This window comes from Panthera uncia (genome assembly GCF_023721935.1).
Source record: "Panthera uncia isolate 11264 chromosome C1 unlocalized genomic scaffold, Puncia_PCG_1.0 HiC_scaffold_3, whole genome shotgun sequence".
NCBI classification, from domain to species: domain Eukaryota; kingdom Metazoa; phylum Chordata; class Mammalia; order Carnivora; family Felidae; genus Panthera; species Panthera uncia.
Genome location: NW_026057584.1, coordinates 78,293,060 through 78,420,574, shown reverse-complemented (window position 1 = coordinate 78,420,574; position 127,515 = coordinate 78,293,060). Strand labels below are relative to the sequence as shown.

Here is a 127,515-nt window from a genome sequence, read left to right as displayed (position 1 = left end):
TCTCTCTGTCCCAAAAAATAAAAATAAAAAACGTTGAAAAAAAAATTAAAAAAAAAAAAAAGAACTTTAAAAAAAAGAACTGAAGTTACAGTGCACAAGTGGAAGTCTTCATCTTCTTATGAAGGCTCCCACATCACATAAAATTTATATTAAATACATTTCTGTGCTTTTCTCCTGTTAATCTGGCTTTGTCAGTTTAATTTCCAGATCCAGCCAAGGACTCTAGGAGGGTTGTTTCCTCCCCTAAAGTGCCAAACAATCCTTGAGGAAGCCTGACTCCAAATGTGGCCAAAATAATTCTAGCAGCTTATTACTGAAACTGCATCCAAAAAAATATTTTAATCCTTTACAGCCCCAGTTATGGGGCCTCCCGTCTCCTGTACTTTTCTCTGAATCATAGCTTAAGTAAAATCAAATTAGTTGACACTCTCCTGGATATTTTTGTGATACCAAAAAACAAAAACAAAACCCATTATCGATAGTTCACTTCTATCTTGTTAATTATCTAATTTCAAAAGATGTAGCATACATTGTGAAGATTTCTAAAAATAGCATAAAAAGAAAGCCACTTTTAAAGGAGTAGTACTCTGGGGCGCCTGGGTGGCTCAGTCGGTTAAGCGGCCGACTTCGGCTCAGGTCATGATCTCGCGGTCTGTGAGTTCAAGCCCCGCGTGGGGCTCTGTGCTGACAGCTCAGAGCCTGGAGCCTGTTTCGGATTCTGTGTCTCCCTCTCTCTGACCCTCCCCTGTTCATGCTCTGTCTCTCTCTGTCTCAAAAATAAATAAACGTTAAAAAAAATTTTTTTTAAATAAAATAAAATAAAGGAGTAGTACTCAATGCTGAAAGGGGAGCAACAAAATAGTCCTTATTACATTTTTAATAAAATATAGACCAATGCCTGCCTTTTTTGAAAGGCAGTGTGATTGTATGTGATTGTATCCATACACATCATGATCCTTAAAAGAATTTGTATCCTTCACCCTATGAACCTAGTAATTATCACCTTGAAATAGGATCAGAACTGCAGAAAAAGATTTATATTAAAAGATATAAAAGGATGTATACACATCATAGCAATCTTAATTAGATTGTAAACTAGAAGCAATCTTAATATCCTACAATAGGGAAATAGTAACCCTAGAAATAGGGTATCTTCACAAAATAAAATGTGATATATGGTTGGGAAAAAAAATTGGAAAGGAGGACATAAAAATGTTACCATTATGTGGGTGTGAATTTTTGACAATTTTTATTATTTTCATTATACTTTGTGTATCTTTCAAGTATGAGCATCTTTTTTTTTTCAATACCAACCAGATATCATTAATGCCATTTTTGGCTTTCTGCCTTCCAAGCATATGATAGGATTGTACATCCAAGCTCCTTTACGGTTGGGTGGGGCCATATACCTAGTTCTGGTTGAGAATGAAAGGGTCATTCTGGACCAAGAATTTAATTACCACTTCAAGACCCTTCACAGCTCTTTTCCTCTGGCATGATATTCATCAATAAAGATGGTGGCTGCCATTAGCTTGGGTCCCTGAGTGTTTACGATGAGCATTCTTTTTGTTGACCCATCATGGACATGTAGCATAAGCAAGGAGTAAAATTTTGTGTTTTGGTCTCTGAAATTTAGAGATAACTTAGCACATGAGTATCATGTAATCTATCCTTATTGATACAGAATTGGTATTCTGAAGTGGAGTATTGCTTTAGCCAAAAGCGGGAGGGGGGGTGGGGGTGGGGGGACACAATCCACAACACAATCTAAAATACATGGCTTTGGTTTAGGGACAATTGGCAAGTAATTAGAAAATAATTATCAGAGATTAGAAGGATGGCGATCCATATTATGTAGTGGAAAACATTTGGTAAAACTGTCACATGTGATAGCTTGGAAGGCAGATATGTACCTAATTAGCTTGTTTTTTTTGAAACAGGGTGTGAAAAACAAAATTAGTAGCATATGTCTGTTACTACTGAGTGCATTTGACAAAGGAATATAAAAAAGAAATGAGCTTAGAAAAGAATCAGCCAGTTTGAATGCCAGAATGAAAGTAAATAGAGAAAGTCCAGAAATATGGGAACTTGTAGGATTGGAAGGAAAAATACTGCTCATTTCCAAATGATAACACCTTTGAGTAACAAAGACTGATTATAACTCTGCTTTATTGGGAGGCTCAAATCAATGATCAAATCAAGCTTTGGAACTCTGAACAGATTAAGGTCCCTCAGAACAACAACAACAACAGCAACAAGAAACAATTAATGTTCTGAATTCAATAACCCTTTCAACTAGACAAACTAGCTAAGGGAAAAGAAACTAAAAGTGGCCTGATACCTACAATTAAGTAAAGATAGGGAGAGAAAAGAACAGGGAAGAAAGTGGAGAATTACAGCAACTGTAAGAAGTCTAGAAAAAGCTGCCAGTGTGGCTGTTAGCACAGGTAAGCTCACCCAAAAAGTAGATAAGAAGCCTACCAAGTTTTTGAACTGTACCAGCCAACTAGCCACCAGCCAGAGTAAAGAGACTATAATGGTTCAAAACTTTAAAAACGTTGGTCCCAAACATTGATCACATTGATCACAGTGTAAACAGTAAGCAAGCTTTTCAGCTTCCAAGAAGGATATATTCTATATATGGTAAAGGAGAATAATGGAAAAAGAAGAATGTCCAGCAACTATGAGGACAATGAGCAAGAGAAGAATTTCCAGAGTGGAATCATGGCCTAATCAAAATTCCACACCCAGGGTGTATGGAGTATATATCTACTCAGGGAGATGGCAGAATGGCTTTGGCCTAGAGGCCACTATATGTCTCCTATTGATCTCTTTCTCCAAATGAGAGAGTTTTTTGCAATTATCTTGTTCCAGTTCCACTACTGAATACTGGGGGGGGGGGGGGGGGGGGGGGGGGGGAGAGGGGGGGGGCGCCTCTGGATAAAGAGGAGTAACATTCAGACTTGTTATAAAAACTACCACACACCGCCTAGAGTTCATGACTTTTGAGTTTGATCCTATGACTTAGGGCAACTTTTTGGTGTGAGTGCATTTTGTGTATGAAGAAGAGTGATCTAAATATTGATGATCAGGGGCGCCTGAGTGGCTCAGTTGGTTGGGCATCCTACTTCAGCTCGGGTCATGATCGTGCAGTTCGCAAGTTCGAGACCCGTGTTGGGCTCTGTGCTGACCGCTCAGAGCCTGAAGCCTACTTCGGATTCTGTGTCTCCCTATCTCTCAGCCCCTCCCCTGTTCATGCAATGTCTCTGTCTCTGTCTGTCTGTCTGTCTCTCTCGAAATAAACATTGAAAAAACTATAAGCAAACAAACAAAACAACAAATATTGATGATCACTAGGACAGGAAAAACTATATTCATTGATATTTTGGCTCAACTATATCTGGTTCTCCTCATTTTTACAAGATATAATTTTCTAGTTCTATTCTGTTTCAGTGAGGTCGTATGACTATTTCTGGCCAATGAGATGTGAGACAAAATGACATCAGCACTTCTAAATTACCGCATTTAATTGCCGGTGCAAGACTCTGCAGACTTCATTTTTCTCCACCTCCATGATTTGGGAAGCGTGTCTTGAGATGGGGCCTTAAGTGATTAGGACAAAAAGACTCCCCCTACCAACCTCTGTTGAACTTTCAACATGAATGAGAATTAAACTTTTGTTTCATTAGGCCTCAGAGATTTGGGAGGTTGTTAATACAACATAACCTAAGCTATCCTGACTGATAAATCTACAAAGGGCAAGAAGGATTCATGATTTCACATAATTATCTTTCCTGACTTATATGCTGACAGTGTCTTTTCATACATTAAGTAGAGCTGTCTCTTCCTAGACAATCTAAGGCTTCCTAACTTAATACACAAGAGTCGATATCTTTTGGCAAATTCTCAAAGGAAACTTTCTTCCTGTAAAATCTCTAAAACTCTAAAAATAGACAGGAGAGCCAATGGTTGATTTTTGAGATCTGGGCAGATTACACAAGGGTGGAACTGGTGAAAGGAGCCCAAGTCTGATTTTCTATGGTAAGTAACATTTATCAAAAACATTTATCAAAAAATTGTGAATATTTAGAATTGAATGAAATTATCTATTTTGCTGCTGAAAAAATGCTCCCAAAAGAAACAAAAGTGACTATTCCAAACCTTGCCTTAAATATTAGGAAAACATTCTTTCTGATCGTCTGTCTGCGACAGGCTAAAAATCATACCTTTTGTGCCAATCAAAATTAAATAAGGTTCTTCAAATTTTTCTCAATATTTTGAGCTTGAAATAAGCTTACTATTCCCAAAGAACAACTGATATATGAGACATTTTCCCCTAAAACAGTGAATATGAAGATTTATTATAAATTTCCAGTTTTTAGGCACCATCTCTCATTCTAAAGAGAAATGTGAAAGCAATGAGATCTTCTTTTAAGTCCATTTACTTTGAGAGAGAAGGAGAGAGAGTGCAACCAGAGGAGGGGCAGAAAGAGAGAGACAGCATCCCAAGCAGGCTCCACACTGTCAGCACGGAGCCCGATTCAGGGCTCAAACTCACAAACCATGAGATGATGACCTGAGCTGAAATCAGGAGTCAGATGCTTAACTGGCTCAGCCACCCAGGTGCCCCTTTCCTTTATTTTAGATGGCAGGCAGCATGAGTTAAGTTTAGGCATAGAATCTTTTTCTAAAGCTTTTTATTTCTGCCAACATTTTAATATAAACTTACTTCTGCCATTGGCTCCTTATGAAACATACCATATTAGGATAAAAGCTGTTCACACGTTCTTTACCAAAAAGAATTTTACCTTCTCTGAATAGAAACCTTGCATTTTACTGTTTAGTTTCTACAACTTAAAAACAATGGGATGCTAAGGAACTGGGTCTCTCTCAAACTCAAAGGCATGTGCTTTCATCTTCAGGCACTCCCCTGCATCCAGCATGATAAGTGAGGAGTCCCTAGCTTTGCATTTACCTCTCCCTTTATTCTAGGGATGTCATTCCCTTAAGCTTATTCTTCCCCTTACAAGTGTAAAGGAAAGACAATTATGGCCTTTACAAGTTCTATTTGACGAAGGTGTCTTGGAAAGAATCAGGGGACCCTTGACACTCTGGGAGAAGAAAATGTTAAATAAAAAGACCACACTCAGCTCTGAAAAATATCTTTGGGGCTCTGGAGTAAAATGCTATACAATGGGAAAGAGGGAAATGATCACCCTTGAAGTTCCTTGAAATTCAAAGTCTACAGAAATCACAAACAGCTGAATATAACAGTTCTTTGGGAAATGTTGAATGAAGTCTGCATGTTGGTGGACCTGGGGCCAAAAGAGAATTGGCCCACATGCCCACGACAGAATGAGCCTACATAGCAGGGGGACAACTGCATCACTTATGATTGATTTCAATGGACATGGCACCTGTCCACATCATTTATGAACAAACAAAACTTTTTAATACAGTACATTTACTGCACTTGTAAGCATGCAGCAGAGTTTGAAACAAGAATTCAAAAACATGGAAATATATTTTTGTATCTAAGAATAAATGGACACTTAAGAATTCAAGTTTTCATTTTTTAAAGGAAAGGGATATTCATTTTTGTCACACATGGACAGTGTTTTGGGCTCAGAAGCTCTAATATTCATCTAATTCCATGCCTCTATTCTTCAAAGTATGCTATGCAAGCCTGACCTAGAGAACATTTGACCACTTCTACTTCTCCACCTCCATTCGTCTCCCGTTGAAAGTAAATGTTAACTAAATCCTCTAAGATTTCTTCATCCATCATCTGAAGATCTTCCATTCCAGTGAGAAGCACTGTCCTCCTAGATATTCCTGAAAATGCCTAAAAGGAAAATACAAAAGATAAATAGAAACTTTTCTAAGACATTTGAATTGCAAAACTTTATAAGCTCTGCTTAATACTTCAGACCTTATCTTAGAAGAGACAAGGAGCCTCAGAACGACTTTTCAAGCAACAGAATATCTAAGTCGGATCTGAGTTTCAGAAAGATAACTCAGGCAGCATTATGACAAATGGAGGAAAGAAGGGCATCCCTATGGACAGAAGGACCATAGTGACAGAAGTAGTCAGAGGTGGAAGTAACAAGACTGAATGACCAAATGAATGTTGGAGGTGAAGCAAAATGAGGAATTAAGCATGAGCTGTAGCTTTCAGGTTGGTGGACTATGTAAGACTGTGGTGCCATTTAGTACCTAAGTAGGAACAGAAAAAAAGAGGTCGGGGTACAGATAATGAGTTCAGAGAAAATGAGCAGGAAGAATCATTTTTAATGCCCAATGACAGTAGACACATGAAAGATATGTAGCTATGTCTCCATATACAAAAATATTATGTCATTACCTGAGTACTTTCAGTTTTTAAAAAGAGTGTAATAAATTAAATAAGGTATAATTTCACACTAAAATATTTTTTAAAAAAGACACACTTATTTTGCACCAAGCAGATCTGAAGAAACTATTTTGATATTGCTCACTAATAAGTCTCAAACAGTAACAGACACAACTTCTTTATTTCTTGTGAGGTGGGGTTAAGCAATAAGTTCTCAAAATGAAGGAAAGAGATGACTTTACCTGAAAATTTTTCAAGTCTGTTTCTATGTATGGAGAAACAATAACTCTATAGTAGTTTTGATTTATACAAAGCGGATATTCTTTCTTTTTCAAAATCTTGTCAGCAACTAGAAGTAAATTTAAAAAAAATTATTTTCTTTTTAATATCATAAACATTTTTAACCAAAGTTAAAACTTTCTTCAAATGCAACATCACAGTAAATAGTGAATTTAGTGATTACATTTTTAAAAATTCTACAAAAAATTCAACAGTCCACTTTAAAGACTTGGCGGTACATAATTTTGGAAAATATAAGACCAAACAATAATGGGGTTTAAATAGATCTTCTGTCTTCAACTATCCACTGCAATCAGTCAATGCAGAAGTTTGTGATGTCCTCAGACAGATCTACTTTGAGCTCCATAAAATGCAATAACCATATGCAAAAAGTAGCCCACCCATCCTAACAAGACTGTGAGTTTCCCAGTTTCTCAAGAAGTATAATTGAAAACTATGATTACTGTATATAGGGGCGCCTAGGTGGCTCCCCTAGATTAAGCATCCAACACTTGATTTAGGCTCAGATCATGATCTCACAGTTCATGAGTTTGAGCCCTGTGGGGGATTTTCTCTCTTTCCCTCTCTGTCCCTCACCTGCTTGTACACACTCACTCTCTCTCTCTCAAAATAGAAGAAACTTAAAAAAAAAAAGAATACTGTATATATACATTTTATAATATACATGTATACACACATATATAATTACTATATTACTACAATACATAAAATTTTATATAAAATTACTTAGTTGTCCTATAACTAATACATGATATTTTTCAGTAAGCTGATATAATGATGTTAACCAAGGGAGGGGAGGGATTTGATCGTTATCTAGAAACTGAAGGCAAATAACAAAAATTCATCAGTTTTCTCCAGCACAAAGAATAATCAGATTTATTTTGAGCAGCATTTTTCTCCTGGAGGGGAAAAAAATAATGTTTCAGATTGCATCAAGTTTAACAGAAACAGTACTTAAGAATATCGTATCACTATGTATGCTTTTTCGCCTCTCACCAGTCCATGTTGGATGGGCAATATGGTGCAGTGGTTAAGAGGGCAGGCCCCTGCTGGCAAGGATGTGGAGAAATTGAAACCCTGGTACAGTGCTGGTAAGAATATAAAACGGTAGAGCCACTGTGCAAAATAGTATGTCATCTCAAAACATTAAACATAGAATCACCATATGATCCAGGATTTCCAGAAAGATCTAGAAAGCCACTCAAGTAACCATAACTAAATAGTAGGAGAAAGGCAAGTTTAAGGAAATGTCTCCAGTTTTACTAAGTTAATGCTCTTCTTTTTTTTTTTAATTTTATTTTTTTAAGTAAATCTCTACACTCAACAGGGGGCTCGATCCCACAACCCCAAGATCAAGAGTTGCACATTCCACCAACTGAGCGAGACAGGAGCCCCTGCTCTTTATTATCAAGTTTCTTTAAAAAGCATGTATTACTTTGTTATGAAATAAACAATCAATCAATGTTTTTTTTAAATTGTATACCTGGCTTTCTTTTACATATGCCAACCCAGGAGAAACCCTAAGAACTGGATTAACTAGAGCAAGATATTTTTACATTGATAATCAGTTGAACATATTAACAAAAGCAGCTGCTGTAGAATTGTGTATTTTTTTTTAATGTTTAGTTTTTGAGAGGGAGAGACCGCGTGCATGAGAGAGGGGCAGAGAGAGAGGGAGACACAGAATCTGAAGCAGGTTCCAGGCTCCATGGCGTCAGCCCAGAGCCACATGCAGAGCTCGAACCCACGAACTGTGAGATCATGACATGAGCCGAAGTCGGATGCTTAACCAACTGAGCCGCCCAGGCATCCCAAATTGTATATTTTTAATCATAAGAATGTAAAGCCCCCTCAGATGATTTGGTAAAAACTCCATTTCTACCTAAAAAGGGAACAGATGTCTCACTGTTCTTTCCATTCATGCCTTGCCTTCCCTGGAATCTACTCCCTCCAACTAAGAGACCGTTGTCCATCTTAATAGGTGGGATAGGAAGTGATAGTTTACACATGTGTTTCTAAATTTCTCTGCCACATACTCACTATAATTTGGGGTTCATTATTTACCCTCCCTAGGACTCAGTTTCCACATCAATAAAATGGGTACGACACCTGTCTCCAGAATTGTGCTATGGATAAGAGGAGACACATGTATAGAACACCTGGCTCTTTGCCTGGCATGTGCTGAGAATGCACAAAGTTGATGTGCTTGAAATATTATTCTCAGTAGCATTCACAGAAATCATTCTCAGGACTCCACCATTTTAAAAGGTTTTTTAAAAATCTATTATAATTCTACTTAATAAATTCCAAATAGAAGAAGTAACAAAGGAATACTTTCAGAAATGGCAGAACATAAAGGCGCCTGGGTGGCTCAGTCGGTTAAGTGTCCAACTTGGGTTCAGGTCATGATCTCGCGGTCCGTGGGACTGAGCCCCACATCGGGCTCTGTGCTGACAGCTCAGAGCCTGGAGCCTGCCTCAGATTCTGTGTCTTCATCCCTCTCTCTACCCCTCCCCCACTCATGCTCTCTCTCCATCTCTCAAAAAATGAATAAACGTTTAAAAACATTTTTTTAAAGAAATGGCAAACATAAATATAAATGGTAGAGTATTTTTTAACTTCCTACATGTGTGAATACCTCCAGTTTCCAAAAATGTAATCACAGCACTCCGGGACTGCTTATCATACTGCACGCATAGCACTTCTCCACCTCCGTTTCGGGACTTAGAAAAGCTCAGTTCTAGCTTGTCTCTCATCTGATCTTCAGGCAATTCATCAGGAATTTCAGTAACATTGATCTTCACCTTAGACACTTCTACATGAACCTGGGAAATCGTTTCATATTCAGAAATATGGATGAGAAAAGTGCTCACATCTAACAGAATTCCAAAAAGCTTTAATCAACATGTTACCTGGAATCTGACTCCCGAATTTAATGGAACTGGCTTGGCCATAACCTCCACATCTACATCCTCTATCTGCACATGATGTTTCCCCATTCTGATGACATTTTGGGCAACTGAAAAATAATTTGGGAGTATTAATTTCCAATATTTCAATAAATTTTTTCACTTCTGGTTAAGAACAAATTATCCTAAATATTTAAAATTTTCTTGAATTCTAAAGGATCTAGGGGCGACTGGGTGGCTCAGTCAGTTGAATGTTCGACTTTGGCTCAGGTCATGATCTTGCAGTTCACGAGTTTGAGCCCAGCATCAGGCTCAGTGCTGACAGCTCGGAGCCTGGAGCCGGTTTCAGATTCTGTGTCTCCCTCTCTCTTTGCCCCTCCCCCGCTCATGCTCTGTCTCTCTCTCGACAATAAATAAGACATTTTTTAAAAATTAAAATAAAATAAAATAAAATAAAGGATTTAATTTTTTTTAATTTTCTTAGGGCTTCTAAGTGATAATGGTCTTGCCACCAAAGCGACAAATAAATATATTAACGTCAAAATATCAAAATACATCAGCAAAAATTACAAAACTTCCAGTTATAAGATGAGGGAGTACCAGGGATGCCATGTACAACATGGTGACTACAGTGAACACTGCTGTGCAGTATACAGGAAAGGGGTTAAGAGAGTAGAGCCTAAGTGTTCTCATGACAAGCAAAAAAAAATCCTTTTTCCTTTTTTTTTTTTTTTTGTTGTAGCTATAGGAATTCTTTTCATTGCACATAAATGAGAAGATGGATGTTGGCTGCACCTACTGTGGTCATCATTTCACAATACATGTAGATCAATGCATCATGCTGTACACCTTAAACTTACATAGTGATATGTATCAATTATTTCTCAGTAAAACTGGAAACAAGTGATAGTGTAGAAATTCTCATTGGGGCGCCTGGGTGGCTCGGTCGGTTGGGCTTCCGACTTCGGCTCAGGTCACGATCTTACAGTCCGTGAGTTCGAGCCCCGCATCAGGCTCTGTGCTGACAGCTCGGAGCCTGGAGCCTGTTTCAGATTCTGTGTCTCCCTCTCTCTCTGCCCCTCCCCTGCTCATGCTCTGTCTCTCTCTGTCTCAAAAATAAATAAAAACATTAAAATAAATAAATAAAAATTAAAAAAAAAAAAGAAATTCTCATCAAGTTCTAGATTCAGCTCTTAAGAGATAAGCCTGGTGATTCTTTAGAAATTCATATATTATTTCAGCACAGCCACACACCCTTCCTCTCCAAGGTTCACAGAATGACCAGAGAATTTCCTTAGTGCATTAAGGCACAGCCAGAAACTTCTTCCACGTTAAGTAAGCTGGAAAAACTTTTGTGTCAGTGTCATTCTGACAATCTTATTTATCATTTGTCACTTCTCTTTAATATGTCAAAAACCAAAGAAATAAATTCTCATTTTTGTCTTTCTTAAGGTTTACATATTAAAGACCACACGGCTTGAATATCAAAGTGCAAATCTTTTTTTTTTTTTTTTGCCATATTTAATGAGGAATTTTACTTTTGCTAAAATGCCCTGGAGATCATTCATTAAAAAGATGATAGCTTATACCAATCACAAAACTATCAAATCTAATTTATTTGTGCAAATGGGAGAGGCTCAGTAATATAATTATGCCAAAAATTAAAACTCCAGACAGCAACTATAGTTCAGTTTAAAATGCATGTGGGTGTGTATTTATTTTTAATTATGTGATATGAGAGTTTGTAACACCTCAACTGTTAACACAGAGCTGCTTAACCTAATTTGTCACAAAGATAAGAGATGCCCACTCCCAGTCCTATAAATCTCACATGTGTTTATGACAACCGAACAGCATACGCACCACAGATGAAGGAAGAGAGAAACAGGCTAAAAGGCAGGGCGTTGTCTTGTGGGAATTCACACTCATTGTACTGAGATATGACTGGATAACTTGAATTACAACTTACGTTCTTGTTAGTGGCAACAGGCAACAATAACAGAAAATGTCAATGAAGTAACAGTTAGATGATGTTCTTTCCTTTCCACACCCCCCCCCCCCACCCAAACTCCAACATCTGGTGATCTGACGCAGCTGAAAGGGACCACTTGCATTTCAGCTTTTGTGACTCTGACTATCAAAAGCCAACTTCTGTTTAATTGTGTATGAGCCCAAAGTTGTCCCAGGGGAGCAAGACCTCAGAGCTGGGCCAAGAGTGGAAACAGCGATGCAGCTGTTTCTGAAGAGAACCCTATTCCCAGCATTCCCAGGTAATTCCTGCACAGAATCCCTGCCTCCCAAATCCTCGCTTTTGATTATATCCCCATCACCATTGCCGACTGCCAACACAGGGCTCTTGGCATCCTCATCTGTAGAAGCAGACCCAGGGTGGACCCATGGTGAACGAACAGTATGTGCCTATGCTAACCTGCTAGAATGTCTTTCCTTTTAACATTTATTTGCAGACTATGGTGATGGACCATGTGTACGGAGACACAAGTTATAACCATAGATTCTCAGAACCCGAGCACCGGAAGGGCTTAAGACCATCTGGCCCCACCCCCATAATGTGACAAATACAAGAACGAAGGCCCAGCATAGTGGCCTGCTCCGAGGACTGCTGGTCTAGGAGAAAGGACATGGGTCCTCAGGGTTTGGCTCTCAGCTTTGCAATTTTTAACTGTATGAACCTTGAGCGAGTTCTTTATCTTTCCTTATCTGGAAAATTCCCTACAAGTAGCAATAATGACAGCTAAGATTTATGAAGTGTTTATTATGTGTCAGATACCATGCGAAGTATTTTACCAACATTTCTCATTTAATACTCAACGCAAATCCCATGAGATAGGTACTACCACTGCCATAAAAATCTGAGATTTAGGAAGAACCCAACTAAAATCACACTTCTAGAAATGGGAAAATCTGGCATACAAAGCCAGATTCTCCTCACTAAGGAGAATAGAGTCCTACACCATGGCAGACTTAGCAAACATCAGGTCCCATTCCTAAACCTCAGACTCTTGCACTCTTTCCATTCACCAGTCATGTGCCCTTAGGTAAGTCACTTAAACACCTGAGAATCTGTTTTCTTGGTTATAAGATGCAAAGAGTAATTCTCCTATCATATTGCTTTCACAGAGTCAAGTAAGTATAAAATGAGATGTCTTTAAGAACTTTGAGAACCATGTAGAGCTCTACTACCTTAAAATATTATTACTAGTTAAAAGTGGGGGGAGCTTCTGGGGGTTTAGTTGGATGGGTGTCCTACCCTTGATTTCAGCCCCTACCCTGAGTCAGGTCATAATCCCAGGGTCGTGGGATCGAGCCCTGCATCAGGCTCCTCACTGAGCATAGAGCCTACTTGGAATTCTCTCTCCCTCTGCCCCCCCCCCTCTATCTCTCTCTCTCTCTCAAAAAAAAAAAAGTATTACTAGTAGTATTTGGAGGTAGCAGATGGGAGTAAAAACACTAGTGTTGGACATCACAACACCTTGAGTCCCAGAGTCATGTTCTGAACAAATGATCATACTCAACGCTCTTTTTTTAAATTTTTTTTAACATTTATTTATTTATTTTTGAGAGACAGAGAGAGACAGAGCACAAGCGGGGGATGGGCAGAGAGAGAAGGAGACACAGAATCCGAAGCAGGCTCCAGGCTCTGAGCTGTCAGCACAGAGCCTGACATGGGGCTCGAACTCACAAACCGCGACATCATGACCTGAGCTGAAGTCGAACGCCCAACCGACTGAGCCACCCAGGCGCCCCACTCAACACTCTTAATGTCTGAGTTTTCTCATCAAAAAATGGGGACAATCCTACCTGCCCCAAGGTGTTACTATGAGATGAGGTGAAATGACAAATATTAAAATTATAAAGCAATAGCCAAATATCTATGAAAGCTCTTTGAAAGTGCCTGTGCTTTCCAAAAGTAACATGATCGAATTTTTGAACATTACTCATACCTTCTTCTTTTTCAAAGGTGATAAGGGCTTGTCCTTTCTGTAGCTCATAAAGAACTTGCGAGCTCACTTGAAATGAACAGGAGACATTTAAAAACTGGCTGTCATTCTCAGGATTCTCTAAAGATGTGAATTTCATCTCTGTTTCAGGAATATCCTCTTTAATCTAATTTAAACAGAAATGTTTGATTAAAATGAAGACAAGAAATAACTTAAGCCCTTCTTGTGATAATGTGATTTGATCATCCAATAATTCATTCTCCACTGATTTCAGAACCCCACAGAATGCTAAGTGTGGTCTTAGTGAATATCTTTAGTAATTACTTCTTCCCAGATGCTGATCCTTTAATATTATTTCCCAGATGAAATTATAAGTATATAATCTCTCATTTTATCTAATCAATGTTTAAACTAGCCAATATTGGATGGTGTTCGATTCTAAAGTCTATATCATTCCTGTAGATAAGTACCTTTTAAACAACTATACCAATAATAGGGTATCCTACAAGGGAATCATAAGACAGTATGTTTATTCTCATTGCAAAGTGTTATAAATTAGAGTTGCATATATACTAAGTTTATTTTAATAGCAAACCCAGATAATTTCATCCAAAAAGAAAGCCTCCCAAATTATATGATTTAATAATTGTCAAATTTAAATTCCCCCTTCCCCAACACCTGCCCATCAACTTTTAAAAAAAAAATTTTTTTAACGTTTATTTATTTTTGAGAGAGACAGAGCTTGAGTAGGGGAGGGGCAGAGAGAGAGGGAGACACAGAATCCGAAGCAGGCTCCAGACTCTGAGCTGTCAGCACAGAGCCCGACGCGGGGATTGAACTCACGGACCGTGAGATCATGACCTGAGCTGAAGTCGGACTGTGCCCATCAACTTTTTAACCATTACCAAACTTAGATTTATAAAAATGTGAAGGGACACTATCAACAAGATTCATAATCTGAAGGATAAAGTTAAGTGGTTATACTTATCTGTTTAAAATCATTGGGATTAACAGACATATACAACTATACATAAATGCACGAATGAATCTGTTGTTTGCATTTCTATTTCCCATGATTATTTTACATGCTGAAAGAAAATTTGTGTGTTATTGCAAAGGGGTTAGAAATATTCAATGAGGGGCGCCTGGGTGGCTTGGTCGGTTAAGCGTCCGACTTCGGCTCAGGTCATGATCTCGCGGCCGTGAGTTCGAGCCCCGCGTCGGGCTCTGTGCTGACAGCTCAGAGCCTGGAGCCTGTTTCAGATTCTGTGTCTCCCTCTCTCTCTGCCCCTCCCCTGTTCATGCTCTGTCTCTCTCTGTCTCAAAAATAAATAAACGTTAAAAAAAAAAAAATTTTTTTAAGAAATATTCAATGAGTTATTTGACCTAATTTCACATTTGTTCTATATCTTCACATGTAACTTCAGTAGAATCTCTGATTTCCATAAGTCCAGTTTCAAAACAATTGGCAGTGTCTGAGAATAGGCGGAGTGTTTCCCAATAATGTGGAAATACCCAATATACCTTGAAAAGTCGAGAGCTTTCTGGAATGAAAGTGCCTGATTCTGGTCTTGGGCACACTTGGCCAGGAGCAATGCATGTATGCTCTCTGGACCATAGTTTCAGTCCTCTGTAAACTGTATCAGCTGAGCTGGCTGGGTTCCCAAGATCCTTTGAGTGACAGGACTGGCTGATTTCATCTCCAGTCTGAGAAGTAACTACAATTGTAACAGTGTCCCGTAAGTCCCATAAACATGGGGAACTCCACTTCCTGATATTCAATATCCTATCCCCCATTTCAGAAACAAAATATGACAATGCTTTATGCATTTTAACTGTTTAAAGGAACAGTATGAGTTGTCATGGAGAAAAAGGAGTGAAAGTTATGTCTAATTCAAATACAGGAAAATTTAGGAGAGGATTTAAATGGTGAAGATATATGTCCAATTTTTTTAAACTGTGAAATCCATTTAAGTTACTTGCATGAAGAGAACAATAAAGGCACTTAGTGAGAAGATGAAGAATTTGATCCCAAAGTGATTGATAATAACCGTTTTGTTTTGTTTTGCATTACCATATACATAAATAAAAATTTAAAAACATACACATAAATATAAAAAAATGTATTATCAGAAACGTACAGTCAGATGAAATTTTACAAAACGATCACACACATGTGACCAGCACCCAGATCAATAAACAGAACATGACCAACACCCAGAAACCCTCTTGGGTTCTCTTCCAGTTCCTACCTGCCTCCAAGGGCAACCAGGATGCTAACTTTTAACATCCTGCTGTTATGCGTTATTTAAATGGAAGCATATGGGGGCACCTGAGTGGCTTAGTGGGTTAAGCACCTGACTTCAGCTAAGGTCATGATCTCGCAGTTCATGCGTTTGAGCCCCACGTCAGGCTCTGTGCTGACAGCTCCGAGTCTGGAGCCTGCTTTGGATTCTGTGTCTCCCTCTCTCTCTGCCCCTCCCCCACTTGTGCTCTGTCTCTTTTCTCTCACAAATGAATAAACGTTAAAAAAATGTTTTAATTAATAAAAATAAAAATAAATGGAAGCACTTGGTATACCCTCTTTTACGTTTTTTGGCTCAACATTGTGTTTATGAAATCATGAAATCCATCCATGTGGCTGCATATAGCTGTGATCTGTTCATTCTCATTGCTGTATGGTATTCCATTGTGTGAATACACCCCAAATTAATAATTCAGTCTAGTGGGGAGGGACAGTTGAGTTGTTGTCAGTTTGGGGCTATTACAAACAATGGTGCCATCAATGTTTACAGTGTTTTAAAAGTGAATTCTGTGTAACTAAATTGTTTTTTCGGAAAAATGGTGTCCGTTAAGAATGTGATATACAAAATAAAGAGGTACCTGGGAGTTTATGGTGGACTCTTGTAACTCGGCCTCAAGCCTTTGGATCTCCTCCTTTAACTGAGTATTCTCCTTTGCAATTTTATCAATTAATCTCTAAAAAATATCAAACAGCACCAAAAAATTAAACAGCTCCTGACTTCATTTTTCTAAACAAATTAAAGAAGCTAAATTTCTATCATCTTGATAAAGGCAAAGAAAGACATCATCATTATCACCTAATAATTCTCCTACCACTGACAAGTAGTATTATCTCCATCATGCAAACAAGGAAACTACCTTTCACACTAGACCAAGGTCACAGACATTTTTATAGTGGGGCAAGGATTGAGACCCAGACCTGAATCTCATTTCAGTGTAACTCCTTGCCTGGCTATTTGTGACAACAATATGACTTTTAAATTGCACTATAATTGTGGACATATGTTACTCAAAGGCAATTTAAAAAATTTTTGCTATGATTCCCACAGTACAGCTGCCTTGACATGCCACACATATGGCCCTGGGTAAGTGGCTTAAGCTACCTGAACCCCCATCCCCTCATGGGTCTCATCAGATAATTGCTAAGAAAGCTCTTAACTTCTGGGTGCAAATCAAAAAAAGGAGGAAGGGAGTGAAAGAAAACAGCTAATGTTGTAAGCCTTGTAAGAGAAAGAACAGAAATAGGATTCTTTTTGTAAGGTTTGAATAATGGAAATAAAATTTTTGAAAAAAATTCAAAGTAATGTTGGACAAAAACATACAAAACATGCCTCACTGCAAAACTAATAGATATAAATTAATTTTTAATAGTACCCAGTAATTTTTACCTCTCTTTGTTCATCTTTCATAAATTCTTCCTCTAACCAAAGCTCCTCGTGAACTTGGCTTTTGTTATTTCCACTGTCTGCCATGATTCCTAATTATTACAAAAAAGTAAATATTTTAAAAATCATACATATACACAAATTCAAGAAGAAATAACTTTTATCCTTTTACAGAAGAAGAAATGTATTTTTGTTATATTTTTTCCCTATCATCAAAGTTTTTATTATCATGTGGCTTATATTTGAACAATGCCTATATTTCAAATAACTTTCATACCTATACAGACATAAAAGGGGTCTAGAAATCCTTTGCTTTTCAACACAATGATAGAAAATAACAGGGGTGCCTGGGTGGCTCAGTCAGTTAAGCATCTGAATCTTGATTTTTGGCTCAGGTCATGATTTCATGGTAGTAGGCCGAGCTCTGCATCAGGCTCTATGCTCACAGCTCTCTCTCCCTCTCTCTCTGCTCCTCCCCTGCTCATGTGTGTGCTCAATCTCTCTCTCTCTCTTTAAAAAACAAATAAATAAATTTAAAAGAAAAAAACACAAGTCTAAAATTTTCTGAAAAAGGAAAGAAAATAACAGGTATTAATATTCCTTTGAGGTTCACATCTTAATCATAACATGGTGCCCCATATTAAAAGATTACTATTTTGGTCTTTTCAAAGATTTTGATTTATCTAATTCTTCCTATTGTACTCCCCAAATGTAAATGGAGTAGAAAGGCCCCAAACACCCTTCCTCTGCATGTACGGAAATTCTTATCAGAATTTTCACAAATCCTCCCCTGTCCAGACACCTGAATAGGAAAAAAATTACATCTTTACTTCTTTTTTTTTTCCTTAACATTTATTTATTTTTTGAGAGACAGAGAGAGACAGAGCACGAACAGGGGAGGGGCAGAGACAGAGGGAGACACAGAATCTGAAGCAGACTCCAGACTCTGAGCTGTCAGCACAGAGCCCAATGCGGGACTCAAACTCACGAACCGTGAGATCATGACCTGAGCTAAAGTTGGTCACTTAACTGACTTAGCCACCCAGGTGCCCCAAAAATTACAACTTTACTTCTAACAACCTCTCACTGAAACATCTCTCTTCAGATATGAACATAAGGCAACAAGCCACACAGTATTTGCAGCACCTGGACAAAAGTCACCAAGAGGACACAAATATTTTCATAAAATATTGTAACTGTTGCAGAAGTCCTGAAATATGTTTGTGTTTAACCTTGTTTCAAAATGATGGCAGCTACTAAACTCATTACTAGGTATTGTGATATGCTGTAATATATTGATGTATATTACTATATCAAAAATTTGCTTTTTTGGGGCGCCTGGGTGGCGCAGTCGGTTAAGCGTCCGACTTCAGCCAGGTCACGATCACGCGGTCCGTGAGTTCGAGCCCCGCGTCGGGCTCTGGGCTGATGGCTCGGAGCCTGGAGCCTGTTTCCGATTCTGTGTCTCCCTCTCTCTCTGCCCCTCCCCCGTTCATGCTCTGTCTCTCTCTGTCCCAAAAATAAAATAAAAAAAAAAAAAGTTAAAAAAAAAAAATTTAAAAAAAAAAATTTGCTTTTTTAAATATTTTGATAATCATATTTCAATATAATTGGTTTCCTTTGTAATTGTCTATATATTATTTTATACATTAAAAAAAAATTTAAAGGCCTATAGGCTTTATCAGACTGGCAAGGAATCCATGGCACAAAAAAAGTAAACATTTGCCTGCATATGAATTTACCAGATGTAAGTCCCAGATGAAAATTGAGACAAGGAATAATATAACAACTATTTTTATTGCTTTAAAAACATATTAAAAACCAGTTTGTGATATAATATAATCCTCTAAAATTTCAAGAGCTAAATTCTCACTACTCCTGTAGAAGAAACAGGAAAAATATTTATCCCTCCTTAAAAATAAAACAGAAGATTGGGGGGCCTAGGTGGCCCAGTCAGTTGGCCATCTAACTCTTGGTATCAGCTCAAATCATAATCTCATGGTTCGTGAGTTTGAGCCTCACATCGGGCTCTGCCCTAACAGGGAGCCTGCCACAGATTCTCTTTCCCTCTCTCTTTGCCCCTCCCCTGCTCCTGCTCCCTCCCTCTCAAAATAAATAAAAAAACATTTTAAAATTAATTAATTAGGGGCACCTGGGTGGATCAGTCGGTTAAGCTTCCGACTTTGGTTCAGGTCATGATCTTGCGGTTTGTGAGTTCGAGCCCACATCAGGCTCTGTGCTGACAGCTCAGAGCCTGGATCCTGCTTCAGATTCTGTGTCTCCCTCTCTCTCTGTCCCTCCCCTGCTCATGCTCTGTCTCTCTCTGTCTCTCAATAATAAATAAATGTTAAAATTTTTTTTAAAAATTAAAATTAATTAATTAAATATAATAGAAGACTGGCAAAAAAAAAATAGTGTGAACACTAGCAGTTTCCAAAAACAGAGGGAATCACGTAGCACCTGGATCTTGGTTTCTAATCTATTCTCCAATAAACAGAACCAGGGCTCCTTGGAACAATGGCTGATTCTACCTATGGGACAAGAAATATACAAGATAAGCCTGGAGCTTCCAATGGTCAAACATACATAAAGGGGGTTTTTCAAGTAAGTAAATATACAAAAGATAAAAGGAGCCAGATTTTTCATTGCCAGGGAAGGTAATTATAAATATAGAAAGAAAACTAGAATGAATGCTATGGATTAGAAATGGAGATATCAGTGTAATCTCATGATATCCATAGGCAGAATGACAGAAAGATACATACATGCTGTACATATCTATCTGTATATATATACCTAGCTCTGTCTGCTGAGAGGGCCTGGAAGAAAAGACAATAGCAATGAGTACACCTAGCCCCCAGAATTTGGTTTCTGATACCATCCTCCACTACAAGGAACCAAGGATTTTCAGAGAAATGGTTGATACCAGGACTGGGACAGGAAAAATACAAAATAAGCACCTAATGTTGCCAGAAAGCAAGGAAGTGCTCAAAGAATGATGAGGGCATGTCGAAAAGACATGAAACCCAGCTTGAGGAGGTTCTCACTGGCCAAATCTGGGACTAAATAAAGCATAAAAATAAATAATGACACTGAATATCATTATGAATTAAGCATAAAAAAAGTCCACTGAGTAAATTAAAAATCTATGAGTCCATACCAACATACATACATACATAAATTGAAATTTTGGTAAGAAAAAGACCATCCAGTTAGTTTCAAAATACTTCCACACAACTGGGGCACCTGGGTGTCTCAGTCGGTTAAGTGTCCGACTTCAGCTCATGATCTCACGGTTTGTGAGTTCAGGCCCCGCGTCAGGCTCTGTGCTGACAGCTCAGAGCCTGGAGCCTGCTTAAGATTCTGTCTCCCTCTCTCTCTGCCTCTCTCTCTCTCTCTCTCTCTCTCTGTCAATAATAAATAAAGGTTAAAAAAATTAAAAAAATACTTCCATACAACATATTAATTTCAAAGGGTAAAAAGTAGCTTTACATTGAAGAAGCCGGGCAGATGCCACCATAATAAAATAAACAAAGTAAATAATGAAATAAGCCAAAATCATCTGCCATCTGATAGGGTGCACTTAGAACACAGCATGACTTCTATGATATTCCTGCCAAAGATACATAATCTGAATCTCAGTATGAGGAAACATTAGATAAACTGGCCTGTTCTCTTCAAAAGTGTTAAGCTCATGAAAGCCAGTGAAAGGCTGAGAAACTCTTCCAGACAGAAGGAGACTAAAGGGACATCACAACTAAATGCAGTACATGACTCTGAATTGGGCCTTTTTGCTACACAGGATATTATTAGTACAACTGTCAAAATGTGAATGGGATCCAAGGATTTGATGGCAGTAATGTATCAATATTAATTTGATTTTGATGACTGAATTTTAGTTATGTAGAGAATATGTTTTGTGTAGGAAATATATATTCAAGAATTCCAGAGCAACGGGTCTTGAAGTTAAAATCTTATTCTCAAATAATTCAGGAAAAAGGAAAGTTGTTTGTATTGTACTTGCAACTTTTCTGTAAGTATGAGATGGTTTCAAAATATATTAGTAGCTCCCTATTGCACCAACTACAGAACCCTTTTAATGAGACTCAACAGTCATCTGAGGTCTTACACAATCTAACCAAAACTTACTTTCTAGTCTTATTCAGACAACTTCTACACTAAGCACCCTAACCATACTGAACACTTGAAGGTCCCTCTTTTCCCTCCTGTCCCTCAATATGTCATACACTTCCTCTCCTCTCAACCTTAATGAAATTCTACTGTTCTTCAAGGTCCATCCCAAATTTCCCCCAAGTTTTTAAAGCCTTTTCTGCTTCCCCTAAAGGACATTACTTCTCCCTCTTTTATCTCTTTTGGAGAGCTTTAATTATTTGTGTGCCTGTGTCATTTTCCATGACTAGATGGTTATGACCTTGAGGCCAAGGACCATGTCCACTCCTCCTTGCATCCACTCAGAGCACAATATAAGAATACACACTGACAACTGTGGTATCTTAACTAGTATTTGTTCTGCTCAGGACATTCCATACATGTGAAGTTCTCTTATTACATTTCCGGAAAGCAGAAATGGCAACATTATTTGTCTGATTGCTTTTTTTTAAATCAATATTTTTAAGAGTTTGTAATAAAGACTCTCAACATATTTAACTCATATAAATGGTCTACTACATAATATTCCCAGAACTTTTTTTGGTATATTTAGTGTCTGGATACTTCCCCTTTTTGCTTAGTGGGATGTACAGTAATAGGCTTCCTTTTATACCATCAAATAGTAGGCAAAATAATGACCCTCTCAAAGTTGCCCATGCCTAATCCCCAGAATCTATGAATATGTCAGATTACAATTAAGGTTGTAGATTGAATCAAGGTCACTAATCAGACGACTTTAAAATATGAAAATCATTCTGGATTATCCATGGGGCCAATATAATCATGAGGGCCCTTAAAAGTAAAGAGGAAAGCCAAAGAGCAGAGTCAGAGTGAGATGTGACAACAGAATAATGTTCAGAGAGATGCAGTGATGCTGCCTTTAAAGATGGAGAAAGAACATCACTAAGCCAAGGAAGGAGGGCAGCATACAGAAACTGGGGGAAAAAAAAAGAAAATAGGTTCACCCCAGAAGCCTCCAGAAAGAAAAGCAACTCTGCAGACACTTGATTTTAGCCCACTGGGATCCAGGTTGGCCTTTTAACCTACAGACTTTTTTTAAAAAAATATATATGAAATTTATTGTCAAATTGGTTTCCATACAACACCCAGTGCTCATACCAACAGGTGCCCTCTTCAATGCCCATCACCCACTTTCCCCGCCCCCCCACCCCCCATCAACCCTCAGTTTATTCTCAGTTTTTAAGAGTTTCTTATGGTTTGGCTCCCTCCCTCCCTCTTTTTTTTCCCCTCCCCCATGGTCTTCTGTTAAGTTTCTCAGGATCCACATAAGAGTGAAAACATATGGTATCTGTCTTTCTCCGTATGACTTATTTCACTTAGCACAATAACCTATAGACTTTCAAGATAATAAATTTGCGATTTTTAAGCCACTAAGTCTATGGTAATTCTTGTGACAGCGAATGAAAAATCCAATGCAAATCATCACCACTCACCTACCACCTATTTTCCTAACATACTCATATCACTTTGTGCCAGGCCTGATAGAATGGAATCCTTCCATACGCCTGCCCCGCAGCAAATGACAGGAAATGAGGGGAAGGAAGAAAGGAAGTGGTTTTTAATACAATGGCGGTACACATATATAGTTTAAAAAAACAAAACAAAACAAAACAAAACTCATGCATGTTCTAGAGACAGAAAAACTGCATGTTCTCCTTTGGATCTCTTTCAAGAAAATCCTTGCATATTCCAAAAAGTGAGGCACAACTGCCAAACCCTGCACCTGACAAGGAGAGTAAATCTTAAGGAATCAAGTTCCCCTAAGAACTACATCGAGACACTCTCACAGGAACACTGAGGAAACACCAACCATTTTAAGTTTCAATTTCCCAAATTAAGCAAACCAAGAGGACGGGGTCAGAGGCCAGAGCGGGGGAGGGGATGGTGGTGAGACAGACGCGGCCCGCTTCACCCCCGCCCTGCACGCACCCTGGCGGCTGTGTCACCGTAGCGACCCCTCGGCTCACTGCCGGCCGCCGCCCCCTTTGCCGCCCCGGGACCCGCGGAACCCGTCTCCCTCCCCACCCAGGGCCTCTCTAGGAGCAGGGATTGGGGGGGGGGGGGGGGCAGGGCGCCACTCACCCGCCTCTCCGGTGGGACGCGGCTCCCAGCGAGGGCGCCCTTCCGGAAACTTCACCCGGCTGAGCGCGGAAGGAGCGTCGCCAGAAGTCCCGGGGTCGCACGCAAGGGCTGCCTTATCCCCAAATGCTCGTAGTTCGTAGTTTGGAGCAACAGCTTGGTTGCTAAAACCAAAAACAATTGCACCCCCCTCCCGCCGCCCCCCCCCCCCCCAAAAAAAAAAAAAAAAAAAAAGGAAAAGACGTTAAAAGGGAAAGGGAGGGAAGAAGGAAAAGACACACACGAAATTGTTGCTCATATGGAGATTTTCTTTAAAAGTAACCACTGTTCCCACAGCTCTTTCTGCCCCTGGGTCCTGTCCCCCGAGACTTAATAAAATCACCTTTTTTTCACCCGAAGAAAAACAAAAACAAAAAGAAACCAAAAAAACCTAACCACTGTTGGAATACCAAATGTGGTGTCTCCAATGATGAATTACTCACGAGTTGTAAGTATTTTCAGTTTCGATTTTTAAGACGTGGTTCTTTTGATACAGAAAATAAACTGTCAGGTACCAAAGCACAGAGGGGTTGGGCGAAGTAGGTCAAGGGGATTAACATGTGCAAACTGCCAATTATAAAATAAATAAGTCACAGGGATATAACGTACAGCACAAGAAATATAGTAAATAATATCGTTAATAACTTTGTATGGTGACAGGTGGTAACTAGGCTTATCACGGGGATCATTTCCTGGTAATGTATACAATTATCAAATCACTGTCATGTACACCTGAACCAAATAGGATATAGTAAGTCAACTATACTTCAATTTTTAAAAAAAGTGGCTGTTTTGTTTTTGTTTGAAAGGAGTCTGTCTGCAAAGTGTTCCTGAAGTTTGCATAAGCACTAATTTCAGGATGTATTTTTTAAAATAACCCTTTTTATGTGTATATTCCTGGACATGTTGTTGGAAAAGTAGATAGAAACCAAATAAGGTCAAAGTGGAAGTCTCTCTTCAAGGTAGTAACTCTCATGATAAGTCATTGGTCATTATAATCTCAATCTATAAATATTTACAGCCAGCACAAGGTCAATTTTTGTGTGTCTTTTGCAATGTCCTCTAGGCTATGAAGTTGGGAAAAAGCTGTGGTGTTCGCTTGGTTTCTGTGACCCATGTCCCTTGAAAGCTTTCTTACAATCTTTTGTTTTGTTGTGAAACTTGTAAATAAATGCTTCACTAAGTGTGATCTTTTCCTTTGAAAATAAAAACATCTGGCTTATTTCAAGAACTGCCGTATTTCTTAATCCTACACAAAGAACCACCCCACAGCTGCACTTGCTCATAAATAGAGGTCAAGGAGGAGATGTATCAAAATGATTTCCAGGCATACATTCTAGGTTATATAGCACTATACAGTCATATATAACAATCGACACAGTGGTCGAATATAACAGATGTACAAAAATCAAATTCATTTATGTCAAGAATACAATGGGAATAAAGTTGCTTTAGTGCATGACAAGGACTTTTGTGCTCATCAGCCCAGCTAGAAAGTACAAAAACTCCATCTGTTGCAGCTTGAGAATTATTTCTGTTCCACCTTAGAATTTTAGAGAGCGTGAACTCTAGAGGTTATTGAGTTCAACCATTTCTTCTTTGATCTTATTTTAGTTTTTCATAAGATGATAAGCAGAGTAAGACTGATCTAATATTGACTCACCCTGCTAAAGGGCAAAGGATACAGGTAGTAGGGGAGCCTTTGGGCCACCTGCATACTAAAGCTGAGTCATGTGTAACAGTCTTCAGATCCAGTCCCCTGCAGAGTGATGGGACTTCGAACGATGAACATAGTCAGCTCGTGGACATATTATTATTAACAATCATAACTGCTAACATCTACAGAGAACTCCTGGACATTTTATAACCCTTTTTATTTTGCCAATAATATGAGATACGGGTATTATCCGCATGTGCAGATGAGGGCACTAAGGCTTAAAGAGGTGATGAAAATCAAGCAACTAATATGTGATGACATCGATATCATATTTTACTCTCAGCCATGAAATCAAGTGTCTCCACACTGTGTTCTATGGTGCCTGGAGAAGAAAGAATTCTGTGGCCAAATATGACTGAAAAATGTTGCATACTGGATTCACTTCTGGAGATTCACAATGCACATCAGCACATTAAGAGTTTTAAGAAGTATTGGGGCACCTGGGTGGCTCAGTCGGTTAAGTGTCCGACTTCAGCTCAGGTCATGATCTCGCGGTCAGTGAGTTCGAGCCCCGTGTCTGGCTCTGTGCAGCCAGGAGCCTGCTATAGATTCTGTGTCTCCCTCTCTCTCTGCCCCTCCTCCACTCACACTCTGTCTCTCAAAAATGAGTAAATGTTAAAAAAAAAAAAATTAAGAGTTTTAAGTATTGCAGGAAGAAATTAAACTACAAATTAAAAAGTTTAACTTTATTCAACCTTGAATTTATCAAACTTATTTGACCACTAAATCCTTTTTTTTTTTTTCATGAAGCAGCTATTAAAATCTCAAAGAGTTTCTAATGGTACAATTTGAGTGATGCTTTGCTAATGATGGGGTTCAGGACATGCTACCTCAAAATATGACACTGAGTATTTTAAACTGAAGGAGTTTGAAAAATGAGTAGAAGCAAGAAGGTCATTGTGACCTTTTCCCCTATACCGCTCTTCTCCTCTGAAACAGGTCATGAACCCTCCTGTGTGAGGTGCCTTCCCAATACCTGAAGGAAAGGAGAATTCTTATCGCTGAAGACAAAGGGACACAGAGAAGAATCTTAACAAGCAGGACTTGCTAAGTTTCCCCCAGTTCATGATTGCCTCATACTCTCTCATCTGACATATTTCTACATGACTGTCCAGTGTTCATTAAACCTAGCATAAAAATACCCAGGCCTGTTTCCTTGGGTCTTCACTTCCTTATGAAGTCTCCCATGTCGCATAAAACTTGTATTAAATACATTTGTAGGCTTTTCTCCTGTTAATCTGTCAATTTAATTTTCAGACCCAGTTAGGGACCCTAAGGACACACAAGAAAACTTTTTCCTTCCCTACACTAAATTATACCATCTCCTAATATAATAATTATTGCGTGTCTATAACACATTTGATGAATATTGTGTCATACATGAGATGTCTTGGACATCTTAGGTAAACCTGTACTGCCATGATATGAGATGTACTTTGTGTTACATATCTATCTCCCCCATCAGATAGCAAGGAACTCCTCTAGACTTTCGTGTAAATTCACACAAACACACACACCAGTGTTACCTACAATATAATGTGTGCTATGAAGAGGTGAGGGACAGGGAAGGAGCAAAATACAAAGGAGGGAGTAGTCCCCTCTATCTTAGGAGATAAGTTTTCTCTACAGAAGAGCTGGAGATAAAGTTGACACCTAAAGTTACAGGAGGTAGGCTGAAACCAAGGGTCAGGTGAAAACTTCCAGGGGCATAAAACAACTAGAGAGGCACCAAGAATTTTCTGGGTATGCAAATGAGGAAACTATCTGAAATCCATTATACATTATACTCTTCCTTTTAGAAAAGGCCATGTACCTCAAGCTTATGCTGCTATTGCCAAGATTTTGGTGACCTGGTTTTCAGATCCCCCCTGGGGAAATTGGAACACTTATAATGATGCCAGTATTGTGCAAGATCCTGGGGGATACAAAGGAATTATGTAACATCATTCTAGTTTTCAAGAGGTTTGCAATTGGAATATATAAAAGTAAAGGAATGTTGTTAAGGAAGTGGATCTTAAATGTTCTCACCACCAAAAAGAAATGGTCATTATGTGATGTGATGAAGGTGTTGACTAAAACACTGTGGCAGTAATCATTTTGCAATATATAAGTGTATCAAATCAATAAGTTGTACACCTAAAACTTACACAATGTTATATGTCAATTATATCTCAATAAAGCTGGAAAAAATAGCAGGTGGCAGATTTTTTTTTTTAAATAAAGCAAAATAAGTACCCCACCCCTTATTCTCTACCAAGCAAGCAATACTACACAGCTAAGAGCACAATTTGGTATCAGATGGAGGCTTAAGTACCCATTTGAAGTTACTGAAGTATCCCACCCTTGGTTTCCTCATCTGTAAAATGGAGCTGTTGTGAATGAGATACATGCTACATGTTAAGGGTTCAGCACAGTGTCCGTCCCACCAGGGCTAAGCTCAATACACGGTAGCTGTCCCTATTTTAAACATTGCTGAGATTTTTGTTTCCATTTTTTTCTTACACATTTCTTCTGCTTTGTCTTCCTACCTAGAGAAGTAGTTTTAAGACAAAGATCATTTTTAAATTTCTTTTGTCTCACCTAGGGTTACTAATCCGATAACAATACCTAGTATACCCTATACAACTACTTATTTCTTTTATTTATTTATTCGCTTATTTTTTAAAGTTTCTTAATGTTTACTTATTTTGAGAGAGAGATAGAATGTGAGTTGGGGAGGGGTAGACAGAGAGGGAGACACAGAATCCAAAGCAGGCTCCAGGCTCTGAGTTGTCAGCACAGAGCCAGAAGCGGGGCTCAAACTCAGGAGCTGAGAGATCACAACCTGAGCTGAAGTCAGATGCTTAACTGACTGAGCCACCCAGGCGCCCCATACAACTACTGATTTCTAACGGGTGGTTAGATGCAAGAGTAGGAGTCAAATGCTCTAGACCCAATGTTATAACCCCTTTGTATGGGCTTTTGTATTAATGTGTATGAACAAGTTTGTACATGTGAATAAAATATTGTGAGATAGATCAAACATTTAAAATAAAAGTTAATCCAAGGAAAATAATAATAATAATAATAATAAAAGAATAAAGGATGTTGTCTTCTTGAATCTTCCTTGGGCCACTCATTTATCATGTAAATGTAACTGATCAGTCAGAAAATTCTGTTTTGTTAAAGTATTCAGAAAATGAAGCATTGTCTTTGACAGTGCTGTTAAAGGGAACAATTGAGTGTTTTGCTCATGAACTAGAGGCTCAAAAATAAACGTCAATCCTTAATATCCAAGCCTGGAAGATAGCAAGCAGTAAACCTCAAGAGTATATTAAGGAAATTATTTTAAGGAAATCTGGGAATGTTACTAATGTTTTCTTGCTTTGCTTGTCATTACAAACTAAATACTGCTTCTGACAGAATGCTCTTAGGCTGAACTGATGGAAGGATAAACCAAACTGTTAGGCTTGAACTTAAAAAAAAAAAAATCACAGGAGAGAAAAAAATAAAAAAGATCTTGAGGGGCACCTGGGTGGCTCCATCAGTTAAGCATCTGACTCTTGGTTTGGGCTCAGGTCATGATCTGGTGGTTTTGTGAGTTCGAGCCCCACATTGCGCTCTGTGCTGATAGTGCAGAGCCTGCTTGGGATTCTCTGTCTCCCTCTCTCTCTCTGCCCCTCCCCACACTGTCTCTATCTCTCTCAAGGTAAATAAATGAACTTTAAAAAAAATCTTGAGATTCTCAGGGTGTTTAAAATGAACAAAGGGGTGCCTGGGTGGCTCAGTCGGTTAAGAATCCAACTCTTGGTTTCGGCTCAGGTCATGATCTCACGGTGTGTGAGTTCGAGCCCTGCGTCAGGCTCCGTGCTGACAGCACAGAGCCTGCGTGGGATTCTCTCTCTCTCCCTCTCTCTGCCCCTCCCCCACTCACTCTCTCTGTCTCTCTCTCAAAAATAAATAAATAAAACTTAAAAAAAATTTTTTTAAATAAAATGAAATGAACATAGCCTTAGAATGTTGGGAAAATTGAAATGTTAAATTCTGATTGTGTTATCACAAAATCCCCCAATAAGAAACAATCAGGCAAAACATCCAAATGGATCTATGCAGCCTCTCAGGGAGGTCAGCTGTTAAGAGAATATGTTTAAACATAATGAAAACAGCTTAAAAAAATGTTAGAAGAAATTTGTTTTTCTTACTATCTTTGTTTTCTGATTTGGGGATTTCTAGTTTGTTTTTGCCTGAAGGGCTGTATGAGGAGTTCTAGAAATCACCAAAAAGCAAAATTTGGGTTGTTGCTTGAATAAGTTGTTTCTGATTATTTCCTCGGTTTAAACAGTAATCCACAAAAGGTGGCAAATCATTGCAACAAGGAAGTTCACTGATCCATTTGGTGTACTAAAAACATATCAGGCAAAAGAGCTCAACTTCTTATTCTAAGTTAAGTTTGTTTGGTTTTTTTTGGTATTAGTGAACCTAGTTATATGTAAGAATATAATTTCCACTAAGATATCTCTCAGTATAGTGTATGATTTTTGCTTATTTTCCTTGCAGCATGTGCCAAAGTTATAAGAAAGAGAAATCAAGTTTGTGGGCAAAAGGACGTCCTGTAGACCAGTATTTCTCAAACTTTAATGTCCATTTGGATTTGGGGATCTTGATAACCATGCAGATCCTAATTCCACAGGTTTGGGGTAGAGGTTCTGTATTTCAAGACATTGCTAGGTGACACTGATGATGCTGGTTCTTGAACTATACTTTGAGTGGTGAGCCTGTAGACTAACCAGTTCGCTAAAAGAGCAGTGACCATAAAGTGTCATTCCAGTGTAAGGATACCGTGTGGCTCTCCTTGTCCTGGCTTAGTCAGTGAGCATAGGACCCTCTTCCTGTTTGTCATCCTGGTGGGTGGGTCCATGGATGGAAGGCAAGGCATTTCCAGGCGACTGTGGTAGAAAGGGCAACAGCTATTCCTGTCTTCCATGCCACCTCCTTCAGAGAACAATGGCTCCTTATCTGCAGCTAATAAGCCATCACAGCTATTCTAAAATGGAAAGGAAGGAATAAACCATGAGGGTGAACAGGTCAAGATGGTGCAAAAAAATGGAAAGAGGAAGTAAGAGAAGCCAGGAAAAAAAAGAAAGAAAGAAAGAAAGAAAGAAAGAACAAGACTAGTGTATCTGGGAAATTTGAAAGAAACATTCTTTCCCCTTCATCAATTATTCATTTCAATTTATTCTAAGTAGTCTTCTCTAATATACAATGTAACAAGATACAATGCTCTCACACACACCATTCATTTTAATAATATAATATCTACTGGGGCATTCTGGTGATGTTGGTTGGATACATAAAACCAAAGGTAAATTCATCCCTTCAGCACTTACACTCCTCCAGAGAAATTATAATATAAAAACAGGTTTCATCCCCAATCAAAATAAAACAAAAAAAGTGTCCTCCGGATCTTATTGCTTGGTGACTTTATGAATTGGAATGGAAACATTACTGCCTTTTGGGAGGTTGACCTCAGCTGTTCTTCAACTATTTGAAGAATAAAAACTCTAGCTTTGATGCCAATACTCAAAACAAAGTTTTCTCAGGTGGATGAATAATGACTGGTAGATTGGCTTGTCACCACCTTAAAATCACCAAGAGAACCAGGCTGAATCTGCGCTGACCCTTACTAGCTCTGCAAACTCGGGCATATGTAATGGGTCTGGCCTGTAATAGTTGCTCAGAAAATGTGAGCTCTGATTGTGTTCCCCTTTAACTCTCCGGGACTCTGTTTCTCAGTTTCTTCAAATGCGAAACGAAGACAATAATGTTTACCTAATAATTATAGGGTGTTTTGTGAGGATTAAATGAACTAACATAGATAAAAATATTTTTAAACAGTAAATGCAAAGTAAAATAATATTATTAATATTGCCTTCTGGTCTTAAGCTCCAATTTGAAGAGCTAATTTTCAGGGGTGATTGTGGGATAGGAGAAAATAACTAGATAATTTAAATAAAATGTGAGATCTCATGGTATCACCAAGGTAATTGCATATAACCATACTGGAGGTTCACTGTACAATGTCTCCCAGTGTTTCCTAGGATTGTGCAATGTGTGCTAGAGAGGGATTCTGGGCAGTCAGGACTTGATTCATTGCTGGCCTAGAATTGGACGGAATAAGTAAGACCAAGTCAATCAAATAAGAAGTCTAAGATCCATTCATTCTCTCTGTGTCTCAACTATGTTTGTCTTATCATTTTATGAATGTTACATAAGAAAGACAGGTAATTGTTGAGCGGCATTTTTGTGATGTAGCCTCTATCTTTCTCCCCTGAAGATACCCCACGCAACAATGCATTTTTCCCTGCTCTTCCCTTCGGTGGTCACTAACCTCATTGCCCTCCACCAAGGGACAATGTGACGAGATGGCCCAGGTTTCTTAAAACTCCTTTTCAAATATTCTTTATTGGTGTGCCACAGCCAGTGCCTCTTTTCCTTCATACATTCTTGCATTAAAATTCACAGTTGATTGTCTCATTTCCACAAGACTTTTGAAGATGGATAATTTACAACTGCAATTTACCCAGCTAATGATTCCTTTGGTCCTTTCGTCCTGCACACCCTTGGCATGTTATTTTTCTAAATGTGTTACTTTCATCATGTCATTCCACACCTTAAAGCACTTGCAAGTGACATCAAATATATACAGCCAAGCTTCAGAGCACAAGACTTACCCTCTTTTCCATGCTCCCCACCCCAAACTGTTTGCACAACAAGCTGGCTGCAGCTTGTCTTTTTAACTTTTGTATTCACTACTCCCCTTCTCTGTGTCCAACTGATTACTCAGCTATCCAACTCCAGAATGTTCTTATCAGCAAACTGAGTTTCTTCTCCCTCTCATTATTTCCCCTTTATGAGATGTTTTCCCTCTCCTTCCTATTATTTCAGTCACACAGTTGTGCAAGTGAACTTCCAACAAACACATATTGCAATTTAAATGCAGTGGTGATATTCAAAATTTTAACAACTGATCAGTATGGACATTGAACCATGAGAAAGGTTCTAGGCAATGTACTGGAGCAGCATCTTAGAGGATTCTTTCTCAGCCAGGCATTAATCCTACAGTTATTGAATCCTAGGAAGGTGGGGGGTAGAGGCAAAGTGTTGGGAATTCCTGATGGAGGGAATGATATGGCCAGGGCACTGGAGGCACTGAGGTGGGCATGGAGAAGACTGAAATCAACTGGCATTAAAATATTTCATTATTTAGCATCTGAACACCCAGATCATACTGGCTGAATGCCAGTGTCGAGCTTTGCTCATTCATCTCCAGGATCAACTTAAGCTCCTGTCCAACAAACCAAGGGACAGTCATCCCTTTCCCCCCACCCCCATAAATTATTTTAGCATATTTTTCCCATTCCAATTACTAGGCACATTTATAGTTTTGCATTGTTAATTATCTTTCAAGGACTACTGTGCACTTCATCCCAAGAAGTTGGAAATCAAGAGTTGTACTATATCTTTGTCTCTTCCTTAATGTCAAATACAGTTAGACCATCACTTATCCTATATTTATTAATGAAAACTGGCTGACTGAATAATTGAGAACTACATGCATCATAACGCAGTCATTTCAAACCACTTAGCGAGTGAGAGAATGACAGACATCTTCAAGACTCTGATAAGAGCTAGAGTCTCTCTTCCCAGAAACATACATAGCCACACAAAATTGTGCATTCAGTTTCAGATATCTGATGTATCCCCCAAGTCCATCATAGATTCCTGGGAGTCTATGGAACATGGTTTAAGGACTGTGTTTTAAATGAAATTTTAGGGGTGCCTGGGTGGCTCAGTCCATTGAGCATCCAACTTTGGCTCAGGTCATGATCTTACAGTCTGTGAGTTCGAGTCCCTCATCGGGCTCTGTGCTGACAGTTCGGAGCCTGGAGCCTGCTTCAGATTCTGTGTCTCCCTCTCTCTCTGCCCCTCCCCTCCTCATGCTCTGTCTCTCTGTGTCTCAAAAATAAATAAAAACATTAAGAAAAAAATTTTTCAATGAAATTTTAAATGAAACTGGAACACTAACCTAAAGATTTAACTGTGTGGGGGGCGCCTGGGCAGCTCAGCTGGTTAAGCACCTGACTTTGGCTCAAGTCATGATTTCACCGTTCATGAGGTCGAGCCCTGCATTGGGCTCTGTGCTGACAGCTCAGAGCCTGGAGCCTGCTTTGGATTCTGTGTCTCCCTCTCTCTTTGCCCTTCCCCTCCTCGCACTCTGTCTCTCTCTCTCAAAAATAAAATAAAACATTTTTTTAAAAATTAAAAAAAGAATTTTTTTGCATCTGACAGTTTACACTTAATCATAAAGGAAACAGCACTTGTACATACAAGTGTACAGCAATGTTCCATGTTCCTATCTGACAGCACTTGCCTAAATTTATAGCCAGACTGACATTTCATCTGATCTGCACTCCAAGTAAAGCTGTTCATGATGACCAGGAGCAAGACCAGGACTCAAAGTTTTCAAAGCTTTACTTCGTTTATCAGTATTCTCCACTTTGTAAACTATGAAGACCATCAGTGCCATTCCTAGACAAATCTCCAGGTAAACTTGAGTATAGTAGGGCTTCATTAAGGATCCAAACCTTTTTAATAAGCATCCTGGCACAGGAAAAATGGCTTAGGCCACACCAATATCCCCCAGCCAACTACTAAGACTTAACTTTGATGTTATGTTGGTATTCCAGTTAAGGGAGAGACTTGAGGGGAGCGCCTCCTTTTCCAACGCTTGTGCCATAGTATCTAAGTGCTTATCTCCTTCCCTCTCTCTGGGAGGCAGAAGAGCAGCAGAACCCACACAGTTGGCAGTTGTGGTCTAGTGTCCTCCACAAGTGTTCTACTGCCAACTGAGGGCTTCAGCGAACGTGCACTTATTACCAGTTATACTCGTAGATGTCAAACAACAAGTTGCAGTAACAATCTAAAGTGAGAGCATCTTTGGTTGAACTAATTAACAAGTACCACATGCCAAATTATGAAGAGTGTGATTCATGTCTAACTGGAGGGGAAAAGGGACACACGAAAATGCAAGAGCAACTTCGTCTTAGACAGGACTTTGTTCATCAGGGAAAGCAACTGTGGTACATAAATTAAAGTGTAGACATGAGGCATAAAATAGTGAGGTCATCATCACTGAAACCCTGTGTGGAATTGACTCCCACTGAGTTACGCACCATGACTCAAAGAGATGGGACTTCCATCAATTCCCTAAGGTAGTTAACTAGCTTCTTTGTAATAAAATTCTCTCTGGAAGAAAGAAGAGAACTTATTTACAAGGGAAGTTCCCTGCTATGGTAGACACATGAAAGTCTAGAAAAAGTACACTTCCTCATATCTCATGCTGAATTCCTTCACTTCTTGGGAAAAAGTATAAAATCTTCTACATACTACTAAACTTTGGATTGGTTTCTATTGTCTGTAACTTCTTGGAGCACACTACTACTACAAAGACGTTAGACATGGATAGCGACAAGAACCCAAGAAGAAACTAATAAGGAAAAACTAGTTCCATAAATGCTGATTAAAATTAAACCCAACCTATGCTTTTATGGCCATAAACCAAAGTAATATTACTGGGAAACACCAAAAAGTCACTGTTTTCCAAAAAGTCTTTGGAGAAATTACATCAGTTTTCTGGACTCATGTAGGAGAGAGGGTGTGCGACTGAGGAGGCTGTGACTCAGCAGCAGCCCTATTTTTCATCTGCTTTGACAACTGTGATAACATGTGAAAGTGTCTGAAAGGACAAAATTAAATCTTGATACATCATTCTGTATAGTGCTGTGCCTGCCCAACATATGGATAGATCCTTACCGAAAATACCATGATGGTAATGCAAGATTCAAGGGAATTCACAGAGCACTAGGAAAGAGCATTAGAAGAAGCAATCACCCTGGTCCTCCTCTGCAGCTAATTTACAGTATGCTCTCGGAACCAGGCTATCCGAAGTGGGGTTTGGGGAAAGCAACAAGTTACTTGACCATCTTCTGTTGGTTCTTGATTTATGGCAACACCTGTGTGCAAGTGAAATGCACAGCTTCTCTCCAATATCTATCTTGGCTATGCCGTGCAGAACTTAAGAGTATTAAGCCTACTGTTTTAACACTTATGTCCACTCTCTCCACCAAACAGGCATCTGGCCACTGTGGGAAGAGTGATTGCCAGAGTGACTAAGGCAGTACCTTCTACAGAGGAGTGACCTGAGAATATTTGTGGAATAAGGTAATATGAACCAACTTATGGCCCTGACCACACTGTTTTCCTATTTACACCACAGCCCTGGCCCTAACATGCCTTACTTCCTGGGAGAACAGCAATTATGTCTGAGTTAAAAAACATCCCAAAGAATTTTAGGCTGTCAAGTAAAATCTAGAAATGTTGGGAAACTTTCTTTTTGTTTTTTTTTAAGTTTATTTATTTATTTTGGGGGGCAGGGGTGGGAGCCTGAGATGCAGCAGAGAGAGGGGGAGAATCCCAAGCAAGCTCCATGCTGTCAGCACAGAACCTGATACAGGGCTCGATCCCATAAACCTCGAGATTGTGACCTGAGCCGAAATCAAGACTCAGATGCTTAACTGACTGAGCCATTCAGGTGCCCCTGGAAATGTTAGGAAACTTTCAAGTGGGGTGATGGTAACTCTTCCAGTTCCCGAAAGCAGGATGATGTGATCCTATGGATTATAGGATTATCATTCAAAAATTTCTAGTGAGATGAATGAATAAACAAAATGCAGTATAAATACACACACACACACACACACACACACACGCATGCACAGACACTGGAATATTATTTAACTCTAAAAAGGAAGTAAATTCTGGCATAGGCTATAACACGAATAAACCTTGAAGACATTATGGCAAGTGAAATAAACTGATGAAAAACAAACAAATACTGTATGATTCCACTTTTGTGAGGTACCTAGAGTAGCCAAATTCTTAGAGACAGAAAGTAAAACCATGTTTGCCAGGGGTTGGGAGTTGGGGAGAATGAAGACTTATTGTTTGATGGATACAGAGTTTCAGCTTGGGAAGATGAAATGGTTTCTCAGGACGGATGGTGGTGATGGTTGCACAAGAATGAGAACGTACTTAACACCACTAAGCTGTACACTTAAAAATGGTTAATGGTAAATTCTACTTATGAGTATTTTACCACAGTTAAAAATAAAAGTAAAAATTTTACTCAGTCTGATTTGCACATGAGAATGAAGTAGGTAAAATCAGTCATTGTTTTTTTGAAGATTTAGTGTTTTCAGATTGACGGGCAAAGAGAAAACAGATTTATCTCACATGGAACTTCCCCTCATTATTTGGGAAGTGAGCTCCAGTCATTTCAGATGGGAATTCAAGAAAGAGGAGACTCAGAAAGTTGAGAGAACTTGATCATTCTGTATAAAAGTGAAGAAAAGAGGAAGAGGAAAGAGACAAGAGGAAGGAGGAAAGACAAGAGGAAGAGAAAATTCTTGACCTTGGCACTCTTCTTTTATGCAGATCTGTTCCCACAAGTTTCCTCCAATGCACACTTACACACCCAGCCTTGGATCCAAGACACAAATGCAACTGGGTTGAGTCTGAATTTCCAATCTAACTTCCCACAATTCCTTCAGTCCCTTCAGTTTACAAATTCCTGTCTCCTGCCCTCAGTCACAGACTCTCAGAGCTGGGGAATTCAGAGGACATCTAGTCCAACTGCTGGTCAGATGCTTGAGTCCTCTCTACAGGATTGTTCCATACGTTGGACTGACATCTTACTTAGCTGATTTTTCACTCATTTTTTCCAGGTGGGCCCATAGAATAATTAAAAAAAAAAAAACAAAAAAAAAACAAAAAAACAAAAAAACAAGCTATTCTCAAGGAAAAGAGAAAAAGGGAAGTAAACATATTCTAATTTAAAATAAAAGTTAGGGGGACACCTGGGTGGCTTAGTCAGTTAAGCATCTGACTCTTGGTTTCCTCTCAGGTTATGATCTCACAGTTCGTGGGTTCCAGCCCCTTGGTGGACTCTGTGCTGACAGTGCAGAGCCTGCCTGAGATTCCTTCTCTCTTTCTCTCTCTAAAAATAAATAAATAAACTTAAAAGAAAAGATTAGTTTAAAAAATAAAAGTTAGGGGCTCCTAGGTGGCTCAGTTTATTAAGCATCCAACTCTTGATTTTGGCTTAGGTCATGATCTCAGTGTTGTGGGATGTGGCCCCATCTCAGGCTCTGGCTGACTGTGAAACCTGCTTAGGATTCTCTTTCTCCTTCTGCCCCTCTCCTCTGCTTACACTCTCTCAATCTCTCTAAAATAAAAAAATAAATTCTTAAAAAAAAAAAAAGCTAAAGTTATTCTCAATATTTGATTATATTTTAAAATAGTATTTAAATCTAATTCAGAATAGTAAGTCTGCAGGGATCCCATTTTGGTCCCCTCCCAAATGTGTATGGGTGAGTTTGTGTGTGTGTGTGTGTGTGTGTGTGTGTGTACAGGAGAAAAGTCTCTACAAAAATATAAAATTCCTTTGCAAGTAAAGTCATCTCTTTATTTTCTACCTTTGTTTATTTGTATTTTCTAATTTTTGTTCAATTAAGGGCTATGATTTCTTCAATAAATGAAGAAAATATTTATAAAGTATGTTTATTTACATATGTGAACAGAATTGAGGAGGTGGAGACTGTCATCAGATACAAAACTTGCAACAGAACAAAAAACACGAATATTGAAATTAATTTGGGGAATTGAGTTTCATCAAGCAAATGGAGTGAAGAAATTGATACTGATCTCATGTTTCCAAGGAAAGAGAGATTATCATTAATAGGATAAAAGCCAAACCTTAATACACAAACTTGAAGTTGAAAATACAGAGCACAAAGGGCTCGCTACAGTCCAAGACCATTGTCATTTTCTCTCTGCTTGAGCTATTCATTCAACACATGTTGAACCCTAGGGTTTATTGTATGTTGAGTGTAGTGCTAAACCTGAAGTAGGAATTCAAAGATGACAAAGACATGACTCTTGCCCTTAAGGCACTCATGCTTTTCCTATTTGGCTAAAAAAGTAATCTGGTAGATAACTTGATGCTTCTCTTAAAAGGTACTTTCAAAAATACTTCAATGGAGTGCCTAGGTGACTCAATCAATTAAGTGTCCAGCTCTTGATTTTGACTCAGGTCATGATCTCTCAGTTGTGAGATTGAACCCCACATTGGGCTCCATGCTGAGTGTGGAGCCTGCTTGAGATCCTCTCTCTCTCTCCCTCTGCCCCTCTCCTCAGTTCATGCTCTTTCTCTCAAATTAAAAAAAAAAAATCATTAATTATCCATGTCCCTTTGTCTGTCATGTTGGCATCTTCAACTTCTGATATTGCTGGCACGTGTAGATTCTATGCATCTTCTTCTAGTCTGTATTAGTATCTTCCCTGGGCATATTAAGTACTGGTAGACAGGGCACTCCCTTCATCAAGGGAATACTCAGTGTTTCCACGGACAACTTCCATCCAAGGACATACTCTTCTCCACCTTCGCATTCTACTCAATAGCTACAAACAAGATCTTTGAATCTTCTTCTACACCATTTTCTTTGTCAAGAGTTCTTGACAAACTCTTACTCAGCTGGTAACAAAGGTGAATAAAGGACTTAGACTCATTCAATTATCCTTGAAAGCTCATATCTCTTAATTCTGCTTATCAAATTCAAGAGGAAACCTTCAAAATATTCCCCAAATCAATACACTGCTTCCCCTTCTCCATTTTTACCACCACTGTCCATGCCCCATCCCATCTCCTCTTCCTGGACAACTGTATCAGCCTCCTTACATGACTCCCTGCTTTCTCTCTTAACCCACCATAAGTTATTCTCTGAATAAACTTCAAAGGGATCTTTTAAAAACATAAATTAAATCGATATTATGATTTAATATCTCCTGCCTAAAAACCAATAGCTTCTGGGGCACCTGGGTGGCTCAGTCAGTTAAGCATCTGATTCTTGATCTCTCAGCTCAGGTCTTGATCTCAGTGTCATGGGTTCAAGCCATCAGTGGACTCTGTACTGGGTGTGAAGCCTACTTAAAAAAATTAAAAAATAAAATAAAAAAGAAGAAAGAAAAGAAAAACCAATAGCTTCTGACCACAGGTAGATTAAACTCCATACTCCTCAAATGCCTTACAGAACCACACAGTACTGGCCATGGCCTGCTTTTCCTTCTCATTAGCTCCATCTTCTTAGTCTGTTTCTGTTACTGAAAACAGACCAACTTCATTCTTGCCCTGTAAATTTTATTCCAGTCTTCTCATTTGTCTGGTAAGCTTGGCCACTGATCTTTGCAAGGCTGTCTCCTTCACATGATTTTGATCCAAGCTTAAAGATTGCCTTGTCAGAGAGATCTTTCCTGATCTTCTTTTCTAGTAGCTCCCCGGTCTTTCCCTAACATAACTTTTCCTCATAACAGTGAGGCTCTGAAACGCATTTATCATTATCTGATAATATGTATTTGTTGCTTTATTATCTGTCACTGCCACTAGAATGTAAACCCCATGAAATCATGGACTTTTTATGTCCTATTCAGGCCATGTTGGGAATAGGCATGAAGCAAATAACTGATGAAGAAATTTGCTATATGTGCAAAAGAGGATGGTTGTCATTCCAGAATTGGTGAACTTAATCTTGTGTCCATGACACAGGCTCACTTATACAATCACTTACTCAAAATTTCTTATTGAATTTCTATTATATACCAGGTGATATTTTGGAAACAAACACTAATATAACTAAACCCTTACCCTCCTGATACTTAGGTTTCCTCTGCTCCAGAGTGGGGAATACAGTCAAGAAAAGATTTATGATATGATGCACTGAGTGTTACATTAGAGATGTGCAGGTGATGTCCCAACAACATATAGGCATTGAATCCCCATAAGGAAGGGAGAGAAAGAATAAGACAGAAGAGGTATGTGAGGAATTAGTGGTCAAGAATTTTCAAAGAAGCTTCCAAGTTGAACACTTGGAGGTGCAGGGAGAGTGCTTCACCTGAGGAGGGCTCCATGCATCTTCCCACATATTTGCCCCGTGCATCTCTTCCAGCTGGCTATTCCTGAGTTATAGCCCTCTATAATAAACCAGTAAACTAATTACTCTGACAATGATTGGCTGTGGAGACAAAACTCTAACTTGGTTGGAAAGATTGTTTTCTGCAGGCTTTCCACTCCTTGGCATTTCTTTCTTTGCATTCTTGGCTCAGATTTTGCATTAAAGGACAAGAAAAGCACCTCCAGAAACCCTGGAGAAAAGCTGTCAGCTTCATTCAGAGCTCTGTTTTCCAACCTGTAAGTGCAAAAGTTATTCCATGTATTTCTTGTATCCATTTAGGCACCAAGTCCTATCTACATGTGGAACCAATAATACATCTTAGACATATCTAGACTACTTGCTCTCAGGAGACTGGAGATACTCTTGTCATGAATAAAGCTCAAGTTTATTTAAAATCCTTTTAAAAACGTTTTCTAATATTAATTAAAAAAAAACAGATCCAAGAAGGTCAATAAAACTTAACAGTATAAACACAAAGAAAACACACCTAAGAACATTTACAGTCCAACTGCTGAAAACTAAAAATAGGAAAATCTTAAAAACAAACTAAAAAAGACATACACACAGGGAAATAAAAATGTGAATTATGAATGATTTCTTATCAAAAACAATAAAGGGCAGAAGACAAACGGATAACATCTTTAAAATGCTAGGAGAAAGAAGCCCTTCAACCCAGAATTCAAAATATACAAAAAACAATTTTCAAAAATGAAGTCAAAATGAAGACATTTTCAGGCAAAGACTAAGAGAATTTCTTTGCAACAGATCTGCACTACAAGAAATGCTAAGAGAAATTTTCCAAGCTAAAAGCTGAGGAAAATGTTATCAGATGAAATACTGGATCTCCAGGATAGAATATAGAGGACCAGAAACAGTAAATATTTAGATAAATATGAGATATCATTTTAAATTAAATATATTGCTATCATGCTTGCTATAAATCATATCTATAACCCATCATACATTACTATTCTTTTTCCTTTAAATATACTTTAGGGGCGCCTGGGTGGCTCAGTCGGTTAAGTGTCCGACTTCGGCTCAGGTCATGATCTCGCGGTCCGTGAGTTCGAGCCCCGCGTCGGGCTCTCGGTTGATGGCTCAGAGCCTGGAGCCTGCTTCCGATTCTGTGTCTCCCTCTCTCTCTGCCCCTCCCCCATTCATGCTCTGTCTCTCTCTGTCTCAAAAATAAATAAACGTTTAAAAAAAATTTTTAAATAAATATACTTTATGGGTATTTAAATATATTTATAACAAAATGTATAGCAGCATATTGTAGAAGTAACATGACAAGAGCACAAAATTCAGGGGGAGTAAATAGAAGTACACAGTGGCAGAGTCTTACATTGTTAAATAGGATAATATTATTTGAAGTTAGTGATAAAGATGGATATTGTAATCACTAGAGCAACTGCTAAAAAATAACACTAAAGAGATGTAGCTAAAAATGTTAATAGATGGAATAGAATGAAATTTTAACATATTTTCTTTAATCTATTTACTTTGAAAGAGAGTGTGCACATGCACATGAGTAGGGGAGGGGCAGAGGGAGAAAAGAGAGAGAATCCCAAGCAGTCTCCACACTGTCATCACAGATCCCAACGCAGGGCTTGAACTCACAAACCCCAAGATCGTGACCTGAGCTGAAATCAAGAGTCAGATGTTTAACTGACTGAGCCACCCAGGAGCCCTAGAATACGATTTTAAATAGTGGTTGATCTTGCCCAAAAAAATTTCAAGAAAAAAAAAACATGAAAGAACAAGTGGAACAAATAAAAAAAAACAAAACATGATGAAATGATAGAGTTAAATCCAACCAACGCAATAATTATATTAAGTTCAAATGGACTGAACATTCCAGTTAAAAGGTAAAGATTGTCAGACTGGGCATGGACATGCTATTTTCAGGAAACATATTTTAAGTAAAACAAGTTGCAAAAAAAGACCACAAGAATGTTCATAGAAGTCTTATTTTTGTAATAGTCAAGAAATTGGAAGCAATCCAAATGTCTATTTCAATAGTTATCTGCTGCTGCATTAAAAAAAGAAATACCCAAAACCTTAATGGACTAAAACAACATTCATTATCTCATAGTTTCTGTGAGTCAGGAATCTCAGCAAAAAGAAGAAGTCTCTTCTCTCACAAGACTTCAGTGAAGCTGTTGATTGGGGTTGCAGTCATCTCAAGGCTCACCTTGGGGAAGATTCTATTTCTAAGCTTACTCCCATGGTTGTTTGCAAGATTCAGTTCCTCACAGGATGCTGGAATGATGGCTTGAGTTCCTCACTGGCTATTGGTTGGAGGTCTCCCTCAGTTCCTTGCCATGTGGACCTCTCCATAGGGTAGCTCACAACATGGCAGCTTGCCTCATCAGAACAAGCAAACAAGAACCAGAGAGAGAGAGAGATAGAGAGAGAGAGAGAGAACAAGAGAGAAGGAGATGGAAGTCAAGTCTTCTATATCCAAACCTTGGAATCAACATTCCATCATATTTGCCACATTTTATTCATTAAAAGAAAGTCATGAGGTCCAACTCATGCTCAAAGGGAGGGGATTCCTCAAGGGTATGAATAGCAAGATGTGGTGAGGATCACTGGGAAGCATGACAGAAGCTGCCTACCATAATTATCCACTGGAAAAATAGATTTAAAAACTAGTATTTTCATACAATGGAATACTACTCAGTAATTCTTTAAAAAAAGGGTAAACCATGAATACACATAGAAACAAAGATGAATCTCAGGTAGTTTTACTGAATTATAACGAGCTAAGGAAAGGAATACAATACCAACATTCTGAACTCTTAGCCAATGTTAAATACAACATACTAGTCTAACATCATCTTCTTCCACCCCAAGAACCTAGACATCCTAAAGCAATAAATGAGAAAGATGTTGAATCACCAGAGAAAAGCTGTATTTTAAAATGCAATCAATCTGCATGATATCATGTCTGACTAAAATGTAATGTAAGAAATCATTCCATTTTTCACTAGTAACAAAAAATAAACCTAAGATCAGTCAACTACCAAGTGGCGCATAATGTTATTTTTCTCCAACATTTTCATATTTAAAAAAATGAAAGTTATATGATATATAGAAGATCTTTTTTGAAAGGGTTCCAAAAGCAGAATAAAAAATTTTCCACTCTAAATCTTAAATAAAGGGTGTTTTGTTTTTATGAAATATAAAATTTCTCAGGGAACCTGGCTGGCTCAGTTGATAGAGCATGACTCTTGATATCAGGGTTGTGAGTTCAAGCCCCACGTTAGGTGTAGAGATTGCTTAAAAAAAAATCTTGGGGTACCTGGGTAGCTCAGTTGGTTAAGTGTTTGAACTGGCTAAGTGTTTGACTCTTGATATCAGCTCAGATCATGATCCCAGGGTCATGAGATGGAACCCCACATCAGGCTCCATGCTGGGTGTAGATGCTGCTTAAGATCTCTCTCTCTCCCTCTGCCCCTCTCCCCTGTTGGTGCTCTCGCTCACCCTTTCAAAAATTAAAATTAAAATTAAAATTAAAAATTTAATTTAATTTAAAAATCTTAAAAAAAAGAAATATAAAGTGACTCAAAGGAAAAGGTTATTCTTCATAAATTCTCTTTCCTTTTTTTCCTTTCTTTTTCACCCTTCCTCTTTATGACTATTCTCATGTCCTTGACTTCCTTAACAAAATACTGTTGTTGGGGCACCTGGGTGGTTCAGTTGGTTAAGCATCTGACTTTGGCTCAGGTCATAATCTCACGTCTATGAGTTCGAGTCTGTTTCAGATTCTGTGTCTCCCTCTTTCCCTGCCCCTCCCCTGCTCACTCCCTATCTCTCTCTGTCTCCCAAAAATAAAAATTTTTTAAATTTTAAAAAATAATTAAAAAACAGAATATTGTTGTTTATTATGTAAGATACTTGGTTTAGTGGCACTAAACCAAACATACAAAAAGCAGTATGAGAAATTTTCACAAAATAGACATTAAAGTTAATTTCTCTCCAACATCACTTTCCAAGCATAAGGATGTGACAGCACCACAGTGTCAAAGATTCGGATTTTCTATCTTGTTGCTCTGCCATCTCTAGAGTGCATCCTTCACCCACGTTGTCCATGGCTGTGGTCCAGGTAGCAGCATTAGCATTAATCAATTCTTTATGTTCTATTGGCCAGGAATTAGAGGAGAACAATTAGCAGACTGTGCCACAGATGTCTTCCGACGTCCTCAGAATATAGGTGCTTGACCATTTGGAAGCAGTCGTCATTTATATTTACTAAATTAGAATACAAAAATACAAATATGAAAAAGTAAAACACCTGTTTATAACCGTCATTACTCAAATCTTCACTGAAATGACAGTAAAAAAAAATTTTTTTTTTCAAGAAAACCTAAAAAAACCAACAAGCAAACAGAGAGTCGATCATAGCAGGCAAGGGATGTCACCACAACAGACAGGACAACTGACTTAGCAGACCAGAGAAAAGTGAAATGAAATTTCTGCAGTAGGGGTGAGGGCGGAGGATACCAAGAAGCAAGCTGATTGTTGCCAAACCCTGCAAAACCCAGAAATTAGAGTCATAAGCTGTCTCAGAATGCAGGAAGCAGATGAGACTGAAAACAAAAGGACTGGTTGATGGCTGGCTTAGAGGCAGTTCAAGCACCAGATCTCACCGCCCCGCCCATACACAGCCAGGTAACTAACTGTCCCTCCTCTGCAGAGGGCTTGGGGAGCGATGTCTCCAAGCAACTTTGGATAGTTTAGTTAATATGCTTACCTATAGTGAAAGCATTTTAGAATTTTGTGGGAAGTTTAGAGCTGAAATAGCAAGAAATAGAGAAAACTAAGCAAATTTTTTAAAAGGCAACTATTATCTTCAGAGAAAAACAAAGACTTTACAAGAATGGATACTGGGGCATCTGGGTGGCTCAGTCAGTTAACTGTCTAACTCTTGATTTCGGCTCAGGTCATGATCTCACAGTCATGGGATCGAGCCCCAAGTCAGGCCCTGTCCTGAGCATGCAGCCTGCTTAAGATTCTCTCTCCCTCGGGGCGCCTGAGTGGCTCAGTCAGTTAAGCATCTGACTCTTGATTTCTGCTCAGGTCATGACTTCATGGTTTGTGAGTTTGAGCTCACATTGGGCTCTGTGCTGACAGTGTGGAACCTGCTTGGGATTCTCTCTCTCCTCTCTCTTCCCCTCCCCTGCTCGCTCTCTCTCTCTCTCTTAAAATAAATTAACTAAAATAAAAAATTTTAATTAAAAAAAAAAGATTCTCTCTCCCTCTCTCTGCCCCTCTCCCCTGCTCATGTGTGCTCTCTCTTTCTTCTCTCTCAAAATGAATAAATAAACATTTAAAAAAAGAAGAATGGATATTTAACCATAGCAAATTACCTGGTTCAGCAAATAAGAGTATTTACATAGTCATAAGAAAATAAGAACTCAAATATTTGTCTCCATTTCTGATATTACTATATTGGGAGGATGGATTTAGGGAAGTGTGAAGGGGTAGGAAGGAAATAGCAGAGCTAAATCCTTACCCTTTTTGGTAGAAAGCCAACCCATAATAACTGAACGTGGACAACCTAAGAAATAGCAGTATAAGCCTATTCTAATAGAAATACAGAGTTAATACCTAAAGAAATTACTGAAGGAATCTAAAATCTTGACTCGGGAAATAGGAATTAGAGACGGGGATAGAGTATGTTTAAGAGAGGTCAGACAAGAAGCCTCTATATTTTAAGTCTTATACAACTGTCTGATTTTTTAACTCTGATAAATATTTAAAATTAAATTTAAAAAAATAATGTTGGGGCGCCTGGGTGGCTCAGTCGGTTAAGCGGCCAACTTCGGCTCAGGTCATGATCTCACGGTCCGTGAGTTCGAGCCCTGCGTCAGGCTCTGTGCTGACAGCTCAGAGCCCGGAGCCTGTTTCAGATTCTGTGTTTCCCTCTCTCTCTGACCCTCCCCCGTTCATGCTCTGTCTCTCTCTGTCTCAAAAATAAATAAACGTTAAAAAAAAAAACTTTAATAAAAATAATAATAATAATAATAATAATAATAATGTTGACATGAGTGTTTCCTTTCCAAGAAGGAACTTTTCTGAATATGAAGCTGACTTGAAGATACATACATTAATTTTTCATTAATTGACATTTCTGCTAAAAATTGAACAGCATTTCCCTCAATGTGCCTAGTGGTTTTTTTCCTTTAATTAAACTTTTAATTTTGATAAAATTATAGATTCATATGCAAATTGTAAGAAATAATACAGGAAGATTGGATGTGTCCTATACCCAGTTTCCCTCAGTGGTAACATCTTACAAAACTATAACATAACAGTGATACAGTCCTAACAGTGATACAGTCAAGACATTGGTACAGTCAAGACACAGACCATTCCTTCACGAGAAAGATTTCCAGCCCTTGGACAGCCATACCTACCTCCCTCTGCTTCCCCCCACTCCATCCCTGACCTCTGGCAATCACTAATCTGTTCTCCATTTCTATAATTGTTTCATTATAGACTACATTATAAATGAATCGCTTCTCGGCCTTTTGGCTAGGATCTTTTGGCTAGGATCAAGGGTAGAATACTTTATAAATGAAATCACGTAGTATGTGAATTTAGGGGATTAGCTTTATTCACTCAGTGTAATCCCCTGGAGATTCATCCAAGTTGTCGTGCGTATCAATAATACACTCTTTTTTATTCCTGAGTAGTACGCTAAGGTATGGATGAATCACAGTTTGTTTAACCATTCACACATCGAAGGACTTAGGGTTGATTTTTTGTTTTTGGCTGTTAAAAATAGAACTTTTATGAACATTTGTGTACAGGTTTTTAAGTGACATACATCTTCCATTTTTCTAAGATGAATGCCCGAGAGTACAATTTTTGAGTTATAGAGTAGTTGCATGTTTAGGTATTTTTTTGTGACAGTTTTATCCAAATATAATTAACCTATTTAAATTCAATGGTTTTTAATATATTCACAGACTTGGGTAACCATTACTACAATTAATTTTAAAACATTTTCGTCACCTCAAAAAGATACCCAAAACCCTTGAGCTATCACTCCCCATTCTCCCAACACTCCAATCCTAAACAAACAACCAGTAACATAATTTGTCTTTATACATTTGCCTTTTCTGGACATTTCATATAAATTTAATCATATAATATGTGGTTTCTATGCCTGGCTTCTTTCACTGAGCATGATGTTCTCAAGGTTCATCATGTTCTAACATATATCATTACTTTGTTTCTTCTTATGGCTGAAAAGTATTCCATTATATTGGTATATCACATTCATCAGTTGGTAGACATTTGGGTTGCTTCCACCTTTTGCTTTTTGAATAACGCTGCTATGAATATTCATATCCAAGTTTTGTGTGGGCATCTTAGGAATATATGACAGTAGAACTGCTGGATCATATGGTAACTCCATGTTTAAATTTTTGAGAAATTTCCAGACTGTTTTCCAAATGGCTGTACCATTTGACATTCCTACCAGCAATGTATGGAGGTTTTGATTTCTCCACATCCTTATCAATATGTGTTATTACCTGTTTTTTTGTTTCTAGCCATTCTGGTGGATATGAAGCGGTATCTCATTGTAGTTTGGGTTTGTATTTCCCTGTTCACTAAGGATATTGAGCATCTTTCCACGTGTTTATTGGCCATTTGTATATTTTCTTTGGAAAAATGCCTATTCACATCTTTTTCTCAGTTTTTAAACTGGGTTGTCTTTTTATTGATGACTTATAGGAATTCTGTATATTTTTTGAATATTAGACCCTTAACAAATACATGATTTGCAAATATTTTCTCCTATTGAGGATTGTCTCTTGCATGTTTAGTTTTATAAGAAACTACCATTCTGTGTATCATTTTATATGCCTGCTAGTAATGTATAAGTGTTCCAGTTTATCCGCATTCTCATCAGCATCTGGTGTTGTCATTATTTTTAATTTTAGCCATTCTGATAGTTGTACAGTGATTGTATGGTTTTAATTTTGCATTCTCTAATGGCTAAGGATGCTGAGCATCTTGTTGATGTGCTTATTTGCCAACTGTGTACTTTATTCAGTGAATTATACATTCTGTTTATGTATTTACCCCCATGTTCTAGCTGGAATATTTGGTTTTTTACTGTTGAGTTTTGAGAGTTCTTTATATATTCTAGATATTAGTCCTTTGTCAGATCTATGGGTTTCAAGTTTTCTCCCAGTTTTTCATCCTACAAACAGAATCTTTTTTTTTTTTCTTTTTTTAGAGAGAGAGAGTACACACGAGCAAGTGAGAGGGGTTGGGCAGGGAGAGAAAGAGAGAGAGAGAGAGAGAGAGAGAGAGAGAATCCCAAGCAGGTTCCATGTTCATCATGGAGCCTGACTTAGGGCCTGATCCCATGACCCTGGGATCATGACCTGAGCTGAAATAAAGAGTCAGATGCCCAACTGACTGAGCTCCTCAGGTGCCCCAAAACAGAATTTTTCACAGAGCAAAGTGGGTTTTTTTTTCATTTTGGTGATGTCCAATTTATTAATTTTTCCTTTTATGAATAGTGTTTTGGGGTCCTAGTCTAAGACCCAGTCTTTCATTCCTGAAGTCTTTGCCTAGTCCTAGATTTTAAGGATTTTCTCTTTTATTTCTTTCTAAAAGTTTTAGTGTTACATTGCACCTTGAGTACATGACCCATTTTCAGTTATTTTTAAATTGGATATGAGGTTTAAACCTTGGTTCAGATTTTAGCCTATGGATGTCAAATTTCTCCAGCACCACTTGTTGAAAGTCTATTCCCATTTTTCCTTCCTTAATTGAATTACTGTTTCATGTTTGTCAAAAATTAGTTGGATTTGTGTGGGTCTATTTTTGGCATCTTTATCTGTTCTATCGATCTCTGTGTCTATCCCTCTAGCAGGGCCATGTTGTCTTAATCAGTATAGCTCTCCAGTGGGCCTTCATATCAGGTAGGGTTATTCCTCCTAGTTTATTCATCTTTTTCGAAACCATTTTAGCTACTCTAGGACCTGTGCCTTTCCATATAAATTTTAACATAAATTTTTCTATGCCTACAAATATGCTTCTTTTTTTTTTTTTTAATTTTTTTTTCTACATTTTTTATTTATTTTTGGGACAGAGAGAGACAGAGCATGAATGGGGGAGGGGCAGAGAGAGAGGGAGACACAGAATCGGAAACAGGCTCCAGGCTCCGAGCTATCAGCCCAGAGCCTGATGCGGGGCTCGAACTCACGGACCGCGAGATCGTGACCTGGCTGAAGTCGGACGCTCAACCGACTGCGCCACCCAGGCGCCCCAAATATGCTTCTTTTAAATTAATTCAATGCATATAATTTAACAGAGCTATCTAGAGAATGTTAAATTAGTTCAGTAATTTATTTGTCTTTTTAAATTATTTTGAGATATATAGTATAAATTAGATTGATGGATATGGCTGGCATTGTTGACTCCTTGGCACTGTAATTTTAAAAGCTGAGTAAGCCATTAGGCTTTTATATTGTTTCAATTAAAGAAAATGGGGGTAAAGAGGTGAGATTCCCATTTGTTTATAGACTTCTACTGCATAGCATGAAAATAGTTTACTATGAACATGCTATTCAAGCAAATCAATAAAAAAGAGTTAACCAACCCAACAGAAAAGTGGACAGATAGGATAAACAGGCAATTTCACAACAAAGACATGAGGAAAGATGCTCAAATGGTCTAGTAAGCTTAGAAATACAAATTAAAGTCATAGGAAACTTTTTGTGGTGCAGGATCATTCATGTTAAACATGCACAGTCATTAACCAACAATTCTACTTCTGGGAATAATTTATCATACATTTATCATGCATTATATAAATGCATATAGAAATATATAACCCAGGACGTCCACATTAGCATTGTTTAAAATAGAGAAAAATCCAAACAACCTATGTTCATAAATGTGGGACACACCAAGTTAATTGTGTTTAACACCATATTATATAATACCATGTAGTCTCTAAAAAGGATGAAGGAGATCTATATGTGTCAACATGAAAAGATCTCTAATATTGGACAAATGAAAAAAGCATGTCACAGAGAAAAACGTATAAGGCTACAAATACATAGAAATGCAAATCTATAAATGTGTGTAAAGATATGTAGGAACAAAAAGTCATTGCTAGGTTGGGAAGAACACAGACATCTGTTAACAGAGGTTATATATGGGGAAGGAATGGCATTGGGGATAGATTGGGGAGGGTCCATTAAGCATTGGGGATAGATTGGGGAGGGTAAAGTTTAGCGAAGAAGCCTTATAGGTTTCACTTTATATTTCTTTTCTTTTTTTTTTTTTTTACTTATTTACTTTTTTTTTTTTATTTTAGAGAGACCTCAAGTGGGGAAGAGGGATAAAGGGAGAAAGAAAGAGAGACAGAGAGAGAGGGAGAGGGAAAGGGAGAGGGAGAGGGAGAGGGAGAGGGAGAGGGAGAGGGAGAGGGAGAGGGAGAGAGAATCTTAAGCAGGCTCTGCGCAGCGCAGAGCTCAATGTGGCACTTGATCCCACGACCCTGGGAGATCATGACCTGAGCCAAAACCAAGAGTTCGACACTCAACCCACTGAGCCACCCAGGTGCCCTTCACTTCATATTTCTGTATTATTTGCAATTATTTTACAATAAGTATGTTTCAGACATCTTCTGTAGTACTTATGATATTTTAAGATATGTTTTGTGTGTGTGTTAGATCGCTAAAAACATCATATAACTCCTGCCATAAGTGAAATCAAATCTATAGATTTATCTGATTATATAGAAATGATATAATATTGACAGCCTGAAAATCAATTTAATTTCCCACCTAATTTATTAGTCTCTTTTATATTTGTGCTGTTTTTTTCAGGGATTGCTCCCAAATATTACTAAGCAACTCCCTTAGCATTTTAGACAAAGGCAAATCTGGTGCTCATTAGTGAGTCATTCCCTTTGGCTCTGATTAAACAAACATGGGATTTCAGAGGCACAGAAGTAAGCATTGACCTACTCATAGACTATAAGCAGCAGAGATTCTAAAAAGTCCACCATTGTTTTCACTGAGAGAGGATACTGGTAATCCATTCCTAATGGGTCAATCATTTTAAATTTATTTTCTGAAGACTTGTTGCATTTGTATCTATACATTCTAGCTGCCCAGCCTCCTGTGGCACTTGCAAATTGCCTTCCTATGTTTGCTGTGTTTATCAGTCAGAGCTCTTGTTTGCAAGCAACTGAAACATCACTGGCTATCTTAAGGAAAAGACCAGTTTATTAGAAGGTCATCAGGGCTGACTGAATTGATGAGAGGCCAGATGGCCAGGCTTGAGAAATGGGAATAATCTCAGGGAGGACTGTATAACCAGGTTGAGCAACAGAAACCCAGCAACAGTCACCCCACAAGACAACAAGGTCTCTGCCTCTATGATAAATCTGGCCTACATCTGTTTCTACAACCTTGCATGACAAAGTACAGGACAGAGTGTCCAATAGGAGAGTCCAAAGTCATATGTCTTCTGAATCTGTCAAGGTCAAGGTGGCTACCTCCTCCCACTGGAAATACATGCATTAAAAAATTAATCAATGGGTAAATGAGAATGCTAAAACAAAATGCCAGTTCACTTGGTGGCCATGACCAAGGGCAAAATTATCTAGCCCAACTATGGACTCGTTATTAACTTGTTAATATGGTGCTTTAATAGCAGTATTATAGCACAGTTTTCGTGTTACCTCTGATTTTTCACAAGAAAAATTTTTCACAAGAAAAATGTCCCTCGAAGAATAATATATCTTAGCGATCTCAACAATTATAAAGTGGTCTTGTTTCATTAGCAATCAATAAGAAGCCAAATGTTAGAGAAGGGAGTGCTTCAGTGTATAGAGAAGTGCATAACAAATGAACAAACAAACAAAAACAAAAACAGCTCATAACTACAAAGAACAAGGTGGTGGTTGCTGTGAGGAGGGGAGGGTGTTGGCAAAATAGATGAAGGGGATTAAGAGATACAAATTACCAGTTTTAAAATAAGGCAGTTAGGAGCGCCTGGGTGGCTCAATCCATTAAGCGTCTGACCTCGGCTGAGATCATGATCTCAAGTTCACGAGTTCGAGCCCTGTGTTGGGCTCTGTGCTGACAGCTCGGAGCCTGGAGTCTGCTTTGGATTCTGTGTCTCCCTCTCTCTTTGCCCCTCCCCCACTCATGCTCTGTCTCTGTCTCTCTCTCTCTCTCTCTTTCTCTCTGTCTGTCTCTCTCCCAAAAATAAATAAAAATACTGAAAGATAGAAAGAAAGAAAGAAAGAAAGAAAGAAAGAAAGCTAAATCCTATCCTAGTAGTGAGGGAATCTGAGAAGTAATAATTACATTGTAGAGAAAAAAGAAAAAAACTCAGGAATTGATAGTACCATATACTTGTAAATGTGGGAAGAATGTGAGGATTGATTGAAAGTATGTTGAGGAATCATCATAACTCCCAGATCAACTCCCTAATCCTGATCAATTTGGACACTGCTCTTTCCCTCCCCCTACAGAAGACTGGAATGTGTTTTTGTTGTTTGTTTGTTTGTTTGTTTTCTTTGAAGAGGGCAGAACAGAGGATCTCTGGACAGGACAAAATCAGTTATAATGGAGAGTGGAAGCAATGTACTAAAGACAGGGGATTAAGTGGATACTTCCATAATTAATGATGAGGCCCTGGCTTTCTCTCCCCATACAGCCCCCAGATATGGCAGCCAGGCTATACCTCCCAGACAAGTCATCGGAAGATCCTTATCTGAAAAACAGGACCAATCTAAGAGCACAGGCCTAAAGACACTGACCTTGATGGATTTCCCAATAATACACCTCAGCCAGATCATGACCTACAAGACTCACACATGCACTCAGGGCTTCCATTCATGTTTTTACTTCCAGTGTTTAAATAGGGCAAACGTTCAAGGGTTGCCAGAAATTGAGGAGATAATTGATATTAAAAACAATGATGAAAACCAATAACAAAAGGAACTTGGAAGAAACAGACACCAAGCAGGGAAAAGAAAACTTCAAAATCCAACATAACCAATATCCTCATACAGTTTAAAGGAGTTATTACATCCATGAAATATAAATACTTAGTTTTAAAATGGTTTATTCCAGGGGAAAAAAAATGACCTTGGAAATTAAAAAAAAAAAAATGATGGTAGAAATGGAAAAAATCAGTAGAAGTGCTGAAAGATAAAGGGAGGTAAATTGTTCAGAAAGTAAATAAAAAAGACAAAAAAATGAAAAAGACAAAAGATCAGGAAAACGATAAGGTAAAACAAGGAGTTCCAACATCTAATCCACAGTAATATGAATGCTAGAAAGAGAGAACTTGGGAAACACAGAGGAGAAAATCAGCAACAAAGTAATCAAAAAAAATTCCCAAGGGCACCTGGGTGGCTCAGTCGGTTGAGCATCTGACTCTTGGTTTCAGCTCAAGTCATGATCTCACAGCCCCACACTGGCTTTGCACTGATGGTGGCATGGAGCCTGCTTGGGATTCTCTCTCTCTCCCTCTCTCTCTGCTCCTCCCTCACTCAGCACCCTCCTTCAAAATGAAAAAACTTACAAAAAAAAAAGAAAAAGAAAAAGAAAAATTCCCAATACACAAGACCATAAACTTCCATATTCTTAGAACACATTGTCCAACACCATAGTGAAAAAAGTTTCTCATGAAAAACACATAGGTGCCTGGCTGGTTCAGTTGGTAAAGTGTGCAATTCTTGATATTAGGATCATGAGTTCAAGCCCCACATTGGGTGTGGAGCTTACTTAAAAAAATAAATAAAATAGGGGCGCCTGGGTGGCTCAGTCAGTTAAGCCTCTGACTTTGGCTCAAGTCATGATCTCGCGGTTCATGAGTCTCAGCCCTGCATCCGGCTCTGTGCTAACAGCAGTCTGGAGCCTGCTTCAGATTCTGTGTCTCCTTCTCTCTCTGCCCCTCCCATGCTCATGCTCTGTCTCTCTCTGTCTCAAAAATAAATAAACATTAAAAAAAATTTTTTTAATAAGTAAAATAAATAAAATAAAAAAAATATTTAATAAATAATTTTTTTAATGTTTTTCAGAGAGAGAGAGAGAGAGAGAGAGAGAGAGTGAGCACACGCCTGCTTGCATGAGTTGGGGAGGGGCAGAGAGAGAGGGAGACAGAGGATTCAAACAAGCTCCATGCTGTTAATGCAGAGCCTGATGTGGGGCTCAAACTTGAGAACTGTGAGATCATGACCTGAGCCTAAGTTGGAGCTTAACTAACTGAGCCACCCAGGTGATCCAACAAAAATATTTTCTAAAATAAAAAGAAAGACAACTTTGTGTAATTTCTCAATACCAGGGACAAAGAGAAGATTTAATAAGATTCTGGGGTTGGAAAGATAGAAATTCAGGAATCAAAATATTGTCAGAGTTTTCAATAACACTAGAAGCTTGAAGCAATGAAGAGATGTCATTAAGATTCTGAGGAGGATTATTTATAACTAAGAATTCCATAAATTATCAATCAAATGTATCAACCAGGATCCTGGCAGGGAAGAGATGGTGAACCCCAGGAGGATAATGGTGGAGGTTTAATAAAGGGACTGGCTGTAAAGGTTTGGCGAGAGCACCGTTATCACAAAAGGCACAAAGGGAGGAACAAGTTACCAACATCCAGAGCGTAGCTGCGTGCAGAGAGTCACACAACAAGGGTGCATCCTCTAGTAGAGGATGCCAAAAACTGCCTCAAACTGGCAGGAAGGAAGCCAGGAAATATATACCCCAACTTCTCTCCTCCTGACTCCCTCCAATCTCCTTCCTCATTCTTCCCACCTGCCAGACACCCTGAAAGCCAGATGGCAAGAGACTGCAATAATATTGTCTGTAAACCTCAGCCTCCCAGGAAACTGAGTAGGGTGGAGATGGGTAGGGTAAGTAGTAAAGAATAAATCTGTTAAAATGTGTAAAACCTGTAGAATAATGCTCATCACCTTTTAAACATTCAATACGTCTTAGCTATACTAAGTTGTTAGTTTCATCATCACTATTGTCATTAATAGGGAACTATTAAAATTCACATGAAATCAAACATTGAAAAACTCCCTAACCATTTTCTAAATCCCTTTCCTCTTTCCCTGATAAGATTCTTCAACACAAAGATACAAAATGTATTATAAAATTTTACTAGCATAAAAAGGTAATTTTCCACTGACTCCCAGGGACTTTTCAAATTTTCTCCAGATTTATTAGTGATAGGTCATCTGGAATAAATTTTTATTGGACTTACTGGTAGTGATGTGTAATTCAGAAGTAGTGTAACTGGGCAGAGATAACTATGAAGAACTGATTCAGCGCTACCATTTTCCAGGAAAATGTTATGGCATTAATAGTATCTTCCCATGAGGTAATTTAATCAGAATACCATAGTGCAATGTTTTGCGAAATAAGCATCATAATCCCCAGAAGTGCTGAATAGCACGGGGTAGGAGGTTGGGGTGGGTGGGGCACATCATAATAAAATAACAAAATTGGATCAACCTCAAAATAGGATTAGTTCAAAACACAAATAGCCATTACTATATAAAACATATGGTTCAATGTTTCATCTCAAAAGTAATCAATGTGATGTAAATTTAAATAATAAGGAGATGCCAATTCTGCTCTACTCAGTTAGCAAAGATTTTAAAAATTATGCTATCCAGTGTTTGTTGGAATAGAGGTAAAATGAAACTCATACTGAAGATAGTGTATACATTAGCGCAAACCTTTCTAGAGGACAAGCTGGTATTACGTATTAAAAGTTCTTAAAACATTCATACCCATCACAGTCTACATGGAGGAGACAGATAAGTAAGTATAAGAATATCATACTGTGTATAGTACAAATGTGTCATCCCATGTGCTATTGCAACACAGAGGCAGAAATGACTCAAGTGATTAATTGTTCAGGAGAAGCCAAAATCCCATCATAAAAGAGACACTACCTAGACACAATTTTGTAGTAATAAAACTTCCCATGACAATGTGAATAATTCCAGTTGTAGTTACTCTTCTTCTGAATTATACACCACTACACAAACATAAAGAGACATGAAAAGGCAAGGCTTTTTCATTAACAGTGAAACTTCTGATGTGGATGGAGAGTGTCTAAAGGCAAAGTCTCATCATTTGAAAACCAATGGACAAGAAGAAGAGAAAACCATCTGCTTGTTAGTTAGGCAAATATTGCTTTTAAAGTCATAATGTAGACAGAAGTCAAGCAATTGCCCATCTATAGCATTCCCTCCCACCAGCCAAAAAAAAAAAAAAAAGACAAAACAACAAGGCTGACATAGAGACAAATAATTACAAAAATAAAGTGGAATTCATCCTATGCAAAAGGAGAGCCAAGGTAGCAAGAAGTGGAAGGATGTGTATAAGGTGGTCATTATATTTCCTTTATAGTAACCATATTGGCTATTTTGAGAAACATTCAATTAAAAAAATTTTTTTTTACATTTATTTATTTTTGAGAAACAGAGTGAGACAAAGTGAGAATGGGGGAGAGGCAGAGAGAGAGGGAGACACAGGATCAGAAGCAGGCTCCAGGCTCTGGGCTGTCAGCACAGAGCCTGACGTGGGGCTTGAACCCACAGACGATGAGATCATGACCTGAGTCAAAGTCAGATGCTCAACCGACTGAGCCACCCAGGCGCCCCGAGAAACATTCAATTTTAATAAAGGAGTAATGTTGGCCACTTTTACATATGAACTTCTATAACCATTCATCCACAAGCACACCAGGAAGAGTGATAGAAATGAGAATTTGGCATTTTTTAAAAAATAGCAAGATGTGAATGCAGCAGGTAGCAGTTGACAGTTAAGTGGTGTTAACTAAGAAAAAGGAACAGCAATGTCTGCAGGCATTCTGAGCCTCCTCTCCTCCTCTCCCCGGGTTACAGTGATTTTCTCTCTCCTCCTTCAAAAGCCTCCTCTTCCATCCACCCAATCTCTTCTTATTTGGAGAATCTCTGACAAAGAAGGGGACCGGCCAGTGGTTAGAGTGCTCTTCAGGACACCCCCACCCCTCACATCCTGCCATGCACATTTCTGATTTGCTAGGAAGGACGAACACGGAAAAGGGAAAGAAAGAGAGGAAAGTCCACTTGGAAAGTCCCTGAATGCGTTACTGTCTCTTAGAACAGCTTCTTTCTCTTTATTTCCCCAAGCAGTCTGTGTGTGTGTGTATCTGTGTCTTTGTGTCTCTGTCTCTGTGTCTCTTTGTGTGTGTCTGTGTCTGTGTGTCTATGTGTGTGTCTCTTGTGTGTTTCTGTGTCTCTGTATGTGTGCATATATGAGAGACACAGAGAGAAAGAGAGCAAGCAGAAGAGAAGAAGGGGAGGCCAGGGAAGAGGGAAAAGGAAGAAGGAGGGAGAGTAGGACAGCAGGACCGTGGGAACAAGGGAGGAAGAAGGAATTTGAAGTTATTCAGTTGCCATTAATTTGCAATCTTGCTGCCATCTCCTTCCTGCTGTTTTGGTGGGGGGGGGGGGGATGTAAGGATAATGACAACTTAAAGAGAAGACCTTTTAAAGTATGGATTCACGTTTTACTCTAATCTGTAAATAAAATCTTCAGGGGCTAGTTGTTGTGGACCCTAACTAATTTTCCAAAATTAAGAATGTTATCTGGATTGTGATACTTCAGTGTAATACTTGATGATAACTTCTTTGAAAAATGTGCCATAAAGCATCAAGGAAATTAGCATCACTGGGTGTGGGTTGTGTACCTCATACTGGAAGTCATTCTTATATGTTAGCGCACTCCCAGGAATCCTGCAAAGAGCATATTTACCCACATTTTACAGACAAGTGGACTGAAGTTCGGTGAGATAAAGCAACATGTTCAGGGTCACAAAGCTAATTTATCTGACTTTAAATCTCTTTTCTTCTCAGTACCATACTATCTCTCTCACAAATTATCATTATTATGTTTGTTATGCTTCTCAGGTTGAAGGTGCTATCTTCCAAGCCACACCTATGAATTCGATGGAACAGCAATTATGTTTGTGGCAGAACTTTTGCAGAACAGGGTTGTTTTCAAACAAACCTTAACATGTGCCAATGATATGTTGTGAATTCATTTTTGATTCAGAAAATGTTGTTATCATAAGGATGAACTCTTGTAAAGAAAGTCTAAGAGAAATAAATTGGGTTTTTTTAGTTAGTAGTTTGTTTGTTTATTTATTTATTTATTTATTTATTTATTTATAATTAGAAAGAATGTGGCTTGAGCAGGGGAGAGAAAGAATCCCAAGCAGGCTCTGCAGTTTCAGCACAGAGTGCCATGTGGGGCTTGAACTCACAAACGCCATGAGATCATGACCTGAGCCAAAATCAAGAGTCAGACGCTTAACTGACTGAGCCACCCAGGTGCCCTGAGAGAAAGTAATTCTACCTGGGTAGGCTAAAGGAAAGTTTCATGATGAAAGAGGGAGCAAAATTTTGAATAATAGGTTTTTTTCTGGTGGAGGGAAGGGAAACATAGATGTATGTAGTATGTTTAGATATGGCAAATATCAGGGCACCTGGGTGGCTCAGTCGGTTAAGCATCTGACTTCGGCCCAGGTCATGATCTCACAGTTTGTGGGTTCAAGCCCCACATTGGGCTCTGTGCTGACAGCTCAGAGCCTGGAGCCTGCTTTGGATTCTATGCCTCCCTCTCTCTCTGCCCCTCCATCACTCATGCTCTGTCTCTCTCTCTCAAAAATAAATAACAAACATTGAAAAAAAAAAAGATGGCAAATATCAACACCCAGTGAAAAACGGCAAAGGTTGTGTGAAAAGCAATATGCAGGTCTCTAGCACTGAAACTCTGAGTGGGTCCAAGGAATGTTAATTGAAACATACTGAAACATATATCATTGTGATACTTGAAATCCCTTGTATGATCATAAGAGAATTCATGAGTGCTGACATTTCTGATCTTTATTTCCATCTCCCCAAGCCAAAAAGGGATAAAAGGCCCAAGAACTGGGATATCCTAATCTGAATAATTCCACATTCTTACAGGTAGCCCAGATTATAAATCTTGGGCATGCTTCCACAGCCAGGAGGAGCACTGGAAAGAAGCATGTCTGCAACATTGTGTACTTGACCTTGTGGGAAGGTAAACTCAGCCAAGTCTCTGTCAACCTTCTTGTCAATCCTTAAAACTTGACCAGCTTTTAGTGGTTCAGCCTAGCATAAACAAAGAAGTTCCAGAACTAGAAATACAAATGATCAATAATCATACCTCAACATTTCTCATACTTTTCATTTCTGTCCTTTTCCATTGGGTTCTGAGATAATTTATCTTTTCAACCTTCCAGCTTGTACTCAGTCTTTAATTGTGTCAATTCTGCTATGCAGCTCATCTACTGAGTTTTCATTTCAATGATCATACTTATCATTACCGTCATCATTCACTGGTTCTCTTACATAATATTTTGTTCTTGTTTGATGGTTACAATCCACTCTTATCTCTATAAATTCAGCTTCCTCAGATGTTAGTTCTGTTAGTTGAGTTCAGTGTTTCTATTTCACAGTTGTGATTTTTACCTTAATGGTAAAATGGTTTGTAGTTCATCTGTGTCTTTGAGATCCCATGTGTGTCTGTCTGAGAATTCTGCCTCTGTTAAACAACTCTGTACCAGTTATTGCTGGGAAGGGGTACAATCCAATGCCTACTGAGATGTTACATAGCTTATCTTCTGTAAATACCAGTTCCTCTTCCCTCCTGAGGGTAAAAAGTCACCCAGGGTGCAGCCCTGCCTCTGGCCCAAGTGCCCACCCTCACTGCTCTAGCTAGGCAGGAACAGTTCTGCTGTCTTCCTCCAGCTAGGACAGAGTTGACTTAGTTGAGAATTCTGGATGCTTCCCCAATCACACTAATGATTACTGGAGGGATCTTTTCTATTTGTTACAGCCACTGCTATGCATTCAGAGCAATCCTGGAACTAATCCCACCTTTAATAGAAATACTTTCCTGCTAATGCATTTTCCTCTACTTAGCTAACCACATCTGTTTCTCTTCAGAATTTTTCAAAATTTCTGCTTGATGATAGCATTTTTTCCTGGTTTTAGTCCTTCTATGAATATACTGGTTTTTAATTTTTTCTTTTGTAGCAGCTGTGGAATTTCTATATAAGAGAGATTTAAGGGCTACAATCTGTCTCTATGGATGAGGACTTTCAAACTTAATGGTATGCATTAGATACCCATGTGCTTTTGAAGCATGGGTAAACAATTATTTTATTTTATTTTATTTTATCTTATTTTATTTTATTTTATTTTATTTTAAATATTTATTTTGGGAGGGAGAGAGACAGAGAATAAGAAGGGGAGGGGCAGAGAGAGAGGGAGAGAGAATCCCAAGCCATCAGCGCACAGCCCGACATGGGGCTCGATCTCACAAACCATGAGATCGTGACCTGAGCCGAAATGAAGTGTCAGACACTTAACTGACTGAGCCACCCAAGTGTCCCATCAATTATTTTTAAATATGTATCTGGGGTACCTGGGTGGCTTAGTTGGTTAAGCACCTGGCTCTTGATTTTGGATCAGGTCATGATCTCACATTTCATGAGATTGAGCCCCACGTTGGACTCTGTGCTGATGTCACAGAGCCTACTTGGGATTCTCTCTCCCTCTCTCTCTCTCTGCCCCTCCTCCACTCATGCTCTCTCTCTCAAATAAGTATTATAGAGGCACCTGGGTGGCTCAGGGGGTTAAGCATCTGACTTCAGCTCAGGTCACGGTCTCACAGCTTGTGGGTTTGAGCCCCGTGTCAGGCTGCGTGCTGAGAGCTCAGAGCCTGGAGCCTGCTTCGGATTCTGTGTCTCCCTCTCTCTGTCTACTTGTCCCCCACTCATGTTCTGTCTTTCTCTGTCTCTCAAAAATAAACATTAAAAATTTTAAATAAATAAATAAATAAACATTAAAAAAATAAAAAATAAACATTATAAACAAAAATATGTATACGTTTCTGTGTGTGTGTATTTAATTTATTTATTCTCCGAATAACACCTAATGTCAAGATACACCAAATATATGGTAATACACACACACATGCTCACACATGCACACACAAACATACACACACACTTTGCCATTAGATTAAAAGGTCCCTTTCTTTAAAACAGATTGTTGTTCTTAAATCTCTCAAATAAATGCACTTGACTAGTCTGGGGAGTCATAGAAGTTTATGAACAAGGGGTCTCCTGAAAAGAGTCTTGCAGGTTGAAGTAACTAAAGAAAGAAACATGTCGTAGACAGTTTCTTGGTCCTTAAGAACTGTCCTCTACTTCCAGAATAATGCTCAAACTCTTCAGGTTTGCAAAGACTTGTCTTGTGCTCCCCTCTGGCCCTTCTTGACCACTTCCCCATCCTCCTGAGCTCCCTTCCCCGGCTATGCTAAAGAACTTGCTGTTCTCCAGAGGACTCAGCTGTTTCATTTTCTGAACTTCCATGTGTATGCTTCTCTTTGCTTGGAACATTCTGGCCCTACCAACATTCTCTCATCCAAATACTAACAGTGTTTAAAGATTATCCTTTGTTTAAAAAATCCAACTGGTAGTGAGCTTGTTGTGATGAGTTACCATGTTTCAGCCCCATCATAGGCAATGTTATCTTCCTTTTCAAGCATGATATATGTGCCAGCCTCCACTTGATCCTAAGACCATCAATGTCTCAGAGCATTGGCTATGCAGTGACAATGTATTACACAGGTATAAAAAAAGGAAAAAAGAAATTTCCCACACATTGACTTTATTAATTATGTGTGAACAAGAATCAACAGACTTGGATCTTAGTCCAGATTCTTTTTTTTTTTTTTTTTTTTTTAGTCCAGATTCTGATAAATATGACCTTGATAAGCCAAGACAGTTTAATGTCCCTGGGCCTATGTTTCTGCATTGAGGATGTACCCTCTACGTAAGGATGTTAGAAAGAGGTTCCCCGAGCTCTCTGCCAGGTTTCAAACTAGATAATAGATCTAATAAATTTTGGGTTTTTTTTAACATTTCTATATTAATTTAATTTTAGTTACTCACTGACTACGTTACCATGTAAGTACTCGAATAATACTAATTTAAAAAAATGTCCCTTTTGAATCTTGGAGTTCTTCCTTCTCATCCTTTGCACTGCTTCCCAGTATTCTATGATACAGACACCCCACTAGTTATTTAAACATTTCTTTGTCTATTGACATCATGATTGCTTCTAATTGGTCTTCTTACACACAATGTTAGAGGGAACATCCTGGTAAGATGCTGTATATTTTTAAAGATATCTCTGTTTTACTTACAGCAAAAAGTCTGTGCTCTGGACTTTGTCCCCACCACAAATTGGCTAAGAATTAAAACAAAGGTCTCCAGTGTATGCAGATAAAAGTCCCCTTGAGATGGGACCTAGAGAGTAGTGACAAAATGTTTTCACTTGAATGTCATAAGAAATCTGACAGCCACAACCTAAAGGTAAATGAGCATCACTGTGGGCAGTGGTCCCTCAGAAAAGGATGTCAGGATTGGTAGGGGGCTGACTCCCTTGAGGTCTGGGCTATGGTGAAACACTAAATGGGGCTTAGAGAGGGGAGTAAATCCTTGCAAGAACCCAAGAACCTCAGAGCAAGGTGAGCTGCTCAGTTTGCTGGGTTACTGGAGCCACAGAGACCAGAGACAACAGACAATTCCTTATTTTGCTCCGTATATAGTACGGGTCCTGTGAAAGACACATGTGCAATCACTGGCAAGAATTAAAAGAAACCTGGAAGCTTCTCTCTCCTGCTAGTATGGAGGATGCTGAGGGAGGTCAGTGACCACCCTGACCTGAAGACTTAACGGTAGTGACTGAGAGGCCCTGCACCAGTGGAGGGCAGCACCACTGAAGAAAATAGCAAAAAGGAAAAATAAGAAGACCAGTCCTATGGAAAGTGCCAAACAAGCCAAGGAAGACTGGTGAACTGACTTCAAATGTAACAGGAATTCTATATACTGAACACTACAGGATGCCAGCATGGTGCTAGGGCTTTCAGAGTCCACACATCCTATGGTTCTCACCAGTACTCTCAGAAGGTGGTATTACATATCCCAAAGACAAATGAAAATATAAAGACTCTAAGAGGTCCTTCCTTCTCTCTTGCTTCCTCCCTCCCTTCCTTCCTTTCTTCCTTCCTTCCACAAATATTTAAATATTTTTCAGAGTCTGTGACATACCGGCTACTATTCTTGGTACTGTAGATACAGAGGCAAACCAGGAGGTAAGACCCCTGCTTTCGTGGACCTATATTCTAGCAGAACATAACGAATAACAAAACAAATGACTGAAATTATAAATTAATACATAAACAAGAGAGAATATTAGATTGCAACAAATTTAATGCAGAGACTTAAACTAGGATAATATAGAGGGAAATTTTTGGGGTGATGAAAATGTTCTACATATTAATTGTGGTGGTTACACAGTTGTATGCATTTGTCAGAATTCATAGAGTAGTATACCTTATAAAAAGTGACTTTCCATATGTAAATTATATCTCAATAAACCTGACCATTAAAAAATAGGATCCTACCCCAAAATAGTGACAGGAGGCTACTTTAGATTGAGCAACAAAGGCTTCGTTAAGAGTGTAGTAATTAAGTTGAGATTTGAATACAAGGAAGATGATGAATGGAAAGATTGTTCCAGAGAAAGGAAAGAGTAACTGAAAAATCCCTGTGGTGGGAATGAGCTTGAATTAGTCAAGTTACAGCAAAGTGGGGGAGGTTGCAGATGTGAACAAGAACCAGAACAGGATGGGGTTAGAAACCAACATCAAGAGACTGATGTTATTTTCAGTGCCACAGAAATAGGTTTTTAAGCAGGGGAGTTACAAGTTCTGATTGATGTATGCTTTCAAAAGATCACTCAGGCTGCTTTGCAGAGAATGACTTGTAGGGAGCAAGAGCAGAAGGACGGAAATAGGACAGCAATAGTCCACGCAAAAGATTATGGGGTCATGGACTAGGGTGGAAGCATACAGATAGAAGAAAGCAGATGTAGGGGTGTCCGGGTGGCTCAGTCAGTTGAGTGTCAGACTCTTGATTCTGCTCAGGTTATGATCTCACAGTTTGTGAGATTGAGTCCCATCCTTGGGCTCTGACAGCACAGAGCTTGCTTGGGATTTTTCTTCCCCCCACCCTCCGCCCCTCTCCCCAGCTCTCTCTATCTCAAAATAAATAAGTAAACATAAAAAAGAATTTTTAAAAAAGGAGGCAGATCTAACACAATTTGATGGTAGTGTGTTGGTTAGGATGACAAGTAAATTCTGATCTCTGTGCCTTAACACAGTAGAACTTTGGCTGGTATTCCTGACTGGTGTTCTTCTCTCTATCTGGTCCCACAGAGAATGAGGCTCCTTCCACCTCTTGACTATACTTTCCTCTAGGGCCACAAAAGTTCCCATTTAGTCATCAGATGCAAATGATTGACTACTTGTTGGAGATTTTTATGGCTCTATTCTGAAACTGATATACATCAAATTAACCCACACTCTATTAACTAGAACCTAGCCACATAGTGCATGCACCTAACTGCCGAAGGGGCAGAGAAATGTAGTCTATGATTGTGTCCAGATAGAAAAGGAACCTGGTTTGATAATCATCTAACAATCTCTGCCACCATTTTGTTTTGGAGGTAGAGACCACAGGACATGGAAATGGACTGGATGAAATTGGTGAGAGAAAGATAGGACTTCTCTCACTAGTGGTGCTTGGTAACCGTGGGGAAAGAAGATCTGGGAGATATGCTCGATTTCTCTCCTTCCTTCAGCCCCATCTGTTGTACTAAAAGAAGGGATGGTGAGTGGAAGGAGACACAAAGATCTTGCCCACAGCAACTGAGCAGAACACAAAGGCAGAGAAGGAGGAAATTATTTCCTCCTACAAAAGTAAAGCTGTTTCTGATGATATAGAGCTTTTTTTTTTTTTAAAGAAGGATGTACTCACCTAATTATACCTAATACTTCGTGAGCAGTCACCAGTCTTGGTGGCAGCAGGCAGCAGCTGCCCTTGTCAGTGTTATCAGAACTGAAGATGCTAAGACCAATTATCTTCCTGGTAGATTCTCCCTTCATCTTGTCAGAGGACATGGAAAGACAATGGGCGTAGTGTGCCTTTAACTAAACTCCTCTCAAAAACTTCCACATGAAGAATCAAGCCTGCTTGATGATTTTCCAAATAGGAAATTATGAACTCTTTGAGATCATGTTTTATCAATCTTCATATTCCCACCTAGTATACAGCATAATACTTAACATAAAGTATATCCTCTGTAAACATTTGTGAAGAATTAAATATTTATGTGGAGGTTAAGGTCAAGATTTGTCATATACAGCAAGTGCCCTGGAGAGTTATCCAAAAGCAACCATGTATGCCAGGCAACCTCAGCATAAATTTATGAACTATGGTTTTGCTTTGACTTTGATCACATTATGACTAATCTCATTTTCCTTGGAAAGATTATTAGTCCTATGTCCCATTTACCTGGTAAGATACACAATACTCAGTTTTCTTAGGTATTTATAAAACCTTAATATTCTGTTCTAGTTATGATTTAGTAGGTATTCTTTAACAGTCTCTTTGTCTTGTCAATCAAATTAATGCCTTTGAATATGTGTATATGAGTCATAACTTTTTTCATTCATTTCACAAATAATACATATGTATTTGGAAAAAATGTATAAAATACAAAACAAAAAACAAAAAGAAGTTAGGAAGTACCCATAACTTCATCATGCAGATATTTGGCATTAGTATGTACATCTTTCTGGACTTTCTTTTCATATATATTTATAACATATCCCTCCTTTATCAAGATAAGATCACTCTGAACTTAATATTTTTGAACCTACTTGAAAAAATATTTAAAAAGCAAATTTTAAGTGAGCATATTTTAAAGTTGTTTTCAAATATGTGTGCTTGTTTCTTCCAGCTTTATAGATCACGGTCCTTTTTCCTGAAAGCTGGTGTAGTTAAGGCTTATTCTATGGGCCTCAATAGCAAAAATGAGTCAAAGCTTAACTGAAAGTTTTCAGGTCAACAGAAGAAGGGCAGCACAGCAGGGATTCACAACACAGGTAAAATTCAAACCAGGTGATCTCTAAGTTTCCAACACTGAGTTCTGTGATTGTTTCACTAAAAGTCAGGGGAGAGAAAGAGGTAGGGACAAGGAGGCAGAGCTTCAAGACTTACCAGAGGTGTAGGGAACAGTTTGATTGGAATAAATGCATATGGGGGAGTACCAGTAAATAACCTCAGAAGGCAGATCAGAGGCAGGTTTGGGGAACTGTGTTTTGTAAGGAGGTGGGATGGGGAGAGAAGGAAGATATTAAGTACATTAATCATTACCTCCATCTCCTTGTTCTTTTCTTCTTCCCCTTTCTTCTTCTTGTCTTAACTTTTGCATCTGAATGTCCTTAGGCCCCCAACCTTCTGAAGTCATCCTTTGCTTTAATACCCATATGAGATCACTTCTTCCTATAAATCAGGAAAGATCAAGTTATGCTAACAGTAATGAACAACCTCAAAATCTCAATGACTTAAAACAATAACAGTTTATATTTTGTTCATGCTACATAACATCAGGAATCAATCAGGAATCCAGGTGATAAAGCAGCCACCATCTCAAATATTTTTCTCCGTGCCAAAGGGAAAGAGTTCTGGAACATCAGCAATCAAATGCTTGACTCTGAGATAACAAATAATTTCTGCTCACATCTTATTGGCCAGAAACAATCACGTGATCCCACCAAACACCAGAAAACCATAGAATTTAATGCTACATGCTGCCAGAAGGTGGAGAAGCAGAAATACTTAGTGGGCATTACTAATGACTATCACACCATGTACCTATGGGAAATCCAACGTCAGTTTCAGTGTCACATTCACTTCCTAAAAGCTTTTTGATATAAAACAATTAAATCTTTCACTTTTCTATATATTTCCCATTGTTCTACATTGCCCCCAACCTGCTCACTGGCCCTGTAAAACTTGGCAGCATTCCACCTGAAGATTTGAAAGCATTTATTGAATGAATGAGTAGAATGTCACGTACTTTATTTCTTTAACTTTGTTCTATGGCATGCATCAGAATTTCTCTCCAATTGTTTTAAATCAGGCTGAAGGGAATGACCTCAATTTCCATTATTGCCTTTATTTCCATACAAGTCCATATGGAGATCTTAGGGTGGATGACGCATTCCTGTAATATAATTTCGTGGTCTTACTGGAAGTGTTCTTAAAGATGTCTTCTATTGACATATTTTGTAATTCACTGAACTCCACCCTTTTCTTTTCCTCTTGCTTTTTCCTTCTCTTTCCAAGATTGCAAAATATAATCAATAAATGATATAATTTATGTTTTAGTTTTCATACTGTGGCCAAAGAATAGAATTTTCCTACAATCCCTTGCTATTCAAATCCAGTCTTTTTAAAGTATAATCAGATATGTATGTGATGTCTTAGAATTTGTTTTCCTTCCCTCCTTTCCTTTTCTCCCCTCTCTACATATCCATCTGACATTTCTCCATACTTTTTCCTCTCGGCCGAGACTGAGTATATCAAAAAAATTTTAATACGCCTCTTCTCATCCTCCAACAGATATTTGAAATTCTACTTTAGAGTCTTTTTTTTTTTAATTTGTGTAATAGTGACATCACTAAACTTCTGTGCTGGCCTAGGAGATCTCAAGCTTGATTAGTGCAGTCTTAGCCCAAATCAGGTGTGGAGTTCTCTCCACCATGTTTTTAGGGTATCTAGTAGCTGCTTAGGTATATGGGTACTGGAACATTTTGGAAAAGCAACCAAAACAGGGGCTGCCTCTACAAAAAAAAAGTGTTGCTGGATTTTCTGCCAGTAACTGACAGGCTCAAAAGGAGACACTGCACACCATGATGGACCGATGAAGAGATTGGGGGCAGAGAGGTGTGGCATGGCATTCATCTAAGGAGGTAGAGCAATTTGACTGGTAGTCTTTGGACCTCTTTAAAGGAACTTTTCTAAGTGTATCTTCTCTCAGCTCCCCAGAAACATCTTGGGTAGTATGCACTAAGGGTTGGGCAGGGGATGACTCGTTACCTTAGGCACCAAGGTAAGTTCATAGGCTATACTCCCTTTGCTACTCTTCATCTCCCAGTTGTCTTCCCCTTGATTCCCACCCAATCAAGTTGTGAGAGAGGAAAAGAAATCCTCTACCCTGGATTGGGTTAATCCCTCAAAGCAATCATTAAATTTTTATGTTAAAACAAAGTGTACATTCACACCTTTCCATACTTGGAGCTTCACTAAAATGCAAATAAACAAAGATGGGTATCTGTTGTTAGTTACTTGACCTAAGTAAAGATTCACTTCCAACCCTTTCCTGAGAGTAATGTTTGATAAATGGGAGCCAGAAGAAATTGGGTATTTCGAAGAAATGCAGAAAGGGCACAGCCAAAGAAATATGACCAAAGAATGGGGAAGGCTGTGATGGTTTTGCTGTACCCTTGAACAAGTTAAGTTATATTTACTTCCTAAACCACAAACTTAAAATACTCATATAATTCTACTTTCCAGAGCAATATCATGGTTTGCTCCTTCCAACTAGTTATTCATCCTGTTCTCTCTGCCCATGACTGTGGTCTTCACAGTTACACCCACCTGGTCTAGACTATATCCTCTTTTGCACCAAACTGAAACTCTCTAACCCTGACAGTGAGCTGTGACACAATTCCGTCACTTCTCATTTGCTGCAGGCCCAGAATAGAGATTTTGAACCCTAATAACTTTGTGCATAACTCAGTGAGCATCCAGTAAATTCTGTACCCTCAGCCTACATCTCCACAACCGCTCTTTCGAGGAGAGATGAGATGAGAGTATGCCTTCAGTGTTCGTTGCAAAGATGCCTAAGGGAGTCTAGGCTCACTTCAGACCAGGCGCGTCTAGAAAATTGGCATTTTCTAAGGATTCCAGTATCGCTGGAGGGCCTAAGAAAGCATGAGAAAAATGAATATGAAAGCAAAGGGAAAGCAACGTGGCAGCAAGAGTAGAAACACTAAATAGCAAAGAATGACGTATAAGAAAGAGGCAAATGCTGCCCCAAAATGGCTCTCAATCAACAGGAAATGCTCCTAGTATCAGAGCAGTGGGGATATTACTAGACCCATGGACTCTACACAAAAGGAGTGGAAAGCTTGGATTATTTTAAGGCATGGTGACTCTGCTACTAATAATTATTACCTATCATTTTGATCATCTTCACAGAGTGGTTTGGGGCAGCTAGGGCCGTATTTTTATTAACTTTGACTCTCTACCCACCCACCTTCCTCCCACAACTTCAAGGCATTGTGGCCTCGGGAAATTTGTGTTATAATAAGATGCCCCAAAGCTGCTGGAATGTCCTAAAGCTCTGAAACAGAGCTACTTTTCCGGAAGTTGATGTCTTTACCTGCTGACCACAATAAGCCAGGGACGGTAACAGATCCACCCCAGGACAAACACAAAGGGTAAAGGAATCCTACATCACTGGAGATAGTTTAGGGTTCACCAAACTATGCCCACCTTTGTTTTAAATTTTCTATACAAGCTTGGCAATGTTTAGAGAAGATTAAACTTACTATCGTCAAGTTCAAGGTTAGTGTTTAAGCCCAAACCCCACACTCCATAATTGACTTACTGCAATTAAGACATTCAAGGTTTCTCTTAAAATTCCTACTGAAGTTTTTTGGTTTTGTTTTCATCACTGCTGAATCTGCAACAAGTTACACAAACTTCCTAATAGAAAAGCATCTGTGACAGGCAGAAAAAATGAACCGCTTTCTAAGTAAATGAATTTTAAAATGTAGATCATCATTCTATATCCTTAGTTTTGGTTGCCAATGCAAATGAGTCAGAGGATTTGCTCCAGACACTGAGTTAATTGTGTAACTCTACAGCAAAAAACGCCATTGGAGAGTACTTGCTGACCTCACAGCTGAAAAAAACCATTTAAAAGATGTGGAAACCAGATGTTTCAGTCACATTTCAGCCTCTGCTCTGAGAACTCATCCTGAGCAGCCCCAAACAGGCTATAACTTCTCTACAACTGAGATATGATCATCTTAATTTACTTATTTGTCTTGCTGTGGGAAGAGGCTCACGGATGGGGATTCAAGAACGGAATTTTTCATAACTCCATATGGCTTGGTAAGAAACTTCACTCATGAGCTTCTTATTGGGGATGTTACTTTGAATTCATGCAGAAGTGAATCAAAGCAGTAAATTTTTTTGTTCTGTTCAAGGCTGATGTTTTCAAAGAAAATGCTGAGGAAAAACAGCTATTGGAATGCATATGCCTCTTTTTAAAAAAAAGTGTTCTTGCCTTCTAAATTAAAAATAGTTTTCTTTTTACAAGGTGAGCTATTCAGTAGAAAAATAGAGGGTAATATTTATATTCCATATGAAAATATATTTTAACATTTTCAAAGCAGATCTGACGGTAATAGTAGGGAAAGTTTAGCAAAATAAAAACACCATGTTTTTTTTTTTCGAAGCATTTGTATTCAGATTTCACAACAGGTAATCAAAACAGAAACATAACAGGTAAACTGGAATATACAATAATTTTATAAGCTTTTGCCCAGGTACTCTGACCTGTAAGGTATATCTTGCTATTTCCAAACATCTTTTGACTAGTTGGATGCAAAACCAGCTTGCAATACAAAAAAAAAAAAGAAAAAGAAAAAGGCTTGTATTTCTGAATGTAGTCTCACCACTCTGATTTCTTTTGTTTGAACTATCCATATAAATACTTTTCTACCCCTTTTGTCAGACAAGGAAAGTTTCTTTTGTTGTTTTGTTTTGTTAAATGTAAGGAAAGGTATGGGCCTAACTGTGCAAAAAAAAGGCCAGATAGAGAAAACTCAAAATACCCTGTATAGTACTCTAAACAATGCTTTCTCATGACACAAATTAATATGGCTTTATGTTCATTACTGTATTTCATAGTGAAAAAATTCTGAATTACTTGAGAAGAAAATTGACAAATTCTTGTATAAAATAGATAAAGAGAAAGCAAAATTAACCTAGATCTTGTCTTTTGGCTTGCTAAGCAGCACATGGACATGGAATATTTTCCCTTTCAGCATGTTTCTCTTTGGTAATAACTGTAGCCATGCGGATTTCATTAAAAAGCTCAATTTGCAATGCACAGCCTTGCCCCTTCTTTCTTCAGCTTGAGCCAGTGAACTAGTTTAATGCTGAACAGTGCAATCCATTTGGCCAAGATGGTGTTTGGGACTTTCTCGAGGAGTGAACAAGTCTCTTTGTTTATTTTCCTTGCACATCATCAAACTTAGGAAATATACACACCTTTGTTAGAAATGGAAAAAACTGCCATAAAGCTAGTAAGAATTAAATCCATATGCAAAAATCTTGAAATGCTGTCAAATTCTCTAATGATCCAGGAATTTGGAGCTGTTGTTTTTTTAAGTGATGCTGTATATTACAAAAATGTGAACCTAGACAATAGAAGTTCTGTCCTAGAGGTAGAGAGGAGCACACCCAAATGTTAATAGTATGCTGCAAATCTGAGGCTCGGGGTAATTGCAAATTGCTTCAATCTGGGACAAATTATTGACCAGTCAGCCTAACACAAATTGTTTACAGTTGGTTAGGTCAATATGGTATTAGAAACTATTTAGAGAGGGAAGAGAGTTGGGTAGGAAGGCAGGAATCTGCTAGCAACTAACACGAACAAGGCATTTTAAACTCTTAGTCTCAGTTCCACGCTAGTAACATGAGAAGGTCAAAGTAGGGGATCCCTAAGATTCATTTGTAACTCTGATATCTTCCAGTTCCTTAAATAGTAATTAATATGCCTTAAATAGTAATTTTTTAATAGTAAGGATAAGACACATCACCTAGTTTACATAGATTATGAAAATCAAAATTGCACAAATAAGCAATGCTTTTCAGCCACTGTATTGAATGCAAAAAAGAAGAAGGACAGGTAACATTATCATGAACTCCTACTAGGATCCAGAGGTTATGTTTGTGGGTTTTAATGGTCTGTTTATTCCAAAAATAGCTATCATTATTCCCATTTGATAGATGGGGAAACTGAGGCTTGGGCAGTAATACACCATGTGTCCACTGAAGAACCAACAGGAGAAACCAGAGCCAACATGCTACTGTCGCCCCTTTGTAACCAAACAAAAAAAATGTATTGGTTAAATAGATATACAGTTTAAATGAAAGACTATGGATGATAAAAATTAATAAATTATTATTTCTTCTGAAAAGTAAAACTGTTAAAATTAGGACTCAGGATGCCTGGGTGGCTCACTTAGTTGGTTGAGCATCTGATTTCAGCTCAAGTCATGATCTCATGGTTTGTGATTTCGAGCCCCTTGTCATTAGGCTCACTGCCCTCAACATAGACCCTTCTTCAGATCCTCTGTCCCCCTCTCTTTGTGCCCCTCCCCTGCTAGTGCACCCACATTCTCTCTCTCAAAAATGAATAAACATATATTAAAATAAATAAAAATAATAATAAAATTAGGACACATTGTACAAAGGACCATCTTAGTAGTTTAAAATGCTGAATTGAGGAATACTTTCAAATAAATGTCTGCTTAAAATTGTCAAATATTACAACAAGAGTTCTCAACCTGTTCATAAGGCAAAATAACAGAAGTTTGTTTCTCTTTCAGGAAACATGTATGATATTAATATTATTTAATGAATTGAAAATGATAGCATATTCAAGTTACTCTCTTATTATTAGATGAGTTCCAGTCCCAAAAATTTAGGAAATATTACTGGCAGGAAAACTTAAAATTATTTTTCAAAAACCTCTGTCCATTAACTTTTTTTCCTACACACATCATCTTTTGATTAGGGAGTAAAATACCAAGAAAATCTTAGTTTGAGAAACATTTGCAGGCATTAAAATAATTCATACTAATAAAGACCTCATAGTCTATATTCTCAGGGAATAGATACAATTTTGACATTTTTGATAATCTCTGTTAGGATACAAAAGTAAGTTCAAAATGTCCCCCTTCTCTACTAAAAGCCCTAGTACTTTTGTACCTCAAAATAAAGGTGCTTCCATTGCCCACTAGTGTCCAAGTTGCTTGGGAACAGGACTTGATCCATTTAGCAAAACTCACAGTATATTCTTAAAATGACCAAACTGGAAACTAGAGAAAGTTTAGTTTATGAGGCTTTACCATATGAAGGACAGACACTTGGGCAGCAGGCAGCTTTCAAACAGGAAGATAACTTTGATATTTCTTGTGTTCACTGCCCTAAGAACATCGAATTGACTAAGTGATGGGACTTTACCACATAAAATGTAAGAGCAGGATTCCCCTGTACCATATAATATGTAAGAGCAGGATTCCCCTGCAGTCCAGGGAAAAGAAAGCAAGTGCCAAGCCGCTATTCCTATTAAAGTATGGGAGTGTCGGGGCGCCTGGGTGGCGCAGTCGGTTAAGCGTCCGACTTCAGCCAGGTCACGATCTCGCGGTCTGTGAGTTCGAGCCCCGCGTCAGGCTCTGGGCTGATGGCTCGGAGCCTGGAGCCTGTTTCCGATTCTGTGTCTCCCTCTCTCTCTGCCCCTCCCCCGTTCATGCTCTGTCTCTCTCTGTCCCAAAAATAAATAAAAAACGTTGAAAAAAAAAAAAAAAAAGTATGGGAGTGTCAGCTTCAGCTTGGGGAAGAGAGTAATCAATGACATTTGTAACACTACTGGATTTGTGTCTTGCTGCATGCTGAGGCATATGTGTTTTCATTAGAAATGATCCTTTATTTTTTAAAGTGTATTTATTTATTTTTGAGAGAGGGAGAAAGCATGCATGGGGGAGGGGCAGAGAGAGAGAGGGAGAGAGAGAATCCCAAACAGTCTCCCACTGTCAGTGCAGAGCTTGGTGCTGGGCTCAGTCTCACAAACGGTGAGATCATGACCTGAGCCTAAATCAAGAATTGGAGGCTTAATGGATTGAGCCACGCAGTGTCCCCATTGGAAATGATCTTAATGGTGGCTGATTGTACAGGTCAGGGTACAAAGACTTAACCATAATCTGATAGCCTACACAGAACTACTAGAGATAATGTTATGACTATTGTCCTGGAAATATTTTCACATTGTTTCTATGGCAAAATGCACTCCAAACTCAAAACAATTTAAACAGTGATCTACTGGAAGACAATTCATTTATGACTTACTCCCTAAAATATGTTGGGAACAACATGTGAACTAAAAAAGACAAACCAGATAAAAGAATGTACCAACTGGTTGTTTGGTGTGCCCAGTTTTTTCTCTGCTGTGTTTGAATATTTTTTTTCCTTAATGCAATATTTATTTGCTTTGGATTCCTTCAAACCTTTCCTCAGTTTTTGATTTGTTTACTAAAGTCTCAATTATATTGCATTAGTCATTTCCCTCACATAGATATTTTGGATTATTCTCCTCCATCATTGTGAACCTACATAATGGATCAATTTTCTTTTCTTTCTTTCTTTCCTTTTTTTTTTTTTTTTTTTGCTTTTACCTCCTTTCCCCCTTATGGTTTACCTTTCTGATTTTTTATTTGATTTAATTTTTTTAACGTTTTATTTATTTTTGAGACAGGGAGAGACAGAACATGAACAGGGGAGGGTCAGAGAGAGAGACACAGAATCTGAAATAGGCTCCAGGCTCTGAGCGGTCAGCACAGAGCCCGATGCGGGGCTCGAACCCACGGACCACGAGATCATGACCTGAGCTGAAGTCGGCCGCTCAACCGACTGAGCCACCGAGGCGCCCCTGATTTTTTTATTTGATTTAAAACAAAGCCCGAAAAAGTCAAAACTTTGTCACCTTTTGCTAGTATGGAAATACAATGTTGTATTACAGCTTTCTTTCAGGCTATCAGTTCAGAAACATAATTTAGCCTCAAGTTTCTCTCTCTGTCCTCGAATTTCCCTAAAATTCCCCTCAAATTTTCTTTTTTCCCCAAAGCTTTCTAACAATGAAAACTTAGCCACCCAAGGCCACTGACCCAGGAAACTCTTTGGCAGGAACAATAGCTGATGTAATCTTCTAGATGAGACCACAAAATTTCCTTTGTTCCGCAAGAATGGATCATAGCGTATTCATGGCCTTTTGTGAATTCACAGAACAAGCAGCAGGTGTGTACCACAGAGAAGCGAGGTCTGGCAAATACAAGCTCACCTACGCAGAAGCCAAGGCAGTGTGTGAATATGAAGGTGGCCGTCTCGCCACCTACAAGCAACTAGAGGCAGCCAGAAAAATTGGTAACTGATTTGACAATGATTTTTCTTCTTTTTCACCTTTGGGGGGAAGAGGGGGGCATCCCACTTTTCTGGAATCCCTTCATAAGATTTCTCTCACCAGTACTTCCAATAGTTTCTCTAAGCCCCTGTGACATCTCTACTCTCTGGCTTCTCCCACCTTCTCTCCCTAGAGCCACTGAAAAGTTCTTAGTACTAGCAGCTTATTTGGGGGTCACAAGCCATTATGAGCTAATATAATAAAAGTCAAAGGAAAACAAAGATATCATTATGTCAACATCATTTCTATTCCTCATTAATTTTAATGCCACTTCTATTTATTTTTAATACTATCTTTTCTTAAAGTCCAAGTATGGGTTCCTCAGCTATTTAATGTTACTGTGTTGAGTTTTACAAAGAAATTTGCTTGGTAGAAGAAATATTGAATTTAGTGGCTTTTTTTTTCAAATTTTTTAAAGTTAAGTGGGAGAATACATTTGTACTTTAGGATCAAAAGGAAGATAAAAAGGTTATAATATAACAGGAAAAAGAAACTGAGAAGATGATGTCAGGAAACCTGGTGTAAACCCAGTGACTAACTAATGCTAGTTGCTTCTTAAAAAAAAAAAATGCACCTTGATAATTTCTCCTGGACTTATAGGAAAATCCAGAAGCCCACCCCCATTCAGAGCTTTCTTCTCTGTTGAAGAAACTCCTTTGCTGGAAGAAAAATACCTGGCAAAGCTTACGTTATTATTACATATTACTCAGGATAAAAATAAAGGTGTTGTCTCAAGTCCCCAAAGTCTCGCCACCAGATTGCTCAGTCTAGACCCATAAGGCTATGTGTGAAGCAGTAACTGAAAGATGGATACAGAGGCCAGGGCCTTTACTAACTGCCCTGGACTTCTAATAAAACTGCTCTTGGTTGGCAGTGGCAAATATTTAAACAGCCTCCGAAGCTGGGCAAGGAAAACAGGGCTGCGGCTTTGTTCGAAATTTATGAGCATTTTTATCCCTATGCAAATTTGTAAAAATATTAGCAAATGTTAATTGATCCTGGAATAGAAATTAATTATCATTTGAAAAAAATTCTTTTCCAGGATTGATGGGTAATTTCAGAAATTACTTCATGCCCCTAGATAGGTCCTTCGTGAAAAGAAGCCAGCTCTGAACTTGGATTGTTTTCATATCCATGGTATTATGATTTCCAGTCCATCTGCCTCTTTTTTTCTTTAAAAAAAATTTTTTTTTAAGCTTGTTTATTTTGAGAGAGAGACAAAGAGCAAGCAGGGAAGGGGCAGAAAGAGAGGGAGAGGGAATCCCAAGCAGGCTCTGTGCTGTCAGCATGAAGCCCAATGTGGGGTTCAAACTCACAAAACGTGAGATCATGACCAAGAGTCGGATGCTTACGACTGAGCCACCCAGGTGCCCCTGCCTCTTTGTTTTCAAATAAGATGTCATTTTCTAGTACATGTCAGATGTTATATTTTATATGTATTCAAACTTTATTTTATTTTTTAAGAAAACAATTAAGAAAGAAAAGAAACGAAAAGAAAAGAAAGAAAAAGAAAAAGGAAGGAAGGAAGGAAACAATTTTTCTCCTTTTCCATAACTGGATTTGGGCAGTTGAGAAGCGGCTATTTTTATTAAGCTGACCTTCACTCAGCTGAGGAACTTTACCCTTTAGGCCTATAACCTTTTCCTTCTCTTGCAGGATTTCATGTCTGTGCTGCTGGGTGGATGGCCAAGGGCAGAGTTGGATATCCCATTGTGAAACCCGGGCCCAACTGTGGATTTGGAAAAACTGGCATTATTGATTATGGAGTCCGTCTTAATAGGAGTGAAAGATGGGATGCCTATTGCTACAACCCACATGGTTTGTTAAAAATAATAATTTTATACTTCACAAAAACAGTTGACGCGTTAACAACAACAGAGATGTTAAAAAAAAATGGCTCCTTCTCCCAGAGATAAATCAACCTAGCGATGATAATTATTAATAATAACAACCATTCAGGGGCATCTGGGTGGCTCAGTCGGCTATGCGTTTGACTTCGGCTCAGGTCGTGATCCACATTGGGTTGTCTGCTGTCAATGCAGAGTCTGCTTTGGATCCTCTGTCTCCCCTCTCTCTGCTCCTCCCCCACTTGCACCCTCTCTTTCTCAAAAATAAACATTTAAAAAAATAATAATAACAATTCACAGAATGATTATGCAATGCCAGATACTGACTCATGCTCCTTCCTCATCTACACTGTCACATAATGCAACAATTCTGCAAGAAGCTACTATTATACCCATTTTAAAAATTAGGAAATTCAAAGTCTAATAACTTACACCAATTCAAATATCTAATAATTAACAGGTAGCTTGTATCGTGGATTCAGGCCTTTTCTATGCTACATCTTTTTCTATTCCCAATCACAAGGGGGGGGGGGGGGGTTGGGGAACGGGGAGAAGCAGGTTATAAACTTGTCACGGTTAATTAGCTAACACAACAAAGCGATGCTACAAATGTTAACTGTTCAAAATTACCTCTTTGATAGAATGGGGAAAAAAGAGACAAAATAAACTCTTTCCCTAATTTCTTTTTTTTTAATTTTTTTAAATCCTTATCAATTTTTGAGAGAGAGAGAGAGAGAGAGAGAGAGAGAGAGAGAGAGAGAGAGAGACAGCACAATCAGGGAAGGGGCAGAGAGAGGGAGACACAGAATCTGAAGCAGGCTCCAGGCTCCGAGCTGTCAGCACAGAGCCTGACGTGGGGCTCAAACTCACAAACCGTGAGATCATTACCGGAGCTGAAGTCTGATGCGTAACTGACTGAGCCACCCAGGCACCCCTTCCCCTAATTTCTTTTTGTGCATAAATTCTTAAACTACCAAACTAAGCAACTCTTATTCTGTGATTTGTTTTCACAATTATATACTGGATATATTAGTTATTATTATACAGTATATTTTTATTCATATTTTTTCCCATGGTTAACTGTAGCTAGGAAATTTTTAAAGAGAAAATTAATTCAACATAATTACTCTAAAGAGCTATTCTTTATTCATGTTCTTGGAGAAAAAATAGATTGTTCTTTTTGGATATATTTTCCCCAGGACGATACTACGAAGAATTATAACGTGTTACCATCTGTCTCACATTTAGGGTCACAAACACCCTCAGGTGTTGCCTTATTTGGATCTACCTTATAAGAAAGTCCCTATAGTAAAGTTATAATAAGTTATAGTGAAGTTCTAGCATATTATTATAGAATCTATTATATAATGATATTAACCATTGGAAAATAGTTTCTCATGTTTGTAACTAATCTTTATCTTAAAATAATGTGTATTCTAAGTAGAAAAGAATTTTGCCTAGAGCCATCTATTTCCACTCGACAAAATATGAATAAACACTTACAGTGCATTTATGTAGGACTGTAATTTTCAAATCACTTTAGCATACATTAAATCTATTTTATATTTAGTTCTATATTCAGACATTATTAATAGTCCATATACCTTCTTTTCCTTCCCTTTTCCTCTCTTCCTTTTTCTTCAATATATTCATACAAGCAACTTTCTGTTTACTGTTAAGAGTAACTTTTATTTCCAAGTATATTCCCTGATTCTTTCTTTGCTTGATAAACTTTAGGATCTCTGAGCATCTATTCAATCATTTCCATGTGTCAAGATCTAGGGGAGACAAAGAAGTGCCAATTGGAAGTTTCTTACAGTATTTCCTTGCCCTTTTATACAAACGCCACCTTAACTTACAAATTTTTATAAATTGCTTTTGTTTCTCATAGAGGCTGAATCCTTTTTACTCTGGGAATATTTGTACAGAATCCTGAGACACTTGTTCTTACTCAATTCTCAGCTTACTTTTGGATTCGGTGACAGGCTGAGTTTTTAGGATGTGGTGAGCCTGAAGGGGACCGGGGACCACTTGAACTAGCACTGAGGGAAGAACAGTTCGCTGAAAAATAATTGGAAGGAAAAAATCATAACCATATCATAAAAATAAAGCAATGATTATCAATTAATCAATAAAATGTAGAGCTGATAGATAGGGCTAAATAGACAAATTGTTCAATATTTGAATTGTTTCCTAATCTAACAGTAGAGACAATAAAGATAGGATGATAGGGGACAGGGCAAGTCACTCCAAAAGTTGGCACTGTACATGCTTATGTACACATATGAGCTATGTATTATATAATATTTAATATTACAATAAGAACAGCTTACATTTTAGGTAACACCCTTAAGTTATCTTCCGTGTTACTATCCTAAGAATAATCCTGTGAAGTAGGTAATAGGAGAGACATGATTATATTTACTTTATCAATGAAGAAACTGAAGTATCCAGGGGTCACAGAGCTCAGACTGGATCCCTGACCTTCTTTCTTTTGTCATTCCCCTGTCTTTCTAAGATTCTGTTGGGTCCTTGGGGAGATAAGCTTCCTTACCTTCTATGGTATTCAGGATTCTAACCCATTTTTAAAAAAAAATTTTTTTTTTCATTTATTTATTCTTGAGACAGAGAGAGACAGAGCATGAACAGGGGAGGGTCAGAGAGAGGGAGACACAGAATATGAAGCAGGCTCCAGGCTCTGAGCTGTCAGCACAGAGCCCGACGCGGGGCTAGAACTCACGGACCGCAAGATCGTGACCTGAGCCAAAGTCAGCCGCCCAACCGACTGAGCCACCCAGGCGCCCCAACCCATTTTTTTTTTTTAAATAGTTGTTTTAAAGGATAACATTCTTGGAAAAAGTCTCTAACTGATATAATGAAAGATATCTTTGAACGCTTCTCACAGTCACCACCACCACCACCACCACTCGTGTAATTTTTGAGTTTCCAGACAGTACTTTTTTTCAAGACACTCATTTGATCTGAAATTAAAATTAACCAGGGCCTTTCCATACCTTTCCCTCAAGGTCACACTGTAAAATCACTGGCAGAGGTTGCTGGTCTGTTTGTTCTCATCCAGGTTATAAGGATGACAGTAATCCAGAAAATGATAAATTACTTGAAAAAAACAAACATTAATATCTCCATCAAATCCTCAAATATTAGGATCAAGGTGTTAGTTTAAAACCAGTAAAAGGAGTATAGAATGATTGTAAATTATTCTTTTTAACTGAATTACAGTGACCTCCAAGGTCCCTTGTGATCCTGAAATTCTATAATGATTTTCCAAACAGAATTTATTGGACTCATTTTTCTAAATGTTCAAGAGTCTTGAAGACACAGTGTTGACACCACGGGACAAAATCCCAGCCATATTGATTGGGCTGTTGGTAAAATTGGTATATGTATTCATCAAAAATATATACACATGAGACCTGCACATTCTAAGCTGAAAAGATAAAAAGGAAAAAAAGTAAACAAGAGCACAATTAAATTGCTGTTTTTTCTTGCTGTTTTACTTTCTTTAAAAAATTCAGTCTATATTCATTTGAGAAAATTTAGCAATGAATAATGAAAAAATTCATTTATTCTCTAACTACAAGTGTACGTATTTAATATTTCACTAAAAGCAATAAATAGGCACTAAGAAGTGCATATCAGTTTAAAATAGGGATAATATTTTTTCTAATGCTTTCTTTCTTTCTTTCTTTCTTTCTTTCTTTCTTTCTTTCTTTTTTTTATCCACTTCAGCAAAAGAGTGTGGTGGTGTCTTTACAGATCCAAAGCGAATTTTTAAATCTCCAGGCTTCCCAAATGAGTATGATGATAACCAGATCTGCTACTGGCACATTAGACTCAAGTATGGTCAGCGTATTCACCTGAGCTTTTTGGACTTTGACCTTGAAGATGACCCAGCTTGCTTGGCTGACTATGTTGAAATATATGACAGTTACGATGATGTCCATGGCTTTGTGGGAAGGTATGTGTTTCCCCATATAAAAAATTAAAAATACATCCAATATTTTGTTTGATGGTTCTTTAATTTTCTTTACCTGTCCCCACAGTTATTGATTTTCCAGTATTTTTTCTCCCCTGCAACACCATATCCTTTAAAAATTGTGCTTTATTTTTTTTAAGTTTATATATTTGAGAGAGAGACAGTCAGAGAAAGAGAGGGAACACACACGTGGGCTTGCAAGAGCGGTGGGAGGGGCAGAGACAGAGAGTGAGAGTGAGCGAGAGAATCCAAAGCAGGTTCCGCAGAACCAGATGAGGAGCTCAACTCACGAGCTGTGAGACCATGACCCGAGCAGAAATCCAGAGTCAGACGCTCAACTAACTGAGCCACCCAGGCACCTCAACACCATGTCTTTTTTTAGCAAAGATTTTTCTTAGCACGTTAAGCCAGTCAGCTGCTACATGTTCATATTTTTGAAATAGTGATAGCTGCCTTTTGATTACTGTTAAGTAATCAGCAGTAAGAATTAAACAGTCTATCTAAAAAGACCTCAAGATTTAATTAACAGAAGGAAGAAGACACATGCGAACTGAGAAAGTTTCAAGTATTCTAATTTCTATCAACCTCCTAAAAATAATGATAAATTCAGTAATTATCGTCTTTCTTCTGTGTACAAAGCATTGTGTTAAGCATTAGGAATGTAAGAATAGGCGAAGTACAGCCTCTTCTCTTGTACAATTTACTTAGAAGTACAATGGAAATATGCTTTAAAATAGCTTTCTTTGCCATAAGAAACACGTGCTCCTTTCCTCAGTATTTCTCCCGTGATTTATCAAGGGAGACAATATTTGCTGGGATACAATATTTCTGTGTTCCCATCCTAAATCATCAATATAGTTTAAACTTTGAATGTCTCACAAAATATTACAAATCAAAAAGTATATAATTATATCTTTTATTTATATAGCCCCCACTTCATAATGCATATCTTGGACTATCCATTATCAATAGACTATCAGTGATCAATTTTCTATTATCCATGACAGTAATTTAATGAAAGAAAATGATAGTGAGGACAATTAAAAATGACAGACTCAGTAGTTTGCTGTGACGTGAAATGTAACTGAAATACAAAGAAAAACCAAGCATTTCTTGCATAAATGAACAACAATTTTTGGAGGGAAATTGTTTTTGTTTTGTTTTGTTTTGCTCTTTGGCTGACAGACCACTGCAATAGAAAAAATACAAATAGTTTTTAAAAAATAGGTTGAAGAAGATATGAAGCAGGGTTGGGGAAATTAAGAGCTAAGTATTTATTGAAAGAATGGACATCCTACCTTGAGAATCAAGATGATATTTTTATTCTAAACCTAGTTTCAGAAATCAATTACAGCCCTAGATACAATCACATACTATTTTTTAAAAGGTTTTCAATAGACTAATTTGTCATTTATTGTATTTATATTATGTGATAAATCCATCCCTTTTATATAATGTGCAAGGGAATTCCTTTCAAGTCATGATTCAGATAAAAATCAATCCCTCTTACAAGGTCCAACATAATTTTCCGCATTTAAATCAGTCTACACTAGAATTCAGAATATTAATACTATCAGCCATATACCTATTCCTCTTTAACTGTGAAGAAAGCTTTATGGGATTAATCAGAAACAAATTAAAAAATTTTCCAAATACATTCAAGTTGTCTACTACACAAATAATTCTGCAAGTACACAGAGTAGAAATGCCACATGTTCTTTTTTTAAGAATCTCAACAGGGGCGCCTGGGTAGCTTGGTCGGTTAAGTGTCCGACTTCAGCTCAGGTCACAATCTCGCGGTCCGCGAGTTCAAGCCCCGCGTCGGGCTCTGGGCTGATGGCTCAGAGCCTGGAGCCTGCTTCCGATTCTGTGCCTCCCTCTCTCTCTGCCCCTCCCCCGTTCATGCTCTGTCTCAAAAATAAATAAACGTTAAAAAAAATTTTTTTTTTTAATTTAAAAAAAAAGAATCTCAACACTGTGAGGTTATTTCAAACAGCAAACTTTTTTTTAACTCTTCTCTCTTACAATTTCAAGTTAAAAAAAAAAACCCAAAACAATAAAAAAATATATATAAAATAATAGGAAAGTGAGCCATTACTTAGGAAAAATAAAGCACTCTAATTATAGGTCAGAGCCACTTGCAATAGCTGTGTAATATTCATTCGTGTGACTTCTCTTTTTTTTAAATTCCCTTTCAGATACTGTGGAGATGAGCTTCCAGAAGACATCATTAGTACAGGTAATGGCTCTAAATTGAGGTGTAAGACTATGGTTTGTTTTCCCATAGTGTCACAGAAAATTAAGAACTCAGTAGTTACTACTATTTTCTTTTTAAAGTTGAGAGAACAATTGGGACAGATGTAGCCTGCTAGCTTGTAAAATGCAGACTTTGTCTCTTCTTAAAGCCTTATGCCACCTTACACTAAAAATGTGTAGACTCGTTATGTGGAGGAATGCAGTCTGAGATAGTCTTGAATCTGCAAATCCCTGATAACTGCTGTAGGTTATGATTTCCATAAAATGAGGTAATACACCAAAATGTTTCATCAATAAAGGATTGAAAAGTATTCTCAAAAGCATTAAAGCTGTAAAAATACCTTCTGTCAAAAAGAAAAACACCTTCTGTCACTGAAAAAAATTTTGTGTCATACTAATTGCATTTTTATCTTAGTACAGCATTCCCCACAGTGTTGTAAAGAACACAGTTCTAGGAGATATTTTTAATAGGTGTTAGAAAAGAATGCTAAGGTCAAGTAAATTTGGGAAACATTGGGTTAAACCAATGTTAAACAAATCTCTTTAATGGAAGATGTCAGAGAGCTTTTAATATGCTAATTATGCAAAGTAAATGTCAAAAGGCGAGCTATGGTAGGCAATGTGTTCCAAATCTTTTTAACTCCTGCAAATTATTTGTGACTTTGTTCCAAGCAATATACCTCAAGTATAGTCGTATATATTTAGTTTAATAAGCAATTCCACTGCCATTGACCCAAACTGCTATTTTCTGGCTGAAAACCTTTAGTTTCTTAGATATTTTTATTTTTTTCTTGTTATTTCCATCCCCAGCACTAGTAGTTGGCATTCTTACTTGTTCTATTTTTCCTCCAAGTTATAAAATTATCACAATGTTTCTGCAACTAAAAACAACAAAATACACTGAATTACAATTTCTAAGTAGTCCTTAAGCTCAGACACCACTAGCTCAATTACTCCCACACCCTAGCCTTGAGGTGCATGAAATTCTCATTTATGCGTCATTATTACAAAAGATGGAACTTCTTATTCAATTCTTGAATGATTAATACTTAAATGTTATTCATTCATTCTCTACGTTACAATTTCCCTGGTCAGGGCAAACTATTAAACTATTTGTTTGTCTCATTCTTTTCTCGAGGTCATATTTTACGTTAACAGAAAGTTAAAAGAAGACATGAGCTGTAGGAGGTAGTTGGGAGAGGAGAATCCTATTCTTAAAAAAGAAAAAAAAAAAAACTAAACAGGGAGAGTCAAATGCCTGAAACTTGACATTTTTCTTGTTTTGTCTAAAACAGACTAAACTTACTGCAAATGTAAACAAATCAGTATTTTTCTAGCATAACTGCAAGAAACTGAAAACAACACACAATTTATGATTCAGAGAGAAACAAATGAACGCACAGAAGAGAACAGTGAAACAAAACACCCAAAGATTTAGCAAAACAGCAAGAGCAGGAAATTGATACCAAATAACAGAAAAACATTTAAAATACATTTGAAGTATAATCCTATCAGTCAAGTATAATGCTGTTAACATTTGATCTAGTTTTCTGTATTAAAAAAAATTTTTTTTAATGTTCATTTATTTTTGAGACAGAGTTTTGGGGGGGGGGTGGTGTAGAGAGAGAGGGAGACACAAAATGTGAAGCAGGCTCTAGGTTCTGAGCTGTCCAGCACAGAGCCCAATGCAGGGTTCAAACTCACAAACCATGAGATTATGACCTGAACCGAAGTCAGAGGCTTAACTGACTGAACCACTCAGGTGCCCCTGACTTGGTTTTCTTCTTAAATATATCCTGGTTCATTCCAGAATATTAATATTAAAAAACAAAAACAGAAAATGAATGAACTAAGAACTAGCCGTAAACTGTATCACTTTAATAAAAGGTATATAAAGTAAGAGTATACCCACTCTCATCTGTCCCCACCCAAGAAAGACATTAGCCATTCTTCCAGGTGTTTTCCTGTATTAAATAAACATTATATACACACACACCATGGAAGTATTTCCAAGTCACCATATAATATGTAGATCATTCAAATTCATTTTAATAATTGCCTAGTATGTCACTGTATGGGTGTGCCATACATAATTTGTCATATACCAATATTTAACATCCTACAGATGGTTGTTTCTTTTTTTTTTTTCCTTTCACTATTTAACGTTTCACTGGATATTTTTAAACCTCTACTTTGTGGTGCTGGGTTTTTTTGTTTGTTTGGTTTTTTTTGCTTTCTTTTTTTTTTTTTTTTAATTTTTTTTTAACGTTTATTTATTTTTGAGACAGAAAGAGACAGAGCATGAACGGGGGAGGGGCAGAGAGAGAGGGAGACACAAAATCGGAAGCAGGCCCCAGACTCTGAGCCATCAGCCCAGAGACTGACGCGGGGCTCGAACTCACGGACCGTGAGATCGTGACCTGAGCTGAAGTCGGACGCCCAACCGACTGAGCCACCCAGGCGCCCCTTTTGCTTTCTTTTTTAAAGAGATTCCTAGAAGTGAAAATTTGGGGTCACAAGTGATTTCATTTTAAATGTTGATAGACGTTGCCAAGCTGGCACTAGGCCTACAGTTGCCAATTTGTATATCAACTAGTTGAGTAATCTGTAAAATGTGTTCCCTTTGTTTGTTTTTAGTTTAGGCAACTCTTCCAAGTCTGAGAAAAGTGTAGTGGATCAGAGCATGAACTGACCAGTGCAGAGACTGCCTGGGCTCAAACCCGGTTGTGCCACATTAGCTTTGTTGTAGCTTTGGACAACTCAGGCTCTCTATGCCTCAATTTCACCTGTAACATAAAAATTTTCATATCCACCTCATGATGTGGTGGGGAATAAATGAATTAATAGATGAAACACACTTAAAGCTGTGCTTGGCAAACAATTAAATTTATGTGGGTTTTTTCGGAATGAATTCTGGATTTGTGATGTGGATGAAGAAGGCCTTTACCTCCCCAAAAAGAAAAATATACCTATATTTTACTTTATATAATAAATTTTCCCTTTTAGCACATTTTGGTCTTTAATGCAGGCAAAATGTATTTAGGTATTCCGTGTAAAGTAGGGAGTTAGTGTTGTGGCTTTGTTTCTTACAATGGAAAGCTTGTTGCCCTGCCATTACTTATAAATAATCCATCCATACCTCACTGGTTTAAACTGCCTGCCACTCTCCTGTAATTCAGTGGATGTTCCTTCTATAAAGAATACTTTTGGGGCACCTGGGTGGCTCAGTCGGTTAAGCTGTCCGACTTCGGCTCAGGTCATGATCTCGCACTCCATGAGTTCCAGCCCTGAGTCAGGCCCTGTGTTGGCAGCTCAGAGCCTGGAGCCTGCTTCGGATTCTATGTCTCCCTCTCTCTCTGCCCCTCCCCCGCTCATGCTCTGTCTCTCTCACTCTCAAAAATGAATAAATATTTTAAAAAATTAAAAAAAAAAAAGAATACTTTTTAAAACAGAATAAGCAAGATTTCCTGTAGGACAGATTGAAGGGCCAGAGGAGGAAATAGAGAAGTCCCCCACTCTGCTGTACTTGACAATGGAAGGAAGCACAGATTCCACGTCCTCAGAATCCAGCTCTGAATCCTGGGAGTCTGGTTCATGAATTTTTATGTTCTCCTATAAGGATGATGAGTCTTTGGACTGTCAGCCAAATCAAAGTAGAGTAACATCTTTGTTCTTTTGCACTCCCCTGTCTCACCAGGAAATGTCATGACCTTGAAGTTTCTAAGTGACGCTTCAGTGACAGCGGGAGGTTTCCAAATCAAGTATGCTGCTGTGGATCCTCTATCCAAATCCAGTCAAGGAAAAAACACAAGTGCTGCTTCTACTGGAAATAAAAACTTTTTAGCTGGGAGATTTAGCCATTTATAAAACAAATAAGGACACTCAAGTGTTGATGTTTGTATCTTTTGGAACCCCTTTGATCTCACTTTTATATTATTAGTGGTAGCATTTATTTATTATTTTTCTAAATGTGAAAGGCAATAACTGATAATTTGGGGAAAATTGGAAAATACAGAAATTTTAAATGAAAACATAAAATATCTTATAATCCCACTGCATAAAAATAATAAATATTAACATTTGTATATTTTTCTTTTAGTTATTTTTCAATTTGTGGTATATGTATATATGTATCTATATGTATTTGTATTTGTATTTGAAATTTTGGAATCCTGCTCCATGTACAGTTTTAATATTTTGGTTTTTTTAAACTTGAACTTTATGGCTTAAGCATTTTCCCATATCGTTGATTATTCTGCAATAACATAATTTTGAACAGCTGTAAAATAATCTGTGGTATGATTATTCCATACTTTATTTAAGCCTATCTGCTTTGTGGGAATTTTAAGTTGCTTTCATAAATATTGCTGCAATAAATATCATTGAACATGTGTATTTATATAGCTCTCTAATTATTGGGGATAAGGTCCTAGAAGTAGAATTACTGGCTCAGATATTAATTAAAATAGGATTTTCTTCAAGTCCCTGGCTGGTTCAGTTGGTAGAGCATATATGACTCATGATCTTGGGGTTGTGAGTTCGAGCCCCATGCTGAGGGTGGAATTTACTTTAAAAAAATAAAATAAAATAAATGTACAGCTTTAAAAAAATAGAATTTTCTTTTTTATGGGCAAAAGTGACATATCATTATGGTTTCAATTTGCAGTGAGATTGATGGTTGGTTTATATATTTTTGATCAATTTTTTTTAATTTTTCATGTCTTTCATCCATTGTTTTACTTACACAATCTTTTATTGATTTATAAGAAATCATTACATATCAGATATATAATTTCACATCTCTCCTATATGTTGCAATTTAATTTTGTGTGAAGTTTGATTTATATAATGTTTTTTAATGTATTAAAGGTTAAATTTTATTTGCTATCATACTGATATTGCTGCAGTCTCTTGTCATTATATTTATAATGGATATTCCCATTACAAGTTTATATATTTATTCATTAATATTTTATTTTTGTTGCTTTATGGCTTTGCTGTTTTAGAAGGAAAAAGTCATAGTTGTTACCCTTTATATGAGAGGTAATGGTTACCGTCCAGTTAAACTCAGCAGAAATATATGTGCCTGGCATTGTTCTGGACACTTGGGAAACACTCAAGAACCAAATGAACAAAAATCCTCAGGTATGGGGAGCTTATGTTCTGGTAGGAGGAGAGAGACAATAATTAAACATGATAAATTAGTAGGGGTGTTATAATAAATATTCGGTGCCCAGGAAGAGACGAGCCACGTGCACTCAGGAACCAGGATAAAACGTTTATTGCCCACCAGGACCAGCCCAGCGGAGTCACCTCCAAAGGCTGAGCCCTGAACCTTGGCATCAGCCTCCTTTTATGGTTGGGATGGTAAGGGGTTGAGAGACAAAAAAAAGGGGGGGGGGAGGGGGCACTAATCAGTGGTGCTAGGTGGGCAGTTGGTGGACACAGGAGGAAAGCAAGATTGAAGAAGCCAAAAGCATATAAGGGGAGTATCCAGCCTCGGACATCTGGCTGGCCCCTTTTATCTTGTTTTTACTAGCTTTTTTCTCAGGGGTACCTGGGTGGCTCAGTTGGTTTGGTGTCTGACTCTTGATTTTGGGTCAGTTCATGATCTTTCGGTTCATGACTTGGAGCCCTGGGTTGGGCTCCACACTAACTGTGCTGGGCCTGCTTGGGATTCTCTCTTTCTCCCTCTCTCTGCCCCTCCCATGATCTAGCATGTGAGTGCACTCACGTGTGCATGCTCTCTCTCTCTCAAAATAAATAAACTTAAACAAACAAAGAACATGGTAAATTAGTAAACTACATGTTAGAAAAAAATTACAGAGTGTTGGGGCACCTGGGTGTCTCAGTCAGTTAAGCGACTGATTCTTGATTTCAGCTCAGGTCATGATCTTGTGGTTCATAGGGTCGAGCCCCATGTCTGGGCTCTGCACTGACAGCACAGAGCCTGCTTGGCACCTCTCTCTCCCTTTCTGTCTATCCCTCCCCTGCTCCCACTCTCTGTCTCTCAAAATAAATAAATAAACTTAAAAAAAAAAAAAGATTAGAGAGTGTTGCCTACAAAATTACTAATGGAATGAGTATAGATTTTAAAAAAAGAAAGGCTTAAGAACTGAGCCTTGGAAGAGGAAGATCAGCAGAGAAGACTGAGAAGGAACAAAGGGTGAATTAGAAGGAAAATCCCTTGGGGTCCCAGAAGCCTAGTGAAAAATACATCAAGGAGGAGGGAGTGATCAACTGTATTAAATGTTGCCAGTAGATTTACAAAGATGAGTGCTGAGAATAACCATTGGGTTTAGCAACTTGAAGATTGTTGGTGACCTTGAGCAGTCTGAGCAGGGTGGAGACAAAGGCTCCCTGGGGTGTCCTGTAGAGTGAGGTAGAGGAGATCACTGGAGAAGATGAGTCTGGCTATCAAGGAAATGATGCTGTCAGGGTTGAACTGGGTTGAAAGAAGGCTTTCTTGATGATAATGAACTTAGAGAAGGGAGAGATGCTGGGGCCATTTTTCTGAGTCTGGGTAGTAGTCAGGGTCCTGGGAAACTGAAGAGATTATCACAGGAGTGTGGGCTGACTTACAGGAAATTCTCAGGGGATTGTGAATCATTAGATGCCCACCACAGAAGAAGGACCCCCCCCCCTCCCCAGAGGAGAAAAATCAGGGGTGGTTTTATGAATCCAAAGAGAGAGCTTCCTTGATGGAAAAGGATTACCCAAATAAAGCTGAAACAGAGCTTCTGCCAACCCAGGACTCTGCGAGGGGATTGAGGTAAATACCCCAACTTCTTCTTCCTCCTAGGCTTTTATGTCCTGCTGGTGCTTCCCACTGTCTGAACCCAAGCATAAATCAGAATACAAGGAAACCTGGTTGGTGCTGTCCACAGAGATCAGCTCCTGGCCCCCAAGCAAGAAGTTAAAGCATAGACCTGGAAAGGTGAAAGGAAAACATCTGTCATCATGGATGAGAGGAGACTGGTTCTAGTGCAGAAATGGAGGGACTGGCTTTAGATAGGAACATGGACAGTCCCTCTATAGTCCCTCTTTTATGTCATGAATCCTTTAACAGTTGAAACCTATGAACACTTCTCAGTGTTATGTTTTTAAATGCATAAAATTCAGAGAGGTACATGGGGCGCCTGGGTGGCTCAGTTGGTTGAGTGTCTGACTTCAGCTCAGGTCATGCTCTCACAGTTTGTGAGTTTGAGCCCCACAAGGGGCTTGCTGCTGTCAGCCTGTCAGTGCAGAGCCTGCTTTGGATCCTCTGTCCCTCTCTCTTTGCCCCTTCTGCACTTGCACTCTCTCAAAAATAATAAACATCTGGGGCGCCTGGGTGGCTCAGTCGGTTGAGCGCCGACTTCGGCTCAGGTCACGATCTCGCGGTCCGTGAGTTCGAGCCCTGCATCGGGCCCCTGTGCTGACAGCTCAGAGCCCGGAGCCTGTTTCAGATTCTGTGTCTCCCTCTCTCTGACCCTCCCCCATTCATGCTCTGTCTCTCTCTGTCTCAAAAATTAAATAAACGTTAAAAAAATAAAAAAATTAAAAAAAAAATAATAATAATAAACATTAAAAAAAAGTCAGAGTACAAAGAAATCTAATTATTTTGAAACACAGTTACAAAATCATTTTTAAAATCAAATCTGTGATACCTTAATGCATGTGTTTCTATATTAATGCTATAAATAATAACTACTGGTGCATCTAATAACTATCATAATTTCAAAGTAGTGATACATATGTGTATAATATTCTGAAGTAGATGCAAAACTGTTTAGTGGTATAAAAATCCCTATGATGTCTACTTGTGACAAAAACATAGGTATTGCCACTGTGGTTTACTACCTATATTCACAATTGAAGGAAATGCTAGATTTCAGTTAAGAGTTATTAGAAATAAAAATGCATCCAAGAGGTGGCCTGGATTAAATCCAAAGATCCGTTAGAAGGAAAGTAGATTGTGAAGAGAGAAGTTGACCTGTAGAGAGATATGTGGGAATCTGTAGGGCTCTCTTCTGCTTATTTTGCATTTCTCAGTAGAGAAAGAGTCAAGTCATGAGCCAAGAAGGAGAATTGGGAAATAACTGTATGAGGTTTGAGAAGGCAGGAGAAGGCATGAGAGGGTCTTCCAGGAAAGTGGGAAAGAGAATGGACCAGACAAATAGCATGTAGATACCAGGCAGAAGCAAAGACCCATGCAAGGTTTGTGTTATGGACGAGTAGGAGACTGGTCAGCAAAGCTATGTTTTCCTCTAGTTGTTTTCAGTTACACAAAGTACAAAGACAGATTGAGGGAAAGCTGGAGTCACCAGAGCAGGGTTTTTGTCAACCAAGTAAGAAAGAAGGTAGGAAAGGGAGTAGGGAGTGCATAAAGGAAGGACTGTGGTGATAATAATTCATGGAATTTAGTTTCATAATGAGGGAAGAGAGGACTTTGAGGAAATGAGAGACAGTGAAGAAATGGCAGACTCGATGAAGTGAAGGTCCCATAAGGACTCAAAGGACTAAGAGTCAGAGGATGAGAGGGGATGTAGCAGAGAGATAGGAGGTCAGAGAATGGGACTTTAAATATAAGCTTTTGTGGCAGGCAGAATAGCTCCCCCTTCCCAAGATGTTCTGTCCTAATCCCCAGAACCTATAAGTATGTTACCTTATGTGGCAAAAAAGGACTTTGCCCATAGGATTAAGTTAATGGCCTTAAAATGGGAAATTATGCTAGATTATCCAGGTTGGCCAGAGGTACTCACAAAGATTCTTAAAGTGGATGAGGGAGGCATAAGAAAAAGAGAATCAGGGGTACCTGGGTGGCTCAGTCGGTTGGGCATCCAACTTCGGCTCAGGTCATGATCTTGAAGTTTGTGGGTTTGAGCCCAGTGTCGGGCTGTGTGCTGATAGCTCAGAGCCTGGAGCCTGCTTCTGATTCTGTGTCTCCCTTTCTCTCTCTGCTCCTCCCCTGATCATACTCTGTCTCTCTCTTTCTCTCTCTCTCTCAAAAATGAATAAACATTAAAAAGAAAAAGAATCAGAGAAAGAGATAGGACAAGAGAGAGATATAACACCGCTGGTTTCAAAGATGGAAGAAAGGAGCCATGAGCCAAGGAATGTGAATGATTCTGGAAACTGGAAAATGCAAAGAGATTCTTCCCTAGAGCTTCCAGAATGAATGCATCCCTGCTGACACCTTGGTTTTGATCCAAAAAGATCCATGTTGGACTTCTGAACTACAGATCTGTAAAATAGTACGTTTGTGTTGTTTAAACTACTAAGTGTGTTATAATTTTTTATGGCAGTGATAGATAGTTAATACACCTCCTAATCAGTTTCATGCAGGCTTAGACTTTGAGGAATTAAAGTATAACTCAAGATGACAAAGCATAAAGAAGAAACAGTAAACAGAAGATAGCTATTTTTCTAGAGAAATTAACTTAGTTGAATATTATTTAAGACTAGTATAACACTTATGTTTGAATGTTTTCCTGCCTACACCTAATATTTCTTTACATTCTTGTTCATGAAATTTTTTTCACTCTCCTCTTTCTTTCTTCATTTCCTTGTTCTTCTTTCCTCTTTCTTTCTTTTTCTTTCTTTCCCTCTTTCTTTCTTTCTTTCTCTTTCTTTCTTTCTTCTTTCTTTCTTTCTTTCTCTCCTTTTCTTCTTTCTTTCTTTCTCTCTCTTTTCCTCACCTCTGTAAGTTTTATTGGTCTTTATCTGAATCCCCATTTTTCAGTTTGTTTCCTTTGGAAGTCTCAATTGGAATTTAATAGGAAATTGAAGAGTATGAGTAAATTTGAAAAGTATAATGTACTCTAGTATATAAGGTATTATTATTTATAATGATGGTGATGATTAATGAAAATTCTCTAAGATTTTCTTGAAATTAATATTCAGACTTTAAAATATTTAAAATGATATTAAATGCCATCTATTACCACTGATCTAGATTCTCCTATATCTCAATAGTATAGTGAAAGAAGGATACACAGGGTCAGAGACAGGTTATAATGACTTCTGGAGATCTGATTGAATCATTTACAAACCTTTCTGAGGTAGGACATATTATAGTTATATTCTGAGATCTATAAAAATAATTGGACAGGAAGAGCTACAATATGTATAGATGATTGTGTGTGTGTGTGTGTGTGTGTGTGTGTGTGAATTATTGAGTGACATTGTAAAGCATTTTTTAAAACTTGATTTTCTTGGTGTGCCTGGGTAGCTCAGTCAGTTAAGCATCCAACTTCAACTCAGGTCACAATCTCATGGTTTGTGAGTTTGAGTCCCGCATTGGGCTCTGTGTGGACAGCTCAGAGCCTGGAGCCTGCTTTGGATTCTGTGTCTCCCTCTCTCTCTGCTCTTCCCCTGCTCACACTCTATGTCTGTCTATGAAAAATAAACATTAAAAGAAAAAAAACCAACAACTTGATTTTCTGTTTTCTTCAATTTAGCATCCTTTTGCATGTCTAATTTAGTATTCTTTAGTATTCTAATAGTAATTCTATTTTATTAGAACATTTTCAATTTAATACCTGCTCAGGTGTATTTAAAGATTTTTTTTCTCTATTTTTTTCTTTGTCATATTTATATGTGGATTTGGGAGATTCCTTTTTAAGTAATGCTTACTTTCAACTTAAGGTGATCTTTATATCAATATCATTCTCTGAAAATAAAACAAATGTACTGATGTTCATATATGTATACATTCAGTATTTTATTTAATATGACATTCAAGTTCAGATTTTTGGAAAGAATGTTTTGTTTTTGTTTTTTTTTTCATTTATTTATTCTTGAGACAGAGAGAGACAGAGCATGAACAGGGGAGGAGCAGAGAGAGAGGGAAACACAGAATCTGAAGCAGGCTCCAGGCTCTGAGCTGTCAGCACAGAGCCCGACGCAGGGCTCGAACTCACTGGCCGTGAGATCATGACCTGAGCCGAAGTCGGACGCTCAACCGACCGAGCCACCCAGGCGCCCCATAATGTTTTATTTATTTTTTAAATTAAAAAGTTTTTTTTAATGTTTATTCATTTATTTTTGAGAGAGAGAGAGAGAGAATGTGAGGGGGGGAGGGGCAGAGAGAGGCACACAGAATCCCAAGCAGTCTCCAGGCTCTGAGCTGTCAGCTCGGGTCTTGAACCCACAAACTGGGAAATCCTGACCTGAGGCAAAGTCAAATGCTCAACAGACTGAGCCACCCAGGTGCCCCTACTTACTTGTTTATTTATTTAAATGTTTATTTACTTTTGAGAGAGGTAAAGCACAAGTGGGAAGGGGGGAGGGACACAGAGAGCTGGAGACAGAGGATCCAAAGTAGGAACTGTCCTGACAGCAGTAGCCAGACATGGTGCCCAAACTCACAAACAGGATATCATGACCTGAGAGGAAGTTGGATGCTCAACTGACTGAGCCACCCAGGCACCCCTGGAAAGAACATTTTATGAAAAGGAAGTTTTTTAGAAATATACTTTACAACTGGTCTCCCTCAAAAAATTTTTTTCAGGTTCTGTTATTGTGAAGGCAAGTTGTTTTCATGTTTTGTGTTGCTTTAAAAATACTGAAAACATATATTCACAGCTGTTTAATCTCCTTTTGAACAAACGCCCAGCAAAGAAAACCACTAGAAGGTATTATATACCACAAAACCTAAATGTATAAAAGCAAACTCCCTGAAAACAAGGCTCTTGGGCCACAACTCTAAGGCCATATCCTTAACAGTATTTATAAAATATAAAAAATAGTTTTTGAGTATGTATTTGACTGTCAAACAATTATAAATAGGATTATTACTTGCCTAAGGCTCAGTAACTTCAGTGTATCTCATGATGTCCCCCAAAAAAGTTACACAATATTAGATTTAATTGAATCAAGATGTTCGTTTAAGTTGAAATTACATGTAAAACATAGTACACAAATAACTATTCACATCATTTTCTGAAATTCTATTCCTGTTGCAGTGAATGGGGATCACTTACAGAACAATCTTAAAAGGGTTCTTTTTGTTTTTCTGTTTTAAAGTACCAAGTATTTTGTAATCAATATTCTGCAAGCACAAACAAGACCTCCTAAAATAACAGTATATTGATGGAGGTGAGAGCCTCCTATCTCAGAAGAAAAGCCAAAGTCAACCCCCAGACCCATCATGATCTGGCTCCCTCTTCTAACTCCCCCCAGCTCATGTCCTATTTCTCCCCTCACTCCCTCCACCACCATCATCTGTACCCTAGCCACACTGGTGTACTTATTATACTTTGACACATTAGCATACTCCTGCCTCCAAGAGTATATTTCCATGGGCTGGCTGTTGTACTCTCTCTTTAAGAGCAAAGACTTAGTTTCCTTTCATCCTCCTGGCTCTCCCATGAGCCCAGTGACTTCTAAAGTTCTAGGTTTTAAACCCTGTTGATTGTAAGAACTTGCACAATTCAGCCTCTCTGGTTTTCAAAGCCAAATGCTGTTCCCTCTGCCTGGAATACTCTTCCCAGATAGCCACCTGACTCACTCAATCACCACCTTTAGATCTTCACCCAAAAATCACAATTTCAATAAAGTCTTCCTGGGTCTTTCATTTCAATTAACTTCTCCCTAAAATTTCATATATCCTTCCCTACTTTATTTTTATCCTTAGAACTTATTACTATTTAGCATACTACATAGTTTAATTGTTTACCTGGATTTGATCTCCCACTAGAATGTAAGCTCCATGAGAACAGTGATTTTGGCTGGATTTTTGTTTTCCACTGTTGTACCTATAGGCCTTTGCAACAGAGACTGACATAGGGGATCCTTAATTAAGTAAAGGAATGAATTAGTATTAGTCTTTTATTTAGAATGAAATATGATATATGAAATATAATTAGCTTAAAAATCATAAAGCCAAGTGGAGAATATTAAAGGGGCTATCTATACATTCTTACTATATGCCAAGAGTTAAGTGATAGAGAATGTATGTTTTATATTTGTATCAGTTAGAGTTCAATCAGGAGACAGAAACCATAAAGAAATCTGAACAGGGAAACTGTAATACCAAGAATTATAGGGGTGTCTGGGTGACTCGGTTGAGTGCCTGACTCTTGATTTTGGCTCAGGTCATGATCTCAGGGCCGTGGGATAGAGCCCCCTGTTGGTTCAGTGCTGAACGTGGGGCCTGCTTAAGACTCTCTCTCTAGGGTCTCCTGGGTGGCTCAATTGGGTAAGTGTCCGACTCTTGATTTTGGCTCAGGTCATGATCTCACGGTTCCTGAGTTCGAGTCTCACATTGGGTTCTGCACTGATAGCATGCAGCCTGTTTCGGATTCTACTCTTTCTCCCTCTCTCTCTGCCCCTACCCTGCTTGTGCTCTCTCTCTCTCTCTCTCTCCTCTCTCAAAATAAATAAACTTAAAAAAAATGATCTCTCTCTAAAAAAAATAAAAGATTCTCTCTCTTCCTCTGCCCCCTCTCCCACTTGTGAGTGTGAGTGCACACACTCTCTCTCTCTCAAAAAAAATTTTTTTTTAAAAACATATATAAAGACCCATAACAAAGAATTATTAACCACAACACGGGAGTGGAACAACAAGTGATTGACCAGTGGAAACTAAATATACAAGGAGATATAAGCAGATAAATGGAGCTGTCACAATCCCTACGACTGAGATAGAGGACCTGAGGAAAAGCGCCCCAGAAAACCAGACCTTGCTGGAGAGAATGAATTCTATGGTTCCTGGGTGTCAGAGAAGTCACTGTGGTGTAGTGTTGGTGGAACTTGCTAGGAAGCACCCTGCCTAGGGAACCTGTTCAAAAAGAGGTGTCTTGTGGAAGACCCTCAATGGCAAAATCATCTGAGGTGGTTGCCAGGAAAAGCTGGAGCTGCTGACCCGTTGTAGAAGCTGGATGCTGAAGAAGCCTTGTGCAATGCAGAAACTTGCTGAGCAAGCACACTGCAACCAGAATGGAAAGCTCCTTCCTTCCATCTCTCCAGTGCCCTCTACTGACATAGCTTAATAATCTGCACTACACATAAAGGATACATTTTATTTTTTTATTTTTTATTATTTTTTTAATTTTTTTTAATGTTTTATTTATTTTTGAGACAGGGAGAGACAGAGCATGAACAGAGGAGGGTCAGAGAGAGGGAGACACAGAATCTGAAATAGGCTCCAGGCTCTGAGCTGTCAGCACAGAGCCCAACGCGGGGCTCAAACTCATGGACCGTGAGATCATGACCTGAGCTGAAGTCGGCTGCTTAACCAACTGAGCCACCCAGGTGCCCCAAAGGATACATTTTAAAGGACTCATTTTCAGAGGCAAATAAGATAGTATTTGGAGCTGAGAAGCAATAAATAGAACACTGGCACATTTTCTATCTTCAAGAGTTATCATGGGGGACCCGCCTGGGTGGCTCAATTTGTTGAGAATCTAATTCTTGATTTTGGCTCAGGTCATGATCCCAGGGTCGTCGGATTGAGCCTTGTGTTGGGCTCTGCGCTGAGTGTGGAGCCTGCTTAAGATTCTCTCTCTCTCTCTCTCTCTCTCTCTCTCTCTCTCTCTCTCTCCCCCTCTGCCCCCTTCCCCTGCTCACACTCTCTCTCTTTCTCCTAAAAAGAAAAAAGTTATTATGGGGACTTCCTAGGAAGATGGAGGAGTAGGAAGACCTTAAGCTCACTTCATACTATGGATACAACTAGATAACACATCAGTGTAAATAACCTAGAAAACAACCCAGGGACATAGTCGGTTAAGAATCCAACTTCAGCTTAGGTCATGATCTCATGGTTCATGGGCTCAAGCCCCGTGTTTGGCTCTGTGCTGACAGCCCAGAACCTAGAGACTGCTTTAGATTCTGTATCTCCCTCTCTCTGTGTTCCTCCCCAACCTGTGCTCTGTCTCTCTGTCTCTCAAAAATAAGTATTTTTAAAAAATTATAAAGAAAACAACCCAAAGACTAGTAAAATAGACAATCCCTAGCTAAATGTAGAGAAGAAGTCACATTGAAGAGGGCAGGAAGGGCAGAGAAAGGGTGGGGAGCTAAACAGACCTGTGGAACTGTCTGTGGGGTAGAGTGAGCCATGGTGCAGAGAGGGAAGGAAACAGACTCTAACACCAGGGAGCCCACACAGGGAACATGAATCTCCATAACATTTGGCTTTGAAAACCAGAGGGACTGAATTTTTCAAGTTCTTACAATCAGCAAGGTTTAAAACCTGGAACTTTAAAAATCACTGCAGGGCACCTGGGTGGCTGAGTCAGTTAAGTGTCTGACTGTTGATTTTGGTTCAGGTCATGATCTCACTCAATTGTGAAATCAAGCCTGCATCAGGCTCAGCGCTGACAACACAGAGGCTGCTTGGGATTCTCTCTCTCCCTCTCTCTCTGCCCCTCCCCACTCATGTTCTCTCTCAAAATAAATAAATAAACATTAAAAATGTTTTGTTTTAGGGGCGCCTGGGTGGCTCAGTCGGTTAAGCATCTGACTTCGGCTCAGGTCATGATCTCATGGTTCATGAGTTCGAGCCCCGCGTTGGGCTCTGTGCTGACAGCTCAGACCCTGAAGCCTGCTTCGGATTCTGTGTCTCCCTTTCTCTCTGCTCCTCCCCTGCTCACATGCTGTCTCCCTCTCTCAAAAATAAATAAAGATTAAAAAAAATTTTTAAAAAAAATTTTTTTTGTTTTAAATCACTGGGCGCATGGGAGAGCCAGCAGTATGAAAGGAAGCTGAGTCTTTGCTCTTACAGAGAGAGCACAACAACCAGTCCATGGAGATATAGCATGGAAGCAGCACTTTGAAAAATGCCTGGGGTATACATGAAGAAGATGTATTGTCTAATCTCAGAGCCTGTACTAGATGGACAGGGATCATTGGAAAACTTCTCCAGAAACAAAGGAGCTGGCAGGTGCCATTTACCTTCTCTGCCTCCCTCCCCCCCCCCCCCCCCCATAAACACATGGATACCTGCAGGAACCAATCTGGTTCCAACACCCCCTACCTAACTTACTAACAGTGAGCCCTACATCCTGCATTTTCCTATGGACCCACCCCCTCCAACCTGGTCTACCTCTATCCCTGGCAGCTGCAGGTTCCCTCCCACTAGAACCTATGGTGCTGACACCACACACCCTGCACTCTCATTGAACTTAAGTCCAGTGCTACCACATCTCTGGCAAATGCCTAGTCTGACTCAGCTTAAGCCCAAGGTGGCCCCAGAATGGCCCACTAAAAACACAGGGAACAAACCTTGCCCACAACAGGCAAAGAGAGCCACTACAGGACCTCTTTCTTAATAAGTCCAGTACTTTCAAGAGGAGGAGATGTAGCTGACTTTCCTAACACATAGAAACAGACACAGAGATTTAGATAAAATGAGGAGACAGAGGACTATGTCCCAAATGAAAGAAGAGGACAAGCACAGCAAGAGGCCTAAATGGCACAGAAGATAAGTAATGTGACTGATAGAGAATTTAAAGTAATGATCATAAAGATACTCACTGGACTTGAGAAAAGACCCTGAACAAGACATAGAAAATAAACAAACAAAAAATCAAAGATGAAGAACTCTTAACTCAAAAATACACTAGATGGAATAAATAGCAGATTAGAGGAAGCAGAAGAACAGATCAGTGACCTGAAAGAGTAGTGGAAATCAATCAAGATGAACAGAAGGGAAATACACTAAGGAACTTCAGTGACCATCAAGCATAATAACATTCACATTACAGGGATCCCAGAAGAAAAAAGGAGAAAAAAGGGTACAGCAAATTTAGTTGAAGAAATAATAACTGAAAACTTCCCAACCCAAGGAGGTCCATAACAAGACACACAGTAGTTAAAATAGCAAAAAGTAGTGATGATGAGAGAATTTTAACAGCAGCAAGAGAAAAGAAAACAGTTACATATGAGTGAAACCACATAAGGCTTTAAGCTGATTTTTCAGCAGAAACTTTGCAGGCCAGCATATTAAAAGTGCTGAAAGAATAACACCTGCAGCCAACAATGCTCTATCCAGCAAGGAAACCATTCAGAAAAGAAGGAGAGGTAAAGAGTTTCCAAGATGAACAAAAGTTAAAGGAAATCATGACCAGTATAGCAGCCCTACAAGAAATGTTAAAGGGGACTCTTCGAGTGCAAAAGAAAGACCAAAAGTAGGAGTGAGAAAAGTGGGAAGCACAAAAACAGTTAGATTAAGTATATCTCTAAAAATGAGTCAAGAGACTTACAAAATAAAAGGATGTAATATGACACCATATACCTAAAATGTGGCAAGGAGAGGAGTAAAGATTGGGTTCGGACATGAGCAACCATCAACTTAATATAGATTAAGTTGCTATGTGTTATATGCATAACATATATATAAACCTAACGGTAACCAAAACCCAAAAACCAGTAATAGATATGCACAAATATAAAGAGAAAGAAATCCAAGTATATGACTGAAGAAAGCCAATAAACTGTGTGAGACAAAGAGAAGAAAAAAATACAGAAAAACTACAAAACAACCATAAAACAAGTAACAAAATGATACAACTACATACCTATCAACGATTACTTTGAATGTAAATGGACTAAAAGCTCCAATCAAAAGACAATGGGTGATGGAATGGATAAAAAAAAAACAATCAAAAAGACCCATCTATATGCTACCTATAAGAGACTCATTTCAGACCTAAAGACAAGTGTAGATTAAAAGTGAAAGGATGGAAAACCATTTATCACGCAAATGGAAGTGGAACAAAAGCTGGGGTAACAATATTTGTACCAAACTAAATAGACTTTAAAACAAAGACTGTAATAAGAGACAAAAAAGGACACTATATAATCATAAAGGGAATGATCCAACAAAACAACAATCCAACAATTACAACAAAAGATGTAACAATTGTAAATATTTATGCAACCAATATGGGAGCACCCAAATACATAAAGCAGCTAATAATAAACATAAAGAAAATAATCAATAGTAATACAAAGATAATAGGGGCCTTTAACACCCCAAAGATCATCCAAACAGTAAATCAACAAGGAAATTGTGGCTTGAATGACAAATGGGACCAGATGGATCTAGCAGATATATTCAGAATATTCCATGCTAAAACAGCAGAATATATACTCTTTTCAAGTACACATGGAACATTTTCCAGAATAGATCACATGTTTAGGCCAAAACCAAGTCTCAACAAATTCAAAGAGATTGAAGTCATACCATGCATCTTTTCTGGCCACAACACTTTGAAACTAGAAATTAACTCATAAGAAAAAATGTGTAAAGAACACAAATGCATGGAGGTTAAACAACATGCTACTGAACAATGAATGGATCAACTAAGAAATCAAAGAGGAGGGGCGCCTGGGTGGCTCAGTCGGTTAAGCATCCGACTTCGGCTCAGGTCATGATCTCACGGCTTGTGAGTTCGAGCCCCGCGTCGGGCTCTGTGCTGACAGCTCAGAGCCTGGAGCCTGTTTCAGATTCTGTGTCTCCCTCTCTCTCTCTGACCCTCCCCCGTTCATCCTCTGTCTCTCTCTGTCTCAAAAGTAAATAAACATTAAAAAAAAAATTAAAAAAAAAAAAAAGAAATCAAAGAGGAAATCACAAAATACATGGAGACCAAAGAAAATGAAAGCACAAAGGTCTAAAACCTTTTGGATGTAGCAAAAGCAGTTCCAAGAGGGAAGTTTATACCAATACAGGTCTACCTCAAAAGCAAGAAAAATCTCAAATAAACAACCCATCCTTCATATAAAGAGGCTAGAAAAAGAAGAACAAACAGTCCAGAACCAGTAGAAGGAAGGAAATAATTAGGAAATAATCTAAAAGATTAGAGCAAAAATACAAGAATTAGAAACTAAAAAAAGAAAACCAATAGAAGAGATCAATGAAACCAGGAGCTGGTTTTTTGAAAAAATCAACAAAATTGAGCTCTCCACCCAACGGCCACCCTGCCACCATCATGGACACAAGCTGTGTGCAGCCCTTCAAGCTGGCCAGGGTCACCAAGGTGCTGGGCAGGACCGGTTCTCAGGGACAGTGCACACAGGTGCGTGTGGAGTTCATGGACTACATGAGCTACTCTATCTTCTGCAATTTGAAAGGCCCCAAGCATGAGGGCAACATTCTCACCCTTTTGGAGTCAGAGCAAGAAGCTCAGAGGTTGTGCTGAACTTGTGGCTAGGTCCTTGATGTCTGGATCAACCATTCAGCTCACAGGGATGATCTGTAATTGTTAATAAAGTATTTATACTGTATGTTTAAAAAAAAGCAAAGATCAACAAAATTGATAGACCTTTAGCCATGCTCATAAAAGAGAGAGAGAGAGAGAGAGAAGACCCAAATAAACAAAATCAGATATGAAGGAGGAGAAATAATAACTAACACCACATAAATACAAAGGAATATAAGAGAATATTATGAAAAGTTATATGCTAACAAATTGGACAACCTAGAAGAAATGGATACATTCCTAGAAACATATAATCTCCCAAAACTGAATCAGGAAGAAATGGAAAATTTGAACAGACCAACTACAAGCAATGAAATTGAATCAGTAATTTAAAAACTCCCAACAAACAAAAGTCCAAGGTCAAATGGTTTCACAGGTAAACTCTACCCAACTATTAAAGGAGAGTTAACACCTATTCTTCTCAAATGATTCCAAAAAATAGAAGAAAAAGGAAAGCTTCCAAATTCATTCTATGAGGCCAGCATTACCCTGATTCCAAAATCAGATAAAGACACACACACACACACACACACACACACACACACACACAAAGAGAACTACAGGCCAATATCTATGATGAACATATATGCAAAATTTCTCAACAAAATACTAGCAAAGCAAATCCAACAATACATTAAAATAACCATTCACCAGGATCAAGTGGGATTTACTCCTGGGATGCAAGCATGGTTCAATATGAACAAATCAATCAACGTGATACATCACATCAACAAGAGGAGGATAAAAACCACATGATAATTTTAATAGATGCAGAAAAAGGCATCTAGTTCATTAAAGATTCAGTGCCTGGGGTCCTACTGGGGGCTAATCGTGTAGGCACCCTCTACCTGGCACATACCCAAATTCCACACTCTCAAAAAGAAGAGCAAGTATTCAGTAAAAAGCATATTATTCATACAAAAAATTCAGTAAGGCACCTTTATCAGTTAATGTTGGGAACCTTCCCAAAACCTAAGTTCCCAGATACTAGCTAAGAGCCAATCTCGCAAACGTGCCTTTTCAAGGATAGCAGTTCAGGCCTGCTATGTTGACTATTTTCTGTACGATACTGTACCACAGAGAATAAAGAATATTCTTCTGATAATGATCTCAAAATATCAATTATAGCTGAAACACTGAATTGTTAAAGATTTTGACTACTTGAGTGGTTCTATTAAACCAAAGAAAATAAAGTTTATCTCTCCTCAATTCTTTCATAATTTACTGTATATGTTCAACTTGATCTTTTTTTTTTTTTTTTAAACAATCTGGCACTGTCATTTTATGTTAATAAAAATTGTTTTCTTCAGGTGCCTGGGTGGCTTAGTTGGTTGAGCGTCCCATCTCTTTATTTCAGCTCAGGTCACGATCCCAGAGTCCTGGGATCCAGCCCCTGTCAGGCTCTGCACTGATCATGGGGCATTCTTAGTATTCTCTCTCTCTCTCTTTTCCTGCTCTGTCTTTTCTCCACTGCTCTCTCTAACTAAAATAAAGAGTCCTAGGATCCAGCCCGCCCCCACCCGACCATGCCGTCAGGTTCTGCATTGAGCACGGGGCATTTTTAGGATTCTCTCTTCCTCTGTCCCTCCCCCGCTTTCTCTCTCAAACTAAAATAATAAATTTTTTTGTTCTTTTCTCATGAAAAGTCCATTTGTCTTTCTTTTTCCTTTTTAGGCAACTTTAAATTTTTTCTCTGCTATAGAGGTGAGACTAATGTTAGATAGAGTGATAAACAGGAAAGCAGTTTTTTTCCCCTTGGGAATTGGAAAAAGGACTGGGGATTGTTGAGTGCTCTTGTGTACCTTGCAGCTACCTGTATCACTGGACAGATTTGTGGACAGTTGTCCTGTTTTCACACCAGTGTGGTATGTAATTTGTTTAATGGCCCTTCTGCTCATTATATTTATAAATATTCTTGTGTATAGGCTCCCACATCTTAGAAAACAGAGACGTTTTGGGTTATTTCACCTTGAGAGCCATAGATGTATTGATTTCTATCTTTTTGTTTTTAATGTTTATTTATTTATTTTTGAGAGAAAGAGAGAGGAGAGTGACTCAGGGCTTGATCCCAGGAACTGTGAGATCATGACCTGAGCCAAAATCAAAAGTTGGATGCTCAACTGACTGAGTCACCCAGGTGCCCCTATAGCTTGTTTTTAAAGCTATCTCAAAATATTGAGCCACAGATTATTTTCTAAACTGGCAAGCTCACACATTCAAATTAATTTATTTTTTATTAAGTCCTCTAATTTAGATGTAAGCCCACTTATAAAAATAGAAGACAAGCCTCCTTTCACTTCAGATACTGAATCTAAAATAGAGTACTGTTTGAAAGTTTCTTGAAGTATATTTTGTATTTTTACTTAACTTTTTATTTTATTTAAAAAAAATTTTTTTTTCCAACGTTTTTTATTTATTTTTGGGACAGAGAGAGACAGAGCATGAACGGGGGAGGGGCAGAGAGAGAGGGAGACACAGAACCGGAAACAGGCTCCAGGCTCGAGCCATCAGCCCAGAGCCTGACTCGGGGCTCGAACTCACGGACCGCGAGATCGTGACCTGGCTGAAGTCGGACGCTTAACCGACTGCGCCACCCAGGCGCCCCTTACTTAACTTTTTAAATCTTTATCTAGTCTATTTTTAAAGGAAAGGCTTCTATAATTGCTTTACGTAGTGTATTTTTTTTTCAAATTTATTTATTTATTTTGAGAGAGAAAGGGAGAAAGTGCATGTATGAGCATAAGTTGGGGAGGTTAGAGAGAGAGGAGAGAGAGAATTCCAAGCAGGCTCCACATGCTGTCAGCACAAAGCCTGACACAAGGCTTGAACCCACGAACCTCAAGACCACGACCTGAGCCAAAATCAAGAGTCGGGTGCTCAAACAACTTAGCCAGCTAGGCACTTCGTTTTTTTTTTTGTTTTGTTTTGTTTGTTTTTTTTTATTGTTGTTATTTTATTTTATTTTTAATTTTTTGAGAGAGAGAAAGAAAGTGCACATGTGCATGTGGTATATTTTGTTGTTGTTTTATTTGAAAGTTTTTCACAGCTACATTTTTAAAATCAACTCTTTCATGCCTTACTGATTTTACACATTTTCCCCTTTAAGTTATAGTTGGGACAGATCTATAGTCCAGAATAATAAGTATCTATAAAGCATTCTGGATTCCATAGTAAAATTTTGTATATCTCTGAAGATTAGGGAGTTCTTTAATTATAACCCCTAATTTGGCTTTGGACCAGGATTTTAATTTAACTTCAAATATCCACCAACTTATAAATGGATAAACAAAAAGTGGTATAACCATTCAATAGAATATTATTTAGCAATTAGAAAGAATGAAGTACTGATACATACTCTAACATGGGTAAACCTAGAAAACAAAATGCTAAGTACCAGAAGCCAGTCACAAGAGGTCACATATTATGATTCCATTTATATAAAATGTCCAGAACAGGCACGTCTATAGAGACAGAAAGTAGATTAGTGGTTACTTGGGGATGGGATGGAGTGGTATTAGGTGGAGAAGGAGGTGACAGTTAAAAAGTACAAAGATTTTTTGTTTGAGGTGATGAAAATTATCTAAAATGGATTTCAGTGATGGTTGTACAACTCCTATGAATATACTGAAAACCACTTAAATGTACACTTCAAATGGGTAAATTGTACAGAATGTGAATTATCTCAATAAAACTGTTAGAAAAAAGAATAAATGAAAGGCATGCCATCTACTTCACATAAGAGACTAAATATAAAGAGTTGCTCAAATTCATAATCAGAAAAGTGCAGATCAAGACTACAGTGAGATATTTTACACAGTGTGATTGGTTCAAATTAAAACTATCAAGTATTAGAAAAAATGTGGATCAATGAGATTTTTTATAAAATTGCCTTGTGGGATTATAAACTGGGAACACCACTTTAGAAAACGAGTTGCCATAGCCTTATAAAGTTAAATGTTCTCACATACAGAAATTCGACTACTAAATATATACCAATAGAAAGAACTTTCTGATGATACTGGGAGTGGTATTAACAAATGTGATGTTTGGTAATGTATAATGAAATTGATCAAGATTTGGAACAGCCATATAACTCAATGACTTAATACTTTTCAAATGACCAATGCATACTGATACAAAATCATGCATGGGCAAAGACTGATTCAAAATTCAAGACAGACCAATGTATTTTAATGTAACAGCCTATAAAAAGTTCATTAATATGATTTCAGATTCCATATTGCAATTAATCTTTTTTTTTAAATTAGTCTTCACACCCAATGTGGGGCCCAATGCAAGGTCCAACATGGGGCCCAACATGGGGCCTGAACTCACACCCTGAGCTAAGCTCTGGAGTCAAATACTTTAACCAACTGAGCCACCCAGAAGCCCCCACCGCAATTAATCTTTAAGAAACTATTATTTGTCAAGTTCCAGTGTTACATCAAAGAAGAATATCCACAATTGTCTGTAAAAGATATTAAAATACTGCTCTCTCTTCTAACTACATACTTGTTCCAGGATGGGTTTTCTTCCTATTCTTCAAAAAAGCAACATAGCACAATAAATTAAAGGCATAAGCCTTTATGAGAACTCGGCTGTCTTCTATTTAGTCCTACAAAAAAGTAAAACATTCCAGGTTTCTATTTTTTTCATAAAACCTTGTTATTTATCATTATATATAATGTTTATGTTAACATACAACGGGTTCACTATTTTTTTTTAATTTTTTAATGCTTATTTTATTTATTTATTTATTTATTTATTTAATTTTTTTAAAACATTTGTTTATTTTTGAGACAGAGAGAGACAAAGCATGAACAGGGGAGGGTCAGAGAGAGAGGGAGACACAGAATCTGAAACAGGTTCCAGGCTCTGAGCTGTCAGCACAGAGCCCGATGCGGGGCTCGAACTCACAGACCGCAAGATCATGACCTGAGCTAAAGTCAGCCGCTTTACCGACTAAGCCACCCAGGTGCCCCAATGCTTATTTTATTATTTATTTATTTATTTATTTATTTATTTATTGGGGTTTTTTTTTTTTTTTTTTTTTGCTTATTTTATTTTTAAGAGAGAAAGACAGAGCATGAGCAGGGTAGGGGCAGAGAGAGAAAGACACAGAATCTGAAACAGGCTTCAGGCTCCGAGCTGACAGCACAGAGCCTGATGTGGGGCTCAAACTCCGAACCATGAAATCATGATCTAAGCAGAAGTCAGACACTTAACCGACTGAGCCACCCAAGCGTCCCAGTTTTGGTTTATTTTTATAGAATATGTTTCGTTACGGTTTTTCCGATTTTTTCCTCATGGATAGATTCAGGTTATGAATTTTTAACAGGCATACCATATCAGTCTGTACCAGTTTTGATGGTTTTCACAGGTGTCTCCACTGTAAAGTTACCATTTGTTTCTTCTTACTTGATAAGTATCTTAAGGGGAGATATTTTGAGATTGTTCCCCATCAGACTTTTGCTCAGTGGTTTTATTTTATTTTTTAACGTTTACTTTTCAGAGAGACAGAGCAGGAGCAGGGGAGGGGCAAAGAGAGAAAGAGACACAGAATCTGAAGCAGGCTCCAGGCTCTGAGCTGTCAGCACAGAGCCGAATGCAGGGCTCGCACCCACAAACTGTGAGATCATGACCTGACCTGAAGTTGGATGCTTAACCAACTGAGCCACTCAGGTGCTGCATTGTTAAATGGTTTTAGTACCTACTGATGATTATTGCCCAAATCAATTATTACAATCATGGTTGCAAAATGGTGATTTCCTAACTCTGCCATTCCTTCTCTGATATATATATACATACATAAACACACACACACACACACACACACACACACACACATATACATATACATATGCATGTATATATATATTTATTACTTATTCCTTCTCTAATATATATAAATTTATTTATTTTTGCATTTATTTATTTATATATTTTAGTATCACTAGGGGCTCATAGATTCTTTTTTTATTTAATAGTTTATAATCTATCATTCCAGATTCAGTTATGGGAGCCCTTCAAGCTGTCTCTGGAGTCTTTTAACATGTTTCCTAACTTTTTAAGCACTTGTTTGTTTTCTGACACAAAAAGATGTTCCAGGCTCTTATACATTTTTCAGCCCCAGTCCTAGAATTAGCTATTTATCTAAGAAGGTCTGGTTCCTTTTAGCGAAACTTTCTTTCCATCAAATATATTTTGGAAAGCACTATATATTAGCACATAGAGAGTTGCATAGTATTTTATGGTATGGATGTGCCATAATCTATTTAGCATTGGTTTTGTCTAAAATTTTTTTTTTTTTTTTACAAACAACTCTGCAATGAACCAAAGTCTTCATAGTTTATTTTACACATGAGTGAATACACTTGTGGGGTAATCATTTAGAAGTGGAATTTCTGCATCAAAACTTTGAGAACTTGGGGCACCTGGGTGGCTCAGTTGGTTAAGCATCGGACTTCGGCTCAGGTCATGATCTCGCGGTCTGTGAGTTCAAGCCCTGTGTCGGGCTGTGTGCTGACAGCTCAGGGCCTGAAGCCTGCTTCAGATTCTGTGTCTCGCTCTCTCTGTGACCCTCCTCCGTTCATGCTCTCTCTCTGTCTCAAAAATAAATAAACGTTAAAAAAATTTTTTTTTATAAAAAAAACAACTTTGAGAACTTAAAATTTTGATAAATACCACAAATTGTCCTTCCTGGAGGTTGTACCAATTTGTATTTCCACTAGTATCATATGAGAGCAGACAACCAAGCTTACAAATAAAAATTCTGTTTTATCCATACTACACTTAGGGGATTTAAAATTGTCAGTTATATTAATTTAATAGACTAGACAGTTTAAGAAAAATTTCCTTAACCCAGTGATCAAGAAAAATAGAACCTTTAATCCTGCCATGACTACTCCTGGTGATGAATTAAAAATGGATTAATTTTCTAAATTTGTAATTATGTTCTTTGTCCAGAAAGGCCTGAAGCATAACAATGAGTCACTTTCCCTTTTGGCTCCTCAAAGCTGTCAGTTTCAATTATTTTTGTAGTTCTTGAGCTTATAAAAGACTTTTGTTTTTCTCCATGAATGTTTTGAGACATAGGCAAAGGATTTCTGCTATAAAAGTTAAAGAAAATTTGTGCATTGTACACAGTAGGAATCTCAGATTTGATGCTAAAAAGAATCATTTGGGGTACATATTAAAAATGCAGATTATGGGGCTTGTCCTGGAACTTCTGGTTCAGTAGCTCTGAGAGGTATGGTCCAGATATTTGCATATAAAGAAGCTCCCTGGGGATTTTGATGCACTGATTCTGGAATCACACTTCAAGATATACAACATTAAGTTATTGCTGACGGCTATAGTCACATTATTTTAATATGGACTAGGAAACCACTTTAAATGAAAATAGGGTTTGGGTTTTGGGGTTTTCTTTTTGGAAGCGTTTGTGGTTTTATAAATGTTGTCTTACTTGAATCTGAGAAACTAATGAATCTCTGGCTAACATTTTCTGAATATTTATAACATGTAACCAGTCATTGTTGGGCAATTTCTGTCTATGAACTTACCTATACCTCAGATACCTATGAGGTAAGTGCAATTAGTCCCATTTTACAGATAAAGAAATTGAGGTACAAGAGGTTGAGTAACTTGACAATGCCACACAGCAAAGATTCAAACCTTATCAACTGGACTCCAGGTTTAGCCCTTATACTATGTTGCCTCTCTTCATTTGAACTCAAAGGCGCTCAATTTTCTCATCTAAAAAAGAGTTGGTTTGGTCATAAATAGTAGAAACTCTTTGCCCAGCTCAGTGGGAAGATTAAAGCTTAGAACCTCTTGGTTATTACGATTTGATAACATTGTGGGATAGGTCTGAATGCAAGGGTAACAGATTTCAGGCTAGTCACAGGTCACTAGGCATTATTAGCTGTGTATATTTACTGTATATGAACTAGCTGATGGGATAAAATAATCTTTAAAAACCTTTTTTTTCTTCATGTGTTACTTGTTGCAAAGTCCATCAGGGGATCGATTGAAAACACGGAACTTAAAAAACCTCAAAGTGGAGCTTTCTTTAAATAAATTCTGTAAAATAGTTACCATGGTGGGTAACATTTCAAATGTCTCCCAGAACTCTTATACTCCACAATTTTTATTTTTATTTATTATTATTTTTTAAAGTTTATTTATTTTATTTATTTTGAAAGAGCACAAGCAGGGAAGTGGCAGAGAGAGAGAGAATCCCAAGTAGGCTCCACACTGTCAGCACAGAGCCCAACACATGGCTTGAATTTGCGATCATGACCTGAGCCTAAATCAAGAGTTAGATGCTCATCGGACTGAGTCATCCAGGCACCCCAAGTCCACAATTTTTAAATGATGAAAATTAAACTAATGAATACATTTCAGAAAAAAATTTGCAAAAATTTTAATTAGTATATTCATGTATTCGTGTAATAAGCACTTATTAAATACTATGTGCTAGCATTTATGCTAGACACTGGGCAACAATAGTTACCATTTACTGAACTTTGATGTTGGTATTTTTCTTCTCATTTTATTGTTGAAGACATGGTGAAGTTAAGCATCTTTCTGGAAGATCTCAAGTCACACAGTGGCAGCACCAGTATTTGAATCTATTTTGTTCCAAAGCTGGCCCACTGCATTAACTCTAGTAATTTGGATTACAGATGGAAACTTCACTAAATGAATTACTATAGGGGTCCTGTAAATAGTGAGCATCCATAGGACTCTTTATATTGAATTCTTACCATGTTCAAGAATAAATCTAGTATGAAAACCACACCACCACAGTGGTTTATGCAGGGGAGATCTCATTAAATATTGATGAATGAATGTAACTTAAGTAGGTTAGCTCTAGAGTTACTATGACTACATTAAAGTTCTCTATTTTACTAGGTAAGCTTCACATTGCTTATTTGTAAATTCAAGCAAAGTACTTTTTTGTCTTAAAACCACTGGGAAGAATAAAAGAGATACTGTCCAGGCAACACCTAGCACTCAATAAAAAGCAGTTGAAAAGCATGCTATAATCTTGAAATGATTATGTTAAGGTCATAAATTGAGACCCTAGGTAGATATTAGGTGGACAGGTCTAAGAATTATTAGATAGAAAGAATCATAAGGACTACTGGGGGCAAGTAGGAAAAAGGAGTCATTGAGAGACCTACGATTATAGGGTTGATATCTGCTGAGTAATGATGTGGTTAAAGACAGAAATTGTGAAGTTAGAAGCAATATTGGATTGTGCAAGGTGCAAGGTGCAAGGCTTTTCATGATCTTCTGAGGACAAAAAGAGATGCAGGATTTGAATAAGCAAAGAAGATAGAAATTGTATATTAGTTAAATGATTAAATGAAAAGACGGATGAATTAATACATAAAAAATTAATTCAGAATGGGGCGCCTGGGTGGCTCAGTTGGTTAAGCCTCCGACTTCAGCTCAGGTCATGATCTCACAGTCGGTGAGTTCGAGCCCCGTGTCGGGCTCTGTGCTGACAGCTCGGAGCCTGGAGCCTGCTTCGTATTCTGTGTCTCCCCCTCTCTCTGCCCCTCCCTTGCTTATGATCTGTCTCTCTCTGTCTCAAAAATAAATAAAAACATTAAAAAGAATTTTTTTTTAATAAAAAAAATTAATTCAGAATGTACTTATTGGGTGCCAGGTACTACGAACTTATTGCCTAGCAAGACAAGATTCATGGTGGTAGTTTTAGAATTTCTATAAGAGAAGCTCGGGGATAGTAATCTCATTTGGAAGGGTGTGGAGAGAGGGGTATGGGTGGGGAAGGGGATTTGTCTTAATGACTCTGTAATCTCTTAGCACTTTAGCTGAGGTCTGAGAAAATACCAAAAAAGAGGGAGGGGCACTGATTGAGATTAGGCTAGAACAATTGTCCTCAGACCAACCCTCAACTCTGCCACTGCAGACATATAAGGCAGACATATATAAACAATAATAAATTACCAAGATACTTATTTCAACAGATCTCTGAATAAAGAGCTATGTCAGCATGGAGGTGCAAGCATTTACTTTTCCTCGGGGGAAGAGTAGATAAGGGAAGGATTTAATAAAAAGTTGTGATTTTAATACACCCTTGTTTATTACGCTTGAAAAAGGGAATTAATGGTCTAAACACAAGGAACAACACAGATCTTCAAAGACAGAATAGAGACCCTGCAGACTGTTTCGAACTTGGCTGAAGCGGAGGTAAGGCTGGATATGAAGTGTTAGCAGTGGCCCAATCATCATAGGCCTCCATGTTTTGAAATTTATCCTATAGTTTTTTTAAAAAAATCTTTTAATGTTTATTTATTTTTAGGAGAGAGAGAGAGAGAGAGAGCAAGAGAGAGCATGCGCATGTGTGCAGGAGCAGGGGAGGGGCAGAGAGAGAGGGAGACACAGAATCTGAAGCAGGCTTCAGGTTCTGAGCTGTCAGCACAGAGCCCGACATGGGACCCAAACTCACCAACTTGAGATCATGACCCAAGTTGAAGTCAGATACTTAACTGACTGAGCCACCCAGGCACCCCCTGAAATTTATCCTATGATTGATGGGAACCACTGAAGGATTTCAGTCACTGGCAGTGACAACGATAAAATGCTACCAAACATTTTACTAAGATCAAAGGACTATGCATTTGAAAGAGGTACGACCAACATGACCACCCCAACCTCTTCTTTGTGGTCCCTATACTTAAGGAATTTACATTCTCATGGGGAGAGATAGACAATAAAAAAATAGACATATGATACAATATCAGGTAGTGATAAGTGCTGGAAGAATAAAGCAGAGGAAGGCATAAAAGGATTGGGCGGAGGTATTTGTCTTAAGGCAAACTCAATGTTCTTTTCACTAATCTCATCTCATAGTCACATTAAAAAAATTGGTTTCAAGTCCTCTCTCACTTTCCAACACAACAACTCTACTATACTGAAATCTTAATGTTGTGAACCTAACCACGCATTTCATTTATTGTCTAATAATCCCTTTACTTTCTTCAGTATCTGTGTTGTCTTGCCAAAGCCCAGAAAATGAGGAACAAATTCCCCTCTGAAGGTTATAGAACTCATTACCAGGCTGCACTGAAAACCTTTCTCTACCATTTCTTCTACAGTGTCTCTACATTTCATCCAGACACAAGTCTTTACAATTTTTTAAGCCCTCAATTTCTGTAGTTTGGCTCACAAGATCTGTTTATGTCTCCTTCCCTTTCTTCTTTCTTTTTTTTTTTTTTTTTTTTTTTTTTGCTTAAGAAACATGCTCTGTATTGAGCACTTAGTTTGGCAGACACTTGGCTAGGAACAGAGAAGGGCAAAAAGGCAGTCCTGACCTCTGGAGCTGATAGCTGTGCTCAGGGTAAGAGGAGACTTTTGGGGTAGGGGATACGAAACCTGTTAAGCTGAAGTGGACGAACCACTTGCTGTTGGGCCTTAGATGCCTGGGTTGAAGTTGATACAATCCTGCGTGATATCGACAGTGCTCAGAGGCCTAAGATAAGGGGAGCAGCATATTAATTGTTCGTCAAGGGTTTCCAGTCCTTTCTCCAAGTGCGAAGTCCTGGCCAACCTCCCACCCTTCGACACCTGGGGCCTAAATAAAGGAATGCAGATCCTCGGGAGCTACCTAAATCTACAGAATCACAATGTCTAAAGGTGGGGCCCAGAAATCTGCACTTTAATCATGAATATCCCCAGGCCATTGTTATGTACACTTAAAATTTGGAAACCCTAGGCTTCTCCTACCTTTCATCACTTCACTTTCACCTGAAGTAGTTACAAACATCATTGCTATATTCTGGAGAAGGAAATTGAGGCATAGAAAGGTTGTTTAATTTGCTAAAAATACAGAGCTAGGTTTTGAATATACAACAATCTAGATACAGCTCCTAGTCTTTTTAATTTTTTTTTAATGTTTATTTTTGAGACAGAGCATGAACGGGGGAGGGTCAGAGAGAGAGAGGGAGACAGAGAATCCCAAGCAGGCTCCAGGATCCGAGCTGTCAGCACAGAGCCTGACATGGGGCTCGAACTCACGGACCATGAGATCATGACCTGAGCCAAAGTCCGACGCTTAACCGACTGAGCCACCCAGGCGCCCCGATGCAGCTCCTAGTCTTAAACATTACAGGGGCGCCTGGGTGGCGCAGTCGGTTAAGCGTCCGACTTCAGCCAGGTCACGATCTCGCGGTCTGTGAGTTCGAGCCCTGCGTCAGGCTCTGGGCTGGTGGCTTGGAGCCTGGAGCCTGTTTCAGATTCTGTGTCTCCCTCTCTCTCTGCCCGTCCCCCGTTCATGCTCTGTCTGTCTCTCTCTGTCCCAAAAATAAATAAAAAACGTTGAAAAAAAAAAAATTAAAAAAAAAAAAACATTACAATATGGTCTCATCTCCTCTTACTATATGATTTGTTGCTAATATTTCAAGAAGCACGGGGCTTGGAGTTTGAAAAGAGTCTGAAGGCCCACTAAGTTTAGTCTGATGAACTTCGGCGACTCACTCACATTTTGAATTTCAAGTCCCTCGCCGTTTAAATTTAGGCCCAAACACCCCCACCTGCAAGATGCCCAGATGGGAGAGACTAAGCAGCCGACAGAACAGGGAGGCGATCGATGATTTAGGCGCGCCGCTGCCTGTTGGATTGGCTCGAGGCTCTCCCGTCAGGCCTGCCCTGCTCCCGCGCGCTCGTGGGCCCGCCCCCGCTGCCATCTTGGCCTAGGCGGGAGCGAGCCGCACGCGAGAGTAAACAGCCCGAGCCGGGAAAGTCGAGTTCCGGCTTCGTCCGGGTGCCGCGGGTTAGCGGCGGAGAGGACGCAGTCCTGATCTTCATACGTGGGGTAAATATCTGGGTCACGGTGCTAGGCCGCGAGGAACCCTCAGTGAGGCTCACCCTCCGCCCCCTCGCGGCTAGGTGCCTTGCTCCCCGGGCTTCTCCCGCCCCCCGCGGGTCTCCTCCCACTGTTGAAAGCTGCCCGGGAAAGTGGTGGCGGGAGCGGGCCTGGGCCGGAGCGCAGCGTGGACCCGGCTGCGTGTTGCGAGGCTCAGGAGGAGGTTAGAGTCTTGGATTTGGGGGCCAGGGGCCAGGCATGTAGACGCAGTGGTGCAGTGAAGCTGGTCGGGCGCTCGGGTCTGGGGCCCGGACTCCGACCGAGCCACTGCGGGGCTGTTTCTGTCGGTCACTGGATTTTCTCCTTTTCCGGTTCGTGCCTCAGGGTGGCCGACATGACGGCCCCGGGTGCAAGCCCCCTGGCGCCGCTGTTGGAGACTTTGGAAGACCCTTCCGCCCCCCTTGGAGAGCAGACCGACGCTTACCTGACTCTGACCAGGTAAGGCCCGCTGGGGTTGGGGAGGAGATAGTTGCGGTGGGGCACGCAAAACAGTTTGTGTATTCTAGAAGTCTGCCTGCTATGAGGAGGCCGGGGTCGTGGGCAAGGTGGGGGGTGGTGTTGCGTGCTAAGTGACGTCCCCGGTGTTGCTGCAGCGCTCAGGGCGTGTGTTTGGAATGAGGAAGCCTGCACGTGCGTCTCGCAGGCGAAGCATTTTTTTTTTTTTTTTTTTTTTTTTTAAGTTGCGTTAGAAGTGGGTGTGCTGGCGGGATGGTTTTCAGTGTAAGTTGCCCATGTATTTGGGACAACGTGGCAACCCAGAATTGCTTTTTTAATAGGGAGCAGTAACCTGGGTTTCATTTTTAATTGCAAATGCCTTGCAGTATTTTTTTCGTTGCAAATCATATTTTGTTGAATTATCTGTAGTTATTTGGAAATGCTAACAATTGTAACAATTGGCACAAAACTATAAAGGCACAGTAAATTTCTAGTAAATTGGTAATTGGAGCTAGGTTTTCATGTTTCCTTTTCACATAGTGATACTGTCCAAATGTGTACACTTTGGATGCAAAAGTTATTCTTAGGGTTTTTTTCTGCGTTAATTTTGGACATTATTACATGATAAATTGTATATACAGGTATTAAGTATTTTAAGCACTGGACCAAATTGGTAGAATTCTAACAAATTGTAGAAAAGAGTATACAAGTGAGTATTTTAGGGAATGATTATAATTTCTTTTGTGTGCCATTTGCATAACCTTGTGTTCTTTCTGCTTTTAAGTCGAATGACTGGAGAAGATGGAAAAGAAGTCATTATGGAAATTGAGAGAAAACTTTCTCGGCTATTCAGAGTTTTAAAAGTATGTCTCTGTTTATTGAATAGTTTTTACCTTGTGGGAAAAAGATTTTACCAGCTAACTCATAAGAACTTTGTTGTTGTTTTTTATAATATTTATTTTTTCAGGGAGCCAGTGACAGTGTGAGCGGGGGAGAGGGAGAGACGGCGAGGGAGACACAGAATCCTAAGTAGGCTCCAGGCTCTGAACTCAGTACAGGGCTGCAACCCGCCAACCGTGAGATCATGACCTGAGCCAAAGTCAGATGCTCAACTGACTGAGTCACCCAGGTGCCCCACTCAAAAGAGCTTTGAAATGAGAGGCGCCTGGGTGGCTCAGTCAGTGAAGCCTCTGATTCTTGATTTTGGCTCTGGTCATGATCTCATTGTTCCTGAGTTCGAGTTGGGCTCCCAGCTAACAGCTTGGAGCCTGCTTGGGATTCTCCCTCTCCTCTCTCTCTCTCTGCTTCTCCCTGCTCTCTCAGAATGAATAAATTCAAAAAAATTTTGAAATGAAACAAAAGCAGGATTATTTTGAGTACTTGATATGTATCAAGTACTTTTAAAATTAGTTTACATGTATTCTGCCACTTAATCCTCTATGTCCCTATGAGGGTACTCTTTAATCCCCACTTTGTAGAAGAAATTGGTTTAACTTGCCTAATGTTGCCTATGGCTACATAATCTAAAACCTGTGCTTTTAATTTAAAAGCAATTATCAGAGATTATTTCATGTTTTCTGCCTTTTGATAGGAGTGTACTTCTAAGTAAACGATTTCTGTAATTTTGTCTTTGTTTTGTTTTTTTAAAGCCTTCATTCACCATCAGTTTTTGCCACTCTTGCCTGGTTAAAAAACTGTTATTGTTATCTTTTTTGCTTATTTTTCGGGAGGTGTTTAACATCAGACTGAGGACTTCTGTTGTTATCCTCACTTGAGTATACAGTGGCATTGTGACTGCCCCTAACACCCAACTTCTAAATTCCTTGCTTTTTAGAATGAAAAGGTTGAACTGAATCTCCAGAGTTCTTATTTTTATGACTGTGTTTTGTGCTTTAAAAAAAAGTATTCTGTCATATTTAGTGTACATTTTAGCATGATTTCTGCCTAAATGTTGAGGCATTTAAGGTACTCCTTATCCTTAAGTGTACCTCTTACAGTCCTCAGTGCTTTTTGTTCATGTAAGCAGGAGCTTTTTTGTGTAGTAGTTCAAGGCTTGTTAATAGTATTATTAAACAACGTTAATCGTATTGTCTCATTTTTTTTCCTTACCATTTTTCACATTCCAGCAGTATATTGGATGCGATGAAAACATGCATTTTTATAAATTTGGTGTTTGAGAACATGCAAGATCAGGAACTCAGTGGCATGCACTGTTAATAGAATTTGTAACTTAAATGCCTGATGAATAATTATTTGGAAGCATGTGGGTGGTTAATAGTAAAATCAACAGAAGCTTGACAATCAACAAAAGCTTTCTGGGTGAATTATTAAGCACCGCAAGGGTAATTGAACTTCTTTAGAACAAGAACCAGGCTGGTCGAAATACAAATTGTTTCTGTATTTAGAATACTGTTAGTATCAAGTCTAGGAACCCACAACATTTTTTTTTTAATGTTTATTTATTTTTGAGAGAGAGAGACAAAGCATGAAGGGGGGGAGGGGCAGAGAGAGGGAGACAGAGAATCAGAAGCAGGCTCCAAGCTGTCAGTACAGAGCTTGACACAGGGCTCGAACTCCCAAACCTGAACCTGGAGAACATGACCTGAGCTGAAGTCAGAGACTTAACCCACTGAACCACCCAGGTGTCCCCCCCGCAAACCCCCCCCCCCCCCCAAGCATTCTTGAAGACAACACTGTTAAGGAATACTTTCAGGCAATATATATTTAATAAAAGTTGATCATAGATACTCTCCTGGAGATACAGCAGTAGCTCTCAAAGTCATAGGTGTTTAAGACTGTCTTTTTGTGGTTCTTTGAACTGGTTGTTCTGTTATATGCTCCAGAGTTTGGTCTTTTTTATTGTTTTGTTTGATTAATTATAAAAGAGGTGTCCCAAGGAAGTGTCTGTTCATATACTTGACTATTTTTCCTGCTCAAGAGCAGCAAATAGCTGAGAATTCCTTGGATATCTGATTCAGAGCAGTGGGAGGATTTGAAGATAAATCACTTTGGAATAGGAAATGGTACCAAGAAAAACACAGGGTTACAAATAATTGTAGGGTTGGGGAATATAGCAAGATTACCTTTGACAGGTTTGGGATTTTACAGCTTTCACATACATATTGATTGGGCTTTGAATTCCAGATGGACATTCAAATTTTCCAATCTGCAAAGTAGGGATTTCTTTTAAAAGATTCAGATAATGCTTAAAGCTTCTATCACTTTAGATTCTCAGTAAATGTTACATTCCAATTCCTCCCTGTCTTAGAGGTGTCACTCCACTCTAAAGCTAGAATGTCAGCTTTTGTCTTTGAGTCTTTTGCCTATCTTTTGTGGAGGTGTCTTCAGCATTTTCCATTTGTTGTCTTTTTGTATTGCTTTCAGGTGTGTGGAGTTGGAGACATTCTTTATCTTTTAAGAGAACACTTTTTTTTTAGGTGGTCTGTATCTAGTGCCATTCTTCCTTTTTTGGCCAAGCTATGTACATGACTCCTGATTTTATTCCTTTTTTATCTACTCAAACATTTGATTGATTAGGCTAAAATAATTTTGTTTTCTGGTCCACTTTTGTTCCTTAAGAATTTATTTACGGTTGTAATTGTTTGTAATAAATGTGCTTTTTGTTTTTACAGATTCACATTTCCAGTCAAAACTCAGACCTCAGTAGTGCTGCTCTACAGGCCTTGGGGTTTTGTTTGTATAATCCCAAAATTACCTCAGGATTATCAGGTAAATTTATTATGACTTAATATTTTTTAGAGTTTATAAATATAGTTTGGTATGTTAAAAGTACTGTTACTTTTCTATTAGTTTTGTGATTTGTAGTCTAGGATTTGCTTTTGACAAAGAAATGATGTTTTGTCATCGTTAGAAGATCTTTTTTCTAGATGTAGCTTTAACTCTGATACCATAAAATTTGCTCTAAAAAGAGCATAAGTCTATTTTAAAAATGATTGCAGTGAAAATTGAACCTTTTCCTGTATAAAGCATATCTGCTTTAGAAGTTAGTAATTTAGATGGTCATTTATTGTAGTATAAAACAAGCATATGCACTAAGGAACATGCTGAATTGAAAATCTTTCACGTAGTGGTATTGGGGTAATTTGGAACCAAAAGTAGCTAAGTTTTCAAGTAATCTTAATTATTCTTTTGTAGTTTGCCATTTTATTTTATTTTTTTAATTTATTTGAGAGAACAAGAGAGGGGCAGAAAGAGGAAGAAAGAGTCCCAAGCAGGCTCTGTGCTCACAGCGTGGAGCCTGATTGGGGGGGGGGGGGGGTTCAAACCCACAAACCATGAGATCCTGAGCTGAAACTGAGAGTCTGACTCTCAACCCACTGAGCCACCCAGGCTCCCCTGTAGTTTGCCATTTTAATGCAAACCTTGGAGGTGAACTTTACAGAGGGAGAAATCAGGGATAGGGAATAAGGATTCCTTAAAGTTATTACCATCTTTCTTTCTGAAGGTATAAAGTTTCTGCCCATTCTTTTTTATATGTGGAAATGTTCCCAATCTAAAGTAGAAGTTGTTCATTTTAGAGCAGAGGTATAGGATTTATAACATCTTGCCAAAATTTGTCTTATATGTTCAAGGCTATTAATGATGCCTATACAGTTTTTTCAGTTGCACATAATTAAATCTATTTGTTTTCTCTGATAAAGTTTTGTGTTTTGGGAAGAAGTTTGATACCAACATTGGTTCACTGATCCTAATCTCTGGATATGCATTTAATTTTTTGACAATGTAGAGTATGTTTTGCTCTATTTCTATATTTGAGATTTTAAAGGATATAAACTGTTTTACATAATTAAAGCTGCTTGTTTTTCAGACACAGATATTGAAGAACTGCTTTTAAAATTGAATGATAGTGTTAAGAGCTCAGACAAAAATGTACGTACTAGGGCACTTTGGGTGATATCCAAGCAGACGTTTTCCACTGAAATCATTGGCAAAGTAGTGAGTATGGTTTTTATATAAGTTTTCGTAACTACGCACCACTTAAAAAATTCAGGTTTACTTGATTTGTATTTATTTGGTTCTGTCTTTTAGGTATCCACTATAATTGATTCATTAGAAATAGTATTTAATAGAGGAGAGCTGCATTCTGCTGTTGTTGATTATGAAGCATTAAATGTCATCATAAGGTATGAGTTTGCTGCTTTGGAAGAATAATTGCAGTACATTTAGAATTCACTTCAAAGAGTGGACTTTGGGAACTTGAGTTAGACATTTTTTTTTTTTTTTTTTTTTTTTGAGTTAGACATTTAAAGAACGAAAATGTCTTCTAAAAGTCTCAAGGAGAAAAGATAACAGGAAAAAGAAGGAATTAGATGAGTTTAAATTAGTAGGTTTCCTTGTTTATTTTTACTGAGTCATAAAAATAAAGTCTTGGTTGGGGTGCCTGACTGGTTCATTTGGTAACGTATGTGACTCTTGATCTTGGGGTCATGTGTTTGAGCCCCATGTTGGGGAGAGAGTGTACATAAAAATAAAGAAAAAGTCTTGGTTGTGCTGATGCTGGTAACAGAGTTCTGATTTTAAAAATTATTTCCATTAAAGCTTTTGCAAGAGTTTAAAGAATAATAGGCTTTCAAGTAGACTTAGGGGATATGTCAGAAGGCAATAACAGTGACTAGCAGCAAATGGGAGAACAGGAAAATCCCCTAACTTCCTATCCATCCCTGTGCTTTAAAGGACATACTAACAGCACAAAGACTTTCTTGCTGTGATTTGTCTTACGTCGTTTTTCCATTCTTTAAAGTTTTCTTTAATTGAGCTATTTGCCTTAACTCTACTTAGTGTTCTGATGCCCTGAGTGATGCTCACATGTTACCATTCTCTGGCTATCTTCTAAAAGAATGTTAAATTCAATTGTATAAAAACATTGATACTAGGGATGCCTGGGTGGCTCAGTTAAGTGTCCGGCTCTTGATTTTTGGCTCAGGTCACGATCTCACAGTTTTTGAGATTGAGCCTCGAGTTGGGCTCTGCATTGACGGTGCGGCACCTGCTTGGGATTCTCTCTCCCTCTTTCTCTCTGCCCCTCACCCGCTTGCGTGTGTGTGCTCTCTCTCCGAATAAATAACCATTAAAAAAAAGTAATATGGAAATCTACAAATTAGCAAGTAAAAGTTCGATCTGTGTGTGTGTATGCGTATATGTACATATTCTGAAACAAATGGACCGTACTAGGTATATTTCTTTGTGCTACTTATTTTCCTAGTAGTTTAGACATAAAAGGTGAGGTCAAGCTAATTTATTCGTTGACTTTTTTATTATAGGCTAATTGAACAAGCCCCAGTTCAAATGGGAGAAGAGTCAATTAGGTGGGCAAAACTGGTCATACCTTTAGTGGTTCATTCTGCCCAAAAGGTACATTTGAGAGGAGCAACTGCTTTAGAGATGGGAATGCCGTTGTTGCTTCAAAAACAACAAGAAATAGCATCTATCACAGAGCAGCTTATGACTACTGTAAGTATTACTTTAAGGATTTTTTTGGATACTGAATTGTAAATTTCTGGCCCAAGCTTAGAGCTCATAGTGGTATCATTTCATTATGATATAGGAAGTTCCTCTTCGAATAAAACATAAGTAATTGCTTAAGGTAGTGTAGGCACACTGCTCCTAGATTAAGGAAGGAGTGTCTATTCAGTGTTTGTAGGATCTAGGCATTTTACTTCATCACCAATGAATAGTGATTGAAAGGGATTGCATTTCTTTTTTTTTTAATGTTTATTTATTTTTGAGAGCAAGAGAGACAGAGCATGAGCAGGGGAGGGGCAGAGAGAGAGAGAGAGAGATACATACAGAATCAGAAGCAGGCTCCAGGCTGTCAGTACCGAGCCCTACGCGGGGCTTGAACTCCCAAAATGTGAGGTCATGACCTGAGCCGAAGTTGGGACACTCAACCAACTGAGCCACCGAGGCGCCCCGAAAGGGATTGCATTTCTGGAAAAGGGAGAACATTAATTTGAGTGCTATTTGGATTGTTTTACACAATCTCAGTAGGTATAAATTTAAAGCACATAAGTGCATGTATTGTTTACTAATAACTTTTCCTAATAAGCTTTTCTATCTTTATTTCTTGTAACAAATATTTATTTAGCATCTGTATATGCCAGACATTGTTTTAGACACTGAATATAGCAAAGAACAAAAGGAACTTGTGGAGCTTATTGTCTAGTGGGAGAGGCAGTAAAGAATACAGTATATTCAGTGAAGAACATGATGGAAAACAGACTAGATGAAGAGTGCCATTGTAGAGGAAGGGTGTGGCAGTCAGGGAAGGAAAAAGAATAGGATATTTGAGCAGTGATTTGAAAGTGGTACAAGAATTAGCTACTTGGATAATATGGAGTCAGTTAATTCCAGGCAGGAGAAGCTGAGAGCAAAGGGCCCTGTTCTGATGGTTGTGTGTTAGTCGGTGTTCAGTGAACACTGGCAAGGGCAATATGATAGAGTGAATGAGGGTGAGAGGATAGGAGATGATGTCAGAGGAACAGAGGGCCAAATCACATAGGACCTTGGGGGATATTGTAAGGAATTTTTCACTTTCTTTTATTGAAAACTGTATTTGAAGGTTTTGAGTATTGAGTGTTATATGTACTGACTTGGGCTTTAAAGGGATTGCTGTGCCTGTGTTGAGAATAGACTCTAGAGGAGTTGAGTAGAAGAAGGGAAGGTACTTCAGAGGTAACTTCAGTAATCCAGGTGTAGTGAGGGAGCCTTCCAGATTTTTAAACCTGGGATTTTGTTTATTTTTTAAAATTCGAGAGGCCTTATGGTAATGTTTGGAGACTACTAAAGTAGCTCCAATGTCTTTGCAAGTTTTTTTATTTTGATAAATTTATTTTCCAAGAGTATATATAAAATTCTTCATAAATTTGAACTTAAATGTTCTCAGGTGTCTGCTACCCATGAAGCTGTTAATGTATTTTTAAGTTAAAATGTTATCATTTGAACTCTTATGGTATACATGCTGGTTTTCTGGGAAATGTATATTGGTAGAAGAAAATTAAGCTCAACTGATAGATGGAGGAATGGCCAGATTTGTGATAAGACAGTTATAGTAAGATGTTAATGGTATGTATTTATATTTGGAAATTCAATGTAAAACTTTCAGCTTTGCTATATACTTGGAAATTTTCTAATAAAATATTGGGAAAAGCTATTCAACTAAGATAGTCTGATACTGCATATTTTGTTTTCCCAAGAGTCTTTTGGTAAATATTTTTGCATTTGTTTGCAGAAATTACTTTCAGAACTCCAAAAGCTATTTATGAGTAAGAATGAGACTTACGTGTTAAAATTGTGGCCTTTGTTTGTCAAACTTCTTGGGAAGGTAAGTCCACAGATCATGAATATTTCATAGTTTATACATGAGTTTCTTTCGTCTCTTAACTTTATATAGTGGAGCTGATCCTATAGATGTAAATTCAGCTGCTTAATAAAATTTGTTTGCAAACCCACTGTAAATACTTTTGCTTTTCCAGTCAATTGCAAATCTGCAAAATGGCAAAAGAGATCCACCCCAGCGTGCAGGTTCCCAGCTGAGGTAGAGCAACATTATGCTCTGCCTTTTTATTTGAGCTTTCAGTATTCATTTGTAAACAGGTGTCCTTTTCATAATCCGCTTGGTGACATATTTTTCACGTTTTGTACTTTTTCTTGGTGAATTTAGTTTTAAATGACCCTCAGGCTTAGTGCCAAAGTGTTGTCCATGATTCTTAAGCACAGGAAGATTATGTGATGTGCCCTGGGGAGAAATTATATGTATTATTTTTTAAAATTTTCTTTAATGTTTGTATTTATTTTTGAGAGAGAGAGAGAGAGAGAGCGCGCACGCATGAGCGGGGAAGGGACAGACAGAGAGGGAGACGCAGAATGTGAAGCAGGCTCCAGGCTCTGAGCTGTCAGCACAAAGCCCAACGCGGGGCTTGAACCCACCGGCCACAAGATCATGACCTGAGATGAAGTTGGACGCTTAACCAACAGAGCCACCCAGGCACCTCAGAAATTACACATATTAGATAAGCTCTGTTCAGGCATGAGTTACAGTGCTGTTGGCTGTGAGTTCATTGTTCATGAATCAACAATACATACGGTATCTTTAAACAGAAATAAATATAATATTGATGTCGATTGGTTGACAGAAAAGGTTCTCATAGGAACCTAACCTGCATCTTCCCTAGGAGCAAGGGCTCAGTACTTGCTAACACAGTGTTTGCAGTGGACTTTATAGAACTTAATTTTGATGAATAATGAGGATCAACCACATGTTCTGTCTTCTTTAAGCCAGGTGTTTTTTTTTTAAGTTTTTTTTTTTTTTTTTTAACGTTTATTTATTTTTGAGACAGAGAGACAGAGCATGAACGGGGGAGGGTCAGAGAGAGGGAGACACAGAATCTGAAACAGGCTCCAGGCTCTGAGCTGTCAGCACGGAGCCCGACACGGGGCTCGAACTCACGGACCATGAGATCATGACCTGAGCCGAAGTCGACCGCTTAACCGACTGAGCCACCCAGGCGCCCCGCCAGGTTTTTTTTTAAGGAGAGGGGAGGTGTTTTTCTTTGCTGTGATAAATAAACCTATTTATCGTAACCGTCCTACGTACATTTCATTGTCATTAAATATATACATAAGTTTTGTAAACGTCACTATTATCTATACCCAAAACTTTATATTCTCCAACAATTTTATATATGTTAAGCAAGAACTTCTTTGGTCTCCTAGCCCCAGCCTCTGGTAACTGCTGTTCTACTTGCTGTCTATGGATTTGCTAATTCTAGGCATCCCACATAAATGGAATCATGCACTATTTGTCTTTCTATTTATGGTTTATGCTAGACATAATTTTTTCAAGTTTTATTCATGTTGTAGGAATTAACTAAATTTCATTCTTACAACTGAATATTTCATGGTGTATAACTCAGTTTGTTTACTCATTTGTTGACAGATATTTGAGTTGTTTCTACTTTTCAGCTATTGCAAATAATTGCTGTGAACTTTGGTGTACAAATATCTTTTGTATTCTCTACTTTTCGTTCTCTTGGATATATGTGTAAGAGTGGAATTGCTGGTTCCAAACTGTTTTCCACAGTGGCTGCACTATTTTACATTCCTACCAGTAATACACCAGGGCTCCAATTTTCCCACATCCTTGCCAAACTTGTTTTTTTTTTTTTTTTTGTTTTTTGATATGATAGCCATTCCAGAACATTTTGTTTTATAAAACTGGGCCATTTTCATGTTTTTGACAATACAGTAAATAGTTCTCTTGGTGATTGCAGACATACAAGAAATAATCATAGTAATGGTGGGTTTTCCTGATTGGTGTGCAGTCTTCAGTAATTGTAAAGAGTTACTTGTATGTAACTGCTGTCAAGCCAGTAAGACCGCATCTCTGCATCCATCATTTTCAGGATTGCTAGTAACTTGGGCATATTTCTCCAGAATAACCTTACGTGTTTGTTGTATCACAGGACCCAGCTTGCTTACATCTTTGTCCATGACAATACCTTTGGTAGTAATACCCAAAGTTGTATATAGTGGGGATAAAGGGTTTTTCTTTATACCATATGATGAGGTAAAAGGTGACTTTCAGGCTAAGCTGTATTATGTCAGCCTTCTTGAAACATAAGTCTATTGGCCTAATGAATTTTTCACATTTAGGTGATTTTCGTATAAAGCCGTTTCCAGTGGAGCAGACTAGTTACAGCAACCAACCTCTTCTTTCCCTTTCCTGTTTGAATAACTTAGAATTTCTTTCTTCCTGGGCATTAACCTTGGGCAGAGAGCCTTCCCATTTTCCTGCTTCCCCTTTCTGGTTTTAATCATATTTGAAAGTACTTTAGCTCAGGGCTGCCCCACTGTGTCCAGTAGATAGCAGGTACTATTCCCTGTGAATCTTTTAGTCACTCTTAAGTTTGGTGTTTCCCTTTAATACGTTTTCTTAATCGTGGTTTTTATTTGTATTTTTTTTTTAGCATGGTGCTGTTTATGGTAGTGCTTAGCTTTCACACCAGTTTGAACATTCTAGAGCTTTCCTTTTGGTTTTTCTCATGGTAATCCAAGTGATATCCATAGTAGTTATAGTGTAACTCAATAAGTTGTTTTGTGGCTGGTGGGTTTTTGTTTTTATAGAGAGCAAGAGCACTGGGGAGTTGTTGGGGGAAAGGGAGAGAGAGAGAGAGAGAGAGAGAGAGAGAGAGAGAGAGAGAGAGAG

The 127,515-nt window shown here is 38.4% G+C and overlaps 3 protein-coding genes, 1 long non-coding RNA gene and 1 other non-coding gene across 9 annotated transcripts in view; 2 read left to right on the top strand and 3 right to left on the bottom strand.

The window, feature by feature from the left end:
- Positions 1–2,895: 2,895 nt before the first annotated feature.
- On the bottom strand, positions 2,896–23,701 carry NMI (N-myc and STAT interactor). Of its 2 annotated transcripts, none has more exons than XM_049615657.1 (8): positions 23,483–23,701; positions 17,213–17,301; positions 16,404–16,499; positions 13,524–13,686; positions 9,565–9,671; positions 9,291–9,477; positions 6,595–6,701; positions 2,896–5,845 (listed from the first exon to the last, which is right to left on the bottom strand). In XM_049615657.1, exons 2-8 carry the CDS (start codon positions 17,294–17,296, stop codon positions 5,660–5,662), a joined length of 930 nt encoding a protein of 309 aa, XP_049471614.1. In that variant the 5' UTR covers positions 17,297–17,301; positions 23,483–23,701; the 3' UTR covers positions 2,896–5,659. The 2 variants fall into 2 exon arrangements, with proteins under 2 accessions (XP_049471614.1, XP_049471615.1); XM_049615658.1 differs by lacking the exon at positions 23,483–23,701 and adding an exon at positions 22,834–23,457.
- A 33,232-nt stretch (positions 23,702–56,933) lies between these two features.
- TRNAQ-UUG (transfer RNA glutamine (anticodon UUG)) lies at positions 56,934–57,018 on the bottom strand. Its single transcript has one exon. It is a non-coding gene; the product is annotated as a tRNA-Gln (tRNA).
- Positions 57,019–66,100: 9,082 nt separating this feature from the next.
- On the bottom strand, positions 66,101–96,548 carry LOC125911635 (uncharacterized). The gene is made up of 3 exons (XR_007454392.1): positions 96,436–96,548; positions 66,728–66,856; positions 66,101–66,514 (listed from the first exon to the last, which is right to left on the bottom strand). It is a non-coding gene; the product is annotated as an uncharacterized LOC125911635 (long non-coding RNA).
- On the top strand, positions 70,376–88,238 carry TNFAIP6 (TNF alpha induced protein 6). Its single transcript, XM_049615659.1, has 6 exons — positions 70,376–70,540; positions 75,500–75,637; positions 77,331–77,492; positions 81,272–81,500; positions 83,717–83,757; positions 87,472–88,238. The coding sequence occupies exons 1-6, from the start codon at positions 70,447–70,449 to the stop codon at positions 87,639–87,641; spliced, it is 834 nt and encodes a 277-aa protein (XP_049471616.1). The 5' UTR covers positions 70,376–70,446; the 3' UTR covers positions 87,642–88,238.
- Positions 96,549–115,674: 19,126 nt separating the features above from the next.
- RIF1 (replication timing regulatory factor 1) overlaps positions 115,675–127,515 on the top strand; it is a 72,932-nt gene continuing 61,091 nt past the window's right edge. For 3 of the 4 annotated variants that reach the window (XM_049615653.1, XM_049615654.1, XM_049615652.1), the window contains exons 1-8: positions 115,675–115,805; positions 116,181–116,294; positions 117,076–117,154; positions 119,924–120,020; positions 121,120–121,247; positions 121,341–121,435; positions 122,573–122,762; positions 124,540–124,632. In XM_049615653.1, the coding sequence (XP_049471610.1) occupies positions 116,191–116,294; positions 117,076–117,154; positions 119,924–120,020; positions 121,120–121,247; positions 121,341–121,435; positions 122,573–122,762; positions 124,540–124,632 (786 nt within the window). In that variant the 5' untranslated portion in view covers positions 115,675–115,805; positions 116,181–116,190. Of the gene's footprint in view, positions 115,806–116,180; positions 116,295–117,075; positions 117,155–119,923; positions 120,021–121,119; positions 121,248–121,340; positions 121,436–122,572; positions 122,763–124,539; positions 124,633–124,678; positions 125,360–127,515 lie in introns of those variants that run through there. The other variant, XM_049615655.1, reaches the window with a different exon arrangement.

Excerpts from the sequence above, each read along its gene's own strand:
- NMI (XM_049615657.1), bottom strand. The coding sequence starts at position 17,296 with ATGGCAGACAGTGGAAATAACAAAAGCCAAGTTCACGAGGAGCTTTGG. Across the intron at positions 6,702-9,290 it reads TACATTTTTGGAAACTGGAG|TTGCTGACAAGATTTTGAAA; the intron begins GTATTCACACAT and ends ATTTACTTCTAG. Across the intron at positions 5,846-6,594 it reads CAGACTTGAAAAATTTTCAG|GCATTTTCAGGAATATCTAG; the intron begins GTAAAGTCATCT and ends TTTTCCTTTTAG.
- TNFAIP6 (XM_049615659.1), top strand. The coding sequence starts at position 70,447 with ATGATCATCTTAATTTACTTATTTGTCTTGCTGTGGGAAGAGGCTCAC. Across the intron at positions 70,541-75,499 it reads TCATAACTCCATATGGCTTG|AACAAGCAGCAGGTGTGTAC; the intron begins GTAAGAAACTTC and ends GTGAATTCACAG. Across the intron at positions 81,501-83,716 it reads GTCCATGGCTTTGTGGGAAG|ATACTGTGGAGATGAGCTTC; the intron begins GTATGTGTTTCC and ends ATTCCCTTTCAG.